Here is a 120,881-nt window from a genome sequence, read left to right as displayed (position 1 = left end):
ACACACACACACACACACACACACACACACACACACACACCATCCTGGGTTGAAACATCTCAGACAGAATCAGAATTACAGAAGCCCAAAAGCAAGGTTAGTATATTTAGTGGGACTTTCCAATACTTACAGAACTTGATGGATTAGGTCTTTGTTTTTATTTTTGGTAGGTGGTGCTGTGTGCTGAGTTTCATGGCCCGAATGGTACTTCCATCATGCCATTAGTTGTGCCAGGGTCTAGAGACCTATTGTAACCATGCCCAGCATCAGCTGATCCCTTTTGTAAGGGTGTCCAGAATAAACTACAGAAGACAAGAGGTATGGCAGGGGTCTGCTTAGGAGAATTACTGCTCTTTCCAGAATGCCCTTTGACTACTTTATGGGTTCTTCTTTCTTCTACCTTTTAACCCCCTAAGACTAGATAAGAGAGGGGGAAAAAGGATAGAGAGGAAAGGAAAGAACTCTCAATAAAGTCAGGGGCTCTAAAGGGGGTGATGCTATGGTTAGACTACTTCCTGCTAATTAGGGGCACTGAGTTCCTTGGGGCAAGTTTGATCTTCACCGAGATTATATATTTTCTTCACCAAGGTTATATAATTTCTTTTGTGTGTGTGTGTGTATACAACTACTTAATTAACCTCAACCAACAATGATCCACAACAACCAACAAGCAATCCACTCTGCCTCTCAAGGCCCTAGTGTTTACATACCATCTGAAATTCTCCATAATTCCAAATATCACACAACCACAGAAACATCTGCAGCTGGCAAAATCAAACCTCTACTAGAGCACAAGGCAAGTCATAGTCAACTGCTGTGAAGCATCCCCATATCTCCACACCTGAGATAAATACAAAAACATATTCTTATACTATTTTTGTGTTTAAGAAAATCAAAATTCCAAAATTGTCACTACAAGGCCAATATGACTCACCTCCTAGTGCCCTTTCAGTTGACACTTCTTATCATGGCCACACAGAAAATACCCCCCCCACCTCCTGAAGGTGAAGCCTTCATATAAGTACCTCCCACAGTGAGCAGTTCCCCACCTCCCACACAGACTCTCCTGCTAAGAAAATCCTCCAGTTAGTTCCTTAGTACCATTGCCCTCCTTCCCTCAGGTTTGAAGGTTACAACACATATCCCACATGGCACATATGGTTCAGGATCACTGGCTCCAGTCCTGGAAATTCAGGAAGATGAAAAGCAGTAGGGGACACAAGGGTGACAAGTTTATCTAAGACTTATCAAGAATATCCAAGGATATAGCCTACTGAAGGAGGTGGAAGATTAACCTGTGATAGAATTACTTGTTTTACTTCATGGTGGCTTGAGTGCAGTTTTCATCCCACTCACAAGATACTCTGCAGGCTGAACTCTGCAGGGATGGAGCCACCTCTTATACAAGGAAATCACAGCACTCAGTTGCAACTAGTGAGGATAGAGAGACATAAATAGCATAATGATGATCTTATGGAGTATGAGTGTCCTAGCCTTTGTGCCTGGTATCTAGGCATGCCTGGTATGCTTCAATAGCATCCAGATGTCAATGGTCAGGATAATGCAGAAAGGAACTCCATCTTCTCCCACTGGATGAGCATAAGGTCTTTGACTCCTCATGAGTTTCTCTTGAATGTTGAGTTTTTCCTCCCAACTACTTAATTCCCAGAAACAGTGACCCTGATACTTATTTATTAATAAATGCCTAGGCCACAAGCTTTGGCTTGTTCTCCACCTAGCTCATAACTCAATTATCCCTTTTATTCTAACCTGAGTTCAGCTACGTGGCTGGTTTCCTCTCTTTGTCTTTCTACCTTCATCTCCTCAGCATTCCAGGGTGAATCTCTCTTGTTTCTATTTCCCAGAATTCTATCTCTGCCAGATGTTCTACCTCCTACTCTCTGCCTTAGCTCATTGGGCCATAAGCTTTATTATTATTATTATTATTATTATTATTATTATTATTATCATTATTATTATTATTATTATTATTATTGGCAGGTGATGCTTCCATACAGTCAATAACAGATAATCTGTACACTTGAGTTTAGGAATGATGTGCCCTTGCCAGCCTGTCATGCAGGAATCCCTGCCTGTATTTCGGGAAGGAACTTGAGCTGGGAAAGGGGAGCTCAACTTGGTTAGAAATAGGAATCTTTACGTTTAACCATGAGAATAAAACAGAATCCAAATAGCCAAAATTGAGGTTTTATGGCAGATGAGGCCAGTCCTCTCCTAACTGCAGCACAAATCAACACAGATCACCTTTCAGGGTCTAGAAAAGAGAGGGAAATTTATCTTTTTTTTTTTTTTTTAAGACAGGGTTAAATTCCTGGCTGGCCTGGAATTCACTGGCCTTAAACTCACTATGTAGACTAGGCTGGCCTCAAACTCACAGTGATCCGCCTGCTTCTGCTTCTCAAGCATAGAATAAAGGCATGTGTCACCATGCCCAGGAACACCAGAGCTACGGAGATGGTTCAGTGGGTAAGAGTACTTGTTCTACAAGCACAGAGAACTAAGTTTAAACCCATGTAAAAAGCTAGACATGACTGCCCTGCCTCAAACCCCAGCACAGGAGATGGAGGACAAGACTGACAAGTTCTGAGAGCTCACTGGCCAGCCAGCCTATATAATATGCTCACCTTTCAGTTCACTGAGAGATAGGGTTTCTCTGTGTAGCACTTGTCCTGGAACTTGATCTGTAGACCAGGCTGGCCACAAACTCAGAGATTTGCCTGCCTCTCCCTGAGAGCACTGGGATTAAAGGCGTACCCCTTTAACACCACCCCACCCCACCTACCCCACCCCTGACAGAAGATATTTCACTGTCTTGCTGTATACTAGTACATGCATATATCACACAGACACACACACACACACACTTTCTAAATCAGGACATACACACACCCAATACTTCTCCCCAATCACCTTCCTGCATTGGGACAGCTTGGTAGCTTGGACATTCACTTTCCTGGCTGTCCCCTCTTGGGATACCTATTATATCCGAGGGCAGTTGCAGACTCCACCACTAGCCATAGCAAAACCAGCCCTGGGATATGAGGGGATACATCTACATCTGTATATACCCTGGCTAGATGAAGGGCTTGGGAAATGATCTGGGTCAGGGGTGCCAGAGCTAGGAAGTGGTGCTACTGAATCATACTGTTTAAAACAAAACAAGACTGTCACACGACTCTGTAAATAAGTATCCCTCTGGTACAAGCCGGCAGCCCTAGGATGAGCCATACTTTACCGCTGATACAACTCCCAGGTTGAGCTCTGGCCCAGAGGCCCGGTTCTCGAATAAAAGGTTATTGGAGTCAGCTGTGGTCAAAGTACACTACTGCAAGTACACTACTGAAAGTGGGAGGTAGAGTTATCAGCAACTGGAGCTATCAGTACCTGGGTTCCAGCTGGGACAGGCAGGCCACCAGATGGCTAAGTAATCGGAGGGGCTAGGGATTGGGGGTGGGTACACACCTGCTGGGACACCCTCACAACCCTCCAGGAAACAGATCATCTCAGTGAGGCACTCTTTGAAAGAGCCCAGTACTTGCCCAGGATCTCAGGATCAGCAAAGCAATCTTGCTGAGATCTCGGGGTTATGGTTAGGGTTGGGGAGTAGCAAGAACGGGAATCTGTTCCTGCAGTAGTATCCTACACATATTTCACCTCCACGCACCACACACCGGCTGACACCCAGCCATGTAGGTTCTGTAGATATCTTACGGTCATCTCCAGGATGTCTGCTGTCCCCAGTTTTGTGAGCTGAGAGCTCTGGAGGCAGGAACGCAGGATGGGTGACAAGCCAGAGTTACCCTACCTTCTGAATCTTAGGCTCTGAAGGCCACAGTAAACCCTGAAGAACTGGACTCTGAGTGCTTCATCCCAGCTCCCACTCACATCCTTCCTATGCACGCGTTCAGAATGATGGTGTGGAGCAGAACCATGCTTGTGTTGATGTGCACCTTTTCCAGCTTGGAGGACTATTAGGCAGAGCAGCGGTTGAGTCCCGTGCTCCACTGTCCCTCCCTCAACCTCGAGGGTTTTTGGCAACGTTGTTCCACTTGTCTGGGGTCCAGCTAGTGTTGGTCGAGAGTTCAGGCAAGAGTTGAGACGGTCGGTTTTCCACAGTGCGCCTGGAGCCCTAGTGAGCACAGAGTGGGCAAGCACCTACAAGATTGAACCAGGAGCCCCAGCTTTGAGCGTTTATAAATAAGGGGGGGCGGGGCCTGTGAATTCTTCTTGACTTCAGTTCCCACACTCCTCCGAGCCAATAGGAGAGCCAGCCTCCAGCCCGGCCTGTGACCCTCCCTCTCCTGTTGTTATGTGTAGCCAACCCCCAGGAAGAACGGCTACAAAAGTGAACCCGATGTGGAAGTCCACTATCGAGAGGGCAGTGCACCAAAAGGTGATCTCCGGTTAGAGTGGTGAAGGAAGTGGGCGGGGCAGAGGCTCCTGGCTCGCTTACTTTCGAAAGGAAGCACTGGTGGATATGGGATGCAGTTCATGATCACTTCGTAGGAAATTTCTCCAAAGGCTAGAAAACTAATCCTCAGGACTGCGAAGCCAGAGCCCATTGTGTCTCCTCGCAGTCCTACCCAAGACTCTAGCATTATCAAGACAGCCACTTGTTTGCTCAGCTGAACATCATTTGCTCATGTGTAGTGTTGTTTCCAGCAAGGAGCCTGTAACAAACACAGAAGCCTTCGAACAAGCTTTGGTAGAAAGATGAACCAACACCAGCCACTAAGATTAAAGGGAGATCAACTGGTCCTGCTTACCTATCTGATAGGTGACATCAGCTGATACCACAGGGCAGTGGAAGGACAACGTTATGCAATGTAAGGATAAGGATGTCAGTAGTGACAGAAACCTGATGGGATGATGTCATGGTGTTACCCCACTGCTAAGTCCAGCAAAGAAGAACTCAAAAAGTTAGGGCAAGTGGGGCATAGTGCACATGTCTTTAATGTGTCATTCAAAAAGCAGAGGCAGGAAGAGCTCTGTGAGTTTGAGGCCAGCCTAATTTACAAAGTAAGTTCTAGGACAGCCAGAGCTACATAGTAAAACTCTATGTCAACCCCCCCCCCCAAACTATGGGAAATTTAAAATCTTTGTTTTTCTTCCAAAGGAGAATAAGAAAACAGGGCCATTATTATTTTAATGGTTGTTATTGTTTACATTCTGAGTTACACTGCAAGGCATACAGACATTTTGTTCCCAGGTTACTAAACACAGCATAGCCTGGCAGCTGCCTCCATGTAGTCATTCAATGAAGGTGACCTGGGACCACAGTTGGGGCTGGACACCCTACTGGTGGTTCAAATCTGGTTTAGTAAGCCACAGAAAGTGGCCAGCTTGCTGGGTTAGAGAAAATGACACTTTTTGTTTTTTGAGACAAGGTTTCTCTGTAACCCTGGCTGTCCTGGAACTAACTCACTCTGTAGACCAGGCTGGCCTTGGACTCAAAAGACTGCCTCCCAAGTGCTGGAATTAAATAAAGGAGTGCATCATCACCTTCAGCTTGAAAATGCCACTTCTATTGAGCAGTTCCAAAGCCTTCACAACTAATTCTTCAGAGAGATGGAAGCTTTCAAGAGGCCAGGTACAGGGAATGGCACTCCCAAAATATTCTAGAAAGGGGATGCAGTGAAGAAGGGAAGGGATAAGCTAGGGACTGCAGGACAGATACTTCTGGTCCCAGAATGGATCTGGGAGCCTTGAGGAGCTTTTCTCAACAATAGAGTAAGTCATCTGGTACAGGATAAAGGTCTTTATCTGCCTAGTGTATGAGGCTGATAACTGGAAGATAGTATCCTGAAAAGAACCATACCTAGGTACCTTCCCAGAATCTGTCTCTCTTTCCTCTTTCTCTGAAGTCAATCGTAGTCTGGTCCTAGTCTATACCTAAAAGAATTCTGCTTCTCAGATCTAGGAAGCTCTTTTATGATCCCAGTGCTAAACTATCCTTTGATAACCACCCCTTCCAGGACTGGAAATGGGTGAAGAACAGGTGTCCAACACCCCAGACACACATATCCATACCTTCTATGCAAGAGTCAGTCCATGTCTTGGGGTTGACAGGAAGGCTGTCATTTTCACAGCTATTGTCCTATTCTGAGCCTTATGAAGGAGTCTGTGTGGAATTCCCCAGACTTCTGCCTCCTGCAGACATCAGACAAGCTGGTGACATAGAGGAAAGAAGCCTTAGGAACCCTATCCCCTCTATGGTTGCCATACTAATGGTTAAGGTTAACTTGTGAAATGAGCTGTCTTTCTTATATAGGCATTGGAAAGAAAAATATGATCCTATTTCTTTAATTTTTATTTAAAGATTGGGCTGGGAAGACGGCTATGTGAAAGTGATTGAACACTCAACATTAATCTTTGACCTCTACATGTACAAGCATACATATGCATACATACATGCAAAATAGATAAACAAATTTTATATATCCAGTTCCTTCTTCTAAATTTCAAGGGCACCTGCACTCACATATATACAATGCCTCCACAATACCCTGTATCCACATAATTAAAACTAAACCTTAAAAAAAAAATCTGAGTACTAAGTAACTCAATTGTTAGAGCACTTACTTAGCATGCATGAAGCTCTGGGTTCTATTCCTAGCAATGCAGGAAATGGCACAAAAGATACATGATTAAAATCTCAGAACCTGAGCAGGAGAGACCAGTTTAAGGCCAGTTTCAAAGTGAGTTTGAAGCAAGCATGGACTATATAGCAAGACTGCCTCAAAAAATAAGCTTATCTGCCTCAATATTATCTTTATGTAAGCTATAGTTTTTGTTTGTTTGTTCTCTTAGCTTTTCAAGTCAGTCCTGGTGCTTGCTCTGTAGACCAGGCTGGCCCTGAACTCAGACATCCACCTGCCTCTGCCTCCCCAGTGCTGGGATCAAAGGTATGCACCACTACCCAGCTATGAAATGGCCTTAATAAACTGCTCTAGGACAGAAATGCTTCCTACAAGCCCTTCCACTCCCACCCCATGCTCTGAAAACTATTGTTCTAATCTAAACTAATAACCAATAGTGGTTGTCTTTAGCCAGTTCTGATTGCTACTATGTTATGCAGTTTCTGAATTAATTATTATGACATTAATCTCCAGGCTAACAAATGATAATACATTTTCTATTATTAGTTCCTGTTCTGACTTTTACATGCCTTGTGAAGGACCTGAAGTGCTAGGTGTTTAGGGTGATTTAGAGCAAACAGGTCTAGTTATAGCATTGACCCTTGAGAGCCCATCCCTCTCCTTCCCAACTACAGTTTCTTTTCATTTGGTTTTGTTTTTCCCACTCATTTAAGGTATGCCTTAGGAAAAGGAAACTGAAACAGAAACAGCTCTGGAGACTGGAGACTCCGCCTCTTCACACCCAGAGCTCACATTTAAGAGAGTTGACCCAGTCTCTGACTGTGAGAACAAGTAGCCAGAAGCTGAGAGAAGCAGATTCCTTACTTCCAGGGAACCTAGTGCTAAAGCCTACAACCATGGTGAGTCCAATTTGGGACAGAAGCAGTTGGGTTTCGTTCTAGTTGACTTTATACCTTAATAGGATCTTCCAGAGGCAGAATAGTCAAAATATAGGAACAGAATATAGTTGCAAAAAGCTCATTTCTGGGGGGAAGAGGGGCTTGGTTCTTTGCTCAACTACCAGCCCTAGATCCCTTAGGGCTGGACCCAGGATATCTTTGTAGGTGAGCTGAAACAATATGATGGTTGTGGGAGGCTGACCCTTTAGAACTAAGGCTTCTGTATCATACAATACCTGGATGGTCACACACCCCTGCCCATAGAGGAAAGGATAGGAGTGGGACATGGGGGCTGGCCCTGTGACCAGTGGTTTGCATGTAGTAACTCCCAGCCAAAGTTGCTAAACCTATGGCTCTCAACCCGTGGCTCATGAACCCTTTAGGTGCCTGAACGACTTTCTCACAGGAGTTGCATATCAGATATCCTGCATATAGCAAAATCACAGTTATGAAATAACTATGAAAATAATTTTATGGTTGGGGGTCATGACAACTCAAGGAACTGTATTAAGGAATCAAAGCATTATATTTGAGTCACAGCATTAGGAAAGTTGAGAACCACTACTAAATCCATGTGATGCTTGCAGGTCTGGAACCTGAAGGTGAGGATGCTGGGGGGTGATGAGTTCCAGGTGTCTCTGACTAACTCCATGACAGTGTCAGAACTGAAGAAGCAGATTGCTCAGAAGATTGGTGTGCCAGCTTTTCAGCAGCGCCTTGCCAACCTAAGTGGTGAAATGCTACAGGAGGGTGTTACCCTTTCCAGGCTGGGCCTGGGTCCTGACAGCACAGTCATGCTAATGGTTCAGAACTGCAGCGATTCTTTGAGCATCCTGGTGAGGAATGAAAAGGGCCACAGCAAGATCTACAAGGTCCAGCTGACACAGCCTGTGGAAGTGCTTAAGAAGCAGGTGTCCCAGCAGGAGCAAGTCAATGAAGACCAATTCTGGCTGAGCTTTGAGGGAAGGCCCATGGAGAACAAAGAGCTACTGGGGGAGTATGGCTTAAAGCCCCAGTGCACAGTGATCATGAATTTGCGCCTAAGGGGGGGAGGGGACTACTATGCCTAAAGCCCCTATCCAGAGCCAATGTTGGTTATAAAAGATGATGCAATAAAAAGTTCTGCCTCCAGCTTGCTTGTCCCCCTTCAGAAACTTCTAGTCATGGTGACAAGGCTCCGGGTTGCCAAGTTAAGAGCCAAGGTTTCACAGTTAGAAAGCCTAGTGAAAAAAATTCCCCTTCCAAACCCTTTGGGTAATCATTCATTTCTGGAGTCTTTCTCAAGGGAAAGAGTTTCTGCCACTTACACTTCACTCTGTCTTCTGGTTCAACGGCCTATGGCCCATATAGTCTTAGGAAGACTTAGCTAGACCTACCTTCTGTAGGTCTTGTGCTAACTTGGCTCCCGTGGGCCTCAGTTTATACCCTGTACCTAGCCAGGTCAAGTTGGGGAAGCGCTGGTCCACAGAGGGAGAAAAGAAGGGAGCGGGGCTGTGCTAAGTTCTGTAGCAAGACTAGAGAAGACAGCCTTAGGTAGACAAGGAGCATCCTACTGCCTTACCCAGCCAGGGCCCTGATGGACAGGTCTGAGCGCAATTCAGAACAGTCACCGCTGACCCGCAATCGGCAGGGGGCGTAGCCCTACTGGGCCGCCGTAGAGGCTGTGGTGCTATCCGTACTGCCGCGGGGAGCTCTCTGAGCAGTCCTAGCGTGAGGCGAACCCAAGAAGCTGGGGAACGGGAGGTCCAGCTCCGCTAGCCTCACTCTCCTGTCCAGAGATCCCTGCCGCTCTTGGAGCCCGGGCGAGCCCCTTGGAATTCCCAGCACGTCGTCCCTCGATTATACATTAACCTGATTTCGGCTGCATTTCCTGGTGGGAGGACAGTTTAGGCGGACAGGGGAGGGGCCCCCGGCGCTACGCCTTCCCTTCCCCCAAGGCGGCCCGCCACCCACCCGGCCGAGGCCCCCGCCCCAGCTCGGCGCCGCAGTCTCCGGGCTTTGTTCGCTGCCCGCGCGGGTCGTGGGGGGGCGGGGGGCGGGCTGAGCTCCCAAGGGGAGGGGCGGTGCTGCTCTATTCCCGCCCCTGGCCCGCCCCCACGCCGTCCGCCCTCCCACCTCCTCCGCCTTGCTGCGGTCCAGTTCTGTCCTGCCCCCTGAACGGTCCGGCCCGCGCGCTCTCCCGGCTCCCTTCCGCCGTTCTGGGCTGCGCCATGGTCAGCCTGCGGCTGTGTTTCCCGGGCCCCCTGCTGCCACTGCTGCTGCTCTTGGTGGTGGCTGCGCGAACCCTGCCGGGCGCCAGCGGGACGTGCCCGGAGCGCGCCCTGGAGCGGCGCGAGGAGGAGGCGAATGTGGTGCTCACCGGCACAGTGGAGGAGATCCTCAACGTGGACCCGGTGCAGCACACGTACTCATGCAAGGTGGGCCCAGACAGGACCCCACGAAACCCAGCCCTCTGGAATCCCAGACAGGGGCTCTTTTCCCCGTGGTTCCTGTCCCTGAGGCCCGCCCTTCGCGTGCCGGCCACCCCGCTGGGACCCCGGCCCCAAGCCGTGGGAACGAGCCCGAAACGTTTCTGCAGCCCCAACTGGAGCTCCCTTGGCGACCGCCAAGCCTCCGGGTGGGGCATCAGGTCCCGGAAAACTCTGCAGCTCAGGGCGAAAGTTACTGCGGGGTCGCTGTGGTTCCTTTGACGGTGTCCAGGCCCCAGTTGTTGTAGTGCCTGCCCCCACCCTTGTCCAAAACCCCTTTCTCTTGTTGGAAACAAGTGTACATCCTCGCCAAAAGAAAGGAATAGGGTTTGGGGAGGCATGTGGTGAGGCCTTCACCGGGGCGAGGAGTGGTCTGCAGAGAGTAAGGGGTGCGTAGTCTAATCCGCAAGTCCGAGGAGCCTGCGTAAGGTGCTGCAGTGAATGCGTGTCGGGGGAGCGGGAGCAGAGAGATAGATGGGCAGAGGGCTGTGGCTGAGTCTCCAGTGCACGAGGAGTAGGGGCAGGTGCTCAGTACCACTGCCCGAAGAACTGGGTTTCCCCTACCATACAGTAGAAGAATCAGCTCTGTTTCAACTAAAGCTGAATTTGAGAGCACCTTGGAATAGGTATGGGGTGATACCTTCAGAATATTCGTTGCTGGTTCTCCTAGCCCCACAAACACTTAACTAGTAGTAGGATTGTTCTTACTCTTTGGGAATGAGAAGGATGGTGACTTCTTTCAGAGTAGTGTGTGTTCAGTGTTCATGGGATCCCCCCGCTGGGCCCCCTCCTCTCCCTGCCAAGGCACTTTGCCAAGTCCCTGCAGGATTTTCCCGACTTCCTCCCCGCTGCTCCTGGGTGTGGCTGGGGTGGGGGAGGTGTGAGAACTGTGAGCTTCCCTGTTTGGGTTATCTCCCACAATAATTGGGGGGAGGGGTGCAGGTAGACGAAGTTTTTAGGAGCTGCAATTTTTAGGTGCCTAGCAGGAACTAGGCAGATGGAAAAGCTACCCATTGTTTTTTGTTGTTGTTGTTTTTTTTTTTTTTTTTTTTTTTGCTCCCTCCATTCCAGAATCCTAAATCCCCAGAGCACCTGAATAAGGGGCTCCTCCCTAGAAATCCTTTCCAAAAGTGTCTAGGCTCCTGGACTTGTCCTGTGGGCACTGCAGGCTACATCCTCCAGCCATGTCTGTCAGAAAGGGTGCCCTCAGGGCCCTAAATAAGAAGGTGGAGGGTGGGGCTGACTTGCTTTGCCCAAACTTGACTTTGTGGCTTAGAGCTGCCTTGGCTGCACAGACTCAGGCAGACTATGGAGCAAAAAAGTAGGTCTTTGCTTCCTGGGAGAGGTGTCAACCCACACAAGGTTGTGAAGATCCCAGCTAGGATTTTGCTCTTAAGTCCTTTTACCTAAAGTGTCTGGTCCTGAGTGGTAAGTCCTGACTGGACCCTTATAGTTGGACTTGGGCTGGTTAGACCTGGAGTGGGAATGGTATGCCATCTTATGTGTCATCCTGAACCCAGTAGGTGTCTACTGCACTGCAGCCTTTGAACATCTCTGTCCAAAACTGGAGTCCACTGTGGATATTGACTTGAGCTACTGAGACCAGAGATGGGAAAGGGTCCAGGTGTCCAGTATGCAGCCCTCTCCCCATAGGAACAATACACTTTTACTTCCATGTCCACTCAGGTTCGAGTGTGGCGGTACTTGAAAGGCAAAGATGTGGTGGCCCAGGAGAGTCTGCTGGATGGTGGCAACAAGGTGGTAATTGGTGGCTTTGGAGATCCCCTCATCTGCGACAACCAGGTGTCTACTGGGGACACTAGAATCTTTTTTGTGAACCCAGCACCACCCTACCTGTGGCCAGCCCACAAGAATGAGTTGATGCTCAACTCCAGCCTTATGCGGATCACTTTGCGGAACCTGGAAGAGGTGGAGTTCTGTGTAGAAGGTGCGTGGCGAGGGTGTTCCTTTAAGGACCAATGACTTGCTGATAGTGACAGAAAATTTATGGGATCTGAGGGTGGGGAGCAGAGGAGAGCTTGCCATGGGCAGGAGAGTAAACCATGCTGCCTACCTCCTAGCTCCATCTCTAGCCACACAAATTAAAAAACCCCAAGCTCTGATTGTTAGCTGTCTTTGTTTGGTCTTGGAGACATAAACAAACAAGCTGTTGTCCTGAAAAGAGACAGGTGTCTCTGCTTTGTCTTCCTTTTTCCTCAGCACTCTACATTCCCCCTTGAAAGATCCTTTTCTGTGGAAGCTGGGAACGGGTAAATGCTCACCACTTATCTTAATTCCTACAGAAGACTAAACATCTGGTTGGATTGGCTAGGCACAGGGGATTGGAAAGTGGGGATCTCTTCTGTGTGTTTCAGAGGCACACAGTTTGTGAAACAGCTTTGTGGGATTATGCTGCCATCCTCTAGAAGGTGAACAAAATTGCTTAGCCATCCAGGTCTTCCCTCTCTCTTCTTCAGGCCATCCCCAGTTGGTGACTGACACCTTTGGGAGTAAATGTGGTAAAGAATGCTTTTTTCCCCTTGCTACTACACTCTGTTCCCTTGTGGATTGCTAGAAGGGTTGTAGGGCTGGGGACAGAAACTTCCTTTTCAGGGCAATGGTAAGGGTCATGACTTCTGGTCCTTTGATGTGATATATTTTCCAGCCCAGAAGACTTAAATCGCCTATCTTTCTGCTTTGATGCTGGCTTGACTCTTGAGTGGTATCTCTAGGTGCTTGTCCCTATACTGACCTTAGGGGAATCAGTATAGGAGGAGCAGGGCCAGAATGGGAAGCCCTGTGGCCTCTCAGCCAGATATGGTCAGCTTCTGTGCTCTGAGACCCTATCTAGAGAAGAACCAGAGATTCTAGTACTACAGTGGAAGTTTTTGTACTTCTGTTGTACAGAAAAAGTGGGGAAAGATGTGTATGTGAGGCCAAAGGTAGATATGTCAACTTGGGGTGTTTAGGGGGCTGAGGAGGAATCATAGTCCTTTGTCCCTACAAGATCAAGAGGGTGAATCATTAATAGCTGGGTGTATCTAGTAGCTTGAGGGTCTGTGACTCAGTAACTGAGGACTTCCCCTGAGATCAGAGGTCATGGTAGAGTGTTCGCCCTGGACAGAACAAGGTTTAGCCAGCTATACCCATGCTACACTCTGGCTTTGGTGCTGGCAGATCCCAAGTTGGAGTAGGACCACTAGGAAGAAGTATCATGGAAAGAAGGCTCCTGTGCACTTGTGTATGGCTGACAATTAGGGAATACTTAGCTCCTAAAACTCACAGACCAGCATTTAGCCCAGGAGTAGCTGCTAGAGTAGGTGGGAAGTGGCAGGATGACAGATTTGGGATTGGAAGACTCCTAAGTAGTAGAGCCAGGGAGGCCTTAAGGTATGTAAAAGGTAAGGTGGGGTAGGGCGAGGAGCCTGGGCACCACTGTAAGAAGCTTGAGATGGTATGTTGAATGTTTTGAAAGCAGACCAGAGTGCTGCAGGGTAAGTTGGGGCTAAGGCAACATCAGAACACCCAAGGAGCCATCAGGGCTTAGGCTCTAGGATGAAAATGAGAGTCTCTTACCCACTTTGAAGCTGGGTCCATTTCCTCATCTGTAGATCTTCCTAGATCCTCAGCAAGCTCAACCCTCTAATCTTACTTCCAGTTTTTCCTCTAGGTCTCCCACTCTGCCCCACCCACACTGGGAACTAGGTGAAATCTGGGCCACTCCTGACCTCTTGTTCACTCCAGAAACACCCCCAGCCAGCCAGCCCCTCCCCCACCCCAGAAAGGCTCCTCTGGTCCTCTGCCTGAGGAGCCACATTCCTGGCATAACTGGGGCAGGTATGTGCCCTTCCTTCACTTCACCTTTGGGCAGGAGTAGCTGCTGCTCCTTCTGGAAAGGGACCACTCACTCTGACAGAGTTTTGTCAGGAAGTGGAGAATGCTTTTATTGAGCATAGGCCCATTGTTATCCTCACCCCATCTCTAGAGAAAGTTGAATTGGTCCCTCTCTGAAGCCCCCAGAGAGACACAAGCTTGGCTGGGGACCTGCACTTCCCCACTAAGCCAGGAGCAGAGAAAGGAAGTGTTGTCTGTTCCAGCCAGCACCTGGCACAAGGACAGGGCAGGGGGCCAGGGTTGAGTGAGCCTGGCACCTGACCAGCCTGGCCCTTTCCAACTCAGAAGCTGGGGTCTCGGAGGCTATACTCTCAGGCCTAAGCTAGTCAGATACATTCTGCCCTTATTCTCTATTAGACCAGGGCTTGTAGAAGGATAGGGTAGAAGAACTCCAGGTCCTAAGGCAGTGGATAGAGCAGCCTGAGCACTTAAGGCTGGCTTCTGGCACTGGGGTTGCCGAGGATATTGTGACAGTCCCTAGACTGTTGGAAGGACTGCCCTCCAGGCTACACTAGACTCCCATTGCCATGTTCTTTCCCCTCACCTCCTCCACATTCCTTCTGCTGAAGGGGGAGGTGGCTCTCCCTTTGGACTCCAGGTTCTCTACTACTCTACCACCCCACCCAGAGTCCTTTGAGAGCTCCGCCCCAAGGCAGGTCCAGGCTGGAGGCTGCTAGATCTGGAGGCTGCTTGCTATCCCTACTGCTTCTTGCCCAGAGAAGGGCCTGCCCAGGTAGGGAAAGGCCTCTCTTCCATGCCAGGGAGTTCTGGTAGGAAGTTGGCTGCAGGAATGGACTTGTCTCATTTCTGGGCTCAAGGCAGCCTTGGGTGGGCTTTGCTTGCTGGAATTAAGGAAGAAGAGTGCTTGTTTATAGGTAAGTGACAGGCAGGATACTATTGGTTCTGTGGAAGTGGTCTCCCTTTAGGTAGGCAGTAAGAAAGACTGAGTTGGTGGAAGTTACTTTTGGCTTTTTCTATACCCATCCTACTCTACCATCCTTACTCAGAGAAGCTGGGAGAGTTGATAAGATCTGTGGTGGAGGATCCAGGGATGAAAGAATCTCGCCCCCCCCACCCCACCCCCCCAGCACCAATCCTGAGAATTTCCTCTGAGGAAGGCCCCTTGCTGGGACAATTTACTAGGGGATAGTTATGGCCTCTCCCAGGCCTGGAGGCAGGGAAGTTGGTAGGCTGTGTGCTCTCCAGCTAAGGCTGTTTCCAGCTGTGTGAACTTTATATAGATTTGTATGCCTAGGCCTGCAGTTGGGGGTGGGGGTAGTTCTCACTGTATTGATTTTTCTGGGTTTATATTTAAGTGCTCAGGTCCTAGATGCTGTCCTCATGTGCATGTGAGTCTCAGCATCTGTTTGCTATTGGTTCTGTTCAGGCCCCACTGAAGAGGCAGGGACACCATTTGTGAGCTCTGCCTCTAGGAATGACTGAGTGGATTGCAAACATTTAAAATTAGGGGTGTGTCTGGTGAGTTGCTGTGAAGACAGGTGACCAGGGAACTTGATTACTGACCTTTACAAGCCTGCTAGACCCTGAAGCTGACACAACCCTACCTCCCCTCTACCCTCTATCTGTTGCTAGCCTGAGGTCAGCTTAAGAGATCCCTTGACCATCACTTCCTAGGTCCCAGAAGATATAGGTTAGCATTATGCCTGTGCAGGCCTCTGTACCCACAAGTGGGGTTCCAGGACATGCAAGAACAGCACAAACACCATATTGGTAGAAGGATTAAAGTGTCTGCCCCCTATTCAGGTATGAGGAGTGGCCTGTGGTGTCATCCATTATTGATTCTGTCAGTTTCTTCTCACGTGTGTCAAATCATCACCATTCTACAGCCATTCACTATAGGGTTTATGGGGCATCTGTGTGGCTGCCAACTCAACAGAATCTCGCTGGTGTTTTGTTGGCTTCTCAAGAAGCAGTGAGTTGAGAGAAAGGTGAATGAGGAACAGTAGGTGGTTGTTAGTAAATAAGATGCTGTGTTTGTGAGGCATAGAAAGTACTAAAAACCACTATCCAGCAGCCTGTCCCCCTGGCTGAGAAAGCAAGCTAATCCCTTTCTGGGCTGCCCTTCCTACCTATCTGCTGATTCCAAGCACTCTTCCTTGCTTGCCCCAGTCTCATTCCTTTCTGGGTCTGTCTCTGCTGCCTCTTATTTGCATCTCTGGTCCTCTGTCCCTCTTCCTGCCTTACCTTCTCATCCGTGAAGCCCTCTGGAACTAAGGCCTGTGGCTTTGGGCCTTAGAACCTCTGCTGTGTTTGCCCATCCCCTATATCTGATGTCTCTCACCTACTCACGGAGTATTAATCAGGGATGCCAAGGTCTCCTGACTCACCAGTCCACTCACTGATCACACGTTTTTCCTCCGTTTTCTTGTGGAGAAAGGCAGGGCCTGGCAAAGCAGTGTTTGGGTATACCTAAGGGGCAGAAGAGACTGCATGAATGTCTCTGCCCTCATTGACTTTTTACCAGTACCTGCTCATCTGGCAGCTCTTGGTCATTCTGGAAATTCTGGTCCATGGTGGAATTCCCCAAATTAAAAAGATTGAGAATCTCCATTAAAGTCTATTATCCTGTGACCACTCTGGCCTCACTCATCACTTGGTCCATGTGCAAATTTCACTCTACCCATCTGACCTTCATTTGAAACCACCATATGTCTTTTGAAGGTCAGACAGGCATACTTAGTTTGTGGGAACAACCTAGGTTGAATAGCCTAGCCAGCCAAAGAAGGGGGTAAAGCAATCTGGTAGCATACTGGCTGCCTAAAAGTCCTATTGTGTCTCAAATATTAATTTAATCCAGCCACTCTGTGGAACAGGATAACCATCTAGGTGTGTGGGTAGGCACATATCTAACCTTAGTCCTGAAGCTGGCAAGAGGAACTCTGGAGGCCCCTTCATGCTGACAGTAAACCATGCTGAGTACCTCTCTCCGATACTGAAGTGCTTATTGTCTAAGACTGAGGGGTCATAAGGAGAGAGGAAAGGCAAGGTACAGTTTGAGACTGGACACCTTAGATCCTGGATAATCTCTGCTCTGACCAGGGCAGCCAGAACCAAGTCCATCAGGTACCTTTATTAACCTGAGCCTAAAAATCCCCACAACCAAAGAGAACAGGTGGGCTTCATCCAAGCCTGACTAGTGGTCAGATGGTGAGGCACATCTACTTGCAGGGTGAGACCAGTGTATTGGGGAATTGAATGTGTGCTAAATATCCCGAAAGGCAGCTTTTTCTTTGGGCTCCTTTCAATCCTGTGACCCCAAACTCTTTACCTTCTTTTCTAAGGGAGCGAAGGCTATCTAGAAAGGGAGAAGGGTCCTCTGCATGAAAACCCTTCAGTGAGCTAACAGTAGCTGGACTCTGAACCTTCTCTAGGCCCCATCCCCCAACTGACTCTGGTCCTGAGAAGAACCAGAGCATAGGGCCACACCCATTATGCCTGGGAGTGAGGGATAAGCTTTGTGCTACACAAAGAATGTCTAGTGTGTCAGGTGGGAGATGCAGTGCCTTCGAGCTTGAGTGACTACTGGAAAGCAGAAGTACTTAATGTCTTGCCTCATATATGTGGTTGTATGTTGGAAGAGTGTGAGCCCAAAGGGGTAAGCCTGGATCAGCATCCTGTTCATTCCTGGGCATGAGCCTGCTGGGGCAGTCTAGGCTGAATAATTTTGTCTAAAGATCCCAAAATAACTCCAGTAGCCCGTGCTCCCCTCCCCCCACTGGCCTGGAGCCTCAAAGGCTCTTTGTTTTTTGAAGGCATCCTGCCCCTGCAGGGGGCTCAGACACTGACTGGGGTTTGGTGGGACCAGGCTGCCTGTTTAGTTTCCTTTCCCATGGCTAGGCCCAACAGACCTCAAGCCCCATTCCAATGTTGTCCAGAGCTGACTAGAGCCCCATATGAGCACTGAAAATTTTTGCCTATTGAGATTCCTACAGTGGCAGATCTCAGGGGTTCTGCTTGGTGAAAGGGGGTAAGCAAAAGCTACATACAGCAAATTTCCCAAGATCACTGGAAGCTTCTGCCAGCTCTTGCCCAGGACTCCTACTGCCAGTGGGACCCAGTTCTCCAAGACTGGTTCCTGTGCTTTCTGTACATCACACTGGGACATTCCAGGGCTGAAACAACAAATCCAATAGTATCATGCTGGGGTACTTGTTTTCTGGCACTTTCTGTGGGACAGTGAGGCAAACAGAAGATGTTTAGGACCCCAGGACAAGGCAGACCTGCCCTCTGAGTTTACCCAGCATCCTTCACTCTCTACCTCGCATATCTTACCCACAACCCTGAATTTTCCAGCGGAGGGCCTGGGCTGCTCTTACCCTGGAGGTTCCTTCCTACATAATTCAGTTTGGTCTCTTCACTCTTCTTCTCTCTCTGGGAGCATGAGTGTACTCCTCTCATTCTCTCCCTCCACCCCCTTCTCCCATGGTGACTTCCCTGGTCTGGGTCCTTGGGGCCAGTGAACTTGCCTGAGAGCAGCTTCTCAATAAACCTGCTTTGAATATAATCTAATCTGGATTGAACTGGCTCATTTCACTGGCGGCGGAGAAATAACATCATATATGGCCTGTGCTGGACTCCCCAATTCTAAATTCTCTTGCCTTTCTATGCCAAGCCCTACCCTTGGAGCTTAGAACTCCGACCCTTTTCCTTGTACCAGGGGAGCTAGCATCACAGAGACTACATCTGTGCCACCGAAGTTGAGTATTTGAGACCAGAGCCCTCCTGGGGAGAGTGAGGTAATCTGTGAGAGGAGTTTTCCAGTAGTTAGATATGATGCTGTCCTAGACTGTGGGTATAGGGCTCAGAAACTTATTTTGGAGTTTCCTGTAAGATTTCATTAGAAGAGTGAGACCCTTTTCCTTGTACCAGGGGAGCTAGCATCACAGAGACTACATCTGTGCCACCGAAGTTGAGTATTTGAGACCAGAGCCCTCCTGGGGAGAGTGAGGTAATCTGTGAGAGGAGTTTTCCAGTAGTTAGATATGATGCTGTCCTAGACTGTGGGTATAGGGCTCAGAAACTTATTTTGGAGTTTCCTGTAAGATTTCATTAGAAGAGTGAATTTAGGGACACAAATGATGGAAAACCTCTTATCATAGGTAGTGAATGAATAGCCCAGGGAAGGATGACATTTTATGCCTGGCCAGGGGGGATGAAAAGGAATGAAAAGGTAGAGTGTTATCAACTAGGTCTGAGAAACCTACCTATCTGACAGATCAAAAGGGCACAATGAGGGTACCAAGTATCTATCTGGCCAGAGAGGTTTCACCTGCAGGAAATATGGAAATGGGGCTGTTTCCAGTCTATGTGGTGTGAGTGTGGAGTCTTAGGGCTCTGGGAAGGGATGGATGAAGGATGAAATAGAGGAACCCCACAGATAGGCCAGTGGCTCCTGGTAGAAAGAGATTTGTCTTTCTCAAGATGTACTGAGATGAGGTTTGAGAGTAACCGCAGGTAGCTGAAAAGTTGGACTTACTGGTACAGAAGCCTGATTTGAGTCTTGAGTTGTTAGCACTGTATACCTGTTAGTATAACCCAAATGTGGGTTATGGGGATAGTGTAGACCGTACATACTCCCCAAACTTGTAGACACCTGAGCTTGGGATCTTTCTCAGCAGAGGCCAGGAAAGGCCCCCTCACTGGGCCTAGATGAACTGTGCCTTCATCCCAAACTTTTTGCTTCAGGTGGCCCTGCTGGAGTTTGCAAAGTAGCTTGAGGGCTGGGGTGTGCTCCAGGCTTAGGGTCTAGGGATGGCAAGAGTTTCACAGCTATTTACATGTTTTTTCATTGCTGGGGAGTTGAGTGAATGGGTCATTTAAGGTGTTGTTTTCAATTACAAGAGGAAAGGTAGGTGGGTGATTTATGAACCTATCACCTCACTCTCCAGTTTGTACCCACTTGAGCATCTTGCACACCACTTAGGGACCCCACTCTACACCAGGGCAGAGCCTGCAGAAACAAGACTGGCACTGGCACAATGGCAAGCATAAGCCCAAGCAGACCAAATCCCAGAATTGAGTGCTTCCTGCAGGCCCAAGTTTCCTGGAGATGATTCAGAAACCTCTCAGCCTAGCCGGGCATTAGGAGTGATGAAGGGAGAACTGCTTCTGCCCACACAGCAGCCTCTGCTGACCCTCTCACTTGGCTGCCTCCTGCCCCTCCTTCCTCAACAGCCTCCATATGCCAAACAACCGCCTTCTCTCTAGGCTCAACCTCTGCTCCCCTGTGACAACACTTAGCCCACTCCTACTTCTCCCTGTCCTCCAATTTCCAGCTCCATTACCCTCCCATCGCTTGTCCCTCCCTTGATTCCTGCCCTCTTATCTGCACCACCACCAGCTCTCCCCAAGCTTCTACCTTACCCCAAGCTACTCTGTCTCTTTTGTACACTTTGCATCCTGGTCTTAATCCACCCCAGCTTCTTTGCTATCAACTGCGACTCCCTGTGGACGATAGAGTCCCCAGAGACATCCTCCTTTGTCTCTGCTCACCGCCCCCGCCCCCTCGGCTTCCCTCACCCCTCACTCACTGCCCCAGCCCAGCGAAGACAAGAAGAGCCTGCCGCTGCTACCGCCACCGCCGCTGCCGCCGCTGCTGCTGCCGCTGCTACCACTGCTACTGGAGGTGGGCAGGCGCCTCCGCGGTTCTTTATTCTCTCTCCAAAGCCGTTGCTCCTCCCGCTGCTGCCATCGTGCTCCCCCGCCTCTGCCAGGCAGGAGCAGACAGGCCCTGCACCGGCGCCCCTGGTCTCTGGGGCCTTCCCTGCAGTGCAGACTACAGGGGCTACAGAGGACAGCACTGGCTAGTGGGCAGAAGAATTGTAACCAACAGAGGTTGCCTTGACTCTCCATCATCCTTTGCCTGCTTCTGAGCTCACATTTGGGATTTCTACTTGGAGAGAATTGGAGAGAATTCTGCTTATCTCCTACCATGAGCCTGGAGGGCTGGGGAGAGGGCCTGCCTGGTGCTCCCCTAGCCATAACTGGCTAAACTTTGAGATCACAGCTGCCATCTGCTGCTCCAGAGCACCCAGCATGGGGGGAGTAGCTCCGAAGAGGCCTAAGGGCACTCCGTAAGACCCCCCCCCCACACACACCCAGGAATTGGGCTAGAGCTGTATCATGCCTCCTCTGCCACTGGAACACAGACCCAGGCAGCAGCCTGGTGCCTCCATGCTGGTTCGGTACTTCATGATCCCCTGCAACATCTGCTTGATCCTGTTGGCTACTTCTACGTTGGGTTTTGCGGTGCTGCTTTTCCTCAGCAACTGTACGTGGCTGCTGGCTGTACCTCTTCTGCTCACTGAGCTCATCTCAATAACCAAGGGTTTTAGAGAAGGCAGGGTCAAATCAAATCCAGGGGTTGCTGTGGATGGGGCACCTTTTTCTTCTGAGTATTGAATAGGTCACACTAGATTCCTCACCTATAATAACCTATTCTTAAGTTCCTAATGGTATAGATCTTCATCCTGAGCTACAGGAGACTGAGAATTGGCAAGGATGCATCAGTGCTGGGATTAGGAGCAGAGGGCAAGATCTTGACTAACCCAGAGAAAGATGGAGACTGTGTAGTTGGCAGGGCACAGTCTGCCCTGCCCTGGTCAGTGACTTTCCAGCCTTACTGATTTTATCTGGAATCTTGAGAAATGGGTACTAGTGGGCAAAGTACCTGCTCATAGGAATCTAACTTTTTCTCCCCCCAGACAAACCTGGAATCCACTTCACAGCAGCGCCTCCTGTGCCTCCTGATGGTAAGTGCAGTGGTTGGGGCAGATGGTTGGGGCAGAGGGCATGCTAATAATGGGGGTAAAAATGAGCAGGATTACCAGGACTGGGGCAGTTTTGTAGTGTGTACACCAGGTGTATTTTGAGTAGGAGGCTATACAAGGGAGTCTGGATCCCTTCCAGGGAGTCCACAGGGGTCTTTAGGTGCTGGCTCATACTCCTGACCAGAATCAGTTTTAGATTTGTGTGAGGTTTGGATGGAGCGCTGAAGTCAGTCTGTTTGTGGAGGGATTCCTTTTCTTTGTCTTTTTCCCTATTCAGGAAAGGGTGGGGCTGGAAACAGACAGAAGCACCGAAGGGAAAGTGGGCTGGGTAGTGGGGGAGGGCCCAGTAAAGCCAGTGACAGCTGTCTGAGGGCTGGAGGACCTAGGTCTGCCCCTGGGGTGGGGGAGGAAGCAAATGATAGAAAGGGCAGGCTAACCTTTTTCATGGCATTGTGGGCTGGGGCCAGCACTCCCAGAGGGACTACTAGTGTGTAGGCTTCTGTAACTAAGCTAATGATAAAGAGAAGAGGAACTGTCAGTGTTACAGAAAAAGCAGACTGAGGATAAAATATTTCTTCTAGGCAGCCTGGTCCCTCACAGCAAGTAGGGCATAGCTCTATCCTTGGTATCTGCTATCCTATCAACTTTGCTGTCTGGGCAACTGACTAGTTTTATAGAAATCATATGTCTAAAGTTATTTCATGTGAGACAAAGCCATGGTTTCTGGGATTTTTGGTTTGGGGTAGAGGGTTGAAACAGGGTCTCTATATAGCCTTGTCTGTCCTAGAACTCATTGTGTAGACCAACTTGCCTCAAACTCAGAGAGATCTTTCTACTTGTGCCTCTCAAGTGCTGGGATAAAGGTGTATACTACCATGCCCAGCCATGGTTACTGTTTTGACCAGGATATGGGTTATGGGGACATCAGGGAATCCTGAGATTGAGCTTGTGGGTGTCACTCTGAGAGCAGATTGTTCTCTAAGGAAAAGCCCTGGGTTACATAGATAGTCTGGGTCACTTCCTCCGTCTTGGGAACAGAGGAGGTATCCTTCTGTCTGTCCTATACTGGGAAATTAGGGCAAAGGTAGAGCTCTCTGGAGGCCTCAGCAGTCTGTAAAATAAGGTAGGGAGTTTCCTTGGGAATGGGGAGCCCAGGAGTCTCAAATCAGGAACTTAATTATGTACAAGATATCAACGGGTCTATTCTACCTTTTGATGGCCAAATGAGGAAGGGTCATCTCTAGCCCTTTATTACCTGCATCTATAATGTTAGCTGATACTTTATTTGTTGACACTTTGCCAGTAGACTTCTGGTGCCTAGTTAGACTGCTTGTTGGGCAGTGTTGAGGGATGGTGCAAGCAGAGTAAGTGGTAGGTGCTTTTTACTTAGCCCTGGGCTCTAGCTTTATGGCCCCAAGTCTTGGTCCCAGACCCCTGTGTTTTTCCTCAGGCTGCTTCCCAGGTGCCTCCATACCACTGTGCTCTATGACCCTCATTATTACTAGAGCTACAGACTATTGGCTATGTTGGTGGATGAGTAAACAAGTTGGGTTGGGAAGCAGGAAGAAGTGACTCTCACTTATCAATATCTTTTAAAAAGAAACCAAATCACTCCCAGTGAGGTAGGCTGTTGTTATATGTCCTTTAGTGTGTTGCATGAGTTTAGGCCTGAGTGTTCACAGACTAGGGGTAAGAGGCCTACAGGTTTCTACATTCAAGGAAGGCTCAGGAGGAAAGAGATCTTTCTTCTTGGCAATTTCAGCTCCTTCTGAAATCTCCAAAACTGCCAGCTGTCCTCTTTCCCATATTCACACTGCATTCCCCACAACTGAACATGCGTTCCCCTTAGTGATACCCAGCTTTCCTTTGCACACTTTAGACACAGACCATGGCCATCACACACCACATAAATACTTACATCACACATAAATAGACATAAGTAGGCTCTTGGGAAATGTTTCATTTCCCAACCTACCAAAGACTAGAAAAAAAGTTAAATATACCCTCTATCACTGTGATAGATATAAAAAGTAGAAGACGCCTCCAATATCACATGAAAGGTTGCCTGGCTGGGTAAGAAGCTAGGAGGCCAGGGAGAAGTTTCTTGAGGGCCAAGGACACTTACCGGGGAAACCAGACCTGACCCAATAGAGACTGCTGACTCATAGGTGCCACCTGTATTTATGAGAAGCAGTTTGGGGAAGTGACCAGGAGCACAGATGGGACCAAGCTAAGCTCTGGTGTTCATTAGGGATGAAGCTTTGTCAGGAAACCTCATTGAGCCTCTGCTTTCTTTTCTGATACATGGACATTGCATATGATGATACTGCAGTGGTGCCTGAATTCCAAAGCTGTTAAAACAGCTCTGCCTGCTGTAGTAATGTGTGTAATTACCTCATTCATACCTCTCTGCAGGTGGTCTCAGTTTGTGACTGTTCTGATATTAAGAAAATTATCAGATGGTAGTGGTAATCCCAGCACTCAGGAGGCAAAGGCAGCTAGATCTCTGAGTTTGGGGCTAGCCCAAACTACAGAACAAATTTCAGGACAGCCAAGACTACACAGAGAAACCCTTTCTCAAAAAACAAACAAACAAACCAATTGAACTCAGGACCTCTGGAAGAGTACTCAGTGCTCTTAACTGTTGAACCATCTTTCCAGCTCCCCACCCCCTTTTCAAGCACTTATTTATGTGTGTATATGTGTGTGCTCATACGTGCCATGACACAACATGTAGCGATCAGAGGACAGCAGGTTCAAAATCAGTTCTCTCCCACTCTATGGGTTTTGAGAATCAAAACTCAGATGGTCAGGCTTGGGAGCAAGTGCCTTTTATCTGCTCAGCTGTCTTGCCAGCCAGAAGTTAACTCTTGATAAGTAACTTGATTGCAGAAACAGGATGGGTCCTGTGTTCTCTAAACCTTGAATTTGCCACAGAACTTCAATCCAGGTCTGTTGTTGTTTTGTTGAGACAGAATCTTAAACTTGTAGAGCTACACCTGGCTTTGGTATATGGATAAAGGAATGCATAGCTACCCTTGGCTGTAGATTTGAGACCTGGAGGAGGTTGACTAGGCCAAGTAATCAGATAGAGAAGCCCAAGTATCATAGACACCATCAGTCAGTCAAGGAACTTGGTGCTAGGTACAGACCCAGAGACTGGACCTAGGGGGACCCCTTGGCCAATAGCCAAAGAGCACAGCCAGCAAGCATCAGCTCAGCTTCACAAAGTACTTACTAAATTTGGTATGAGACCTTCAAGGGGTTTGGGTAAGAGAAGGCCAAATGTAAGGATGGTATGATTGGGAAAGAGAATGTTAAGTAGGAGAGGGGTGTTTGCCAGGCATAAAGAGAGACCTCTGGTAGATATAATTTATGTCTAATTTGAACCAAGACAGGGAAGGCTGTTGGTGCTAACAATCATATTATTGTGTGTTCTACCCAGTACTTGTGTGGGACCCCTTCTCTTAACATTTGTAGGTATTGGCAAGCCCATAGTTCTAGGAGTAGGTAATTAGTGTCCCGTTTATAAAAAGGGAAGAGGACATAAAGCACAAGGAGGGTAAACATAAGCAGGTCATATGTAAGACAGGTAGATGTTCTGAAATTTCAGCTTTCTAAGATGGAGGCAAGGCTACCCAACAAACAAACAAGGGAGGCTGGGTAGGTTATTTCTATTGCAATGGCTGGCTCTAGTCCCCAATGTACTCTGTCCTCCTAGGAGATGTCCAAGACTGTTCTGGCATGGTGTGAGATAACGGTAATTACACTCAATTGAACATTTAGTAGATCTAGGTAACTGTAGCCCCTTAGGAGCCCACTCCTAAGATTCATCTTTTCAGAAGGGGTCAGCTCCAGTGTGCTTAGGAGGGCTTCCCCATTGGGTATCTAAACTTTAAATATACCACTGTCTACTTTACTTGTGGGCTTAGTAAACAATATCTGACCCTTCCTCTGGACATTGCTGTTTGCAACACTGAGACTACAATGTTAGAAAGCTCTTTTGTGAATGAGTGTGTGAAGCTGAATATAGGGGCACTTGTACTGAGGGCTTACTCAGAAGACTTGAATGAAGCTATTTCCTGAAATGAGGACCCAGAAAAACAAAAGGCGAGTAGGGGAGTTCCTGTGTGATCCTAGAGAGACCTATGCCACTGCCAACTTGAGGCTGAGTGGAAGCATTATTTGATTGTGAGAGAAGCTTTGGAAGGTTAGGGGAATAGACAGAGAAAAGAGTTTGAGGGAGAAAAGATAGTGGGAACAACGGACAGGTTGGGGCAGGGCAGGACAGTGCTTCTGGAGATGAGAGAGACCTACTAGAGAGGTATGAAAGAAGAAAAGGGGATATGTGGAACAAAGTTCTAGACTTCTAGTAGTACACAGTGCCCATCAGGCCTGGAGGAAAGTAAAAGAGGTTGGGGTCAGGGGGTGATGGAGGTAATGCTTACTAGGAGGTAGCAGGATTCAAGTGGATGCAGAAGCACCCCCTTCCCCCAGAATGGAGCCATAGAAACCTTAGATGAAGTGAGTCTGAGTTTTATGAAGTAAAAACAGACAGATGTAACTCCTATAGCTAGCTTTCTTCATCTACACCTCTCAATTTCTCAAGCTAGCAATGGCAAGGCTCTCTCTGAGATTATATAGGTACCTTAGTATGTATCTATACCCAGATTCTTCAAAGCCCTTCCAGGGCAACTTCTCTCACATTCACCCCCAGCAACCACAAGAGCTGAGTTCATGTGGATGGAGCTAAAGCATCCATAGCTGGGGCCCTCTTGCTGTGTGTTATGGCCCATGGAGTTGTGCAGGGAGTAAATGTTTTGTCCTATTGTGGGGGCATGACCTCTATAGTTGTGGGTATGTTGTGAGGGAAACTGCCCTCCCATGGGGGAAGGTCCTAGGAGACTTCCAAGGATAGGGTTGAGCATAAGCATTGTGAAAGTTGTAGGATGTAGGTGCTTATGGGTTTGGGTGGGATCTTAGTCATGTGAATTCTTGGATATGGTTCTCCCCATGAAATTGGGCACAAACAGAAAATGTGATGCAAGGGCTCATGGGTATATGGACCTAGGAACAGATTTCTGGTAGCCTGCTTCTGAATATCCTTTCTCTGGTCTGCACTCAGTATGCAGGGGAATGTTATGTGGCTTTGGTGCTGTGTGTGAACCTAGTGTTGAGGATCCAGGCCGGGCCTCCTGTGTGTGCAAGAAGAATGTCTGCCCTGCTGTGGTGGCTCCTGTGTGTGGCTCAGATGCTTCCACCTATAGCAATGAGTGTGAGCTACAGCGTGCACAGTGTAACCAGCAACGGCGCATCCGCCTACTTCGCCAAGGGCCATGTGGTAAGTGAGCATAGGAGGTGGGGGGCGGCCCAGTGGACAATCAGCATGACCCCACCTGCACACCCACAGGGTCCCGGGACCCCTGTGCCAATGTGACCTGCAGTTTCGGTAGTACCTGTGTACCTTCAGTGGATGGACAGACTGCCTCATGTCTGTGTCCTACAACCTGCTTTGGGGCCCCTGATGGCACAGTGTGTGGCAGTGATGGTGTTGACTACCCTAGCGAGTGCCAACTGCTTCGTCATGCCTGTGCCAACCAGGAGCACATCATCAAGAAGTTCAATGGTCCTTGTGGTAAGCAAAGCACTCTGCATGGCTTCTCCCCATACATGACTCTTCAGTGTGCACTAGTAATAGCTGATTTCTACTCCTGGACTCTAGACCCCTGCCAAGGCAGCATGTCAGACCTGAACCATATTTGTCGTGTGAACCCACGTACACGGCACCCAGAAATGCTTCTGCGGCCTGAGAACTGCCCTTCCCAGCACACACCTGTCTGCGGAGATGATGGGGTCACCTATGAAAATGACTGTATCATGAGCCGTGTAGGTGCAACCCGTGGCCTGCTTCTCCAGAAAGTGCGCTCTGGTCAATGCCAAACTCAAGGTTGGTGCTCCCAGAGGATGGATCCAGCCCTGTCACTGTAGTTCATTAGGTCCCTCGTTCCTGCATACCTGTATCCCTGTGTACTATGTCAGGTGTCCACAAGTACATGGTTGATAGTTGGTGTGATACTTTACCTATCTGATTTTCTTGTCTACTCCCAGATCAGTGCCCGGAGACCTGCCGGTTTAACTCTGTGTGCCTGTCCCGCCGTGGTCGTCCCCACTGTTCCTGTGATCGAGTCACCTGTGATGGGGCTTACAGGCCTGTGTGCGCTCAGGATGGGCACACGTATGACAATGACTGTTGGCGCCAACAGGCTGAGTGTCGACAACAGCAGGCCATTCCCCTCAAGCACAAGGGCCCGTGTGGTGAGCAACCTGGGATCCAGCTGGGAATAGCTGGTCTTGCATCACTCCCTGTCCCTATCATACACCATCTCCATTTCTTGTCATATACCTCCTGGGGTCCTGGGCTGGGGTCACTTGGGGAGGGTGCTGGTGTGTGGAGGCTGTGAGAAGGGAAATTGGGGAACCTGGGGAATGGGTCAAAGGCAGTGTGCACTTGGCCTTGCTACACCAGCAGGTCCTCTGGTCCATCCTCATCAGTCTCCGTACTGCACGGAGAACAGACTACTTGGGTGGGCAGGAATGAATGTGATGCTGGAGATTTCTTGCTCTAAGAACACAGTGCAGTGCCAAGCCTATTAGAGGTATTTTAGGGACCAGTGGAGAGGGTGGAGAAAATTGGGCAGTGGCCAGCAGGCCCCTTTGGAACTGTGGGCCTCTATGGTTCTGCCTGGCTCTGCTGTCTGTCTTGGTCAGTCCTCTGTCCATCTTTCTTTCTGCATCTGTCTGTTTCTTCTTGGTCCTTCCTTCCCTCTCGGCTCCGACTCTTGTGTCTTCCAGCCTGACCTGCTGGCAGGATGAGGTGCTGCGCCTGCCCGCCAGGAGCCCACAGCCCGAGGTCTGCCCCTGGCACGGCTGGGGGGAGTGGCTTGCTACTGCCTGGCCTTCTGGTCCTCAGAGCAAGTTGACAGACACCTTCTTCCCTGTATAGTTTGTGATTGTGGGGTGTAGAGTTTTCCTATCCATGGGGGAAAAGTTTCAACCCTCATGTGCATGAAATCCCAGGGCTGCTGGTGGTCCAGGGTCAGTGACCTGCTATGGACAGTCAGAAACTCATGTCCCTCATCCACCTCTGTTATGTGTCTGTCCCTTTCTCTGCTGTGTCCTGTGCATCTAGCTTTTCCTCCACCATTCCCACCCTGGAGAGGGGCTATTGCATGGGAGTGGGCTTTGTCCACAGATGGAGGAGAATATGGACTGAGTACCACATTCTCCCCAGACCAGACCCCATCCCCATGCCATGGAGTGCAGTGTGCATTTGGAGCAGTATGCACAGTAAAGAATGGGAAAGCCGTGTGCGAGTGCCAGCGGGTGTGCTCCAGTATCTACGATCCTGTGTGTGGCAGTGATGGTGTCACTTATGGCAGTGTGTGCGAGCTGGAATCCATGGCCTGTGCCCTTGGGCGGGAAATCCAAGTGGCCCGCAGAGGACCCTGTGGTCAGTGGTGGGCAAGTGGGTTGGGTTGGGAGGAGGGTTCTGGTCAACATGGTGATAGAGCTTCCTCCCCAGACCGATGTGGGCAGTGCCGTTTTGGATCCCTGTGCGAGGTGGAGACTGGACGCTGTGTGTGCCCCTCTGAATGTGTGGAGTCAGCCCAGCCCGTATGTGGTTCTGATGGACACACATATGCTAGTGAATGCGAGCTGCATGTCCATGCCTGTACGCACCAGATCAGTCTATACGTGGCTTCAGCTGGACACTGCCGTGAGTGGGACCAAAAGGGATAGGTTTCTATGAGCCTCTCCATCAGGGAACCATGCTTATTCCTGCTTCTTACCATCTCCTGTAGAGACCTGTGGAGAAACAGTTTGTACCTTTGGAGCTGTGTGCTCAGCTGGACAGTGTGTGTGTCCCCGTTGTGAGCACCCTCCACCTGGCCCTGTGTGTGGCAGTGATGGTGTCACCTACCTCAGTGCCTGTGAGCTACGAGAAGCTGCCTGTCAGCAGCAGGTACAAATTGAGGAGGCCCATGCAGGGCCATGTGAGCCAGGTAAGCTCAAGTAATTGGTATGAACCTCTAGATCCCAGTCTCTGATAGAGACCTCCTGGGTGACTGCTCTTTTTTTCTGCAGCTGAGTGTGGCTCAGGAGGCTCTGGTTCTGGGGAAGACAACGAGTGTGAACAGGAACTATGCCGGCAGCATGGTGGTATCTGGGATGAGGACTCAGAAGATGGGCCATGTGTCTGTGACTTTAGCTGCCAGGGTGTCCTTAGAAGCCCAGTGAGTACCTGAGCTTTCCTATGGTCTCAGGGTAGGTGCACTGAGGAGGGGAGTCAAGGTTGCTGAGGATGACCCGACTCCTCCAGGTGTGCGGCTCAGATGGGATTACCTATGGCACTGAGTGTGACCTGAAGAAGGCCAGGTGTGAATCACAGCAAGAACTGTATGTTGTTGCTCAGGGAGCTTGCCGTGGTGAGTAGCTTTACAGACCATATCCAGCATGTAGTGGTATGTTCTATGTATTTGTGCTTCTATTTATTTGTGTGTGCATGTTCAGTGGTGCATGGTATAGAGATGTGAGACTATAGGCATTCGCACATGCAGTGGTAACTTTCGTTGTTGATGATGATGGCTTTGTATCTATTTATTTGTTTTGGTTTTCTTTTTGTTGTTTTACTTATTTTGAGGTAGGGTTTCTCTACATAGCCTTGAATGTTCTGGAGCTAGCTACATAGATCAGGCTGGCCTTGAATTCATAGATCCACCTGCTTATGCTGCTTGAGTGCTGGGATTAAAGGTGTGTACCGAGTACTCCTTTCTACTAGCCAGATTAGGTGCCAAATGGAGGCAACAAAGCACATGAGGAGCACCCAGTAGGCTCTTTCACTCTTGTAGAAGTGATTGCTGCTAGGCTAGAAGTGGTGGTACTTGCATTTAATCTCAGAGGCAGGTGGATCTCTGAGTGCAAGGTCAGCCTACAGAGCCAGTTCCAGGACAGCCAGGGCTATACAGAAAGACTTTTGTCTCAGAAAAAAAAAAGCAGGGAGGGAGGGAGGAAAGAAAGGAAGGAAGGAAGGAAGGAAGGAAGGAAAGAAAGAAAAGAAAGAAAGAAAGAAAGAAAGAAAGAAAGAAAGAAAGAAAGAAAGTGGGGGCTGAAGAAATGGCTCAGTGGTTAAGAGCACTAGTGCTCTTCCAGAGGTCCTGAGTTCGATTCCCAGCAACCACGTGGTGGCTCACAACCATTTGTAATGCGATCAATGTCCTTTTCTGGTATGTCTGAAGACAGCTACAGTGTCCTCACATACATTAAATAAATGAATCTTTTTTAAAAAATGTTTTAGAGTTATGTGAGTGAACACATGTAAATGTGTCTTTATATATTTGTGTACTCTTATATCTGTATGCATGTTTGCTTGTGGCTCTGATAATGTGTACATGTGGATGGATATATGTCCCTAGCTGTGTATATGGCTTTGTATGTTTTATAGGTTTGGGAGTCTACATGTTGATTTCACCTATGACAGCCTCAATTTTCGGTTCCCTGTGGGATTTGTTGTCAAAAGGGATGAGGTCATGTGGCAGGAATCATTGAGTCAGAATGATTGGGCTTAGGGTAAACAATTACCACTACATAAAATATGAACTACTGTGTACCTCTCCTCAGGCCCTACCTTGGCTCCACTGCTACCTATGGCCCTCCCACACTGTGCCCAAACCCCCTATGGTTGCTGCCAGGACAATGTCACTGCTGCCCAGGGTGTGGGCTCGGCTGGTTGTCCCAGTGAGTATTTGAACCCAGACCTGTGGTCTAGCAGAGCTGTGCAGCTCCAGTGACCAGTGCTTTTTCCTCTTGTAGGTACCTGCCATTGCAACCCACATGGCTCCTATGGTGGCACTTGTGACCCAACCACAGGGCAGTGCTCCTGCCGACCAGGTGTAGGAGGCCTCAGGTGTGATCGCTGTGAGCCTGGCTTCTGGAACTTCCGTGGTATTGTCACTGATGGACATAGTGGTTGCACTCGTGAGTAATGGAACTACATATATTCCTGTCTGTCCACTGATCATGTCTTGGCCTGACCAGTATCTGGTAGGGCTGGGGCAAGTAGGGAAACTAATCTGGGTACAGACCATAAATTTTTCCCTTTCCTCTAGCCTGCAGCTGTGACCCTCGGGGTGCTGTAAGAGATGACTGTGAGCAGATGACTGGACTGTGTTCCTGTAGACCTGGTGTGGCTGGTCCCAAGTGTGGGCAGTGTCCAGATGGTCAAGCCCTGGGCCATATTGGCTGTGAAGCAGGTGAGGGCAGGAACTGGTGCTGATGCTAGGACTCCTTGTGCTTAGGGTGGGAGTACCCGAGTTAGCAGGAATTTTTTATCCCTATCCCAGATCCCATGACACCTGTGACTTGTATGGAGATACACTGTGAGTTTGGTGCCTCCTGTATAGAGGAGGCTGGTTTTGCCCAATGTGTCTGCCCAACTCTCACATGTCCAGAGGCTAACTCTACCAAGGTAAGGAGTGAAATATATAGAGAGTGATGGGGGCAAGGAGGCCTTTCCCAAGCACCCTTTCCTGTACTCCAGGTCTGTGGATCAGATGGCATCACATATGGCAACGAATGCCAGCTGAAGACCATTGCCTGCCGCCAGCGTCTTGACATCTCCACTCAGAGTCTTGGTCCATGCCAGGGTGAGGACCTAGAACAACCATCTAACACAAACTAGAAGGACCTGATTCTGTTCTGATTTGAGCCCCTAACATACTTCTTTTTGCAGAGAGTGTTGCTCCTGGGGCTTCCCCAACATCTGCATCTATGACTACCCCAAGGCATATCCTGAGCAAGACACTGCCATTTCCCCACAACAGCCTTCCTCTGTCTCCCAGCAGTACTACCCATGATTGGCCCACCCCATTACCCATATCACCTCAGACCACAGTCAGCATCCCCAGAAGCACTGCACTGCCTGTGCTGACTGTACCTCCAACAGCACCCTCTGATGTAACCAGTCTTGCAACATCAATCTTCAGTGAATCTGGCAGTGCCAATGGGAGTGGCGATGAGGAGCTGAGTGGAGATGAGGAGGCCAGTGGGGGCGGGTCTGGGGGTGAGCAGGGCCTCAGGGACATGTGGGCAGGTCTGAGGGTGATGTGGGGGCAGAGCCCAAGGGTGGCTCCTACCTAGGGCTATGCTTAGACTACATTTCCCCAGGACTTGAGCCTCCGGTGGGCAGCATTGTGGTGACCCATGGGCCACCCATCGAGAGGGCTTCCTGCTACAACTCACCTTTGGGCTGCTGCTCAGATGGCAAGACACCCTCACTGGACTCAGAAGGCTCCAACTGTCCTGGTAAGTGAACAGCAGGGAAAGGGATGAGCTTGAAGAACAGCATAGACAGGAGTGTTGTCTTCACTCTATGGCAGCAGGTTGGTATAAGTTTATGGTAATCTGGCTCCAGCACTTGAGTGTGTGTGGGGAGGGGTTAGAGATTTGGCACACACATGCACTCTGGTTTCAGCCATTGAATATGCATGTGTGCCAAGGACCCTATACCTAACCCATCTTTCTCCTTGCAAGCCAGCTTGGGGCACCTGCTCCTAGGAATTGCCTGGTAACTGACGCCAGCCCTACCCTGGGGTTCCCACTTACTAACCTCATGATCATCCAACTAACATCCCCTGCCCTGCACCCCACATGGCTTGCTGTGGGGCTTGCTTCTGTGGCTGCCTAGGAGGCTAGATGGCATTGGCAGGGCCTCACTGCCCCTCCCCCACAGCTACCAAGGCATTCCAGGGCGTGCTGGAGCTTGAGGGGGTCGAGGGACAGGAACTGTTCTACACACCTGAGATGGCTGATCCCAAGTCAGAGTTGTTTGGGGAGACTGCAAGGAGCATTGAAAGCACGGTATGTGGGTTGTTCATTTAGGGACAGACCCAGATGATTGGCTCAAGTGAATCAATCTTAACTGGGTTTAGACAGTGCCTTGTGCCCTCATTACCTGCCCACAGCTGGACGACCTGTTCCGGAATTCAGATGTCAAGAAGGACTTCTGGAGTATCCGCCTACGGGAACTGGGGCCTGGCAAATTAGTTCGTGCCATTGTGGATGTTCACTTTGACCCTAGTAAGCCAATGTTCCCCTCATGGAAGATGATGGGTTTGGACTACATGGACCAGGTCATGCTCAAGACCCTCTTCTTCCCAGCTACAGCCTTCCAGGCACCAGATGTGGGTCAGGCCTTGCTCAGACAGATCCAGGTATCCAGGCCATGGGCCCTGGCAGTGAGAAAACCTCTGCAGGAGCATGTGCGATTCTTGGACTTTGGTGAGTACCAGGTTAGGCCTTGTCTTGCCTGTCCTTCCTTCTCTACCCTACATACCTCAGCAATACTTTGTATGCCCTATGACCTGCATATTTAACAGTTATCCTTTCCTGCAGACTGGTTTCCCACTTTCTTTGCGGGAGCTGCAACAGGAACTACAGCTGCTGTGGCCACAGCCAGAGCCACCACTGTGAACCAGCTGCCTGTGTCTTCTGTTACTCCACGAATCTACCCCAGTTACACCAGCCGACCTGTTGGCAGAACTACAGCACCACTAACCACTCGCCGGCCACCAACCACTGCCACTAGCATTGACCGACATCGGACCCCAGGCCCTCAGCAATCCCCAAAGTCCTGTGATTCCCAACCTTGCCTCCATGGAGGTACCTGCCAGGACCAGGATTCTGGCAAGGGTTTCACCTGTAGCTGCACTGCAGGCAGGGTTGGCACTATTTGTGAGAAAGGTAAGGTTTCTGTGCTGGAGGGTTTGGGGTTATAACTAGAGGGTATAGTAGGGTTTAGGCATTAGTTTAACTCTGTCTATCTCCTGCAGTACAACTCCCCTCTGTGCCAGCTTTTAAGGGCCACTCCTTCTTGGCCTTCCCCACCCTCCGGGCCTACCACACACTGCGCCTAGCACTGGAATTCCGGGCATTGGAAACAGAGGGACTACTACTCTATAATGGCAATGCACGCGGCAAAGATTTTCTGGCTCTGGCTCTGTTGGATGGGCATGTACAGTTCAGGTGGGCATGGTGGATGGGGTAGTACATGTGTATGAACTGTTTGGTGGCAGAGACCAACCCAGACCTTCTGAATCTAGGCAGTGAAGTCTGGTGGGCCATGGGTGAGATGAGGTAGGTCAGACTTGTGGTAGGCCTGGTCCAACATTGTAAACACAAACTCCCATGTCTAGGTTCGACACAGGCTCAGGGCCAGCAGTGCTAACAAGCTTAGTGCCAGTAGAACCAGGACGGTGGCACCGCCTTGAATTATCTCGGCATTGGCGGCAGGGCACACTTTCTGTGGATGGCGAGACTCCTGTTGTAGGTGAAAGTCCCAGTGGCACTGATGGCCTCAACTTGGACACGAACCTCTATGTGGGTGGTATCCCAGAAGAACAAGTTGCCACGTGAGCAGAAATAGGCTGGGACTGGCTGGGCCCCTGGTCTCTGACTCTGTGTAACAAATGATGGGTAATAGAGGAATGGGTGCGCATGGTAGCTTTAACTTTGACCTCAACTGATCTTCTGACCCTCTAGCAGTTCTTGCTGTGCTATCCATGGTAGCATACTTTTGATGGGACCTGTGAAGGTGACTAGCCCTGACCCTTGACCCTCATACCCACCTCCTGATTCTGTCATGTTACTGAGTTGGCCACCCTGTGAACAATAGAGTAGGCATAGGGGCATTCCTAATCCCTAGTCATGGTTTATGAGGCATGTTAGTATTATAGCTGACTGTGAGATGATTGCCTCTGACTGACCCCTCCTGGTATCAGGGTGCTTGATCGGACCTCTGTGGGCATCGGCCTGAAAGGATGCATCCGTATGCTGGACATCAACAACCAGCAGCTGGAGCTTAGCAACTGGCAGAGGGCTGTGGTTCAAAGCTCTGGTGTGGGAGAATGTGGAGACCATCCGTGCTTACCTAATCCCTGCCATGGTGGGGCCCTATGCCAGGCACAGGAAGCTGGCATGTTCCTCTGTCAGTGCCCACCTGACCGCTTTGGTGAGAACTAGCCTGGTGCCTGGAAAGGAATCTAGGTGTTGTGGGAAGAAACTCATGTTTCCTGGAACTCCTATCCAATCTCCCCTCAGGCCCAACTTGTGCAGATGAAAAGAGCCCCTGCCAGCCGAACCCCTGCCATGGAGCAGCTCCCTGCCGTGTGCTTTCCAGGGGTGGGGCCAAGTGTGAGTGCCCCCTGGGACGCAGTGGTACTTTCTGTCAGACAGGTAAGGTATAAGGTCAAAGAGCTGCTGGGGAATGATGAGGGGTTAGGGTCGAATTTCTTGGTTGATTTGTGATCTGGTGTATGATCCAGTTAGGGTTTGATTATTTAGATACAGTTGTAGGGAAACCAGGGCCTGCAATCTTGTTTTGACATCTGTTTGGCCCTCTATAGTCCTGGAGACTGCTGGCTCCCAGCCCTTCCTGGCTGACTTTAACGGCTTCTCCTACCTGGAACTGAAAGGCTTGCACACCTTCGAGAGAGACCTAGGGTTAGTAGGGCAGGAGGATTAAGGGAAGGGAGCTAACCTGATGAGGAGACAGTGACACACTCCCACAACTCCACACGACTCCAGGGAGAAGATGGCACTGGAAATGGTGTTCTTGGCTCGTGGGCCCAGTGGTTTACTCCTCTACAATGGGCAGAAGACAGATGGCAAGGGTGACTTTGTATCCCTAGCCCTGCATAACCGGCACCTAGAATTTCGCTATGACCTTGGCAAGGGGGCTGCAGTTATCAGGTGGGCATATGGGAGCTGGACTAGGCATTAATCAGGGTTGGCTCTACACATTTTGTACAGATCACAAGGAAGACTTGAAGGACTACCTGAGGTTGGGATGACAGTATCTATACCAGGGGTATATGCCAGTGCCACTTGAGCTCTGGGTGAGCAAAGCCTACCCATACCTTTTTGCAGGAGCAAAGAGCCCATAGCTCTGGGCACCTGGGTCAGGGTATTCCTGGAACGAAATGGCCGCAAAGGTGCCCTTCAAGTGGGTGATAGGCCCCGTGTGCTAGGGGAATCTCCGGTGAGTATCCAGGGCATGAGGAAGGTCTAGACTTCCCATACCCCATTCCCACCACTTCCCTTCCTCCTCCCTGGGGGCTTCACAGACACTGATAGCCACCTCTCACAGAACTGTTTTCTCTGTCTGCCCTGTGCTTCGGTCTGTCTCCTTTCTGCTCCCACTGCTCTCTGGCTCTTGCTCTGCAACCCCCCCACCTGCTCTTCGGATGTCAGAAATCCCGAAAGGTACTGTTGGCCTCTTACCTAGCTCAACTCACCATCTCTTGTACCCATTCCTAGAGTAGCCCTTTCCCACTAAGGCCCAATCTGCCATTTCTGTGTGATTAATGCCACCTCCTAGATAGTGAGGAGTGGGTGTGGGGTATCAAGCAATTGGGCATACTCCAGCCTAGTGGGTGGGCCATACCTGACCCTTTACCCTATGCTTCCTGTAGGTGCCGCACACCATGCTCAATCTCAAGGAGCCTCTCTATGTTGGGGGAGCTCCTGACTTCAGCAAGCTGGCCAGGGGGGCCGCAGTGTCCTCTGGCTTCGATGGTGCCATCCAGCTGGTATGGGAATGGGTACCAGCCAGGCTTCTCCACAGTGGGGTGGAGAGGGTCATTGTATGTGGGGATTACATCCCAGGTGAGGGTTGTCTCATCAGAGTAGGTAGCAGACATGCATGACTAAGGTGCTCCCTCCTCTCTTTTTTAGGTGTCTCTAAGAGGCCATCAACTGCTGACTCAAGAACATGTGTTGCGGGCAGTAGATGTCTCACCTTTTGCAGACCACCCTTGTACCCAGACCTTGGGCAACCCCTGCCTTAATGGGGGCGCATGTGTCCCAAGGGAAGCCACTTATGAATGCCTGTGTCCAGGGGGCTTCTCTGGGCTTCACTGCGAGAAGGGTGAGCACTGGCAGCCCAGGGCTAAGACTTGACATAGCCTGGAGATCTCACCTGAGGTCCATTTCATCCCATCTGTCTCCCAGGGCTAGTTGAGAAGTCAGTGGGGGACCTAGAAACACTGGCCTTTGATGGGCGGACCTACATCGAATACCTCAATGCTGTGATTGAGAGGTAACATGCACTCAAGAGCCAGGCACTCCCTCTTCTCTCAGCTGTCTTGTCTGGTCCTGTCTGTGCATGCCATGCAGGGTATGGGTGTTAGATTCTCCATTTCCCTCTCAGCTCTGACCAGGAGGTAAGGCCCAGAATCTATACTACCCCCTTCATTCTCACTATCTCTGTCTCTTTGTTTACAAGCGAGCTGACCAATGAGATCCCAGCGTAAGTAGGCTCTTGGCTCTAGTCACACCTTGGCACTCACTCATGTCCATGCTTTGCTCCTAGCATTACAATCTTGAGCCCTATTAAAGGTAGAATTTCTACCCTGGATGGAGGATTGGGTTGGGGCCTGTTCATATACTGTCAGACTCAGCTTCCTGCCTTGGAAGTGGTCAATCCTCTACCTAGGATATACCTGCCAAGGGCCATCACCCACACCACTGAGGCTCCATTGCAAGTGTGCTTGTGTATACATGTATACATGTTTCTATGTGTATATGCTTGGTATATACTAGGTGTATACTTGAGTGTGTATTTGATTTATGAGTATGTATGTATGTATGTATTGTATTGTATCTACATATGCCCATATGTGCTTGCGACATGCACGTGTGAATGTATATGTGAGTTTGTATAGATGTTTGTACATGTATGCAAATGTGTATGGTGTGTGTGTATGTGTGGTGTATATGCTGGGACATCTCCAGGGCTGCTGCCATCAGAAGAACCTATGTGATTCCATATCACCAATGCCTCTCTCCTTGAACTACCCACCAGGGCATGTCCCCAACATATGTGTTACATAAGGGTCACTGCCAAAGCCCTTTGTGGGAAGGGCGATTGATACTCTGGAGTTATGCTTGCTCTTCCTCTCATCTGCACATGTTGACAAAGGGGATTTTGGCCAGCATTCAGCCTGTCTTGTCTCCTGCTTACTGCTTCCCTCTCTTCCTGCTTCTAAGCCCTGAAACTCTGGATTCCCGGGCCCTTTTCAGGTAAGCACATGGCAGTACTTGAGAAACCCAGCACATTACATTGCCATGTGCTTGCTTCTTGTCTGCCACCTCTCTGATCAACTTTGTCTAGTTGACCATGTCTGCCACCTCTCCTTTGTCACATTGTTGGTGTTGTCCCTGCCCAGCCAGTTGCCTGGGTCTGATCACCAGCTTCTGGTCTCTATGATAGTAGCTCAAGGTTTTGGGCTCTAACAGCACCCACACCCACCCCACTCCATTGCCTACTACCCTGGAAGCCCTTGACCCACCCTTTTACTTTACAGTGAGAAGGCACTGCAGAGCAACCACTTTGAACTGAGCTTACGTACTGAGGCCACTCAAGGGCTAGTGCTGTGGATTGGCAAGGCTGCGGAACGTGCAGATTACATGGCTCTGGCCATTGTGGATGGACACCTACAACTGAGCTATGACCTAGGTTCCCAGCCAGTTGTGCTGCGCTCCACTGTGAAGGTCAACACCAATCGCTGGCTTCGAGTCAGGGCTCACAGGTCAGTGAAGGCCACTGAGAACAACAGTGGGTAGTGGATGAGCTTACTTAGTTGGGTCATTCCCAGTCATTCATGGTCACTAGCAGCCTTGACTCAAGGTCTGTTAGTGAGATGGGGAAGAGGGAACAGTAAGAAGACACAGAAGAAGCAATCAGCCACTGCCCACCAGTGTAACATAGAGTGTTACTTTCAGGGTGTGGTATCTACAAGGCATGTGATGGAGAAAATGTGGTGTCTAGGTCTTAGAGGAGGTAGGGAGGATGCTTGTAACAGCTTTGTCCCACCCATCCCCTAGGGAGCACAGGGAAGGTTCCCTTCAGGTTGGCAATGAAGCGCCTGTGACTGGTTCTTCTCCATTGGGTGCTACACAATTGGACACAGATGGAGCCCTGTGGCTTGGTGAGTGTTTGGAGATGGCCAGGGGAGGGGATACCCAAGGGTCTTACACTATCTGATGGATAGACTGTCCTAGAGCTGACATCTGAAGTGGCCCATCTGGGTAACAGATGGGCTAACCAGGGCAGGGCAGCACTCTCTAAATGAAGATTAACCTTGCAAATCTTAGTCTGCACATACGTATAGTATCCCACTGGTATTCAGGTGCTGGTGGGCCCTAAATGTTGGCATCACTGCCTGCTAATCTGGTGTCTGTCTTGTAGGAGGCCTGCAGAAGCTTCCTGTGGGGCAGGCTCTCCCCAAGGCCTATGGCACAGGTTTTGTGGGCTGCCTGCGGGATGTGGTAGTGGGTCATCGTCAGCTGCATCTGCTGGAGGACGCTGTCACCAAACCAGAGCTAAGACCCTGCCCCTCTCCCTGAGCTGCCACCTTCCCTACTGTAATTATTTTATATTTTTGTAAACTTGTTGCATTTTTATATGATTTTCTTGACTGCACGTTGGCCAGAAGGACTGCTGGCCTGGCCTCCTTTCCGTCCGGGCAGCTGTGCTGCAGAGACAAAGTGGTGCTGAGGGACTCAAGTAGACCATAGCACCTAGAGCCCTGGGCTTTGAAGGCAGCCTTAGGACACACTCCTCTGCCTAAGGTACCATGCCTCAGCCCCTTGCACTGTATGTTCCTACCTGTCCACTTGTATTGGTCCTTTGGGTCTCCTGGCCTATTACTAGGCCCTGTTTGTGTGTTATTAATGTGTTATGGATGAGAACTGTGTCCCTGAGCAGGAGGGGGCTGTTGGAGTTGAGGGGAACCCTCATTAAACCAAGTAACATTGGGTTCTTTGAAGGTTCCCACTCAAGCTGCTCTCCTGTATGTGCTAAGGGCCAGCCTCACCCCAGGCTAGCCTGTACCCCTAGTGCTCCCTGTGACAATACTGTGATATTGAAAAACTGGTAATAATTGGGGCATCATCTTACTTCCCAAAATGTGTTTGCCTGTCCCTTGAGGCTGGAAATAGAAGCCTGGACCCATCTAAGTTCTCCTGACTAGCCCTCAACTGGCCTTACCCACCTACTCAGTTACCCTGAACATCCTTTGCCTAAAACACCAGGCCACTTAGAGGGAATGTGTCACTATGGGATGTGGTTGGCCTCCATTGGTTACCTACCTGAGCAGCCAGCTGCATCTGTATCTCAGATACCTAGCCAGACTCCTAACCATATTCTTCAACCACTGATTTTGTTTGATTTCTGATGTGGAAGTGTGGTTATTACTGTTTTAACTCACAGCAACCTTTAATTGGTCTAATGTGAGGCCAGTGGTCATCCTTGTTTGAGTGAAAATTACTGCCCAGTGTCCAGCCAAGGCCAGCCAAGGGCAGGTACAGGAATGGCAGAGATGACTATGGAGCCAAAAATAACTGCAACTGAAGCAACTGTCTGCTTCTCCATTCCCTATCTTTAATGTCCATTACCATCATCTTGAGAAAAAAACTAGACAAATATGGAATGGGGGCAATCTGACCTTCCTGCTTTGATGATCCAAGGCTAAAGGGAGCTGCATGGTATCTTGTTACTAATTCCAGTATGTGTCAATGTCAAATACCATGAAATAAAGTCTGAAAACCTTAAAATAGGGACTGTGTGTGTGTGTGCTGACCAACCTGGTGGCTTTTTGCTCAGATTCATGAGACACAGACTTCAAGCTTTCCTGTCCTTTCTGGAGAAAGTAGAACCAGAACTGGGAATCCATCACTTCTTTCTGCTGAGCTGCCTTACATGTTGAACATGCCTTCTGCTGGAAAAGGGATGGGAGCAGAGTGTGTGTGAAGGCTAACTCAAAAGGTAGTAGACTTGGGCAACAAAGCTACACTGTATCTGTGTGTGTGTGTGTGCATGTACAAATATGAATATAAGGAAGGGAGTTAGTGTTGCATTGAGGATTAAACAACGCAAATGGGGGAGTGCCCTTGTGGAAATAAATGAACTAGAATAGTAGCCAGGCAGCCCTTTATCTGGCTCAGATGTATATGGTGGGAGACATTAACTAGGAAGCCTGAGAAGGAAATTCTGATCACTGGCACCTCCAAAAATATAAAAGCAGAAAGTCTTCAAGATATTCAAGCTCCCCCTAAAAGCAGGAAGGAAAAAAAGAGGTTGTACAGTTGGCTCAGTGGCTCCTTGAACTCATGACTTAAATTTAAAATTATGCTATTCTGATTTTGTGTTAATAAAGTCTGGCTTAGTGTTTTATTGCTGTGAAAAGATACCATGACCACAGTATCTTAGGGTTTCTATTGCTATGAAGAGACAGACACCATGATCACACAGTTCTTATAAAGGAAAACATTTCATGGGGCTGGCTTCTAGTTTCAGAATCCATTATTGTCATAGCAGGAAGCATGGTAGCATGCAAACAGACATGGGTACTGGAGGAGGAGCTAAGAGTTTTACATCTTGATCCACAGGCAGCAGAAAGTCAATCATACTAGGTCTGGCTTGAGTATTTGAGACTTCAAAGCCTGCCTCCAATGACACACACCTTCAACAAATCCACATCTACTCCAGCAAGGCTATATCGCCCAATAGTGCCACACTATGGGCCTATGGGGGCCATTTTTACCCATTCTACATTCCACTCCTTGGCCCCCATAGGCATATAGCCATCTCATAATGCAACAGGCATTTAGTCCAACTTCAAAAGTCCCCAGTTTATCACAGTGTCAGCACTGTTTAAAAATTTAAAGTCTCTTGAGAGTCCTGCAATCTTTTTACTGTAATTCTCTATAAAACAAATCAAAATGAAAAAAATCAGATCACATACTTCCAGCATATATATTACTATTCTAAAAGAGAGCATAGGGAATAAATACCAAAGCAAGACCAAAAACCAGGGGCAAACTGCATTTGACATCACATGTCTGACGTTAAAGTGATCTTCAGATCTCTGTCTCCTTTTATCGTTGTTGATTACAACCCTCTTTTTTCTCTCGGGCTGGTCACTCCCACTCCATTAGCAGCTTTCCTTAGCAGGTATCCCTCAGTTGTAGCATCTCCAACACTTTGGGATATTTGGGGCAATCTAGGCTTCACATTCACAGCTTCATACAATGGCCTCTCTACACCTCCAGGCATGGACACCTCTGACAAATACATACCTAGCCTTAATGGTTTTCCTTAGCCATAGGGGGAGATGCTATAACCCCTTTCTTCTGTACTTGACTCTAAAGTCTGAATTATATGGCAAATTCTGCTGTTTTCTGGGCCTGGAACATGGCCCCCTTGTTCAAATAACAGCAGTTTTTAATGGTTTCCTTTATTACCTCTAAGCTTGGCCATTCTGGAACTCCCTCTATAGACCCATGCCCTGAGGTCACTACTCCCTTTATTTTATCTAACATCAGACTTTTCTTTAATTTGTTTATCTCCTTGAACACAGGACTTAGCTCCATTCCACTTCTGGTGCCCCTTTTCTCCTTGAACTGTACATTTTGTAGTTTTTCTTTCTCGGCTTGCTCCTTTCATTATAGATCTTTATAAGAGTGAACACTAAGAGCCACATGACAGAGTCAGTACTAGGTGATTTGAAATTTCCTCTGCTAGTGCCAATTCAAAACTCTTCAATTTAGCCCCTGGCCGACTTTGGACAAGGGCAAAAAGCAGCCACATACAAACATTCTCTGAAACCTCTTGATCCAGTCCCCCACAGTTCAAATCACCCTCAGCACTGCTGTCTTCTATGCTCCTACAAGTATTGCCCATTAAGCTCCACTTAAGGCATTCAACTGCTTTATTAACTCAAAGTCCATATTCAAAAAAAAAAAAAAAAAAAATACCCATAGGCCTATTACTGCAAAGTTCCAGTCTCTGTTAGTTAGGGTTTCTATTGCTATGAAAAAAAACACCATGTTACAGCAACTCTTACAAAGGAAAACATTTAGTTGAGACCATTATGGCGGAAAGCATGATGGTATGCAAGTAGACAGGGTGCTGAAGAAGGAGCTGAGAGTTACATATCTTAATAGGAAACATGAAGAGATGGTCACACTAGGCCTGGCTTGAGTGTGTGAGACCTCAAAGCCTGTCCCCAGTGACACGCCTTCTTTAACATGGTCATACCTCCTAATGATAACACTCTCTATGGGCCTGTAGGGGCCATTTTTACTCAAACCACCATATTTGGCAACTTGTTTGGGTTTTGAGGAGTATGGTGGTGCATAGGTGCTGGAGAAGGAACTGAAAGTTCTACATCTGTACTCACAAACATTAGGAAGAGAAAGACACTAGGCTTGGCTTAGGATATTGAAACCTAAAAGCCAGGGATATACTTCCCGTTTCTAGTATGGCTTAGCCCATAACACACCTTTAAACCCTCTAGCTGGAATACAGACATACCCTTACTACCAAAACAACACCTTTAGTCCCAAACAACACCTTTAGTCCCAAACAACAAAGGTAAAGTTAGTTTGTAGAAGGAAGCACCCATGTTTAAAATAAATGAATAATTAAGTGGCAGACAAAGTGATAAATCAGAGAAAGATCAGAATAAGATATGCCCAACTCTCATTAGAATAGAGAAAACAAGGAAGCTACTTAGCAGTGCAGGGAGAGGAGGCAGTTATACCAGAAGAGTTTTACAGAAATAGGTTGAAGAGATAAAAAGCTAGGGCCAGAGAATTAGGACAAATTGCTATGGTTAGTTTGAGGTCAAGCAGAACAATTCAGGAGAGGCAGAGAGAAAGGCAAATTGAATCAGTCAGTTTGGAGAGGAGTTTGAGCCAGAACAGCCGAATTGAATCAGCTAGTAAGAATTAAGAAGGGGTGAGCTTATTCAACAGTAAGTCTCTGAGGCTGAAAATATTCAAGCCCTAGATAAGATTTGCAGAGGCTAGAAGCTTCCAGGACTAGGCCTAGTTTAGCCAACTGAGGCAGTAAACTTTGGAGACAGATACATCACAGGCAAATAAAAGCAACTTTTACAAGCAGTAGCTTGGGCCTCAGACATCAACATGGTCTCTAGCAGCAGTCCAGGCATCCACATGAAAACCAGACTCAACTCAGCATGGAACAACATAGATCACAAATATCAATATGGCCTCTACTGGGCCACATGGACCACAGAGGTCTTTCAAGGAGACCTAGTCCAGAACATGAGCCATTCTTCATCTTAGACATCCTGTCTCATCCTGAGAGCCAGTGTGACTGATAGTGTCTGAATCTGCCCAAGGCTACTACTCTCCACCCTGCTGGCCCTACTTGGTAACAACTTGTTCTCTTGTCCACTACAACCCTGTCTCATGTTACATCTCTACTTCCATCCCTCTCTACCATGTTTGCATCTTTCCCATTCCTCCATCACACATTTGTTCATCTTAATGGCACTGGGAACAGCAGCGTGTCATACAGGATTTTTTTCCCCAAGCATTCTTCTTTTAAAGATTAATTTTATATGTATGAGTACACTGTTGCTGATACACCAGAAGAGGGCATCAGATCCCACTACAAATAGTAACATTTTTAACTAGCTCACTGGTAAATTGAGATGTTTGTACTTCTGTTTGAGAACCAGTGTTCCTTCAGTAGTATCAATTATGATTCCAGTAACTGTTAGAACAGTGGCAATTATAAACCTATAATCCTATAAGCCAATGGCTCTCAACCTGTGAGATGGCTCAGCAATTAAGAGCATTGGCTGTTCTTCCAGAGGTCTTGAGTTCAATTCCCAACAACTCTGTATTTTATATTCATTTAACCTTTTATTTTATTTTTTCTTCTTAATGCCATGAGACATGAATGTTTGAGTATTGAGAACAGTCACTGGAAAGGTAAATCTTTTTCATTACTAGGCTGTAAGGGGTTAGTAAAAACAAACTTTAGGTCAGTAACAACAGCATGGTAGTTTTTATTTTGCTTATTCATCAAAACTTGATTGTGAAGTTACCTATCGAAGTAGGAAGCCTATTAATGCTGAGAAAAGACAAGGCTTGACTTTTATATTTGAAACATTTAGAGGCCTTGTTACAATTTGTATTTTCACTGAAAGAAATAAAATGGTATCAATTTATTGTCTTGTCTTTTTATAGCTTATTGTAGAAAATTACCAAATTCCATAAAGGCCTCTGAAGGGTTTTGCCTGTTAGTAGAAGAAGCCCCAAGTGTATCTTAAGTTTTTTAAAAGGTCTATATGAGTTTATTTATAAAACAGAAGATCTTATCTAGAAAACCCTTCTATAAGCAACCTTTCAAGAACTGGGGCTAGAGAGATGGCTCAGCAGTTAAGAGCACTGACTGCTCTTCCAGAGGTCCTGAGTTCAAATTCTAGCAACCACATGGTGACTCATCTGTAATGAGATCTGATGACCTCTTCTGGTGTGTCTAAAGACAGCTACAGTGTACTTATATATAATAAATAAATAAATAAATCTTTTTTTAAAACTTGGTAAATAAAGTAGGAGGAGAGTGGATTTTTAGAAAGATTTGATGATAAAATACAAACTCTTGCAAAGAAAATTAACAGGGAACATCTGAAAAGAAGAAGTACATGTCTTCCTTTTAGAACCATGATTTAAAAAAAAGAGAGAAAAAAAAAGTCCACTCAGACTTTATTCCCTCCCTCTCACCCTCCTGAAGGGGAGAAGAAAGATCATCAATGACAAGAGGCACCTGCACAGAAGCAGAAGCAGCACCTAGAGCCGGCTTCATGCTCAGGAGTGGACACTGCATCTCGTCCTTGTGGTTTCAGGTGCTCTACACAGTCAAAGAAACTTCTCTAGTAATGAACTACAGAAATGATCCCTGTTTTTTGTTTTTTATGAACCAACTGAGGGCTAGGAAGTTATTGAACCTTAGTTTTGAATCTTTTTTTCAAATTTACAAGTCTCAGGTCATTAAGCTTTGAAAGTTTTTAAATTTGTATTACCAGCAGGCAACACACCCATCCTTTGTACACAAAGTGATTACAAAGCCAGAATGTTTGTAAGACAAAAACAAACTTTCTTTTAACTATAGATGGGCTTGCCAGGCAGCCTCTTGGGAGCAGCTGATGGTGAAAGCCTGTTTGCTGCTACTGTAGCGTGGAAGGGCTGCTGAATTGTCTGATGAAGACAGAACATCAGCTATAGAACAACGAGGACCATAGAACAACAGAAACTGTGCATGCATGATATGCAAGGAGATGAAAATTTATAAGCTTACTGTAAAGGAGATTATTTGTAATCTCTGGTCACTCCTGTGAAGTTTGATTTAACCATTTCCTTAAAATGATCTTATTTCACCTATTCTTTGGACTTTAAAAATATTTTGCCAGGCAGTGGTGGCACATGCCTTTAATCCTAGCCCTCAGAACGCAGAGGCAGATGGACCTCTGAGTTCAAGGTCAGCTTGATCTACAGAGCCAGTTCTAGGACAGCCAACGGTACACGAAGAAACCTTGTCTTGAAAAGCCAATAAATAAATAATATTTATTATTTTTTATTTTATTCTTTTTAGTTCAATTTCATTTGAACTAAAGGATTTATGCTTGGTTGTGGGGGGAAGACAGGAAATTTTAATTTTTGTTGAACCTTAGAGGGCAACTTTCTCACAGGGCCTTCAAGCCATCAGCATTCCAAATATTAAAGAACTGTATAGGAATTATTCAGCTTGTTCATGTTTTCATCTTATAGTTCTATTCTGACAGTTCTCAACATCTAATGTTACCTCTTCTGAGAACTATGAATTATGCTTAATAATAATGTGTATACATTGATCTAAATCATCTTTATTCATTTTAACTCCTCTTAACTTCAACATGTGATTAAGAAATTGGGTGTGATGGCACACAACCTTAGCTCCAGCATTTGAGAGGTATCAAGATGTCCATGAATTCAGTTTGGTCTAAATAGGGAGCTCCAGGACACCAAGACTACACAGAGACACTCTGCCTCGAAAAACGAAAACATATGATTAAGTAAAGCGACATGGGGCCTGGAGAGATGGCTCCGTGGTTAAGAGCACTGACTGCTTTTTCAAAGGATACAGGCTTAATTCCCACACCACATGGCAGCTCACAACTGTCTGTAACTCAGGTGTCCAGGGGATTCGACACCCTCACACAGACATACATGCAGTTAAAACACCAATACACATAAAATAAAAATAAGTAGATAAGATTTTAAAAAATAAAGATATAGTGTTTCCAAACACATTGAATTCCCCATGTTCTCAAGTTGTTACCCATTTCAGGTCTCCCCCTCCCTCCCTCCCTCCCTCTCTCCCTCTCTCTCTCTCTCTCTCTCTCTCTCTCTCTCTCTCTCTCTGTGTGTGTGTGTGTGTGTGTGTACCCTGGTAATATATAAAAAGGTTCTTTTCCCTTGATCACTCAGGTTAGCTCAGGTCATCTTGGACCAATGTGGAAAACAAGGATTGTTTGATGCAAGAAGGATTGCTTCTTGCTCCTAGAGTTGTCTGCACCCTCCACCCTAGGAGATTGTAACATCTGTACATCAGACAAGCAGTTAATGTAAGTGAGATGGGAGACACTTTTCTATAGACCCAAGGGAATATCTGAGCTTTTGGGTTGGTGGAAGCTAGTGGTTTGCTAAGTTAATAGATTCTAAGAGGTTTTTATCTATTAGTCAGGAGATTTAAGTTTCTAAAATGAAGTGGGCAGGGAATGTTTATTCCAGAGGACTAGGAGTAGCCCAAGATAAACCAATTAGTTTCTAGGTCTACACCATTCCAATTTCTTTACAAGACTGCAATTCTAATCAGTCGATCAGTCTTTGCAGACACAGCTTCTTTCCAGTTCTTATTCATAAGTAACACTTGTCTTGGCCATTGCTGCAGTCAGTAGCACAGGGCCCTGGAAAGGAGAGCAATGGCAGACAGAGACACAGGACTCTGGTTTCACCTCAGGAATTAACTATTTTTATTTTTCCCATTCCTGTGAAGGGTGTTGTCCATGTTCTTCATGGCTTGTACAGTCTCCCTGCTAGCCTCTTAAGGTATGAAGGAGCTCAATCGGCCTAAGGACCCTAGTGGGAAGGCCTCATGGAGCTTCTGAGAAAAAGTGGAGATGGTTCTACAAGTGTCCATACTGTACTCTTATCCTCTGGGGTTGGGACAGGGGCCTAAAATGTTGAATAAGAGAAGGTGAGGTATCAATGGAGCCATGATGAAGTCTCCATCTGTTCAGACACTACTGTAGCAAAGAATGCCAGCTCCCTTGCTCCTTGTTTCTAGAGACAGCTGGAGACAGCTGTAGAATGTTGGGATAAAGGAAGGTCCAGAGAAATGGGTGATTGCATGTGTATATGTGTTGCTCTGTAGAACATATGGGCAAGCTGTCCCTAGAACAAATTCTTCCATTAATGGCCAGAACTGCAACTTGCAGTTGAAGGTGGTTGTGCAGTATGGCTGAGCACCAGACCCAGGGCTCAGAAGGAACTAAGGTATCATCATCCAGGTGATCCTGTTGGGTAACAGTTATAGGTCAGCATAGTCAGAGTCCCTAAGTTTATGCTGAGAATGAGTAAGTCCTAAGCTGAGTCCACAGTCCAACCCCACTGAATCTGTTGGCTCCCATGTCCCTTAACATATTTAGCACAAGTATGCCTAAGGCTCTTCTCAGTTCACAAAAGCCATATGTGCTGGTTACGTGTGTGTGTGTGTGTGTGTGTGTGTGTGTGTGTGTGTGTGTGTTAGGAGTGGGGCTCAGGGAGGGGGGAGGACAATCAATAGTATTTTGGGAAGAGAGAACAGCAATTGAGAAAATGCTCCTGTAAGTGTTACAGCTTGGAGGAGAAAGGCATCCTGGCAAGAGTCCATTTTCCTTACAGCTCCCCACCAGATTCAGTAAAAGGTAAGTCTGTGGGAGAATGTTCCTGATAATTGATGTGGAAGGACTGTAGATGGTGCTGTTCCTGGACCTGTGATCCTGAGTGACATATGAAAGCAGACTGAGCAAGCCATAGGGAGTAAGCCTCTGAGCAGCACTCCTCCATGGTCTGTGCTTCTGTTCTTACCACCAGGTTTCTGCCTTGACTTCCCTTCATACTTATAGCACCATAATGTAAACTGAGATAAACCCTTTTCTCCCCAGGTTGCTTTTGGTCATGTGTTTGATTGCAGAAATAAGACACCATGTTGTCAGCTTCAAATCCAGGCCTCTCTGATCCTGTACCCTTCCTAACCCAAAACAGCTTTGGTATCGTTTTGTATTCAATGATACCATTTCTTTCCCAGACACAGATTCATTCTGCCTTCAGGTGAGTGGAAGCAGGGGAAATTGTAGTTCTTCAGAAGTCCCTAATGGTGGCTTTTCCCAAAGAGAACTAAGATACCAATCTTTTCCTTCCTTTTCTTCCCTAGTCACCTAAGACACTTGGGGTCTCTGTCCCACCCTAGTATTTCCTTACCTCTTCTAACTCACACGATCACGTCTGGCTCATCTCTAAGTTTGCCCACGAGAGTCCCAGTGATGCATGTGTTTCTCATCCATAAACTCCACAACTGAGCAGGGGCCACTGCTCTGGTACTGTGAAGCACTGGTAGTAGTACTTTTTAAAACAATATTTATTTATTCATTTAATATATCTCTTGTCTTCAGACACTGTCTTTTGTCACCATCAGATCTTATTACAGATGGTTGTGAGCCACCATGTAGTTGCTGGAAATTGAACTCAGGACGTCTGGAAGAGCAGTCAGGTTAAGATGCTCTTAACCGCTGAGCCATCTCTCCAGCCCATGGTAATAGTACTTTAGTGGGCTCCACTATGGCTGGAGAAGTCCAGCTGGAGCCCACTGACATCCATAAGTTTCCTGGATGAGGTGAACCTGGTTCAGAGCAGAGAGCCAGAGTCAGGTATAGTATATCTCAGTTGTGGCCGGGGGATGGGCCACCGGATCCATGTAGGCTCAAGTAGCCAATTGTAACTCTCTTAGGGCAAGTATCAGACATACCAACACCATTGTCGAGATTAATGTTCTGGTTGACTGCATCTACAGACACGTGAGCCCCACAGTGCGCCTCCAACTAATCAGAGGCCTCTTTCCTCTTCCACACTATAAATCCACCTTTAGATTCACCTTTGCCCGTTGGTCCCTCCCCCAAAATGTCACCTTCCTTTCTGGGTTCTGCCTCCTCCCCGACTACTGCACCCCGGACCCTCTGGTCCTCACTTTGGTTCCCACTGATCCGAGGCTCACTACCTAGGCCACGCCCACCTAACCCATCTTGCCTCCCTGAGCTTCTATCCCCCAGCATTGTACTAAGTCATTGAATAAAGTTCTAGTTGGTGCTGAACGGTAATCCCCACCACCGGTAGTAAGGGAGCGGGTCACTGGTTCAGTTTGAGACTAGTGCAGGAAGACGTGCATCCCGACCCTGCAGTTGTCATCCAAGGCCAGGAACTGTGACTGCGTGAACAGGTTGCAAGGGGCAGCACCAGTGCACGTAGGTGGACTGGTACAGGGTCCCTTCCGGGCCCAGCCACAGTTCCTGACCTGAGCAGTACCAGCGAACTCCAGCATCTCTGGAGCCTGGGAAGTCTTAACGGGGTCAGGACTAGGTACTAGAAGAACTTGGAGCTACAGGCAGCGGAACCCCAGGGCACCCCAGGTGCACCAGGGCCTCTCCCAGTGTTTTTTGTTTTACTGACTGACCATGACTGGAGCAATAGAACCAGGAATCTGCTTCTCAGTCTAGATAGGCCTAGGTTCTAGCAATGGAAAGGGCATTTGGAGATCCCTGTGTTCTGTCCTGGTACCTGGTTTCCAGCTGAAATATGGTTGCAGTGTAGCAGCAAGAGATTATGTGTGAACCTGTGCGTGACACCATTCCAGACACTTTGTATGGTTCTATGGTATGAACTTAGCGACAAGGACAGAAACAGTCTGAGACTGACTTGACCTGTTCTTTAGCTCAACTTCCTTGTGCCCTGTCTTAACCTTAACCACTTCAGGGTGGTCTGGGATCTGGTCCTTGTCATTGATGATTCAGCATTGTCTTGGTTACAATGGGTAAGTATTTTGGAATGAAGGCATATGTGATATACTCATGTGACCATATAGGCATTCTCACATGCTTGGCCCTGTCAGTGACATGGGTGTGGCTCCACATATATGCATCACTGTGTGACAGAGTGCAAAGTCACTAGCTCATGAGACACAGAAACCTTTCCCATCACAGCTGGTCTGTGGCTTTGTCCTTCAGGTAAACTCAGTTTGGTGTCTGCTGGCACTGGGACAGAGATGGGGGGGGCTGTCCCCAAAGCTGAACCCAGCTAGTACCTCCTTAAACCTCTTCCCTACCCTAGCCAAAGGCACAGCTAGTTAGAACAGGAAGTATCTGGGCCTTGGAGTCAGAGGTGAGGACCTTGAAACTTGCCCAAGCTGGAAGTAGCCTGGGTTCTTCTGGCCATATTCACCTAGTAGTACAGGATTCCTAGAGCTAGTGGCAGAACCTGTGCCAGGCTGCATCCTGCCTTGCTGCTGGGGTGTCTAGAGTGCCCCCAGCAAACCAATGAGGAGAGGCAAAATGCAGTGTGTAATGGGGATCCTAATCGGTGCTTTCCCAAGTGGTAAACAGCAGAGCCCAGTATGACTGTTGTGGTTCCCTCTCTCCTGAGTACCCAGGCACAGCTGTTGATGGGAGCTGGGAATTGGGGACCTTGATCCACGCTTCCCCTCAGGACATCCATAAGGCAGGCAGGACGGGGAAGGGGGGAAGGCAAAGCCAGGGTCTGGGAAAGAAGAATCTGCCAGCTGGAGCAAATGGCTAGCTGCAGAGTCCAGCAGAGGAGGTTCCTCCCCCTTCACCCAGGTGAAAGGAGCCCCCATAGAAAAAATAATGGGTGTGATCTTGCTGTTGACAGTTTAAAACAAACACAGCTCAATTTGCATGCTTCTTTGTTTAAATGTTTCTTCTCCCTAATAGGAACACTTAAAACAATGTGCCTGCTTTTTAACCTAAAACTGCTCTAAAAATTTTCAATTTGTTTAGAAATTTTTTTGAGCTTCAAAAAAATCATATTGGTTCTGCCTCCCAAAGGTTAAAACAACTACACTAATAACCATTGTTTAATCCTTAATTAATAAAATAATACTATCTACTTAAGGCAGTTTCTTTTTTACAGACAAGCTGTTGCTACCAATCCCAAATACATAATTGCCATAGTATTTTCTTTCTCAACTACTTGAAGCAGATCAGTTCCCAACTCTTCTCTCTGCTTTCCTTAATGTAACAAAAGTGACTTCTGACAAAGGACTAGAGTTCCCTTAACATCCTTGCCTCTTTCCTAGGGTTATAGCAATGAACCACAAATGTGCTACCAATCAAATTGTTACAGGATTAACATGTACTTACTTCTGGTGTAAAAGAATATATATACATACACATACACATACATCACTGCACAGACATCTCCATGCCAGAGTTCAGCACCCCTTTTATGATCATTCCACAAGCTTATCTCTACAAGAAAAAGAAAGACAGCTCTGCTGCTGTAGGCCAGACAGAGACTGTCATTTCCCTTGGACCTACAGGGACCACAGCCACCTTGCTCAGACACACCAGCTGACTGAAGCAGATGATAGCATCCACAGATGACAGCTTTGCGTCCCTTCAACAACAGATGAACTTTTGTTAGTGTCTAGTGACTGCTTAACTTGGGGGGGGGGGACTTGCATGATATTGTTGCTTATACACTCAAAACACTTTGTACAGATTTGATCTCCAAATTTCAATCCAGAGCAATTAAGTTGGTTCAATCATCCTGACCTGACCCTTCACTACCCCTCTGGCTTATGTTGTTTTTTATTCTGATGCTTCCACCCTGCCCCATCCAAAATTTTAACTACAGATAACATGAGACAGTTGCTCCAATGACACCTCTTCTTTATAAAGACAAAGAGGAGGAGTTGTGGGGCAATGGACTGTGCCATCAGACAGAAGAACAGGTAAGGTTGAGTGAGCCCAAACCCCATGAATCTCCAAATTGAGAACAATAGGAGTAGGGCCAAATGTGTATCTAACTCTACCTGCTCTGGAACATTTAACCACAAGACCCCACTGCGATGCAATCAGTCATATATCATAAAAACATGGAATTCTTCATGTTAATGCAGTATCTATAATGAGCCGCCCCTGCCCACCCCCAGCACTCAGCCATTGAGCTTCCCTTCCTAGTCATTCCTTCCCACAAAGGGTATTTAATCCTTGGTCCACCCTGAGTAAGTATGCATTCACATATCCACCATCAAATAAAGCAGTTTGAACAAACAAGGACTGTCTCTTTATCAAGGATCACCTGAGGGGTTGGGGAGAGGCTTCATTATAAAGAGCTCCCAGAGAAGGTCTCTTTTCCAGCCCCTCCAGATTATCAGCACTCAACTCACTTAGAATCAACAGGGTTCTCCCCTGCCCTTGGCTCTGCCTTTCTCTCCCTGCTTGGCATGTGGACATCCTGAGGGGAAGCATGGACCAGGGACTCCCATTCCCAATTCCTAGTAGTCCAACAGATGCACCTGGTTACCCAGGAGACAGGGATCCACAGCAATCACCTCAGATGCCAACTGAGGATCCACATTAAGGACTGCTTTTTGTCTCTCCTGAGCTTAGTGCCAGTGGTGTTCCAGGCACCCAGCGAGGCAAGGCATAGCGTGGTAAAAATGGGTGGTCCTGAGGTGGGGCCCAGGGCTCTGCTTAGTCCTCATGACACTAAACTTTGCTATTTCAGTATCCAGGCTGGCCTGGAGAAGGCTGGGGATCTGCTGGAAGGGTCCTATGGCCTGTAGGACCACTTCTGGTTGCCAGCTTTCTGGTGTTGGGTAGTAGCCAAATCAAGAGTTGTCATTGCCCTTGTGAAGCCAGGCCCCTCCCCTTCCCACTGTGATCCAGTCAGTGGATCCTGAGTGGAGGCTGGGTTGTGGGGATGAGGGGTGGGAGACTTTCTAACAGGACAAATTGAATAATGGAGGACAGAGAGTGGGTACACAAAGAAACACTATTTATACAAAATAATTTATTTTAAAATGTACCATTTATAATGGCCAAGGATAGCTGGCAAGTTCCTGCTGTGGCATGGGCAGAAGGTGTCCTGCCTTCTCATTTTCACTCTTAAAGAACCAGCTGCTCAGCATCCCCAGCAATGTCTTTAGAAAGGAAAGATAGCAAACTCCTGCTGTTTTGGCAATTTGATGTGTTCTGGGATGCCAGACATCGACCAGACATCCCTGGGTTCCTTTCCCCATCTGTATGACAGAGTCCCAGTGCAGTTTCTGGAGCCTTTAGAAGCCTGTAGTTCTTAGAGGCTTTTTAGTTCCCAAGGGAGAGGGCATCAGTAGTGGCAGTGGCAGTTGCAGTGACAGTGGCTGCATGTGGCCGGTTAATGCAACGCAGATTTCCAGTTTTGAGTGCACACTGCACAGGCCAGAGTATCACACAAAATAGCACCAGCAACAGCACAGAAACCAGTGCTACACGACGCCAATCCCCAAAGCGTGCCCAACAGCGAGCCAGACGGCCGGGGTTGGGTGCAGGTTCTTGGATAGGTGCAGGTAAGGTGGGCTCAGGTGGTTTGCTCAGGCCTACATCCACACACACAAAGTCACTGGCATCTTGGCCAGGAGTGGTGGGCAAGGGGCGGCAACACAGTTTAGTGCCCTCAAGCCACACAGGCTCCTCTTTCTGTAGGTGTGCTGGCAACTTGGCCTGTAGCTGACGACTGGTGCGCAGTGCAGGAGCCCCAGCAGCAGGCACAGTTGTGGGCTGTCGGCAGAATGGGCAGGGCACAGCTTCTCTGCCAGGACGGCCTGCAGGTTGGGCTGCTGCCAGCCTAGCCAAGCACTCAAGACAGAAGACATGAGTGCAGGAAAGCTCTTTGGGCGTCTTGAAGATGTTGTCATAGCCTGAGAAGCAGATGGAACACTCCAATGGAGAGGCTACTTTCACTGAGCCAGGAGTACTGGGGGACTTGGGGCTGCCACATGAGCCAGGGGACCTGGGCACTGTGGCTGTGGAGCTGTTCTGGCGGTAGGGTGGCATAGCTGTACGCCACACCCGCTGGTCTGATGACATGATTCTGAACTGTGAAACAGAGACAAGACACTATGAACTGCCTTTTTCCTGAAAAGCCAGCTTGTCACACCCCCCCCCTTTTCCCCAAAATTCCACCCATGTTCAAATTGTAACCTATCCTCTTCTGCTTATTATGAGGTCAAGAGTACCCCAGGCATGGACAGTCCAGACAGATTTCAAGAAAAGAGGCCATGTGCTAAGGGCTGTCAATACTGATGGCTGGACACCTGTTGCCCATCCTTCCCCATGCTAATAACAAGAGTAGCCCACTGCAGCTACTATTTTTGTCTATGCTCTGCAAGGCTGAACTCATGCCATCGAATAATCATAATAGCTCCTCCATTTGGAGAAGTCAGCTCCAAGGTAGAGCGACTTAACTAGGATCTTCTGGATGAGCCAATTGAAAACTGGGTCCCAGGGCTAGAATGATGGCTCAGAGGTTAAGAGCACTGACTGTTCTTCCTGAGGTCCTGAGGTCAATTCCCAGAAACCACATGGTGGCTCACAACCATCTGTAATGAGTTCTGATGCCCTCTTCTGGCCTGCTGGCCTGCAGTTGTACATGCAGGTAGAAGATTCATGTTAAAAAAAAAAAAAAAAAATCTAAAGCTTCCCCAATAAAAAAAAATTAAAAAAGGGGGGGGGTGGTCCCGACAGGCTCATGAGCTACCTGTGGTTCTGGATCATTGCAAGGAGTTTGAACTTGGTCATGTTTGGGTCCCTGATTTGTATGGCATACATCTGAGTTGTCAGCAGCTGTGTAAGGATTCTGGGGTCTTTGGGAGGGCAGTTGGCCCATAAAGCTCCAAGAAATAGGGAGGGCTTCAGTAGAAGCCCAAAAAGCTTTTGAACAGCTGCAGCCTGGAATCTGAGGCCAGCTTGTTTAGTAGGGATAAGACAAGTGCCAGAGGCCAGGGATTAAAATTGCTCTATAACCAGTGCCCAGAGGACATCTCTACCCTGTTCAGCCAGTATCAGTCATACTACTGCCTGTCAAGGAGAAGGTGGGCTGTAAAAGATCCAGACCTTCTTTTTTTTGACCACTCACCTCACTTCTCTGAGAGGAATCCTAGAAACACACTGACCACGTAGTACTGTTTGCTTACCAACACTACTCCCAGCCAGGACTATACCTCAGGAGCCACAGGCATTCTGACCAGGTTAGAATATTCACCACAAAACCCTGAACCTTATATCCCATGGAGCCCAGCAGCTACAGCAGAGATTACCTGTCTCCCAGCCTCACTGGTCAAACCCAAGTAGGTGAGTGAGCAGAATGGCTTAGAGATTGCTGAACCATCACTGGGTCTGTGAATCATCTGACATCACTGTGACATCACGAGAGCCCCAACCTTCTTGCATGAGATGTCACCACTTCCTGGAAGCAGCAGTGGTTTTGGTAAGATCCTCCCCTGACCTGTGCTGCTCATGGGACTGGCTCCTTGGCACCAGACCTCACCTTTCATGAAGGGGCTTCACCCTGAGACTACATAGGTAAAAGGTCAGGACAGGCTGAGTTTGCCTTACCTGGTAGCTTGGGGTCAGCAGTTCCTAGGCATGATCCTCTCGACTGGTCACAGCAAAGCTCCGTGTCTCTAGGTGGACCAGCTCTAGTAGAGCTTGTTCCCACTCCTTCTGGTCCAACTCAGCCTCTGCTCCACCTGGTAGGTGTTCCTCCACAGGCTAGCAGCTGACAGCCTTCCAGTGGCACTGGTCTGGCAGGCACACCTCTTCTGTGTGTATGTGGGAGTGGAGGTATGATGTCCGAGTTCATCCAGGAGGTGGCTGGCTGAGACAGGTTGGAATTCTCAGGCCATGAGTTTTGAAGCAGGTTTATTTATACCCTCCAGGACATGGTGGCTGGGGGTGTGGCCATGAACATCAACGATTGGCTGTCCTCTTCCCTGGCAGACTCAGAATGGGTGGGGAGCCAGGGGAAGGGTTAGAGCCAGGATAGGTCTAGGATCAGCACAGGCCTCTTGTCTTAGGATTTCAGACTAAGAGTAGATGCTCAGGTACTCAAACCCCTCTCCTCTGAAAAGCAAGTGTGTCCACTGGATCCCAAAGTATACTCAGCAGGAACCCTTCACTGAGAGTCTAACACACTTTCAGGTATAGCCCAGTTTGTCCCCTTCTACTCCATCTCTGTGCCCACCAATGTCTTGTTCTTTCTTCTTCCATCTCACCTATATTCTCACGACTGCTTCATAAAAGGCACCATCTGCTGCTTTAGCACCCTGCTGCCTTTGGGGGAACTCCTTGTTCTGAAGTCCAGGAAGTAGGGGTGCAAGATCAGTGCTAGGCAGGTCAGGGCAACAGTCTAGATGCTGGAGTCAGTTAAGAATATTAAGGACCCAGGCTGGTCACAATAGATTGTGGGTACCATTTGTTCTATATCCCAGGAAGGAATTCCCTAGTCTTCAGCTGTGCTTGAAAAGATGAGGTCTCAAGAAGCTTTGACCAGGTGACCCAGAAGAAAATGTTAGTCTAAATGGCTGGTAGCATCTAAGGTTGGGGCAGGGAGTTTCACACTTGAATGGGATGGACTGAGGAGTATGGGCAGTAGCACAAGCAGTCCCCCTAGTCTACTCCAGGCCTATCAGGCTGAGGTATCTTCATCAATCAGACTCAATAACTCTAGCCATTTTGGTCAGTCTGGGTTTTTCCTTATCCCGGAGGTTTAGTTGTTTTCTGACACAGTGAATTGTGGGGTCCTGAGATGGGGGCTCACATAGAAGCTTGTGGGAAGGGTATGTTGCTAGGAGGACCTCATCTTGCTGGGAGGATGGCCTTAGGTACTCAACTACCTGCAGGTACCCAACTTTCAAAGGAGCTAAGAAATGGGTGATTGTGGGAACCTATGGCCAATATCCTATCAGAAGGGGCCTGAGCGCTGGAAGAATAGAGGGTCCTCTGTCTAATTTCACAAGTACTAGGAACTTAATCCCATGAGTACTAAGAACCAAAAATGGGGCCCAGGGAACTAAGGAATTGAGAATAGAGGCCCAGAGGGAAGACGGGTAGGTACCTAAAAATCTAAGGAGGGGGAAGGAGTCTTTTGAGGGGCAGTATTTAGGATTGTAGAGGGCATGAGGGTGCTGAGAAGAGAATGCTGCTGAAGGTCCAGCCCAAGTAATCTGTGTAGAGTATGACTCTCTGTCACATGCTGCCTCTAGGAAGCTGGAGTCCCAGATGTTCTAGGAACAATCTTCAGAAGGCTCCTGGGAATATCCAAGCTCTGAGATCACCAAGGCTACCCAGTGAACAGTCAATATCCTGAGGCAAACATGCTGTGAGGCCTTAGGAATCCATCAGGCCTTTCACAGTCCTAGCCTTCTTCTAGGCCTGACCTCAAGGGGAGTCAGCTTCCAGCTGGCAGAGGGACCAGGAATTGGAGGAGCACAGACCAGTATAGGAAGAGCTCAGACTATATTGTCTAGGGCAGTAAGTGGGGTTCATCTTGACCCTATCCTAAATAGCAGGAAAGTGAAATTGCCAAGCAAGTGAATGTGTGGATGTGTACATCAACAGAGTATTACCATTGAGCATAGATATTCATTTGTGTTAGCATGTGCCCACAAGGCCCTCTTTATTTATTGCCTATTGGCCCTAGAGCCCTAAGGGCTCTGACTGTGAGCCTCCATCCTTGTGTCAACGTGGTCATACCTTCTCAGTAATAACGTCACCCTTACCTGGACTATAGTTCTCACTACTACCAAGGTTATTATGGACCTGGCTACAAGTCCATGGTGGTGCAGTTGGGAGACAAGGTATAGCAAGTAAGTGAGATTATTTAGGACTAAGACTTTTCTTAGCTTTCAGTCTAAACCCACCACTCATCTATCTCTGTCTACCTGGTGCTTGTCATCTCTGATCATTCTGCTATCCCCCAAACAATGGACATAAAAGGTTGATTGCACATTCTCATTTGGTACTGGTTGCCCTATGGCCAGAATTTCTCCTAAGGCATCAGCTGCCAGATGAATAGAAACTAGTTTCCCACAGTGTGTGCTGGGATGGAACAGGTAGACTTTGGGAGGTGCCCCTGGGTTTGATATCCACCCCCACCCCCAGACAGTTTGTGTAACAGTTTTGGCTGTCCTGGAACTCTGTAGAACAGACTAGACTTAAACTCAAAAGATCTGCCTGTTTCTGCCTCCCAGTGCTGGAATTAAAATATTGGGCATGAGCCTCTACACTCAGTATTTTGCTCCATTTTTGGGGGCTCATACTGTTGGGACATAAGGTGGCCTAACCAGCAATTTCCTTCTGCACCCAGCAGTGAGGACAAGACCCAGACCTATAGAAAGCCTCTTGTTTAGAACTACCACCTGATGGTTTGTTCTCTCAGTTCTTCCTGTGCTCATGACCAAGCAGCCCCAACCATGTCCTATCACTCTTCTGATCCCTGGTCTGGCCCACCTCCTAATGCTGTTGTTAATCCTTTTTGTCCCACCTATCCTTAATGGGCTGGCTTTGGAACACTTCCAGTGCTGCCCAATAAGAACTAGCGAGTGCACAAAGGAATGAAGCTGTGGAGAGCAGAAAGTGGAGGGGTAGGGGATGGGTGACACATGGAGGTGGCTATAATAATCTGGGGTTTCCACTTTGGAGTGTCTGGGCACATGCTACTCAGCTGAGAAAGGAATTACCTGTGACCCCAGGAAGCCAGAGTGACAGCCACTTTATCATGCTGCCTTCCCTTGTTGCTGCCAATGTCCCTTTCCACTTTTCATTAGAAATCATCCAGGGCAACGCTAAACCTTAGGGTACTTCATGCTGGATAGAGCATCCAATGCTGCTGTAGGCCCTAGAGTGCCAAGCTGCTGAACAAAAGGATACTTGGTCGGATTCCATCCTGTAGCTTATACTACTCTGCATCCTGATCCCAGGGCAAGGTCATTGGTCTCAGAACAAAGGATCTGGGCCTGGAAACCTACATCTTAGCCTGGCAGGTTCTTACTCCCTAGCACTTTTCTGAAATATGGCCAAGGGCAGAGGGATGTTCTTTGGATGCCACAGGCAAGAAACTCATTTGAGGTTTCAACAGATGTCTCTGGCCACAGCCCTTTAGTCAGTGCATAGGGAGATCTACAGAAGTTACAAAGCAAGGGCAGTGTCTTAGTAAGTGTTCTATTGCCGTGAAGAGATATCATAACCTCAGCAACTCTTATAAAAGAAAGTATTTAATTGGGGTTTGTTTACTGTTTTAGAGGTTTAGTCCATTATCAGAATGGCAGGAAGCATGGTACCACATAGGCAGACATGGTGCTGGAAAAGGAGCTGAGAGTTCTACATCCAAATCCACAGGCAGCAGGAAAAGAAAGCCACCGGGGCCTGGCTTGAGTTTTTGAGACCCCAATGCCCACTCCCAGAGACACACTACCTCTAATAAGGCTACACCTCCTAATCCCTCTCGAGTAGTACCATTCCCTGATGACTAAGCATTCAAGTATATAAGCCTAGGGGGCACCGGGTAGGCATTCTTATTCAAACTACCTGGCAAGATTAGAATCCCTATGCCCTCATTTGGCACTCCTTACCCAGTTCTATCTCTAGTCAGCAGACAAACATCTACACATCTACATGGGGCTTTGAGTGGGACTACTAAAATGGACTCAGGTGGCCAGGTAGAGGGTTCTGCTTTCCCCACAGGTGAGTTAGATCTATAAACTGTCAGTGGCCCCTCAACACCTAGTGATACATGTAGTCTTATCTGAAGAATCAGGCCATGCTTGATTGGCACCTTCTACCTCAAGTCCTAAGGAGCTGAGTAATCTCTTCACGCAAAACAGTATCTTGAAATGGGAGGGGCTACATGTGATTCTGGCCAAGGAAACATGAGGGGATGGGATGTGCTGGACTGCCAGTCCCACTAGACAACAGCAGGTACTAGATCCTGTTGAGGGGTTCCTCTTCCCCTCCCTGACTCCTTGTCCCCTGAACATGGCAATGGGATAGTTAGTTCCCACACACTAAACAGATGATTCTTGAGATAATAAAGCTAGAGGAGAGAAGATCTAGTCAAATTTAATTGGCCCAACTTTAAATTGCTGCTGCTACTTGAGCCACTGGTTCAAGTCTGGGAAAGCAAGCTTGTAACACTGTAACATCAGATGTGTGCCCAATGCTGAAGAAGATGCTAGACACCTTTGGACCATACATGGAGGGTGGCACTGGTAATGAGGGCACCGTCTTCTACAGGAGCACATGGCCAATGTTACCGGCCACACTAGCAGCTCACAAACATAACTTCTAAAGTTTTGAAACAGCAAAAACAGGACTGCTGACCAGCATGACCTCACAAGTCCAATGGGACAAGTGACCTGAAGTGTTCAGAGATGGAGGCCCCATAGGTAAACATTTTGAGTGTTCAGCCTGAAAGGTAGCTGGATGGGAGTCTATCCCTTGGAGACAAAGTTCTGCTGGCTTCTGGAATCAAAAACCTAGGACACTCAATTCTGCAACTCTGAGAAATATGTGCCTTGAAAGGTCAGCAGCTAAATTAGCAGGCTGACACTAGAGCAACCTATTTCTGGTACCAGTTTCCAGGTTGTATTTTCTCCACTGTTGGAACCTTGGTTTCACTCTTCTTAACTTGGTGGTGATGGAGAGAGTCCTGTCTACTATGGGCTCCAGAAGTTTTGATCATTTGGATCAGGCCTGTGTTATAGCTGTTACAGATGCTGTTACTCCTAAGGGCACAGACCCCACATGACTTGTTCTTGAGTCCTCAGGTCTCACAGATGGTATTCCCGTTAAACCACACAGTGACGATCTCATGGCATGGAGGTTAGCATCCCCCTAGCATTTGTACGTGTCTGTCATTGGGAGTCAATTCTGGCATATCTTAAGCCCCAGGCCTCCACTGCTGTATTGTGAAGTCTCAGTTGACCTCTAGGCTCTAGGTCAGACGTTGCTGATGTGGGCCTCCACTGTAGAGAAGGCAGAAGGATCCCTATTCTTGTCTGGGTGCTGCTCACGCCTGATGTATCTTGGCTTCCTCACTGAAATGGGGGTCAAAGACAAGCTGAGTCAGAGATAGGTAAGTTCAGGTCTTTGCCTGCACTGTTGGTTCTCAGGAGAATATTGGACAGCCACAGGGTACAAAGCCCAAGTATGGTGTTTATTCTAACAAGAAAGTGATGCTCATAAGGCTGTACTTGCACAAAGGCAGTTTCTTCTAATGGAGATTCCCATGAGCTCAGCTATTTTCTATCAGAACCCCCCATCCCCCCAACACACACACACACCCCACACCCCTGGGACTGTATTAGAGTCCAGCTATTCCTCAAAACAAAAGCATAGTTCATACTTGCATTATGCACTACAGGGAGTTAGACAGCACCCTTTGAAGACAGGACTGCACCTGGAGCTTTGAAGCCTATGAACATAACCTTTATTTGAAAAAAGGTCTGTGCAGATTCTATTTGGATAGGAGGTAAGATCACCCTAGATTAATTAGATAGGCTTTGAACCCAATGACTAGTATCCTCTTCAGAGGGAAAGAGAGACATGTCTGATTTGGCCACTAGCCACAGGAGGAATAAGATACTAGGAGCTGGAAGAAACACGAGGGGTTCCCCATCCATCAGGCCTTGAAATGCATCTCTCTCTCATCCCCCACATTTGCTCCAAGAACTATCAAGGGATACAGTTTTATTACAGTGGCCAGGATGTGTATTTTGCTTCATAGTCACTAATTAGCCACAGAGCTCTAAAAGCACCTGTAAGGTCCTCAGGGACCTTTGGAGAACTTGAGACAGGTATTAATTGGAACAAGGATATGTCTAAATTCATCAAGGATCTACTTTATCTTCAACAGAGAGAAATAGTGTCACTGGCTCTCTATCCTAGACCACTACACAAGGAAGACAATGAGGACAGGAAAGAAGTTAAGTAAATCTGCTCTGGGGCTTGTAGTGGTGGAACCTCTCTGCTCATGCCTCTTCTATACACTGGGTTACAAATGCTTAGATAGGCCTGCCAGGGAAAAGCTCAAGAACTGACCTGTTTCTTGCAACTCTCAAGCAGAGCTAGACCTCAACATGGCTAGAGAAGCAGGGAGTATGGCCCTGTGCTGAGAAAACAGCATGGAAACCATGTGGTTGGTAAGAAAGGAGAATAGTGCCTGCTGAACACCTGTCCTTTTCCCTGCCTATGTAGCAGTCTACTTAGAATGTGTGAAGGTAGGTAGAATGTGTTTATATGTGGAGATAAAACCATAGAATAGGCTTTGAAGATGGCCCACAGTAAGACCCTTCCACCCAACTCCCATAACATGCTGCAGCCTGTACCTGAAGACTGTGGCAGGGGGACCATTGCAGCCTTGAAAAGAGAAAGGCAGAGTGAGACTTGGATGGCCTGGAACAGGTACACACAACCCAGGTTCTCAGCCTAGTTGGATAGGTTACTTACTGTTTCACCAGGCTGCGGGACAGGGGCTGGGGAAGAAAATGGAGTGTCACTCTGCTGCCCAGCAGCTGCCTCAGCTCTGAGTGCCCTGAGCACTCTGAGCCTTGACAGCTGCTCAGCCACATTTCTTACCTGGGGAACTGTAAACAGCAGGGCCCAGCCTCACATCCTCAGCTGTAATAGCATCCAAAGACTATTATCAACTCTGTGTTGATGAGTGTGAGCACAGTGGTATCCAGGAACAGTAAAGTCCCTGTACCTGCTCTGTACCTGTTGGGGACCCTCTAGGCCCTGAGTGGGTCAGACTCTGGATAGTACCTGTGAAGCTAGGTAGAAATTCAGCCATAGTGGCAAGTACCTCTGTTTCTCCTGTAGAAAACTTCAGGAAGCTTACTGGAGCGCTTGAGGTAGAAGAACCCAGCCACAGAGAGGATGAGGCCTGTGCTGATGAAGAGTGTCCCCAGGAAGAGAGAAGCTGCCACATGAGGACCCCCTGCAGACAAACCAACAGCTGCCAGGAGAGCCTTGGTTTAGGGGAATAGATATCCAGTGCTCCTTGCTTAACCCCTGTGGCTCCCCATTCCCCAGACATACCTAAGCCCCTACTAGGTGCCAGCCACAGGCCAGAGTATGGGCTCTGTACTCAGGCTCCTCCATGAGCCCAACACATCTAGCCACAAGACAAAGATTGTCATATTGCCCACTCTCTTCCTGGCCCAGGATAATTTTAGGCTCCAGAAATATCAGGTCCTAGGCTCTCTCCATTAGACTGGTCTCAGCCTCTTGGAGTGACAGTCACAGTCTCCAGCGTTGGCAGCAGGCACTTCTACTGGACCTGCTTTCTGATACATGCAGTTACCTTTTGCTTATCTCCATTTGTTTGGGGGTCAAGACATACTAAGAAACTGGTAGTTGACAGAACAATATAACTGCCAGCTATGGGAATTGCTGTCCATTACTGCTGAAGGATGAGCCCAGGTTAGAGTGATATGCCCTTACAGTGACTCCATTACCTCAGAAGAGGCAGTCTTCTATTGGAGCTTAGTCTAGCTCCCTGACATATGAGGCTCCTCTGCCTTGGGCATAATCTCTTGAACAGCACTAGGCTCAGACCCTTCTCTTGCCTGCCTGATCACACTGCTAACCCAAACACATCCCTCCACCCTTTATTCCCTAGGCCTTCATTTAAGGTTAGCTTGAAGGCTTTGGAGATACAAGTATCATGTGATAGGGCATGCCCCTTCCTTGAAAACAGAGCAGGAGCTAGACCTATGTGTTAGTAGTCTCATCTGAGGCCTACATCCTCCAAGGGCAAGTTGGGATGGGACAATGCAATCCTCAGGGCCTAGGAGTCACAGTGAATATAGAATGAGGCAAAGGCTAAGCATAAGTGTGTAGCAGTGAGGGCTGCTAGTAAATAACTGAAGCTCTTTGGAAACCATGAAATATCTTCTACCCATGCCATCCCAACATGCCCATACTCAAGCTAAATGATGCTGGACTCTCTCCAGACCTCTTCCTTAACCAGAGTTCATTACAGAAAATATATGACTTGAGGACTGGCATTGGAGATGTGCCCCAGCCTCAGCCCCAGGTCACAGTCAGAGCCACAGTTCTGGACTTATGAGCTAAGAGACTTACCAAAATGTGGTTGTCCAGGGGTCCCTGTGCTTCTGTTCATGGGAAACTGCATGCCCCGGCCAGTGACTGTGGGAGAGCAGAACTGAGGGGAGGCCTGGGCCATGCCTGGGACCCTACTGAGGCCTCCACATACAGTCCTAAAGGGACATCTTAGTTAGAGATGAGAAAGCAAGGAACAGTTCACTCCCACAGCTATCCTCAGTAAACAGAACACTCAAGGAGGGATTGAAGGGGCTGCTCACTGATAAAGGTGAGTATTGTCTTTGGGGTTGGAGAAGAAAAGTGCAGTGGTTCCCTTGGTTTCTCCCCAAATTGGACAGGAAGACCCCTGTGAAGTATGTAGGAACTGGGGCAGATAGCTTGGAGAAGACATACGAATTCTGCACTCAGAGCCATTGTATGTCGGGAGGGTCCCATTCCAGCACCGGACACAGCTAGCACTCCCATCTGCATTCCAGTGCCTGTAGCAACCTGCACCAGGAGGAGACAGAATTTTTCAGCCAAAGAAAGTCAAGGTCATCTCATTGTCTTCTGTAAGTTTTTCTGTATTGCCAACTGGTAATTTTCAACTTAAGAACACAAACATGTTGTGGAAGTCAGTGGAAGCACAAGCTCCAATCCCAGAAAAAGAAGTAAACTCAACAGGAAGCATACTACTCTCAACCAAGTTCCTGTGGATGTCTGTCCCTAAGCCATTTATTTTACTGGATGTCTCAGGAGACTATTTAAAAGTGCTTGGGACAGAAACCTAAAATTAATAGGTACTATTTGAAGGTCTTAACTATCCACCAGAACCACTTCCTACAGGATACAAGGTAGTTACCTACCTTATATAGGTGTAGCTCTAAGTATGGCAGTGTGCCCTTATTTAGGTCTCTACATGGGGCAGGTGTACATAGGTTTGTTGTCCCTGTACCATTACTATCCCAGATTGGTACTGACCAAAGTTATACCTTCATGCTTGAAGTGACCCAGCCTGTACTGGCTAGTGATTTGTGAATAAATGTTTCTCCTCAGGTGAGGGCATTCTGAACACCATCTTATGCCTTTACTTCTAACATCCCCAATACAGAAGATGAGCAGATATATTTTATATATGTTGACTGGGTACTAGAAGCCAAAGTTGGATATTGAGCAGTATATAGAGCTAAACCATGGGTCACTGAACCTTATTAATGAATGTTACCACTTCTGATCTGAACAGATGGGTTAAGATGAGACAGAAGCCTTTCTGTGTTGGCAGAGATAATATCAAGAACAATGAATAAGTGGTCTAAGAGGGGCATCAGTCCATTCTAGCTCTAACAATGCTGTGGGCAAATGACAACAAAGGAACAAAGTCCAACTGTTCAGTTCTACTTGTGTGGAAGAGTCCTGCTCAAACATGGAATCATAAAATGAGGAACATGTCTCCTATAGTGGTCTAACTTTCCTCCTCTCATCAATTCATGGCATGAGTAGATCTTTTTGGAGGTATGTGTGTCTACTAAAGGCAAGACCAAGGAACATGCTGTCCTCAGTACAAAACCTAGTATAAAAAGTGAGATTCTCAACAGGTGTAATAGTACATGCTTTCAATTCCAGCCCTTGGGAGACAAAGGCAGGTGGTTCTCTAGGAGATCCAGGCCAGCCAGAGCTACACAGTGAGAACTGGTGGTAAAAAAACAAAACAAACAAACAAAAAAGCGAAATCATCCCGAGAACCATCCCTTTTACCAACTTCCTGTGTTGAGATGCAACTGACTCTATCAAGGGCTGCTGCTGGATTGTTAAATTATATGTAGGGAAAGTGGACGGCCAAAGAGTCAGTGGAACTCAAGACAGGTGCCAAGGAGTGCTCCTTGACAGATAAAGGGATAGGTTTGGGTCTTTCTAGTTTAAAACAAGTAACAGTCCAGAGTCTTGCCTCAGGACAGATCAAGATAGTGGGTGGCTTTGACATCTCACTTGGGTTTTCCTCTCCTGGATGCACCTATTTGCTTTCTCTCACCAGCTCTAAATTTTGTTAGCTAGTTTCTGAAAGTCCTACCTTCATAGCCTCCTAGAATCTTTTGTGGTTCAGGACTCCACCTTTGGCATGCTGACACTGAGGCTGGATTGTCCTCTGTAGTGGAGTACACTGTGCACTGAGACTAGTGAATGGAACTCTGGCCTCCACCTCCAGATGCTAGAAGCATCATCCTGAACTCATTTAGCCAAAGCTGTGATGACCAAAAATGTGTTCAAACATTGCTGGATATTCCAGGGTCAAAATACCCCATGAGGTGTTGGAGAGATGGCTGGGCAGTTAAGTGCACTTGCTATTCCCAAAGAAAACTTGGGTTTGATTCCCAGTATCCATATAGAGTCACAGTCATCCATAACTCAAGTCTAGAAGATCTTATACCTTCTTCTGGTCTTTGAGGGTAGCAGGCATGCATGTGGTGCACATATATACATACATATGTACTTACATTTATACACATGTACACACACACACACACAGACACACACACACAAACACACACACACACACACACACACACACACACACATGGGTAAACACTCACACATAAAATAAAAATAAACAAATCTTTAAAAAAGATATCTCCAAAAGCTGCTGAGTTCCTGAAAGCACTGTCCTGGCTTAGTCTCCTCTGAACCCTGTACTGCTTCCCCCTCCTTTTCCTCCTTTTCACCTTCTCCTCTCTGTGCTCTTAACCCTTTGTAGAACAACAGTCCCCCACAGGGTTCTTGCATGAACTAGACAAAGGTGTGGCTAGGTTGTTCAAGAAGAGTGACCAGGTAGTAGGCCTTCTTTGCACAATACCATAGCCTATGCTACCCCAAGTTCTTCCATCCTCCCAGCTGTCATGTCACTTAGGAGTAAAAAACACCCAGGAATGCTGGTGGTGTGGTGAATGGCCTGCTATATACTTGCAACCATGATGCTTACCTGGGCCACAGAGACCTGAACCTAGGCAAGTAGTATTGAAGTCTACCACATCCACACAACACTCAAGTTGCTGGGCCTAAAGGAGAGACATCAGTGAGACAAGTTGGTAAGTACCTAGCTCATGTCAAGGACAACACTGGTCTTAACAGGGCATTATCTGTCTCATCACCCATAACCCTCAAATTCTCTAGGGTCAGTCAAGTGACATCCCTTCAATAAGTGAGTATTCCTACTCTACTCCTACTGCAGCCTATGTTGGCAGAGTACAGGGAAAACTCCAGCCCTAGACACAGAGATAAAACCTGGGAATTATTAGTACAAACTGGTTGGAATTACCTACCTTTCTATATACAAGCATCTGGACTACATTCCTGTTATGTCATATGAATCACTACCCAACAGGTTCTCCCACTGGTTCCAAGTCTAGACTGTGCAAAGTCTATGACCAATGAGCCACCAAGTATAAGGCTAGAATCTGACCAGGTGTTTCCAACACCAGCTACCCAGTCTCCTAAAGGCCTGCAAGGGATTAATAAATTTATATAAACTGGCCTAGGGTCTAGGCCTTGGACAGCCTGGCATGGTGTGGAACAGAACAAACCACCCTAAAATAGAATATTTAGACATTGGAAAGAGCTTGATTATCTCCTGCCCTTTACCTGCAAGGACAGACTAAGGCACTCATAGAGCGGTACCCTCCCTGTATTGATAGGGAAAGCCCTGGTCTCTGAAGCCATAAGGACAAGAATCTGAACAGCAACCTGGTTAGGTCCCTAGTTAATGACCAGATCATACCCTCTGTCCAATAACACTTTCTTAGAAGCATCCCTCTTTCCCAAACCCCAACATAAATATACAGGTGTCCCTATTTCTTTATAGAAACCCTCAAGAAATGTAAAACTTATTATTATTGTTTTATTTTGAAACAGGATTTCTTTCATTATATAGCTTTGGCTGTCCTGGAAATCGCTGTGTAGACCAGGATGGCTTCAAACTCATAAGAGATCCACCTGCCTCTGCCTACCAAGTGCTAGGATTAAAGGTGTATGCCATGATACTCAGATGTTTCATTTTTATTATCATGTATATACATGAGTAGGGGCATGGACATGAAGGTCAGAGGACAACATTTGGGAATCCTTTAACTCTGGGCCCCAGGGACCAAACTCATCAGGCTTGGCATCATGTGCCCTGACCTACCAAGACATCCTGTTGACCCTGTTTAGTTTTGTTTAAGACAAGGTTCCTGTTAGGTGGTGGCATGTCTTCAAATTCCAATATTCCAGATCTCTGAGTTTGAGGTTAGCCTAGTCTACAGAGCAAGTTTCAGAGTTTCAGGACAGAAACCCTATCTCAAAAAAAAAAAAAAAAAAAAAAAAAAGCCAGACAGCTAGACAGCCAAGTATCCATTATGTAGGCCAGTCCTACTGTCTCAGACTCCTGTGGGATAGGACTACAGATCTGTACGACCATGCCTAGCACTTGTTTTTGTGACCTGAGCTTGGTTACTAGAAAGGAGTGTCTAGAGGATAACAGGGACACAGCATGGGAAAGATCAAGGCCCAGTGCACAAGCCATCCTTTTCATTACCCTTGGCCAAGTTAGTAAGGAATTCCCCATACCATCATCCCAAATCCTCGCATCCCCATTAAAGATACCAAAGCTCACCCACTGGAGTGTCACTGGCTTTGTTCAATTACTTCTGGTGAGAGCTAAGATGCCTGACCATGTTTGCCTAGTCATGAGCTCTCCTGGGTAAACAAGCAACACCTGAGCAAGCAGCTCTGAGAGTGACTCTGCAGAGACTGTAAGTCAGTTATAGCAATAAGTAGGTCTGGCAAAGTAACTGCTAGAAAGCAGAACAAAACAGGTGATATGTAAATTTCAGGTATTTCTAATCCTAGCAGTAGACTCCAAGGGGATTCTACCAGGGTTAGGCTAACCCTAGTTACCTTAGTGAACCCTAAGTTCAAAGACTGAAATTTTTATGTGATAAAGATCCATTACTTATGAGGAGGCTTCAACTTGCCACTGGGTACAGGATTACCTACCTTGCTTTCTGTGGACTTGCTCATGCCTCCCATCAGAAGACCAGTCAGGAGCATGAGACACTGCAGTGCCATGCTGAGGAGCTGGCAGGGAAATCTGCAAGACAGAACAGTGTGTATGTAAGGAGGAGGTACTAGTAAGGGTGGATGGAGCTGAGAGGGACATAACTGGGAGGACAGGACCAAGGCAGGGAGAGGAAGGCTTTAATGGAAAGGGTGGGTAGCTTTTTAGGGAAGCTATATGTAGTCAAAGTACCCTTACCTGTCCCTCCCAGATGAGAGCTACAGATACCAGCTCCTCACCACCTGGGGATCAGCTGTCAACATAGACAGGACTATGGGGAACTCATAGGCCCGACCATTGTAGTTTTAACTCAAAACTCAGGAATCAAGGAAGGTGGGCAAGGCCTTGATTTCGAGGGATGACCTGGTGCTCCTTTTAAAAACAACATGTTTTCAGGTTTCTGAAAGCAAAACCACTGTAAGCTCTCATTTCCCAGGATGTAGACATATACTTCTCCTAGTGAGAGAATGTCAAGCACTACTAACAAAATTTAGTTTCCTTCTGGGTGGGTAGCTAGCTAGGGGTTTGGGGTAACATGGGTTCATTGGGAATTCTCAGTGATACAATATTCTGCCTTTATGAACTTAGGGAAACAAGATGTAAAACCTTGGTCCAGAGTAATACCCATGCCTAAAAATGTACAGGCACAAGCCAGGCATGGTGGCACACTTCTTTAATCCAAGCACTCAGGAGACAGAGGCAGGGCTGGCTCACTAACTGCTCTTCCACAGGTCCTGAGTTCAATTCCCCAGCAACCACATGGTGGCTCACAACCATCTGTAACAGAATCCCATGCCCTCTTCTGGCATGTGTCTGAAGATAGCTGCAGTGTAGTCATATAAATAAAAATAAATAAATATTAAAAAATAAAAGAAGACAGGCACCAAATAAACAAAAAGTGCAGTCACAAGAGGAAGGATCTGGAGACCAAAAAAGAGCAAAATATTGCAAGATTTAAACTTTAGAATACTTGGTGCCTGCAAACTGCTGCCTTAGTGCTTATATACCTTATTGTTGGCATATAGAGGAAAACATGCACCTACCTCAAAGCCTTGAGGTAATATCATGTATACAGTTTTAATAATTTTCCTGTCGTTAAGGGTTTCATATATTCCTTGGTTGACTTTGAACCCAATCTGTAACAATACTAATTTTTTTTAACTTTTGAAAAATTCTTACATATATGGTATTTGTTTGCATATATGTCTGTGTACCATGACCAGGCCTGGCACCTGCAATGGCCAGAAAAGTCGTCAGGTCTACTGAAATTAGAGTTACAGATTACAACCGTTACAATTGCAAGCTACAAGCTGCCCTGTGGGTGCTGGGAATAGAACACAGGTCCCCTGGAAGAGCAGCTAGTGCTTTTAACTGCTGAGCCATCTCCTGCTTCTACCACTGAATATTGTGATTATAGATGTGCAATATCAAGCTTGATTTATGCAGGATTGAGGATTGAACCCAAGGCTTTGTGCATACTAGGTAAGTTACTGAGCTACATCCACATCCCTTTTAATTTTTTTCAAAAATCACTTTATGTTTTATATATATATATGAATGTTTTAACTGTATGTATATACATGCATCACATGTGTGCTTAGCGCCTGCAGAGGCTAGAAGAGAGCATCAAATTCCTGAAAATGGAATCATAGACAATTGTGAGCTAGCATGTGGTTGCTAAAAACCCAACCTGTGTCCTTTGAAAAAAATAAGTGCTCTTAACCACTAAGCCATGTCTCCAGTCTCTCTCTCCCTGAAATCTCTTTTACAACAAACTTATGTTAACTCATAAGGTAGTATTTGTAAATCAGTCAGTCCAAAATAAGATTTAAGATATATTTTTTCCATAAAGTTATCTCTTAAGAACCAAAACACTTGGACAGGTGGTAGTGGTACATGACTTTAATCCCAACACACAGGAGGTAGAGGAAGGCAGATTTCTGTGAGTTTGAGATCAGCCTCATCTGCAGAGCAGGTTCCAGAACAGCCAGGGCTACAAAGAGAAACCCTATCTTGAAAAACAAACAAATAAATAACTGCAACAAAAAGTTAACTGGGTATGGTATGGTCTATCTAGTGGGTTTCAGGCTAGCCAGAACTTCACAGTGGGTTTCTCAAAAAAACAAAACCTGAACTGGAGAAATGGCTGAGTGGTTAAGAACACTGGCTGTGTTTCCAAAGGACCTAGGTTCAGTTCCTATCATCTACATAGCAGCTATCAGTAATTTCAATTCCAAGGGGTAAGGCCTCTGAGAGTACTGCATGCATGTGGTACACAGACATGCATGTAGGCAAAACAATCACATTAAAGGAAAATAAAACTTTGAAAAAACAAAGTTACCTCTTAAGAGACTAAAGATGTAGGTCAGCTGGTAAAGTGCTTGTACAGCATAAACAAAGCCAGAGCTTTATTTCCATTAGCAAATAAGTTGGTGTGGTATTTACACCCATAATCCAAACACTTGGTAGTATAGCTACATAGTAAATTCAAAACCAACCTGAGATAGCACAAAATCTTGTCTCAAAATAATGATGATGACTGATGATGGTAAGTTACCTCTATGAAGACTTTTTACTTAGCAGAGGCCACTGAAGCACTGAAATAGCAGGCAGGCTGGGCATCTCCAGTTCTGGAACAATAGTAGTCTGAGCTTCCTAGATAGAGAAATTCTAAGAGAATGTAAAGAAGTTTCAGTTTGAAGCTAAAAATGAGGAATTACACTCTCTGGCCTAGGGCAGTGGGAAGCTCCACTTGAGGGATTATGTGGGTCCACATGACCCTTAGGGGTTCAGGATGATACAGGTCTGTGTGGTCCTATCAGCAGGGGAAGTGGGAATTTGTACTGTAATTCACTTTATATTGGATTTAAGCCTCAGGACTGTCAAGGAAATGACCACACGGCAAAGAGCAAGAGGTGGTGCTCAGGCCTGCAGTTCTGTGAAGCTTTATCCAGAGCCTTTTTGGCACTCATTAGTACATGCTTTTTTCTTTGTCTCAGTAATGCATGCTGTTTCAAAATACATTCTGTCCTTGACTTAACTCTTCTAAGATGTGAAATCTTCTTAGAGACATATTTATATCATAGTCACCCCTCTACATATAATCAAATCTCAACTTTTCTGTGAATTTTAGATTTGCTCACCATAAACCATATTTCTCTGCCCTGGAGGAAAACTCCCAGATGCTAAATAGACCCTTCTGCTCTCTCTGAAAAGAGCATCCCTAAGCTTAAGTCAAAGAAAAAAGTCCAACATTTTAGTCAACACTGCCATTTGTTATGTATTAACTGCACTAACGCATAATTTCCACACAATAACATTTACTTATATAAGTTGGGGGCTCTGGAAAACTGTGTCCCTATGAGGCCACCACTGCAGCAAAAAAGCTATCAGGATTGGAGCTGGCTATGAGCCCCACTTCCTCAACCCACAGCCCCAAACAACCAAGCCTGTCACTGCAAAGCAGTCTGTAATTTCTTATACATAGAGAATACAATATAAATAGTTGCTTTCACTCAGCACTAACGATCTTTAGGTGAACTTTGTTATGTGTGTTCTGTTCATTACTATTTATGTGATTATTATGAGGCTATATCTCATTTCTTTTACCTATCCCCTGCTAACAGGTTCCTGGGCTGATTCTACTACTTTGGAAATCACAGGGCCTTGAGCATACACTATGTGAACCTGTATTTGTATTTCTATTTCTCATAGGTAAATACCAAGGAATTTGTGTTGGATCTGAGGTATGTTTAACCTGTCAAGCTTTTAGTAGTACCTCTTTTCTTTCCAACCAGCAGAGCAGAAGAAATGAGGCGCTGCATCCTCACCAATATCTGGGAATGCACCCAGTGATATCTTATGTTATCAGCATTCCCGACTAGTAATGGTTGGCATCTTTTCATGACATTAGTCACACATGTGTTTTAATTGGATTATCTTCTAATTAGATATGGCAGTTCTGTAATATGTACTTATTCACTATGTGTATCTCTGTGTGTACATGAGTATGCACTACATGCCATAAAACACATATTGTAGCATGTATATGGAGATCAGAGAACAGTTAATTCTCTTCTTTACCATGTGGGTTCCAGAGATCAAATCCAGGTTGTCAGCCTTGGCTGTAAACCCCTTTACCCACTGAGCCATCACTTGTTCAGCTACTCTGAATATAAGTTTTAAGGTTTTGATCATTTGTTTGTCATATATACACACCTGCTGTGCCTTGCATGGAGGTCAGAAGACAACTTGTGGGAATCAGTTCTCTTCTTTTACTATGTGGGTCCTATACATACTTTTCTATTGTGTGTGGTGTATGTATATACTTGTTTAGAAATGTATGTACACCAGAAGTCAGCATTAATTACTCTCCACCTTATTTTGGTATTTTGTGTGGTGCATGTGTGTGTATGTGTGTATAGGCTTACTCTCCCATGGCTCATGTGGTGCTCAGACACAGACAATGTGTGTCTTCCTCTATTACTCTCCATTTTTCTTGTTTTGGAGATAGGTCTCTCTGTTTAATCCTGGCTGTCATAGAACTAGCTGTGAAGACCAGCTGGCCTAGAATTCACAGAGATTCCCCTGTCTCTGCTTCTCAGGTGCTGGAATTAAAGGTGGGTCACCATCCTCAGCCCTCTACAATATTTTATATTAGGTAGCTACACAAGGATCAGTAGCCTTGGATACCATTAAAGATAGATCTCTCCCTGACATTGGCTAGGCACTACCTCTTATTTCCCTGGTAACACTAGAAAGGAAAATATCCTAATTGTCCCCCTCAAGCATCCAGATCAAAAGAATGGAATACTTCTGGCCCTGGGTAGTGACCTAATATACTCACATGTGCCAAAGATTAAAATGTTACATACTATTGTATTGTCTCTTAGAAGATAATCTAGGCCAGGCATAGTGGCACACACCTTATTTATTTATTTATTTATTATTTATTTAATGTATACGAGTGCACCATTGCTGTTATCAGACACACCGGAAGAGGTCATCAGATGCCATTACAGATGGTTGTGAGCCACCATGTGGTTGCTGGAATTTGAACTCAGGACCCCTCTGGAAGAGCAGTGCTCTTAACCACTGAGCCATCTCTCCAGCCATGGCACAAACCTTTAATCCCAGCATTTTCAAGGTGGAAGCAGAAAGATCTCTATGAATTTGAGGCCAGCCTGTCTACATAGTGAGATCCTGGCTTAACAAATAGATATATAAAAAAGTAAATTTATCTGGTGGGTGAAAACTGAAAATAAGTGTGCTTAGTTCTGAACAGGACATCTATTTCAACCTTCCTCTCCCCAAGGCTTGGGAAGATTGTGGAAGAGAGGACAAATATAAAAGCCAGAGAATGGGGAATAATGTTGTAAACTGCTATCTTGCAAACATTATATAACCATTGCACACGAGCTCACTGAAGCTACAGCACTTGTTTAAGATCAAGCTAACAAGATCAGTTAACATTCCAACAGACAGCATTAAATGAATTCAACAGGTCACAAAAATACAATATAAAAAAAACACCAAGAGTGGTGGCACAGGCTTTTAATCCCCCAGAGGCACAGGGAGAAGGATTTCTGAGTTTGAGATCAGCCTAGGCACCTATAGAACTTAACCTTCTGCAAGAGCAGCAAGCACTCTTAATTGCTGAGTCATCTCTCCAGCACGTAGTCGGATTTTTAAAAAAGATTTACTCTTAACTAGGTAATTACAGGTGTATATATTTATAAACATAAATGCAGGTGCCTGTGGAGGCCAAAAGGAGGAAATGGACCCTAAAGTTGGAGTTACAGGTGATTGGGTGACACAGGCATTGGGATGGGAACGCAGGTTTTCTTGTTGAATACTTGTTCTTAACCACTAAGCCATTTTTCTCCAGCCCCTAAAATATATTTACCATCATCATTATCACATGGTTTTTCTATGCATCCCTGACTATCCTGGAGCCTGGAACTCAAGAGATTTGCCTGTCTCTGCCTCCTGAATGCTGGGAATGTGTGCCACCATTGCCTAATAGCAATGTTCTTTAAATGAGTTACCTTATGTATCCAAATTAATATGGAGAACAAACACAAGCCAGTTCAGAAAGGTTATGACAGATGCTGCTAGTGGACAAGTGAGCTCACTTAAGATGAATTTGAGCCCATCAAGACATGTGCTTGCTTTGTTTTGGGGAAGACTATTAAGGTCAGGATATGGAAGTCAAGAAAAGAAACTATCAGTAGAGCGATAGGGCCTTTGATCCCAGCCTGATCTACAAAATGAGTTCCAGGCCAGCCTGTCTCAAAAAGGAAAGAAAATAGAGAGAGAGGAGGGGGTGGGGATTAGGTGAGAGGGGAGAAAGGAAAAAAAAAAAAAACTTGCTGCATAATTTATATCTGTAGTTCCTTTTTCAAGCTTCTAAAAATAAAATCGGACTCAAATTATTGTCTGGCTTTTAACATAGTTACCAAACTATGTTTGTGACACTGGATCAACCTGGTGAAGCTAAGCCATGACTTTCTTGTAGAATCTGTAGTAGAGAAGCAAGGGCTGTACAGCCAGGCCAAAAATGTGAGAAAGTAATAGGACACACACACACATTTAAATAAAAAAATAAAAATAAAAAAAATTTTAAAAGCCCAGTTTTGCCTTCTTTGTACACTGCAGTAATACTAAGAAAACCCAACAAGATTACGGGCCAATAGACGCAAGTTAGAAGCTACGCGGCCAAACCCTTTCCCAAAACAACAAAAACAAAATGCTGGGCTAAGTTCGACACCTTTAAATTTAATAGGCCTACTGAACTGAGATTTCAGTAAGAATACAGTTGCGTGGAGAAACTGCAAAGGCCAAAAGCCAAAATGCGGTAGGATTGGTAATATGCTGATATATGTAATACGCTGATATAGTGGTTTTCACAGCAAAGTCCTCAAGAAGAACCACATCACGGGGCAGGACCTCGACTACTTCATGACACCAACAGACCAATGGAAGTCCCACATCTCCCACGTTCTGCTCCGCTCCGCGCACCTCCGTGCTCCTTGCGGTCCATTTTTCCCTTTCAACCTCCCCTCCCTCCATCTGTCCATTCACGCAACCACCATGCTCCACTCCCGGCTCCATCCGTACCGCCTCATCACTGACAAAATGGCAGCAGAGAGTGTGGGCACTGTCCCGCTAGGCCTTGGATGAGTCCTGGAGTCTGGGCTATCCAGAGCCTTTATCTTGTACTTGCAGCAGCCACCTACGACAGACGAAGGCCTTCACTCACCACACACTAGGCGGGTTCCTCTTTCGTACCGGCCGCCAGGCGAACGCCCCGCGAGCGCCCCCTGGGACTTGTAGTCTCTGGTCTTCCCCCCGCCCAGGCTTTGACGAAGACTGCTTTAGGCAAAAAACTACAACTCCTAACGGCCCCCTCGCCCAAGTGCGTTTGTACAGGATTCCCTCCAGTTAGCTGGTTTGCATTCGGAGCTCTGATTGGGAAATGTAGTCCAAGAGGACTTGAACCTAGGGAGGAAAAAGAAAGGAGTAGAGGGAGGGTGAAACGACTACATTTCCCAATACTCCTAGCGGCGGCCAATCAGCATAACCTTTGTTAGGTGGCGAGCTACCAGTGCCTGACTTGGTTCTAGGCAAGTCGGGTATGGGGTATAAGGTCCGCCTTCCTCGGCAGCTCTCGCTTCTAGGGGATCACAAAAGATCTCAGAACTGACACTCAAGGCTACGTTAGCCTTCGAAATATTTAATTGGCCATAGTTCGTGATTGAGGTGGGGTAGATGCTTTTCAAACTCACTCAGAATGTATGGTTTGATTAGCTAGCCCCATTTCAAAGTGAACACTTACTGTTCAAATTAATCCTTTGTAAAAATCTGGGCTTTTTAACTTATCTTTGGTGTGTCTGGACTCCGGTTCCTCCCAAGTGGGAGGCCACACCCACGCTAAGCTGAGCATGGAGCATCTGAGGTCACCAAGTGGAATGCTTAGGAGGAGTCTTGTCTCTGGGCTACCTGATCAACCCGGTCTCTTTCACTTTGGAGGTCCCAGGTAATTAGGCTTCTTCACAAAAGCTATCCTAAAACTCCTTGGATGTGCCACAGTGACACAAAGAAGAGGCATTGTACTTTTTGCAGTCCATCAACTAACATCTTCTCTGAAGTGGGTTGGACCACTAGGCAGCACCTGGAAAGAGCAAGAGTGTACCAGGGCTGTGATTTGAATAAAAATTAGAGAGTATCTGTCAGGCTTGGTCCTGGAGTTTTTGACCCTGGTCTCGAGCTGCCTTAAGTGCAAAGACACTGCTAAGTGTTTGGTCTCCACCAGGCCTTCCTCACTTCCTAGATACATGTCCTCAGTTTTTCTGATCTAGTAGAGCTGATCAGACAACTCAGCATTCTTTGCACCACCATGATTTACTCTTCCCTGGAACTCTACCCTAAGGCTCCGTGAATCTAAGAATTCAGAGTTAGAGCTCTGGGCCTTCTTGGCCAATAGCAGTAACTACAGCAGCACAGGATGATGGGACTGTGGTAAAATGGGCAGGATTCTTCTCAAATTAGTGTCATCAGGACAGACAATTTGTTTGTGTTGTTTTTTTTTTTTTGTACATTCTCTAGGCTACCCCAGGACCTCTAGTATTTCTGGCAAATACTAGGAAAAGACAGATGTCTTTGAAAGGGTCGTGTGTGTGTGTGTGTGTGTGTGTGTGGTCATTAGAGACTTGGCATCCGCTGAGTACTGGCTAGACAGTATGATGAGGGGATGAGTCATACATAGGTCACTACCTCCTCCCACTGTAAATACTTCAGCTTGAATGGAAAGGTGTCTGGCACAGGTCTGAAATGAGATGGTGTCCCAAGGGAAGGGTATTCTGAGACATAGGAGCTCAGGAACCACACAGCTCTGAGAGGAAGCCTCCTCAGCAGAGGCATTGCAACTCCCAGGGGAGGGTATCCCCAGATGAGATGAGCTCAGGACCTCAGCTTCTTAGCTTCTTTTCTTGGCTTCTTCCAATGAGAGAGTAACTCCAGGCAGTAAATATCATAAAGGAGATTTATTTGAGGGAAGAATCCAGGAAGAGGAACAAATCCAGGGAACGGACATCTGGGAATTGGGAAAAGGGCAGTGCAAATAAGGATTTTTGAATGGGTGGAGCTTCTCAGGGCAGAGATTTCCAGAGTGAGAATTGGTGAGATTTCAAGTCCTGAACTTTGGTATCTCAGGGATTGGTGGTGTTTTGGGTTTTTGTTTGTTTGTTTGTTTGTTTGGGTTTTTGTTGTTGTTGTTTCTGTGGGAAGTTCAGAGATTGGTAGGTTTTTCCTGCTTGGGGATTTGTGGGATTTTCACCCTCTGTTGGGCCCAGGAGTTAGAATAGTAAACCTAACCACAGCCTATTTTGTAATATTACTGCAGCTGGTAAGTTTATTTGGCCTTGGAGGGTAAGCATGGTCTGAGCCATCCACTGGAGATCCTGGATGAACCAAGAGGAAAGCCTATGGTAAATAGTTAGGAAAGTAGTCAGTCTTGCCATCTCAGAGGTGATACAGGGTTATGCCCAGGGCTACTAGAAAGAGTATGATCTGAATTGCTCATTTATTATGCCATACCAATATAAACTTGGTGAGGAGAATTGGCAAGGGTTCTTCACCAGGTACAACCACTAGTTTGGAAAAAGAAACACCAGAGCACAGTCCCAGACCATCCAGCAAGTAGGCAGTGGTGAACTTAAGAGCCGCAGATAATTGAGGCATTGTGGATGTGTGGACACAGGGGCTGAGTGATAGTAGTAATGGCTCAGGTTTTCTAATAGACAGTGGACTCTAGGCGAATTACAGCTGTTTGTGATATGAGGGGGGCGATGGAGAGGGACAGAGACACACACAGAGAGAGAGACAGACAGACAGAGAGAATGGTGTGGGAGTGATAAGGGGTAGTAGAGATATTTGGTTTGGGGCATTTAACAATCGGCAAAGTGAAAGAATCTAGTAAGATAATGGGTGAGGCGACAAATGGTGGTAGTAAGTGTGACCCAGTAGCAGTCAGGTAGAACATTACTCAATAGCTGGTATGCAGATGTTAAGGTCTGAAATAAGAGGTGGCATGACAAGAAAGTGGGATCTATATTATCAAAAAGGGATATGAGAACCTTAGAGGAGCTTTGAACCACTTCTACTATTCTGTCTATACTTAGGGGTTGAGAAAGTGAGATGTGTACTCTTTTTATTTTTATTATACCTGATGGGTGGTTGTGGTGAATGCTGTAGTGACCTGGGTCTCCCATCTGGGGTGCCATGGGTCTTTAATTGAAATATAAAAGATTTCCCATTCTGCAAAAGCCTTCCTGAATATGCACCATATCTCCTACAGGACCAATAAGGACAGCCTCTGCCCAGTGTTGATAGTAGTTTCTAGTTTGGTCATAGAGAAACAAACATAGAAGACAGGTGTTACAGAGATCGATTTAGGGGTCATAGGAATAAGTATCTCCTTTGGCAACCTGCTGGTGAGAAATCTCCAGATGAGTGAGCTGGGTAAACTGATGAGTTTAGGCTTTCTGAACCTCAAATCCCCATGCATAGAATTCACCACTTCAACTCTTGTAAAACACTGACTACTCCAGTTACAGTCAGGAGTTCAAGATTTTAAGTTTCCTTGGTCATCTTCTAAGTATAGACTTAAGATTGCTTATCATCGAGCAGTCAGGAAGTAGAGGCAGGAGGATCTCTTAGTTCAAGGCCAGCCTGGTCTGCAAAGCAAGTTCCAGGACAGCCAGGGTTGTTATACAGAGAAACTCAAGGAAAAAAAAAAAAAGCTCACCATGCTGAAAGCATCTTTGTCCATCTATAAATTCAACCCTCTGAACAGATGAGTGTCCATGCTTTTAACCCTAAACTATAGCTTTTGCTATGACTTGAAGGCACTATTGTTTTCTCTACAATGTAGATTTCAGTACAGATTATGATAGTGGTAATGCTAATGTATCTAAGACTTTTATTTCTTTCTGGAAACTTTAAAAAAAAAATATTGTAAGCTTTAAGGAGTCCTGAAACTTTGATCCACCTGTCACAGGTCCAATGGACTTCAATTAAGTACTTCTGTCAATCAACAGCCTAAAGTGCCTACTGCATATCCCTGAGGGTAGAATCCCTCCTTACCCTCCCCTCCCACAACTACTATGGCCTGGAAGTTTTAAGTGAACACACAAGATAAAGATTTTCCTCTAAACACCTTAATTTTTCTATCTGAGAAGATTTTCAATCAACTTTAGACTGCAGATTGCTTCCTCTTAGCTTCCTGGAAGCTAGTATTCTCCTGTTTGTCTTTGGAACAAGATATAAAACTCTCAATTCCTCCAGCACTGTGCCTGTCTGGACACTGTTGTGCTTCCTACCTTGATGACAATGGACTGAACCTTCGAACCTATAAACCAGCCCCAATTAAATGTCCCTTATAAGAGTTGCCTTGGTTGTGGTGTCTTCTCAGCAATGGGTTAGGGTTAAGAGACCCTGTAAAACTGGGGTAGTGAGGGAAACAAATAACCACCATCTTGAACTCCTCTCTTCCCAGCCTTTACTAACATTCCAACCTTCCTGGGCCCCTGACAAAAATGCTGTAATTTCGTTAAGAAGCAGCTATAGATAAGATTATATGATCCCTTATGCTTAACAAAAAGGCTATAATATCAAATCTCAAAGAAACTCAGGACAAATGGCTAACCATGGCGCCTACTAACCTACAAAACTGTCTAGGTTCACTCAGTACCCATGGCTACTCTAAGTTCTTTTCCCACCCTATCCTAAATCCCTCTAACCCAGAGATTTTACTTTCTTTGCCCCAGCTTCTCTTTCCTATACAAACCTACCATTTCAGCCATGCATTCTCTTGGTCCTGTTCTCTTGATTGCCTTTCTTGTCTTCTCTTCCTTTCTTGCTCTCCCACCTCCCCTCATGGCCTAGTTTAGTCTGGTGGCCATGTTCAATCTGCTACTTTCTCTCCCTTCTCTGAACTCTTCTAGATCCTCTAGGTGCTGTCTCTCTGTCTCTGTCTGTCTCCCCCCCCAACTCCCTCCTGATTGTTTTCTCAACATGTAAACTCTCAGCTATGGCTCCAGTGTCATGCCTACCTGCCTGTTTCCATGCTCCATGCCATGATGATCATGGACTCATTCTATGAAATGTAAGCAACCCAATTAAATGCTCTTTTATGTTTCCTCATTGTGTCTCTTCACAACGATAGAAAAACCACTAAGATACATTATCCCAGATTTAGCATGCTTCCCCACAATTCTATCAAAAGGGCATATGCATACCTTGTCCAAGAGAAATGTGCACTGAGTATGTTTAGTATGTGTCCTACAGCAGGATGGGGATAAGGACACACACATACACACACACATATGTTATAATATTGGAGTCCTCTCTAATGGTTTAAGTCGTGGTTCACACAGGAGAGAAGGAGACAAGCATTAAAGCTGATCAGGATAAGTTAATTTTAATCACATTAATGGTAAAATAGCCTCAGTGGTCCCGATGAGGAGTAAGAAAGCATGCTATTAGAATCTGGTTAAAGTAAATTAGATTTGTGTGTTTGTGTTTTAGTGCATTTTTAGGTAGGATTAACACCAAGGGGTTAGTCTAAATTAACAAGGGAAGGACAGAAACACACTACAAATGTAACAGTAAATACAATGAGGGGATTAAAGGGAGTCAGTCGAGAGTTAGTGTGAGATGACATGGGTACAACCATGTTGAAGATACCCAAGCCCTCAGGGCCATAAAACAATTGATAATGCCATTGTCCATATGGAACAGGCTCAAGAGAAATAGAGCTTTTCTTGTGAGTCAAAGTATGAGTGTTTATGGGTGATTGATCAGTGTATGTAAAGATCTGCAAGTGCAGCTTCTTCAGGAATGTTTACAGTGTGAGACTGGTTGCATATAGAGATCTATTGAGACAATTAACCCCTTCCTCTGTGCTGTACCAAATAAACATGCCAAGACTCCAGATTATGGTGGTAGTGTAATATTGGAGAACTCCCAACTTCACTGTATGTGTGTCTGTCCTTTCTTCATCCCCTCTGCCCTTACCCAAGGTTCTAGGACACAAGCTGCTCAGGACTTGGCAAATCAATACCAAAGTATACAAAAGCAGGCTGGAGACAGGACTAGGAGGGAAGTACAGGCTGACACATCAGAGGACACTTGTCTGTCTTTTTAATACCAATTTTAGAGACTTGTCAGCTACTTTCTGTTTTGCAACTACATTGTCAGTGGGTGACCTTTCGACTCAAGTGTAGTATGTTCAGCCTGTCTCAGCAGTGAGCAGAATTAAGTTTCTCTTTTCTCCAGGTGCCAGGACTAATACTTGGCAGTCTATCCTTTTGGCCTTCTGGTTCTATGATCCCGCTAGGTATTCAAAAAGAAAATAGAAATAATCAAAAAGAAAATAATTGAAAAAAGAGGATCAGGACATGTGATTAAAATGCTGTGTCGCTAGAAACTCTAGTAGTGTGTCAATCCCCTGAAGGTTCAGTGGTATTGGGAAATGTTGTGGATGCTACAAATTTGGCTTATGCTATGTAGTACATTAGCATGTAGTGCAAGAAGGTGGTGAAGTCATGTTGTTGACATCTTAATGACACCACAAAGCAAGATAGTAGGCAAACTATATTAGCTGTCTCCATCTTGATGAGGTCACCAGCCAAGACTTCACCAAAGCAACTCTTTGCTTATGGTAAACTCAGCTCTATGATAAAATGAGCCCATCTTCCATCAGGACACAAGTTCCTTGCAGACTAAATATTGAGAGTTGTTCCCCTTTCTTTAAAAAAAAAAAAAAGAAAAAAAACACTAAGTTATGTTAGCATAGAGATACAGTACCTATGGCTTAGACATGTAGGACAGAAAAAGCAAAGAAACAGCAAAACAGTCCGTGGTTCCAAACCAAGAAAAAATAGTTCATATGACTTACCACAAATTATAATTTTGAACACCAATCAATGTATCTGGATATGTTTTGACTGCCCATTAGCTCTTGGAAACAGGCTATTACTGGGAAAGTGAGCCCAGTACTTAACACCCATAGGTGGAGCTGTTGCTCTGAGAGCACATGTAAAAACTAGGAAGGAGACTGTAACCTTGGCATCATTTTGTCCCACCTGAGAAAGAAATAAGTTGAAATCAGATCTGTGAACATTGAATAGGATGGGAGTAGCCTCTGGGCCTGCCAGAGGAGTTGGTTACTCCCTGTCTAGGAGACAACTTTAGATCTCTCTCTCTCTCTCTCTCTCTCAATTCCTACTTTACATCCCAGCTGGCTCAGACAGATGCAGATACTCACAACCAAATAGTGGATGGAGCTTGGGGACTCTTATAGAAGAATAGGAGGAAGGATTACAGGGCCTGAAAGGGATAGAAACTCCACAAGAAGACCAACTGGGTTAACTAACCTGGACCTTGGGGGCTCTCAGAATCTTAGAACTCTTTTTACCTAAATTATTTCTCATTTGACCTTGTGAGAGTGAAGCTATCAGCAAGTGTCTCAAACTAGACTGTCCCATAATGGAGGTTTCTTGCTCTCTGACTTTCAGTGCTTTGTCTGTCTCCAACCAATTCCCTCATGGGTCAGTGTCCTCTGTTTGGTGTTTCTTAGCAACAGGTTTATCAGAAGTCACCAAGGTTACCTACAGCACTCAGGACTCCATATTTGCTTTGTGTTGGTGACACTTATTTACTTTCTCTTGCTCTGGTGATTGGGTCATCCTGGAGGCCGGATAAGAGAAAGTGCTATACTTTGCCTTTCCTATATTGGTCATGTGCACAGGAGATTCCTGGTCTCTGTGATATCTTCTTGGGCCATCTTCATATTGCCAAGACACTTTCTATCCTGGGATCCTTCTATAGCTCTCAACTTGTTGTAAAAGAATAATCTTAGTGTCTCACAGAGGCCATGAACAAAGCAAAAATAACTCAGAGAGGTAATTTCTGCACACCAGAATCCACAACAGGTTGATAATGAAAACTGTAAGAAATATTAAATATGGGTCTTTCCTATCAAATACTATAAAACCTCTGTTTAGAACAACGAATTAGGGCTGGGGAGATGGCTCAGCGGTTAAAGAGCAATCACTGCTTTTCCGGAGGTCCTGAGTTCAATTCCCAGCAACCACATGGTAGCTCACAACCATCTGTAAAGAGATCTGGTGCCCTCTTCTGTGTATGAAAAACAGCTACAATGTACTCATATAAATGCAATAAATAAATCTAAAAAAAAAAAAAAAGAACAACGAATTAAAATCTTTTATTTTCCCCATTTTGTAAAACTTTTAGGTGACTGTTTTAATCCTCCCCACCCACTAAAACCTTTGCTTATACAAAGGCCCACTACTCCACTCCAGGAATTTGATGACCTGGAACAGTGACACTTTTCTCCTAGGAGCAATGACCCCTTCCTAGTTCGTACACTTCCTGTGCACCAATTCTTTTCAGATTATCCAGTTGAATAAGATTGTACAGTATGACTCTGGCCAATGGAGGGAGAAAAGGCACAACCACACCCTAAATTAGAATAAAAACCAAATGCACTTCCCATTTCCTGTCCAGATGTGTGTTTACTCTTCCTAAGCACTCCCTCTTGATCAGGAGTAAAGTCCACCCTGTCCAGACACTTCAGTTAGAATGGTAATCTCTTTCTTTGTGGACTGGAACTTATTTCAAAAAGCACACACAGACAAGATGGCATGTGTCTCTTACCCCTAGCATTGTTGGTGACTACATCTCATCCTATAAATTGAAAGTGAAAACACCATGTCCAATTTGACTTGACTGGCTAATCAGTGTGAAGGACAAGGGGGAGGGGGTCAAGGAATATGGCCTATGTCAGGCTAATAACCCTGGAGAGATTTTTTTTAAAAAAAGATTTCTCATAAGTATCATTGCCATTTAGAGATGTACATTAAGAGAATGACATCTTGCCACACCTATCAGGAAGGTAAAATTAAAAACAATTGCACCTGTTGCCAATTACTTTCACAAGTTATATGATTGTGTTGTTCTGGAGAACTGAATGTACAATTACTACATGATCCAGAACTATGGTTCACAAGAATGAAAATTTACTTCCCACAAACTGTTGTATAGTGTCTATAGCAGTTTTATTTGTATGAACCCAACCTGAAAGTTTTCACAATGTCCCTTGATTGAAGCAATCTCTCTAGAAACCACTACACAGCATAAAGAGAACCAACCATCTATGTCCATCATGGTTTGAGTGCTGTGTTGTGCCAAACATCCCTGAAATGTTAGTCAATGAAAGTGAAACAGATGATGAGGAAGGGATGGTGGCAGGGGAGTGGAGAACAGCCTTCATGACCATAGAACCATGTCAGTTCTGAAAGGTTTCAGGTAGAAGGGCTCAAGGGGAACTGAAAGGTTACTAGAGTAGTTTATTAGAGGAGTTATTAACATGGTAGACAAACATTAAGAAGCAGCAGCATGGCAGGGACTCCAAAGAGGGTTCAGGCCCCAGTACCAGAGACAAATAGCATGGAGAAGTCTCTACAGAGAGGTACCCACATAGCACAAGTGAGGCCTATTTTAAAATCTTTCAGGTTTCACAGCAAGAGTTCGGATCTCCAGTTCCTAGGCAGGAATCAGGGGAAACGATGGGGAACAGAATGTTATAAGGAATACCCAACTTGAGGTAAACTCACTTTCAAGGTAGGAGATCCTGGCACCAGAAAGTCTGTTAATCACAGACTCATAGATATTGTCTCATAGGATGCCAATCAGTATATGTGAAAGGGGGAATGTTACTGCAAAGTACTGGGGTTTAAGCAGCAAAGAGATTCTAACATTACATCCTTACAACTTCTTCCAGTATGGAAAGATGACATAAAGCATCCTGGTGTCATGTCACTTTCTGGGTGGTTATTGTATTCTGCAAAGTATGCCACTGTGGGATCCAGAGCTCAGCAAACATCCAAGGGGATGACTGACTTGGATTCTGTTTTTTTTTTTTTTTTTCTCTACAGGAGGTTTTTTGGACAGAATTCATAGCCCCTGGAATATATGACATATCAAGGAGAGGGGCAGCCAAAGCTGTAGAGAGGGCTCAATGATTAAGAACATGTACTGCTCTTATAGATGATCAGACTTTGATTCCTATTGTGTAGGGTGGCTCACAACTGCTCAAAATTTTAGCTCCAGGGGAATCTGAAGCCTCTGACTTCTTTGGACACCTGAGCTTATGTGTACATACCTGTACACATGATTAAAAATAACACAAATAAAAATTTAAAAGAATGATAACTAAGGCAAAGCTCCTGACAGTTCTATGTATGCTTCTAAAGGTTTCAGGACATAACTCAGTTGAGTAGCCAGTTCAGCCATTTTCTTAGGGGTCCTTGGAGACAGCAGCAGAATTCAGTGTGCTGTATCATACCAGGAAGGATGGTCCCTGATGTAGACATGCCCAGGCTTGCAGACTGTGTATGTCTCACAAGGAAGCAATTATCCTCATGTTGTTCCCAAAGGCTTGTTCTTCCTGATCTTCACTGACTCCTAGATTTCGGTCTCCAGGACAAGGTTATACAGCTTCCTGGGAAGGTGCTTCATGGTTGACCTGGTAGGTTGAAGCTGATGATGCCTAGGGCCCTACAGAGCACAGGGAGCCCTTGGCTCACCACTAGTACTCCAAGACTATATGTAAGTCTGAAGCACTTTGTTCATCCCTGCCACCAGCAAAGCCCAGAAGCTCTACATCCACATGGGAGGAATGAACAGGTAAGAATCCTCAGTGCTTCCTTTCCAAACAGCTGGAGCTGAGGGAGGTTCAGTTACCAGGCTACCTAATCTATGTAATAGGAGGAGGCCCTAATTGTTCTGTTTACCTCTCACCTTTTCTAGCCAGGCCCTAGGCTGGGTGACTGCAGACTTGAGCATCTTGTGTGGAATCCTTTGAGGAAAAACACAGAAGGAAGCAGGCTAAGTGAGTCGTGATAACTAATAAGCCCTCCTCCTGCAGCTCAGACCATCCCACAGAACACATGTGCTATCCACTAGTATCCAGCAGGGCTAGGTCAGGTGAGAGTATCTCTAAATGGCATCTACTTTGCACATGGTGCTAAGGGATACCCCTGAGCCTCAGTGAGAGCTGAATGGACTTGTGATAGATGCATCCTTCCTGGACAGGTGCTGTGTTTGCATGGGTAAGGAGATATATGAAGTGGGCTGGACAAGTTGGATAATTAGCACAGCTCTGGGAGGGAAGGGTTTTGGGGCATTGTATAGAAGCCCCAATAGCCACTCTTTGGGCTGTGATGCTGACTCCATGAATCCTGCTAGCTCTCAATGTCAATCAAAATAATTATCATGGCTAGAACCTCAGACCTAGAGAAGCTTGGCCGTAAACAGAAATCCTAGCTCCCATTAGAGATGGCATTGTTGTCAGCAAGACTCTGCTGCTGCTGGATGGCCTCACTCTCATTGCAGGTTGGGAGGATTGCTCAGGGTTGCCTCTGGACTCCACTGGTTAAGGGAAGGACACTTCCCCAGTTGCCATCATACTCGCCAAGCAGTTGCTATGGAGCCTATGCAGGGCCTAGCTTCCTTTTTGGCATCAAATAAGCTTTGCATCACAGTTGGGAACTGTGACTCAGGTGCTTCAGGGCCATTACAGTTGGAAACTCTGACTCAGGTGCTTCAGGGCTATGCAACAGAAGTTAAAGAATCTGGGAACAATGGGTTTCTGAGCTGCCTGCAGGTGGCATCCCTTTTCCAGAAGCTTTCCACCAAGACTAGGCCAACACTACTGGTCTCATTGCTGCTTCAAGTCTACCCACTAGGATTTCTATTTATGGCCAAGCTCCTCTAGTTCTGAGGTTCTAACCATGATGATTATTTTGATTGGCAAATAAGGAAGAAGGGCAAAGTATAAGCCCTTTCCAGGAGGTTTGGAGATTCTGAGCATTGACCCTACCCTCTACAACCAAAGAACATGGAGGTGGCCTGAGGATTGATGCCACGGATGCCTCAACCCCTGGGCTAAGTTAGCTTTGGAGAAAAAGGAAGAAAGTGACCCTGTCACTATCTCCTCTTCCTGGTGGACCCATCCAGGAAAAGCTTACAAAAATATCCCCTACAGCTTTAAATCATGACTTCCTGGTGTCCCCAAAACTAGCTACCCCGAGTATAACCTTTAGATGCATAGAGCCTCATTTACCTCTAACTTCTTATTGTTAATACAATACAATGCTGAGTGTGTTGGTGCATGTTTATAATCTAGCACTTGGGAGGCAGAGTCAGGATCTGGAATTCAAGATCATCATTAACTATACAAGGAGTTCTATATAAGAGATCTTGTCTCAAAAAACAAAAACAAGGCATAGTGGTGCATGCTTTTAATCCTAGCACTCTGGAGGCAGAGGGTGGGGTATTTCTGTGAGTTCCAGGACAGCCAAGGCTACACAGAGAAACCTTATCTTGAAAAACCCAAACTAAACCAAGCCAAAATTCTACAATGTTCAAAGGAGGTGAACTTTTTTTTTATAGTGCCTGGGGGGGTTTTCTGAGAGCACAAGGTGCTACTCTGCCCTCAAGAACTCAAATCAAAACACTTTGTGTACTACCAGCATTTATTTTGCCCTGACCCCAGGACTGAATGTTCAGTTCTGATTTTTTTCTGTGCCTTATGCAGGCTGCTGTGATCACTAACTGTCACTCTGAAGTGTATAGATGGGGGCTGGAGAGATTGCTTAGTGGTTGGGAGCACTGACTATTCTTCCAGAGGTTCTGAGTTCAAATCCCAGCAACCACATGGTGGCTCATAGCCATCTATAATGAGATTTAATGCCCCTTTTCTAGTGTGCAGGCATACATGCAGACAGAACATTGTATACATAACAAATAAATAAATCTTTTAAAAAAGGAATGTATAGATGGCTATATTTGCTGTAATATAAATAAGAGACATCACCGGGCTTTGGTTATAAGAGAATATGATTTAAATTAAATAATCCATAAACACATTAAAATGAATGCAAAATTTGAGCTATTTTTATGGAAATTAAGTGAAACTATTTGAAAAGACCAGGTGAAAGCCAGGTGCAGTGGCTTGTGCCTTTAATCCCAGCACTCAAGAGGCAGAAACTGATGGATCTCTGTGAGTTTGAGGCCAGCCTAGGCTATACATAGTGAGTTTCAGGACAGCCAGTGCTATATAGAGAAACTGTCTCAAAAGAAGAAAAAGAGAGGGAGAAAGAGATGAGAGAGAGAGATGACAGAGAGAGAGACACAGAGAGAGAAAGAGAGAGAGACAGAGAAACAGAGGGAGAGAGAGAAAATAGATGAAGACACATGTAACACAATTTAAAGTAGGTTTTTGTCTGCTCTCACGGCCCCACAACAGGTGGGTATATACTATGTATTGTATACTTAAGTTAAAACAAAATGGGGGTCTTTTCAAAAGTTCTCTGACTTTTTACTATTAACCAAACAATTGCTAGTCTATCAGCAAACACAGACCAACCCACAAATAGGATGATTGGCTTCCAAGAAAAAAGCCAAAGCAAGCAAAGCTAGTGAGCCAGGATCCTGACCAGCAGGTGTCCTAAATACAGGACAGCTAATTGTTGCAGCACCCTAGGTTCTCCCTCTTTATACTCCCACATCTACTCAATGGCTCCCTAAATACACTTGATGGCTTGTTTTTGGACAAATACAAAGGTGACAGGCAACACAGTCAAGATTGGGTGATAGGAAGCTTGTAGCTTCATCTTGGGTTCTTGTTCGTGTGTGTGTGTGTGTGTGTGTGTGTGTGTGTGGTGTGTTTTACTGGAGATTGTTCTGAGGACCTCAGGCAAGCTAGATAATCATTCTACCACTAATATTTTCATCTTATTGTTTTGTTTTAAATTACATTAATTCATTGGTTCATTGACTGACTGACTGCCTGACTGACTGACTGATTGATTGATTTGTGTATATATGCATATATGTATACCAGCATGACTCATTAACAGAGAACTTATAGGAGTTGGTTTACTCCTTATACCATATGAATCTTGAGAATATAACTCAGGTCGTCAGGGTTGGTGTGGTAAGCATCTTTATTCCACTAAGCCATCTCTCTGGCTCCACGCCCTGGTTTTGCCTTCTATTTTTGTAGATTTTAAACATTCAATTTTCCTACCTCAGCATCCCAAGCAGTTAGGATTGCAGGCTTGTACTACCAGGCCTGGCTTTCTTGGATACTCTTAGTAGAACAGCTTGCTCTGAACAGCCAGCCATTGCAGGTAGTCCAGCAGTGATGTCAAATGGAATTAGATGTGGTGGTCCATGTCTATAATCCCAATACTTGGGACATAAAAGAAGGAATATCAGGAGTTCAAGTCCAGTTTTAGCTACAAAGCAAATTCCAGATCAACCTGGCCTACATAAGATCCTGTCTAAAAACAGAAACAAAACATAGATTCCATGAAAGGGACATGTATGAAGACCTACAAGTTATGGCAAACCATATAGTTCAGCCTCCAGTGACATTGGCCCCCACTTGTTCCTAAGCTACAGAACAGAAATGATAAATATATGTTTGGAGGTTACTTGTTATACAGCAGTGGGTAACTGATGAAGGATACCATGTGAATTCAGGATGGAGTAGCTGATATGGCTCCTGTTCCATGAACCTTTCCCCCTGGTTTACCTTGGTGATCTCTTATGTTTATGATGGCCTCCCATGTACCCTGCATTTCTCAAGTTTCCCCTGGCCTTCATTTTTCCTTTGGGAACTCACAGCCCTGAGTTCTGTGTCCTGGCAGATTGGTTTTGCCTTCTGGAGTCTTTGTGCCTGGTGTCAGGAACACAAGCTACTTTGAAGCAAGAGCTACTTTGAACTTGGGTCAGCGTTCCACCATGTTTCTGCTCCCCTGAGCCTCTGTTGTACTGCCACAGAATTCTCCAACTTTAGGCCCATTTAATACTCAACCCTGAGCACCGAGTCCCACCCTGTGCAAATATTTATTTGGCAAATAATGGCTCACCAGGATGAAGGCCACAACCATAGTTGCACAGGAATAAACCAGTGTCAGATTGTACCAGGAAAAGTTTTGTAAGTATGAGGAGAAGGAAGCAGAAGAGGGCAAATGCAGGTCTGTGATCTCTCAGCCAGAGGGAGCTAAGATGGGGCTCAGTGTTGTAGACATTCAAAGCAAAGATGTCTGGCAGGAAACAGGCGTCGGGGACCTTAAGTCACACTCCTTGTACAAAGGACATGGGGAACCCTGGGTACTAGGGGTTGGGCTGGTGGCTTGTGCCAGCACAGGATAGATCCTGATGTCCCTTTCATCTACCAGCCTGGTCTCTGTGTTCTGATGAGGTGATAATGGAAAGATAAACCATTAAGGAGCTCAGAATGCTACTGTCAGTGTATATAAGGGCTATGATCTGGAAAGATGCCTGAGGGTAGCTTACAAGAAGATATAGGAAGCCTTGGTCCAGAATTACCAGGCACCAGAAGTTCTTTAACACTGTAGTAACTAAGTAGCACAGTATGTCTGTTCCCTTAAAAAGTGTATCCAATGTCCAGAAATAGTATTGGTAGTTACAACACTCTGGAGGCCTTGGCAAAAAGATTGACACAAGTTCAGATCCAGCCTGGTTTACATAGGGAGTTCCAGGCCAGATAGAGATACATCATGAGAGCCTATTTCAATCTCCCACCCCCTACTCTCCAGCCCACCCCCAAGCCCCTGCCGGCACCAAAAGCAAACCTAGAATCTTGAATACCATGAAATGTGATGTGGCTACCTTGGAATCATAACTCCACCTTTATGCAGGACATAAAGGATCTGCAGTAAACAAAATATGTCCTTAAAGTGTGATGAAGTCAGAAGGGGGGCTACGTCTGATCACATCTGAGCACTCCTTCTTTGAACCCAGAAGAGTGACCAGTAGAACTAGGCCACTCTGTGCAGTGTTTCTTAGACACTTAGAGCTGCCTGGTTGGTTAATACTCAGCTTTGGCATGAGCCTGAACGTAATAAAAGTCAGTGTCCCTTCTCCCCTGCATTTCCCCAGGCAAGAAGTCAGCCAAGCCTGAGACTGAAAAAATCCTTGGTTGATACTCTGACCTTGAGCCTACCCTATGAAGGTCTGGAAATCTTCTGGGAAGCATAGTTTTGTAGGGTACTGGGGGCTACTAGAGTTTACAGCCTGGGGCAGTGGAAACCAGCTCCAATCTGACCCAACCTCTTCCCAGAGTTAGAAGGAAGCATCTTCAGATAGGAAGGGGCATGTTTCCAGTGATGGCCTCTTCCTGATAAAGAAAAATCCCCAATTTACAGGTGCTAATGGGCAGTACATAGCAAGAATTTAATGCACAGGCACTATTAGCTTTTTAAGCACATGAGGCTCTAAAACACCTACTGTCCATTTGGGGATTATGGGAGGGCAGAGAACAGGCTGTCTTCCATGCAGAGTTTGAACAATAGAATCCACCTGGCAGAGTGACACTGCACAACTAATCTAACCCTTTACAGCCTTGTGTTCAGAGAGAGCAGCAGCATTAGTCCCTTCAGGTTGGTTTCTCAGAATCGAACAGCACGAACCTCAAGGGTTGCTCTTTACCGGATATGGGGCATATACTACTGCTTGTAAATTAGAGTGGAACATCATAGATGTAAAGGTGTGACCATCACCTGAATGTTGGGCTATGATCTTATCATTGGATTTCTGACTTGAAAATGGAATGAGGTATTTACCTTACCCAGCAGCCAACATAAGCAAACTTTAAACAGTCTGATAAAGATGAAACAGGTACAGTGGAAGAATCTGCCTACTGAAGAATCTGGACTTAAAAAGAAGAAATGATTATTTAGCCCTATATTTATTTCTGTCAATGCATAGTACAAAGTTTTTAGGGAACCCATTAAAATGTATCCCTTTTATTCTGGGGAGAACAGTGTGCATCACATAAACCCTGTAGGTTTTTTTTTTTTTTTTTTTGAAGTTGCAGAAATTCAGAGTAACCTACAGACCTTGACATCCTGTGTCAATCTACTCTTTGTGACTGACTTAGTTAGGGTTTTACTACTGTGAACAGACACCATGACCAAGGCAACTCTTATGAAGGAAAACATTTAATTGGGGCTGGCTTGCAGGTTCAGAGGTTCAGTCCATCATCATCATCATCATTAAGGTGAGAGCATGGCAGCATCCAGGCAGTCATGATGCAGGAAGAGCTGAAAGTTCTATATCTTCAGATAAAGGCTGCTAGCAGAATAATGACTTCCAGGCAGCTCAGATGAGGATCTTAAAGGCTATGCCCACAGTGATACACCTACTCCAACAAGGTCACAGCTACTCCAATAAGGCCACACCTAGTCCAACAAGGCCATATCTCCTAATAGTGCCACACCTTGGGCCAATGATCTCTGGCTGACCCTAGCTTCCTAGCACATCATATAACCTGATTCTGAAGCCAGGCTACATCTAAAGGACTAGAACTAGAGTTGACCATGGAGCCCCTGGCTCTAGTGGTCTCTTTTGTTGTTGCTACTGTTCTTTAAGACAGATTCTCTCTATTTAACCTTTGCTGGCCTGGAACTTGCTATGTAGAACAGGTTGGCCTTGAACTCACAGAGATCTGGCTGACTCTGCTTCCTGAGTAATGGGATTAAAGGCATGTATTGCCATGCCCAGCTCCTAGAGGTCTCTTTTATAGGATGCTGGTGGAGTACATCAGAGAAACATAGCTGCATGCATGCACACAGCATGCAAATATGTGTATGTGTGTGCATGCACAATGCACAGTATACACAGGTACGCGTGATCATAAGCAAATACACACATGTATACATAGCACATATATTTACACAGACATACAAGTACACACATGCATATACACACAGGCAGACAATTGTACACACATGACTAATGCATTTACCCCTCTAGTACCTTCCCCAGCTGCTTTCCTGGGTTCTTGCTGCCACATACTTTAGTGGACATGGGAAGTCTAACCTCAGTGTCCCCTAGAACTAAAAAGGGTTCCAGGTGATGCCATCTCTTTTGATTGTTTGGACATCTGAAGTCATTGTGAACAGAGGGAATGTCCAGCTACACAGGACAAAGAGCGGGGCATGCCCTAGGACACAGCCGACACTTTAATAACCAAGTGGTAGGGCAGTCCTCCTTAGAAACATGGTCTCTCTTTGGACTTCTTTGACCTAATCCTGCTGGCTACTGTATTCTCAGAATTTCCCCTAGGAAAGCCTAGCTTCTCCAGAACCCTTTTTGCCACCCCTACTCCTTGTTCCTTTCAGGGATGAGCAGCTCATCCTTCCAGCTCTTATCCTAGCTCCTATACAAGGTATATCCCTCCTCATACATGGCTTCTCCTCAACCTGGTACTTGTCTCTTGTTGCAACAGCCATGTGCCTTATACCAACCTGTTTTTGGCATTAACAATCACCTTCTAATATTTAGGCCAGGGACAGCCCCTGTCCCTCCCTTCTCCAAAGCTCAGTTGTAGCAGCAGCACTCATCAGAAGGAGGTGCAGGGCTTGTGAATTGGGTGATAGCATACAATATATTCCATTTGGTTCATACTTTACCTGTCTGCCATGCTAGTACACATGAAGCCCTGTATTTTATCCTCAACATCACATAAACCAAGCATAATAACAGACTGTGATCCCAGCACTCTGAAGATGGGGAGAAGATTAACAAGGAGTTCAGGGTCAAAATGTGCTACATGACATCCTGTCCAAAAAAGGAGGAGGTAGGAGAGGAAAGAAAGCTAACTTTAATTAAACCAAGGATAGAAGAAAAGTTTACTAACATGGTAACGTTTACAAACTGAGCCCCATAGCACACATAAATTGACACCAAATTTAGGGTATTCTCTTAAAGGTTTGGGTCAGGTCCAGAGTTCCCACATACAGTAGCAGCTGCTGCTTAACACAGTACTGGGTACTACTGCCCACACAACAAGGAAGGAAAACATGAGATGATCTGATGCTCATAAATGCATATATCATATATTTAAGGTATTTGCACAAGACTGATTGCTCTTTCTAGAAAAAAAACATATAATCAATGAGGAAGCAATTATATAAAGGTTGCCGAATAGAAGACAAATCCACATGGGCTAGTAGTGCACTTTAAAGCATGTGTTTGGCACATGCACAGTCCCAGATTCAATATTAATCATCAAAACCAAACAAAGCCTGGCAACAATTAAAATAATAGTACAAACCTATAAAATCAATAATATTACCTTGAAAATATCATATAAAATGTAATGGGCCCAACACAAAAGTGTTGATCTACAGGCATGCAGTCTCTGGAGCAATATTTAGTGTGGGGGTAATATTTGCACAAGAGGTGAGTGAGCTTAATGCTGTCTTAAAATATCTGCTTTAAAATAGTTTAAATTGTACATTTTGTTATATATTCTTTACCATGATTTTTAAAAACAATCAACATTATTAAGGAAGCCAAACATACTGTTGAGATGATAGTGAATACCTTTAATCTCAGCCCTCTGGAGGTAGAGACACACTGTATATTTGAGACCCAGCCTGGTTTACATAGAAGCTCCAGGCTAGTCAAGTATCTGTAGTGAGATTCTCTCCCTCTCTTCCTCTTTCCATCTCTCTCCCCCTTCCTCCACTCTCTCTCAAAGGAGAAGAGGAAAGAAGAAGAAGCAACCACCATCAGACATAAAATGTTTCATAGTATGTGATTCCATTTACATAAAATGTCTAGAACAAGTAAATCTATAGACATAAAAAGCAGATGGGAGCTAGACCCAGGAAGTACAAAGTCTCCAGGAAGTACAAACATGATAGCATGTTCTTTTTTTTTTAAAGATGTATTTATTTATTTCATGTGTGTGAGTACACTGTAGCTGTCTTCAGACACACCAGAAAAGAGCACTGGATCCCATTACAGGTGGTTGTGAGCCACCATGTGGTTGCTGGGAACTGAACTCAAGACCTCTGGAAGAGCAGTCAGTGCTCTTAACTGCTGAGCCATCTCCCCAGCCCCCCCCCCCCTTTTTTTAAAAAGCATGTTCTAAAGACAGGTAAAATGATGGTTCCTGGGCTGGTAAACATTAAAACACACTTTAAAATAGTTAGTTTTATGTAAATATCATCTCCTCTTTTTAAAAATTAATTTCTCTTTTTGAGACAAGGTCTTATTCTATTTCTCAGGCTGGCCTTAGATTATTTTATTCTTGGCTTCAGTCTTTCAAATGCAGGGATTACAGGTCTGTGCCACCACATCAACCTTACTACTACTTCTCCTCCTCCTCCTTCTTTCTTCTCCTCCTCCTCTCCCTCTTCTTCCTCCTCTTCCTCTTCTTCCTTCTTTTTCATTTTGGTTTTTCAAGACAAGGCTTCTCTGTGTATCCCTGGCTGTCTTGGAACTCACTCTGTAGAGCAGGGTAACCTCAAACTCAGAGATTGACGTGCCTCTGCCCCACAAGCTGGCCTTAAAGGCATGCACCACCATCTTCCAGCTTATTTAAAGTTTTTAATAGAAAAAAATCTCAATAACAACAAAAAACTAGATAATATTTTTAACATCAGCATTAATTGATTAGAAAACAATAGAATTTGCAGTAGTATCTAGTAATTAATTTATGTTAGAGCATACCTTACCTATCAAAATTTTTAAAATTCAAGGAACTTGAACCTATTCAGGTGTCTCCAGTCTCTGAAAAAATCAAACACTTTTAGAAACCCAGCTCCTAGAGCTCAATGTGACATCTACAAAACCTATTCCAAACCTCATTTGAAAAATTTCAGGAACTAGATAAACTTACCCTAATAAATATGAAATTAAAATGGTGTGAATAAATTCAGTCATGGTGGCACACACCTTTATTCCAGTGCCCAGGAGGCAGAGGCAAGCTGATCTCTGTGAGTTCCAGGCCAGCCTGCTCTATATAGTGAGTTACAGGACAATCAGAGCTAGATAGAAGAACCCTGTCTCAAAAAACAAGCAAACAAAACCCACCACCACCAATAACAAAAAGTATAAATAAGTAGTCCTTAAGAGAGAAATAACAGAGAGAGTTAATGCCTCCAAATGTTAAGGGCAGATAAAAAAACAGTTGCCATATTGTACTTGGCACAGGAACAAATGATGTATAGGCAGAGGCTTCCTACAATGTACACTAACAGAACTCCACAAGCCAAGGGAATAAGTTTATTGGGGTGGGTAAAACAACTATGTGATGGGTAATAAATGGAACTCAGTTCCCCTCAGCAAGCTACCCACTTCTGGGATCTGAGATGGGATGGAAAAGGTGCCTCTCTCACCCATAAGCCATATTAAAATGTGATTGGGAAGTGGCAAGATGAATCAGTGAGTAATAGTGGTTGCTACCCACCCTGACACACACACAGACACGCACACACACACACACACACACACACACACACACACACGATCAACAAATACATTGTAATAAAAATAATTTAAATATTATTGGAGTTGGATGAATGAGAGTTATACAATACCATGGTGGGAAAACTAGCAAGAGTGGCATTTTCATAAAAGGGTGCCCTGAACTCGAGACCCTCATGAATAAAGAGAGGTCCTGAATCAGTAGTTAGAGACACACAAATCAAAGGCTGAGAGGGGCTCAGGTCACTCATCAGTTGGCAAGGCTAAGCATTGGTGCTTGTGTGGACTATAGGTAGCATAAGCAGTGTAGACAGGGAAGTCTGAAAGAGACCCAATATAACAGTTTGAGTGCCTCTGCAGAACCTTGTGTTGGACACTGTCCCAGCACATGAGTTAGTAACAACTTAGAGATCACATGGATGCATGTTATGCCTGATACTAAGGGAAACAGGGTTAGTGTCCATATTCCAAAAAAAAACCTTGTTGAACACTCCACAAACAATAGGGCAAGCTAGCAAACCTGGTCCTAAGGTAAAACAAACATTTCCTCTGAGGACTCCTTGGTAGGTCTACCCTTGTCTATTGTGGACCCTACCCATGGCCTACCTCCCCATCAAGTGGCCACAGGGTCCATGGCAGCCATGCTCAGTCTCCTCCTTGTCCAGCTCCAAAGTCCTGAGGTCATCATCATTTTAGATTCCCACCAGGGCAGAGCAAGAAGGTTTCAGACTAATAGATGGCTCAGGGCCTCGGTGGGTAGGTGAGGCAAGGCTTGGAGGCAGGATACAAGCCTGAGTATTGAATAAGAAGGGACACATCCTCCTGGTGTAGACACCACTGAGAACAAGTGTAGTGGTTGTGAAAGCTGGATAAAGAGTACAAAGTGGTTCTTGACAGGGCAGTTTCTGTAATACAAAGACCTTTAAAAATTACAGGACATTTCACTGGGGTGAGTGACCACAGAACAAGAAGTACAGGCAGAAATGTGTGGAGGAGGGTGTTTCTATTCCTGTCAGGAGACACAAACCTCTGCTGGAAAAGGGAGTTGTCCCCCACCCCTACTATGTTCTGTTTTTCTCCAGGGAGGGCTGTTGGCCTTGAATTATAAGCGTTCAGGGTTCAGCATCCAGGGCTAGATACCAGCAGGGTCTATAAGACCCCAGGACTGCTTTCTTCTGACCTTTTTTGTTGTTTGTGTTCCTGTTTCTCCAAGTCAGTCTTTCCTCATGATTACAAAGTCTTTGCTTTTCAATGAAAGCCCCTTGGCATTCCTGTGTCAATGAACATTATACACAAACCCTGTTTTTTCTCAGAGCAGAAGTTAAAAATTATTCAACACAAAATTCCTGGGCTGTGGAGCAGCTGCAGTTGTACCAGGCAAAGGTTTTCACCACATTCCGTCCAGCCAGGCCGTGATAAGACAGCCCTGCTAGTCCACAAGGCACCTGAGGCCCCAGGGACCAGGTAGGACTGAGACTCGACCAGAGTCTGTGGGGAACTGGAACAATTATCTGTGGACTTGCAGTTTCTTTGGTTACCTCTGTAGTTTTGAATAGTCTCAGGGCCCTGCCTGAAAGCTTTTCTTCTAGGCCCTGTGTGTAGATGTCAGTGACTTGGAAGGGTGTATTCCAGGATATGTCAGGCTGGACACTCAGACACCATCATGGGCTCAAGTCCATGTGAGAGGAAGCTCTTTCCTCAGAAGGCAGTGAAGGGTCTTCCAGAAAGCCACAGCTACTTTCAGTGTGAGTTGGGAGTTGGAATGAGGATCAGACTGTGATCTTGGATTATTTGGAAATAACCTAGACATCTGTAAAGGTATGTCACTCTCACTTAAAGCCAGGACCTGAGAAAATTTTGTAGAAAAAACATGGGAGAAATTAGGGGTCTTGAGCCACTGGTATGCTTTATGGATGTCTTAAGCTTCCTGTGAGAAAAGATGGTTGAGAAGACCCTAACCTGGTCCAACTGCATCTAGCCTGTCTGGTACCTGGAGGGGTGTTCTTATGACCTATTTCATTAACCAAGTCACATGTGTACTTAACTTCCCCCTTACCTATAGGATCTGGAGTAAGCTAGGATAAGGCTGGGTGTCCCAAGTTTGCTCTATGAAAGCTGAAATTCAAGCTGTTGGAGATCCAAAAGTCCAGGTATTACAAGTGTGGGCTTGTCTTTGGCCACACAAGCAAGGCTTCTGGGCATTTTGCCAGGTAGGAGGCATAGGGAGGCCATTTAACATGGATAGAGGAAATTGGACCTCATGAGGCCACACCATAATGGGAAACTTCAGCCAGTTTCAACCATTAAGACATGGTGAAATGTAAAATGTGAAATGTCTATTGTCAAAGAGTGGGGAAGCTGATTTAGAGACATGTTCTTAGGAAGGGAAACAGCTATTCCAGTAGACTTTAGTTATAGGTTATGGTAGCAATAGTTTATCATTCTCAGGTTTCCTAGAGAGTACACCAATATAACTTTTACTTTCATTTTCTATTAGCATTATATGTGAATATTGTTTGAGACAAATATTCTACAAGACTTAGAGAAGCATTTTCTCAGCCACACCCTGCTCTCAGCTTGTCCCAACTCTAGTGGGATTCATTGTCACTTGCCCTGACAGGACTAAAAGCTGCTACCCACTGACCTCACCTGGGCGGGAGCATGTTTATCTTTCTCTAACCTCCTGTCTTGGCACTGAATACTTGGGTTTTCTCTTTCTTTTTCTCTCTCTCTCTCTTTTTTTTCAGTAGTTATGCTAGGAGTTCAGTTAAATTGTCTTGCAACAACAAGATCTGCATTTCAGAGGCAGATGGCTTCTGATACTTGTTCTAACTTGAACTCTTGTGCTTTTCCAAAGGGTTAATAATTGCCTTTCTCTTCTTGCTTGCTTACTTTTCTCTGATCAAATTACTAATTCATCTGCACTGGGCCTTTCTGGGAAAGGCACTCAGCCTGATCCTTCTGTGCTGGGGGGAGGGGTGGCCGGGGGGGGGGTGTTGGCATCTTGAGATGGCCTCTGGTTTTCATCCTGAAGATCCACCCCCTTTACCTCCTTCATCAGATTCCCTGGATCTGGACCTCATATTTCTTGGGTTGCTCTTTGCCAAAGAAGATGGTCCTCCTGTAGCCACTTAAAAGGAGGCAATAGTAAACATGGCTTTGAAGGTGCTATTCCATGCTACTTTTAGGATGGTAGTTGAGCTGGGTCGTTTTGTGGCTGTGCATATCTTCCTAGTGTCCTTTAGGGCCTCTGTAGACATAGGTAATGCTGTTTTAATCCCTGGTTTTGGTGTGAAACTTGATTTTTTTTAAAAAAAGATTTATTTATTTATTTATTATACATGAGTACACTGTAACTGTCTTCAGACACACCAGAAAAGGGCATCAGATTTCATTAAAGATGGTTGTGAGCCACCATGTGGTTGCTGGGATTTGAACTCAGGACCTCTGGAAGAACAGTTGGTGTTCTTAACCACTGAGCCTTCTCTCCAGCCTGAAACTTAATTTTTTAAAATTTATTTTATAAAATATTATTATAGCTCACAAAATTTGTTACATAATATATGACAAATACACGATTTTTTTTTCTTTTTCTTTCTTTCTTTCTTTCTTTTTTTTTTTCCTAAGAAGGACTGAGGCTTCCACATTTTGGCCTTCCTTCTTTTTGAGCTTCATAAGGTCTGTGAATTGTTTCTTAGGTATTCAGCTTTCTGGGGCTGAAACTTGATTTCTGTTTCTTTTCCTCTGGAGTTTTGGGGGACTTTTTTTTGTCTGTATGGTTCTGACATTTCACAAATAAGAAACTTCACATGTGTTTACTCACTCCTCCCTTCTGCTAGGTTGCCAGTGGCTCTTCCAATTTGGAATTCCCTATTCTTCAGTTTCAGGGGCTTGAGTTTTCTTTGTTATTATTTGTTTATATTTTTTAACTTTAAAAAAAAAACTTTTTGAGTGTATATGTGTGGTATGCATATGTAAATCAAAGGACACCACAGGAGTATGTTCTCTCCTTCTATCATGTGTGTCCCAGAGTTGAGTTCAGATTGTTAGTCTTGGTGCCAAATGACTTTATCTGCTAAGCCAACTTTCCAGCTCTGCTTTTTTGGGGGAGTGGAGTAGGGTGGAGAGAGTCTTATATAGCCCAGGCTGGCATTGAATTGGATATAAATCAAAGACTAGTTCTCAATTTATGAACTTCCTGTCTATCTTTCAAACACTAGAATGAGAGGTTCACATTGTCATACCTGGCCACGAGGAGTTTCAGTACCTGAGTAAGCAGAAGGGCAAACCTGTCTCAAAGTCAGGGAGTTTGTGCAGCTGTGAACCTTGGGTTCACAACATGCTGATCCTGCTGAGAGGAGCTCTCGCACCTCATTTTACTTTTGATGTATCTGCTGACCAAAAGGAGAAGGAGCAAAGTAGTTTCTACTGGAGAATCTAAGTGCATAGCCTTTGCTTCAAAGAGGTCATCTGGCTCATCAGCCAAGAGTTGAATGTTTGTAAACCTCAGTGTAGACCCTGACTCCACAGATGCTCCCATAGGTATTCTAGTTAGGTTCTCCGGACTTGATGAGGGTAGCCAAGCACCATGAGGGCAACCCTGTAACTTCCTATAATGTCTGGTAGGAAGCTGAGTACCTCCAGGGCTGGTTGAGTGTGTCTTAACTGACTTGGTGCCATAATAAAGCACCACAAACTGGAAACTTAAGAATGAGGTTGTTTCCTTATAGTCCTCAGCTACATGCTGAGACCAAGACGTAGACAAAGCTGTTTTTTAGGCCTTTCTTCCTGGTACATTTTCAAGTGTTCACATAATTTTCTTTTCTGTTCCTGCTTTCCCCTGGTAACTTTGTGAATGTTCCAACCTCTCTGAAGATCCTAGTCAGAGTAGCCAAAGGATCTGAGATCTCATCCTCCAATGCCTACCTCAAAATACACTCACATTCAGAGGTCCTGGGGCTGGTCAGTCTCCTATCCCCGATATATTCTTGAGAGCAGGCAGTTCCTTGTGGATGGGAATCACCTTGGCTGACTAGCCACTTTAATGCACTTGTCTAGCCTTATAGATATTTATCTCTTCTAGTGTCCTTATTCTTCCTGGGAAGGCAAGCCCCATCTAATCTTGTATTTTAACATTTTACTTCCTCTCTCATATAATTAAGCTATGGTCTTGAACCTAGTTACACAAGGTAGCCTGGCTGCCTCTGGGGGTGGGGCTAAACCTTCTTTCTAAGGATAGAAGAGCTTTGGAACACACCCCCACACCACACACACCAGACACCACACACACCACACACACACACACCACACACATACACCACACACAACACACACATACATACATACACCACACACACATCACACACATCACACACATACACAAATACATACACACACACACACACATACACACCACACCATACCACACCACACCACACACACAAAATCTATTAAAGTTAGCACCTGAGTTGCTATATGGCCTGGACATGGCAGTTCCCTGAAGCTTGTCCCTGTGGGTGTGGAAAAGTGTATCCCTGAAGGTAGAGACTTGTTTTTGTTTTATCTGTAACGCTGGCTGACCTGTAACTCACAATGTAGACCTGGTTGGTTTAGAACTCATAGAAATCTACCTGTCTCTGCAATGCTAGGGCTAAAGGTATGAGCTTCTATGCCTCAAATTGTGTTTCTTGAAAAAGATGTTTGATTAACTTGTGTCCCTTACTGAGTAATTGACTAGTGTCAGGGAAACTGAATTTTTTTTCCCCAAGAATCAGTGTAAAAATATGCAGTGTGAATGCCAAAGCCTCCTGCCGATCTGCCCTGCTGTCCGTGGTCTCTCAAATCATTCATCTCCTCGAGCCCCATTCCCAGTGAGCACATCAGAACAGACCTTGACACTGAGTTTCTTCAAACTACTATTTGCTCTCCTGCAAGGACAATGAATTTGTTCCCTAGTAACCATAAGAAACTACCTTAAAGGGCAAAATAATATAGTCCTTTAACAGATACAGTAGCTTCTGGGAGTTCTTTGTGTGGTGGTATAGTATTATAGTCCTCACAAATCATCAGTATAGCTATGTAACACAGGGACTAGATCCACATAGGGTCCTGGTGGAAATTAATTTCTCACAGTCAAAATCCATGTAGCACAGATAAAGAAAGGATCCCAGGGTCCCCCACAGGTGCCTAGAACCAGACCACATAGAGCACCTGGAGGGAAGGAGACATCCAAAGATGCAATGTTCACAACAGGTGTCAGGTTAGTCCTGACAGAGCCCCTCCAGGAAGGATATTTAGAGGTAGATGGTGAAGGTAGAGAGGACATTGGGTGGGAAGGGGGTCTTTTAAGACATGAGAAAACGAGATGGAGAGTGGAAGTTGGCTTTACTATTCCATGGCTGGTGATAACTTTAGGTGGGACCTTTACTGGAGAACTCCTAGCTGATCAGTGTTCAGAGGCCTGCTCTCTGAAGGAGTCCCTGAAGCCCAGAGGTTGCAGGTCACACCCTCGTTATTGGACTATCTTGAACTCCTCACCTTCCTCACACTTACAAACCCTAGGCTATCTTGATTGACTGGAGTTCTTACTTCACAAAGGCCTGAACAAGTTTATAAGAGTACCATGCCCTCTCTTCTGTGTCCTTCTCCTCTTTGTTCCCTGTCATCACCCTGGGCCCAGGTGTAGCTTTGCCTTATCTACAGCTCCTTCCAAATAAGCTTCATCAAAGCAACATTTGAAGGCACAACCCACTAGAGGGACATGGCTTCTTTAACAGGTTCCCACAAGACCCAGGAGGGAATGAATGGCTTCTTGGAGTTTCTCTTAAATCAATGACATCACTCCCCAAGCTGACTTGGTTTCAAAAGGCTTCATGCTCTACACTACATGTCATAAAGTCATAGTCCTACTTCTCAAAATAGGTGTCTCTCCTCCCCCAACTCCACCCACCCACCCACCCAAGAGTCTCTAACCATCCAAAGGTCACTGTCCCCCTTTCTCCTCTCAACCACTCTGATGACTAGGACAGAACTGCTGGCTTTCTGGATGCCAAGTGCTTTGAACCTACATTACATACATGTATACACATCTATCTATCTCCTGGACAGTACTGGGAGGTCTTGCCACCTCTCTAGGGAGTTGAAGTAGGGGTGGTCCCAAAAGTGCCTGCTGACCATAGATTTCACTGCATAGGAGATTCTAACCATGAAATGTGAGATTATTGGTGTTTTTTATTCTTACCCACACCTTATCTGACGGCATGTGGACCCCGTACAAGGATTATACTGCTCAAAGGCCTGGCTTCTAGAAATTTGGGTTTTATATTTTTTTTTAATCCTATATTTTTGTTGTTCTTTTTCGTTTTATGTTAAAATTGCTAGGAATTGGACCCAGTGCTAAGCAAGTACTCTATTATATCCTCAGTCTCAGAAACTGATGGGTTTCAGGAGAAAGCTGTTGTGCAAGGTCAAAGAGAATGGTGGTTGGGGTGGGGTCAGGGATATGCTGATTGAATGAGAGAAGGGTTTTAAAAGGTGTGTGTGTGTGTGTGTGTGTGTGTGTTGTGTTGTGTTGTGTTGTGTGTCTCCGGGGCATCTCCTTCATCTCTCCATTCTCTTAAATCCCTGCAACCAAGTTCCCTATGGATTAGCCCATCCTGTCTCTCTTTGGACCGGAAAATGGAAGGAAACACCATGGAGGGTGGAGGGCAGACTTGAGCAGAGAGCACCGGTGGTCAGAGGCTAATGGAAGAGACCCTAGGCCTGGAACGGGGCAGTAATAACATACAGAAAGCTGCCTGAAGAGTAGGGTCTAGAGTACTGAATCTAAAAATTCTCCAAGGTGTGAGGCAAAGAGGGCCAGCTGCATGGCCAGGCGCCCGAGTGGCTAAAGGATCTAGCCACTCCCTGGGGCGAATTCTTATTTTGGTTGCACTCACTCAATACAGTTCGCCTTCATTTGTCCGAGTTAATTGGGCACAGGTGGGGATCTCAAGCAAACAAAGGCGCGGCCTCCTAGCCAGTGAACCCTTTACCGCCAGCGCGGGAGGAACCTGGTTGGCGGCCAGGAGACAGACTACAAACCCACCAGTCTCTGGCCAGCACTTGGCCATGCCCCATGTGTAGAGACCCCCACCACCCTGTGCACAATAGTTAAAAGAGGTGCAGGGCCGGATTGGCTAGAGTGGCTAGCGGCCCCTGGGCCTCCCAATTCGGTCGGGCGTGCACCTGTTCAGTTTCTCTAGCCCCGCCCAATCCCCAGTTTGCAGCTGACAATGGGTGGGGGTGCTCAGTGGCGCAGTCTCCTTCCGCTCCTTCTGAGTTCCAGTTGGCTAGGAGCCATCTTCACCGGAGGAAACCAGAAACGCCAGGTGCGCGCAACCAAGACTATTCTGCCTACCACGGGTTGGTCTCTGTACTATGGAAGCCCTAGCAGGGGACAGCGTCCTTCTGGATGCACAGGTCTTCACAAAGGTCTTCAGAATGTACCGCCCTGTTGGAGAAGGGTTGAGACTAGCTAGGGATCCCCAGCAGAAGTGAGGGGCTGCCCTCCTGGAATTTGGAAGGCAAGCAAGCACCTGTCGGATCAAAGTGACCTCACCCTAGGAGCAGTTTCCGAGCATGAGGTGGTGCTTTGCTTGTGAACTCTTCCTCCCTTCTCTGTGGCTTCCAAGGGTGGGGCCTGCAGCCCTCTCCGTTTCCAGGAGAGTTAGTTTGGTGGACCGCTGAGCTCTACAGTGGGAACTCCTCAAACAAAGGGAAAGGCTTATGGGAAGGGGGTTTATGGTGAGCCGGTTTATTCCCACTTTACCTACCTCATAGCACATCCTCAGTGGCACCACCTGTGATGCTCCTGCCATTCCAGATGGAAGTTGCCCCAACTAGCTCCTGGCCTGGAGGAGGGAGGAGCTCATGGTGGGAGGGGGGGTCCTGGTCCCCAAGGGAAAAGAGAAAAGCATGCTCCCTCTTCTGGGGGTACCTCCAGTCCTCTTCTTCTCTGGGTTAGCCACTGGGCTCCTGTATACAAAACACATATACACAAGCATACATAGTCATACATGCTCAGACATAAACACCCTTATTTCAAGCATGTATGTGCTCTAAAGTCTGAGCCAAGTGATATCACTTAAAAGCTCTTGGCCTCAGCATAGGTTCTAACAAATCACTTCCTGGTGCATTTCCTTTGTGGGCTTTCTGCCTCCTCCTGGCCTGGGGCAAAGTCCTTGGAGCCCAGGAAAAGAATAGGACAGCCACACAAACAACAAAAACAAAAATCAAGGTGACAAGACTTTGTTTTCCAGAGGTGGTCTCTACAGGTCTGGGGCCCTCTTGACCTGCCAATGACCTGTTCCAGTTGGAGGATTTACCAAGGCTTTCTTATCTCAGCAGCTCCACTTTCTCTAACATGGGCAGGCAGGCTAGTGGAAACTGCTGGCAAGCCTCCAGGAAGCCCCACCTAAATTGCTTTCTGTACATTCAGACATTGAATGTTAGCAATTTTATTCATTCCCCGAGGACACCGAGGAATTAAGCAGGCATAGGAAGGGAAGAGAGAGGCAGGTCAGCAGGAAGCTGTTGAATGCCTTATACAGAAGTGCTACAGCTGTGCATGTAAGAAGCCCTTCCTGGGACACATATGAGGTCACCTATACCCTTACCCACACCCACACCCACACCCACACCTATACCCCACTGGCCTTAGGTATGCAAGTGTGGTTTCCAAAATCTATGGGATGTGGAAAACTTCATAGCAATTCAAAGGAGGATCTTTTAACCTGACAGTCTCTGTTTCTCTGAAAGCCTTGACAGGAGGGGCTGTATCCTTCTGGATGCACAGCAACCCTCACAAAGGTCTTCAGAGTAGCCCTGTAGGGATAAGTAGAGACTAGATAGGGGCCTTGGATCCCTGGCAGGAGAGAGAGGCATCCTAGCTGGAATTTGGAACAATCACCCATTGGTTCTGAAGTTACCTCAACCCTAGGAACATTTTCCCTTTCCCTGCCTGGTGCTTTTCCAATGGACTCCCTCTCACCTCACTGTGGCTACCAAAATGGGGCCTACAGCCCTCCCAGCTTAGTGGTTATTTGGTTTGATCAAACTACTATATTGAGTCCTATTATAGTGAAGACTCCCCAGATAAGGGAAGGCTTCCAGTTCTGGGCTCTTTAGTGTTGATCTGTCATCTGTAGGAGCTGGGACTGCAGGACTGCATGTTTGACAAGCCCTAGGCCTTGGGTTCCATTCCCAACACCCAAAGATGTTCTTTGCTGTTAGTAGATAGTGACATTGTTTGATGTGTATAACGTATGTATGTTTTTGTATGTTCATGTACACATGTGAGTGCATGCTTGGGAAACCAGTGATTGGCACTGGATCTCTTCCTCAATGTTAATATATATATCATACATATACCCAGTCATGGGATTACAGATACACCTAGCTTTTATGTGCGTACTGGGAAACCTGTCATTACAGTTGTATGGCAAACACTTTATGTAGCTATCTCCCCAACCCTGATGATTCCATTTGTAATGTGTTATCTGGCAAATAAACACATGTTTTCATGCAAATAAATACAGTTCTCAAAATCCAGGAATAGCTGAGCATTGTGGCACATGCCTTTAATGCCCTTAATCCCAGACAAGACTGTCTCTGTGAGTTCCAAACCAGCCAGGGCTACATAGGAAAAACTGCCTCAAAACAAAACCAAGTCAACAATAACAACAACAAAAATCCAAAAACAGTAAGTTTGTGTCCAGGTCTTGGACAGCTTGCAAACTCACATGCTCCCTCTCCCGACTCCCATCATATGTGTATGTTGTTGTTTGTTGGGTATTAAACTAAAGGTTTTTTGTAGGTTAGGCAAATGGCAGGTTTTCTGCTACAGAGCTACCTTCTGCCCTAGATCTGTAATTTTGAGAGAAGGGGTAAACAGTGGCTTAAACTGTGTCCAGTGCAATGTAAATATTGGAAGACTGGAGGCAAGAGAAAGCCCTGACTGGGTCTCCAGATCAGAGACCTATTTGTTGTGTCCTGAGATGTGTCTCATTTCTATTCTCAATTGGTACAAAAAGAGATCGTCTTTGATCTGAGCCATCCTGCTGAAAGCAAGATTTACCAAAGCTTTGTTTAGAAACACATGTTAAAAGGACATTTCGACTTTAGATGCCTGCTGCTCAATTGCTCAGAGTAGCTTTTTGCTTCTTGCTTCCCACCCTACCTAGGGATTTGGCTTAGAAAAGGAAGAAGAAAGAAGAAAAGTATGGGCACCCTGTATGGCTCCTCCAGAAGCCTATATATAGTGTTTTCTTCATGTAGATGGGGAACTGAGGCTTGTCCAAGATGTAGGAAAGGGTAGACTAATCTCTTTTTTCCTTACAACTTTATTTTTTTTTGAAAAAGAGATACATGTACAGATTTTTAAAAGCATTTTGGCATAAAACTATATGAATATATATTTGTCAGTACTAGATTTTTTTAAAGGTTTGATAGTATGCATTGAAATCTTACTAGTTACCATAAGCATAAAGTATATGTAAAACAAAACGTAACATGGAAATAGTCAAAGTTTTCTTGGTGTGTATAGATTAAACATAATGATTTTTAAATACCAAAAATTGGCACAAGGCTATCTTCTTAGCTCTTGAGCTATTAATGATTTAAGGTCTAGGTGTACCCCACTCTGAGTGGGTGTTATACACTTGCTGGGTTTTTTTTTTTTTTTTTTTTTTTTTTTTTTTTTTTTGTTGTTTGTTTGTTTATTTTTTCTAAGAAGGACTGAGGCTTCCACTTTTTGGCCTTTTTTTTTTTTTTTTTTTTTTTTTGAGCTTCATATGATCTGTGAGTTGTTTCTTGGGTATTTGGAGCTTTCTGGGACTAGTATCCAATTAACATAGACTAATCTTAATTGTGGCATGATTCCCTCATGGTTCAGGGCTTTTGGGTTCAGTGTGTCTAGGCAAATCTTCCCTTGCCTAACTCAATCCCTCAATCCCAGAATTCCACCCCCCCCTGTCAGATGTCTCACTTTCTAATCCTGCCCCAGCTTATTGGCCAACTAGCATTTTATTGACAGGTGAATGCTTTTACACAGTGAACAAGAGATTATCTCTACAGTTCAGAACATACTCTGTAACTCTATGTTCAGTGAAGTTCAGGGAAGGCCTGGTATCAGTCTTCCTAACCTGTCTTTCTGGGATGAGTATGCTCTGAGTCAGGGCCCTTGAAGGAGGGGGGTAGTGATGTATATTTTGGATATTAATCCTGAGTATAAGATGTTCCTTCTGTTTTTTTCCATGAGTCTATTACCTGAAAGTTAATTTTGCTTATAGCATCTTCACTGAGGAATATCATCAAATTCCAGTTTCCCTCTTTGTTAGTTTTTGTTTGTGAAATTAAAAATATGTTATACAGATTTCTAAATCTGTGTTCCTATCACCTCTTTTGTAAGGCTTTGATGGGTACCATATTTGGTGAATCATCTGAAACTTTTTTACTCTTTTGGTTCACACTTTTTTGTTTGTTTGTTTGTTTGTTTGAGACAGGATCTCTCTTCATAGCTCTGGCTGTCCTGGAACTCATTATGTAGATCAGGCTGCTGTCTGAGATCCACCTGCTCTAACTCCCAAGAGCTGGGATCAAAAGATATGAGACACCACATTCAGCTTTTGTTGTTGTTCTGATACACATCTTTTACCCACAGATTTTTTTTTGAGGTTTCTCATTTTCCATATAAAATCTCCTACATAGGGATCCTCCTGCTGTGTCTCCTAGGCTACCTGGTATCTTCAAACCATTATCCCATTTTTAATTAGTAAGATTTCCACTGGGGCAGATATTCCTTACCTGTTGATGTTTAGGTTCCTTAGCAAAACTTTGTGGGGCATTCACAGTAAGAACAGGAACAAGATCATGTTTGTTGGTTCCTTAAAGTGGGCAAGTGGACACTTTGCACTGAGAATGAAGTGTGTCACCTTGGGGGACACGGTTTTCTTTATGAAGCCTCCCAGGCTATTGTCCTAAGGCAGCAGTTCTCAAGTTTCCTAATGTAAATATCTGTGTTTTCTGATAATCTTAGGTGATCCCAGTGAAAGGGTCATTCAACCCCAAAGGTATCCTAACACATAGGCTGAGCCACTGCTCTAGAGTGAGCTTTGTTCTACCCTTGGTCCAGTCCACTCTGTTTGGGAAAATATATTAATGGTCTGCTTAATGCCTCCTCCAGGAAACTTCTCATGGCACATCTTAGAATTGTCTCTACTGACTGCTGAGCTCTATGAACCCAGAGTTTCTCTTCAGACATTGGGCCCTTCCTGAACATTAATTTCAAGTGGTAGATGGTTGTTCCAGGCTCTGGAAGGGATCCTGAGGAAAAGAGCACAGAAAAGTCACTTTGCAAAAATTATAAAATCCAGAGGCTATCAAGTGGGTCCACTACTATAGTGTGTCTTTCATAATTCTATTGCTCCTTCACTGTCATCATCTAACAAAAAGGAAGTGGCAGGTAATGAGTAGGCTTGTGAGTGCATGTGGATCACACACACACACACACACACACACACACACATATACATACATTCATACACACACACAGTCAGATGTGGCTGCCTGTTTGCAATCACAAGAATGTGTATCTGCATATTTGCCAGTATGTACATAGTCATGTTCTCATGTTCATATTCTAGTACATACACACATTCTCCCACAAACCTGTTTTCACACTTGGATGCTTGCCTTCATGCAAACATCTACATATGTATAGCTACATGCTTGCTAGTATATACAAAACCATGATCATATACTTGAATGCATATCTTCTCACACAAGCCTGTTAGCAAATGCATGCTTACAACCTACATGTGCAGTTTCCTTCTTACTTCTGGGTAGTGCCCAGCATCCCAGCATCAAGAAGTACATGAAACACATATGATTATGGGTAGGCAGTGACTCCATGAGAGTCCAGATTTATAGAACCACAAGTAACTCTTGAGGAAGGTCTGGGGCTCTTCAGAATAAGACTTGAGGGAAAGCTAGTGCATGGGCCCCTGACTTAGATTGCAGTCATGTTGGGAGGGATAGAGTCCTGGAACCAACCCACTTTGTTCTAGGCATCACTGTTACCAGTACTGGGCAATTAGCTTAGTATCTGCCCCTTTACACAGGAGTCCTGGAGGTGGGACAGATTGTCTTCTCTTTGTGGCACCTGGCAGGAGGAAAGGTGATACCATAGCTTAAATCACACCAGAGTTCTACATCCCATCAGAGCCAGCCTGTTCCTTTATGGCCTGAGCTTAGGTGGAGAGATGGCCCCTGAGGTTTGATCTAGCCAAGACTCTGAATTGCTATGGCCTCCTCTGGGAAAATTATTTCCTTGCCTGTGGCCAATCTTTCCCCAGTTTTTTGTTTCTACAGATGACTATAACATCTAGAGACACCCTCTTCTCCTTGCAATTGAGGTAGTCTATACTCTCCATTCTTTTGAGGGCTGTCTGTACTCACTTTTCCCGGGGTACACATCAAACTGCCATGACCTGGATTTGGACCTCATGTTCTGCCTGCTTGGGGCTCTCTGGTTGGCCCCCTAATGCTCATGCTCATCTCTGCTCCTTCAGTTTCTGAACATGCTCTCAAACTTCTGAAAGAGACTTTCTTCCACCCACTGACCATAAAAGCACAGCATCTCTTTCTGCCTCTCCCCTTCTTTTCTTTTTAAATTTATTATATATAACTACACTGTAGCTGTCTTTAGACACACCAGAAGAGGGCATCAGATCCCATTACAGATGGTTCTGAGCCACCATGTGGTTGCTGGGAATTGATCTCAGGACTTCTGGAAGAGCAGTCAGTGCTCTTAACTGCTGAGCAATCTCTCCGGCCCATGCCTCACCCCTTCTATTGGACTTGGTCTGATACCCCATGTTCACACATAATTTGAACAAGGTGACCTCATGATAGGGGGGTTGGCAGCATCCTTTCCACCACACATAACAGTTTTGTAATAAATATTTACTCCCGGATTCTTTCCCAACATTGTCTTCCTGTATGGAGACACATGTATTAATGAGGCTTGCCTGGCCAGGCTGTGGCAGAGATAGGCTCTCTCATTGCCTGCCATCTCTGATTCCATTAAACTTTGAGGTTCCCTATGGGACCCTCTATCTTGGCCCTCAAAAACCATAGAATAGACCATGAACAGGTGTATGTCTTCCTTCACAACAAAGGCCCATAGGATGAAAAACAGCAGTGAAAACTGCCCACACTTTTAACTATGGGAAGATTGGAATTGGGGGCATGTCTCTGGGTCCCCTGGCCAGGCACAAAGGTCATAATTGTATGTACTGTAACCTATTCCTCAGACATACCCATAATAGACTCAGCCCATAGAGATGGAGACCGGTGAGTGGTAAGGCCAAGGAACACTGTTCAAGGTATTTTTTTCAGATGATAAAAAGACCTGGAACTAGATCTGGTGGTTACTGAAATGCTTTGAATGTGAAAGGGCAATAAATCACCCCTTAAAAATTAATTTTTTGCTATGCAAATTTGACCCAATTAGAAATAAACTCTAATGTAAAACACAAAAACACATCCTCCAACCTCACATGTCTTAGTCCAGGATCTAGGAGTAGTATGACTGAACTTCCTCAAATGCCTGACTCAACAGTTCTTGCTGGTTTCACAGCTTCAGCTCTAAATCCTAGCTTTGTCACCCTAGGCCTATTACTCTAGGCCTGATACCTGGACTTATCTGAGTACTTGGCAGAGCACAGTGGTCTTTTGTGTCTGAAAATGGGAAGCCAATGAACCCCCATGCCACTCCAGTATTCTGAAAAACAAGCCTTCTTGGTGCTGGGGAGTTGCAGCCCCTGAGCACAATTAGACACCAAAAGTAGAAAAAGGTGGTGATTTTCTGACTCCGCCCACCCCTTGAGGCCTGGGTCTGTCTCCATGACACTTTCCTTTGGAGACCAATTACCTAGGTGGAGGCCCAAAGGTCTTGTTAAGAATCCAGAATTGCTGTGCAGAGGAGGGTGAGGATCAGGACATAAAGAATGGTTGGTTTAAGGCTCTGGGCAGCTGGGTGCCTAAAGGGGCTGAAGGGCTTTACTTGGTCCACTGGGCTCAGGCCTCTGCCAGGAGCAAGGGTCCCAAGGGTGGGCAAAATAATTTTGTATGACAGAGCTTTCCTTCTGCTTGGCCATAGGCCACAGCAGCCTCTTTTCTGTGCTGAGGTTGCATCAGACATTGCCTTAGGGGCCCAGCTATGACACCTGGGGCTTGGGGAGTGCAGAAAACAGGGTGGCATTCTCTCCTGTCTAGCTGTCACCAGGCACAGGGCTTTGGTTTTAAACTGGAGCACCTGCTCAGTTCCCTCAGCTCAGCTACAGGGAGAGGCCTCAGCCTGTGAGGCTGGGGACCCTGCTTCCTGTGGGATTTCTGCATGGTTCTGCCTCCTCTGCTATGCCATCTGAAAAGAGAATTTTAGTCCAAAGCAGTGTTACTCCATCTTCTCTGTCGGGTCTTCCAAAGCTCACATAGCTTCCACTTACCTTACCTGTACTTGCCCCCTAACCTCACATGCAGCAAGAGCAGCTAAGCTCTCCACATCTGTTCCACATTGTAGCCTCCGCTTAGCCTGGACCTCTAGACACCCCTCCCCTGCTTAAGGCAGCACATACTTTAAGGGTATCTGGTACTTCTAGGTCTTGCCTCCCTCTTCCTCAGAAGTCATCCACCAAGCTGGTCCACACCCTCTACACTAATGCCCCAGCTCTTTTCCCAATTCCTAATCCATGGACTAATCAGTCAAACCTAAAACCAAATCTGACTCTGCAGAGAAAATGACAGCAGCCAAAAGAATTACACATAGACACACATACACACACACACACACACACACACACACACACACGGGAGAGAAGATGTCTTTACTTCTCTGGAAATAGAGGAAGACCTGCATGACCCTCAGTGATTGATTTATTAACTGGATCTGACCTCTCTCTGACCCCCATCTAACCTCCGTGAGGCTGCACAGGCCCCATGTTGTGCCACTTACCTATGACCTTAAATAAAATATTCTAATCTATACCTACAGCTTGCAGTGGCGCCAAGGTGAAGTGTGTTATTCAAAGGCACAAGAGTGATGGAAGCACCGGATGCCTGAGTTACAAGGGGTTAATAGCGAGGAAGAGGAGGATAGGTCAGAAGAGCATTTAGGAGCCAAGTGGCTGCTGTGGTGCGGCTTCTTCTACAGGCACCCAGAACTGCACTTGGCTTGGACAAAAGTGTAGTGCTCAGTGTAAACGCTTAGGAGTCACAAAGTAGGACAGGGCAAGGTTTCTATTGGCTTTCAGTTAGTTAGTGCCTTGAACACCCCTTGAGTGTTTGTAACTGGGATTGTCGTGTTCCTGCTCAGGGTGGTCAGCAGGTCTCTGTTGCAGACATTTGACCTAGGAGTCAGTATGGCCACTGGGAACCCATACAAAGAAAAGCAGGGGCCAGAAGGCCTAGGACCAGCAGGACTACTATGCTCTTTGCTCAACACAAGCAAGGCTTCCTGCAGGCTCAGAACCCAGCTCAGAGAAGTGGGGTTGAGGGAAGTGAAGGTCAGCATACTGGCCTTACTCCATAGGTCTGGAGGGCTTCCTTGAATCCTATACTGTCCCATAGGACTCCCTGCCCCAAGAGAGGGACTCACTACTATTATCAATTGCTTGGCTCTAGCCTGGACTCAAGAACCCATATCTTTCTCCTGAATCTAATGTTTTCAAATTACATGCTAATGCTGGCTCCAGGTGCTGCCTTTGAACGCAAATCTGTTACCTGTACCAATGCTGTATTCTTCCAGAGCTTGGGTTTGAGGCAGAGCCAAAAGTGAGGAAAAAGCTAGTATCCAGCAGCTATGTCTAAATTCTCTGCAACTCCCCAATGTGGCAGTGCTACTTTTGTGTAGATATCAGGAAATACAATGTCTAGCACTATCCATGGGTATACAGAAATAGCCTTTCTGTATACTGATTAACACTGGACAGATTTGCTCACAGAGACACCTAGGTCCTGGCCTCAGAAGTAAGGATAGGTCTCCTCTTCTTCCAGCTTTGATCAAAGCCTGGACAGCTTTCTACACTCTCAGGGGAAGGCTTAGCATCAAAACTATTTATTTACATTTATTTGTTTTGAGTACTTTTTTACATAAAAGTGTTTCAATATTTTGCACAAGCTGGTATCCATTTCCTTGGCACAAGGCATCCCTCTGCCTCAGCTTCCTTAATGTAAGTTGGGTTATGAGTATATACTACCACATCCAGCTCAAAGCCACCTTTTGTTGTTGTGTTTTATTTTTGAGAGAGGATCTCACGCTGTAGGCCAAAATAACCTAAAACCCTTCTTGATGCTGAGATTACAGACTTGAGCCACCAATAAGCCACTTTGCAGTTAGAAGCAAGAGGGTCAAGAGTTCAAAGCTATCCTTAGCTACATTGAGAATTCAAGGTTGATCTGAGCTACATGAGACCCTGTCTCAAAGTAAATAAATAAGCAAAAAGCAAAATCAGAGCCTCCCCAAAAAAACAGATAGTAAAAAAACTATCTGGTGTGTGTCCCAGATAAACATAAAGCTGACATGGGTTCAGTGAAAAGCAGACCCATCTGTATAGGAACCATTTTCTTTGATTGATGGAAGCCCTGAGTTATACTTTCATGAGCACACATTTCAGGCTTCAAGTTCTTGGTTGCTCATCCAGAAAACACCAAAGACACCCTCCTTGAAGCTCCCACCTGGACTCCTGGCTACTTGAGTTTAGGATGAAACAGAAGGAATCTGGGAAACCCTGAAGGTTAGAGGCAGGAGGGTGGGATCAATCAGACAGACTCAAACAACAAGTGGCTCTGCCTATCCACTTCCCCTACCTTCCCCAGGTATAAAGAATTCTGAGGTATAGGGCAGTGAGGTAGATAAAGTTCTGACCTCACTTCCTCCTTCACAGAATTTACCCAAAGCCCTATTTTAGAAGTCTATTAGCTCTCAAGGTTTCTCTTTCAGGACAAATAGTGTCAATCCTGCTAACCACTCATCCTGGGCATCTTCTCTTATTCAACAGAATGGTAAATTGACCTCAAACTTCTCAGCGACCCCTTCATAGGACAGCCACTCCTATACCCTTATTGGACTTCACATCCTGAGTTCTGTGCCTCCAGAAACCTAGGTGATGGGAGGTTGGGAGGGGTGAGGCTGAATTGGAGCTTGTTGAGACTGATTTGCCTCAGATTTTCATAGCTGTCATGGTTCTACCAACTGGGATTTCTCTACCCATCTCCTCTTCTGTTCCAAGCCCCAGAGAGCCAGCCTCCCTGGAGGTTTGCAAGGTTTCAGGTTCCATGAGCCAATTGAGCTCCAGGGCTGCTTGCTTGGAGAGATTACTAAGAGCCTATAATACCTTAGTCCCTGAAATTTTATTTGAAGGGTCCTTGAGTTTCTTTGAGTTTAGTATAGAATTTGGTATAAAGGGTTTGGCCCAGAGGTATCTTAGATCCTGAACTTCATGCTCATGTCCAAGAGCTTGGCTGCCTGAATGTGATGGTCATCAATACCAGGGACTGATGTACACACAAAAACAACATCTAAAAGCAGGTCCCTGTGCAGGAGAACATAAAAGCTCAAAAGCAAATCATATATATATATATATATATATATATATATATATATATATATATATATATATATAATGTGTATATATATAAAATGTGTATATATATATATATATATAATGTATCTATTTCTATTTTATGTATATGCATCTGCTTGTTGGTATGGGTACCATGTGTATGTAGGTGCCCAAGGAGGCCGGCCAGGAAAAGAATCACTTCCTTCAGCTCTTCCATAGTTTTTTTTTTTTTTTTTGTCCTCTCTGCAGAGGTATTACCTGCTTCCCAGACAAATGCTGGAATTCTTTATAGCACATTAGATTATGAATTGGCCTTAGTTTCTACCATCAATGGGAAACATCAAATGTACTAGCTACCAATCACCAAGCTCTCCACAAGCCTCCTCTGCCCCACTAGAAGTCTGCAAGAAGTCTGAGTTGAGACCTCTTAGCTGCTAGACCAGAGAGTACCCAGAACACCAATCTCAAATTTCCTTTCTTCTTGTGGTACTAGCATCCTGATGCAAATGATCTCCACAGGGGAGGCTTAATACACTCATGATCCCTTGGCTGAGTGGAACAAAACTGTAAAGCATGTGGACATCAGAAGCTGATGGGCTAAAAAGTTCAGGTCGCTGACCACAGGTTGGACCTCTGGGAAACCTGGGTAGAGTTATGGAGAATTAAGGTAGATCCCAAAGAGCACCTGAGAAGAAATAGGTATACAGTCTCAGATCAGGCAGCTGTAGAAGAAAGCTGTGTCTAAGTGAATGTAAGTTTTTATAATTTAGGTTCTGTGTTTTCTGCTCATGTTTTCCTGAGATTTAAAAAGATGCTATGGTAAGTACCATAACTTTCATGGTTGCCTGGGGAAGAAACAGGGGAGGACTCAGGCAGTGAGGGTAGACATGTCAAGGCTGAGGTTGTCTATAGGGCCTGGTCCAATATTATTAACAGAGTCTGTTCTGTCCTTCTGGCCCCAACCACACACTTGGACTATTTCTGAAGTGTAGATCACAGAGGTAGAGGGAGGAAGGGAGCTCAGGATTAACTGAGGAGGGCAGCTGGGGGAATCCTTGCTTTTGGCTCCTCTGTTCTGTGCCACCTCTCAATATCAGGCCTAAGGTCACATGATACACATGTTCTAAGATGGCCCAGCAGAGCTGTGAAGGACCCTCAAATTAACAGGGTGATCCTTTGGGTTTGAACACTCATGCCATGAGATTTCCATGGCCAATGAGTCTATGGGCCCTTGAGTGGATGGGCAGAGCTGCAGAAGACAAATGGGTGAAAAGTTGGATATAAAGATAAATGTATGCAACGTCTGTGTCTGGACTACTCCCCAGGTATATTTAACCTTAGGAGGGAAACAGCATGTTGAGAAGCACCTGCCCCATGGACTTAGCACAGAAAGCAGGTCCAAGACAGACATAGGACTCTATCAATATCCCAGTCTCCTCAACCCCATGGGCCTTCTTGAGAAGATGAGGGAGATTAGTATAGGAGAGGGGACTTGGAGGCTTGAAGAGGTAGAACAGGTACCCTTTGGTCTTGGGCAGAACTCCAATTTGGTTGATGGGGCTCCAAATACTGGAATGGGGCTCTTCTGGCCCTGGGTATTGAGGCCCCAGAACTGCTCTATAAGTTTTCTTCCTAGATTTCTTAAAAAGAAATGATCTATGTTCCTAGATGGTGCTGGATAGTTGGATAGTGCTGGCTAGAGCCGGGAGAGACAAAAATAACCCACAAACTGTCCACTGTGAGTGAAGAAGATACTAACCCTTCCCTAGAGCAACAGGAGATCTCAGAGTTCCTTCTTCCATGTGGCAAAAAGCCAGAGACTGAGGTAACAGAGTTGGATCCATCTGGGTTAAACTCCCTGGTACAGGGCTTTAAGGTAGGCCCTACATAGGTCTGGTTAGGTAGTTCTTTA

General features: G+C 45.9%; 4 protein-coding genes across 7 annotated transcripts; 2 read left to right on the top strand and 2 right to left on the bottom strand.

Moving 5' to 3' along the window:
* Positions 1-7,470: 7,470 nt before the first annotated feature.
* On the top strand, positions 7,471-8,628 carry ISG15 (ISG15 ubiquitin like modifier; the record flags this gene model as incomplete). Its single annotated transcript, XM_080921294.1, has 2 exons — positions 7,471-7,519; positions 8,146-8,628. The coding sequence occupies exons 1-2, from the start codon at positions 7,517-7,519 to the stop codon at positions 8,626-8,628; spliced, it is 486 nt and encodes a 161-aa protein (XP_080777420.1). The 5' UTR covers positions 7,471-7,516.
* Positions 8,629-9,768: 1,140 nt separating this feature from the next.
* AGRN (agrin) lies at positions 9,769-41,310 on the top strand (the record flags this gene model as incomplete). Of its 4 annotated transcripts, none has more annotated exons than XM_080920636.1 (37): positions 9,769-9,975; positions 11,713-11,974; positions 21,645-21,692; positions 26,836-27,051; positions 27,121-27,345; positions 27,433-27,657; positions 27,819-28,025; positions 29,002-29,220; positions 29,293-29,487; positions 29,573-29,773; positions 29,856-30,004; positions 30,091-30,196; positions 31,389-31,505; positions 31,581-31,745; positions 31,877-32,020; positions 32,111-32,235; positions 32,308-32,413; positions 32,500-32,829; positions 32,934-33,071; positions 33,499-33,626; positions 33,731-33,845; positions 33,927-34,046; positions 34,161-34,508; positions 34,598-34,790; positions 34,961-35,176; positions 35,546-35,775; positions 35,865-35,999; positions 36,170-36,266; positions 36,351-36,515; positions 36,693-36,804; positions 37,017-37,028; positions 37,238-37,354; positions 37,500-37,692; positions 37,776-37,863; positions 39,131-39,355; positions 39,651-39,754; positions 40,015-41,310. In XM_080920636.1, 37 exons carry the CDS (start codon positions 9,769-9,771, stop codon positions 40,170-40,172), a joined length of 6,141 nt encoding a protein of 2,046 aa, XP_080776762.1. In that variant the 3' UTR covers positions 40,173-41,310. The 4 variants fall into 4 exon arrangements, with proteins under 4 accessions (XP_080776762.1, XP_080776760.1, XP_080776763.1 ...); XM_080920634.1 differs by having other exon boundaries at positions 31,563-31,745; XM_080920637.1 differs by lacking the exon at positions 37,017-37,028.
* Positions 41,311-54,729: 13,419 nt separating this feature from the next.
* Positions 54,730-58,777, bottom strand: RNF223 (ring finger protein 223). The gene is made up of 2 exons (XM_080921027.1): positions 57,332-58,777; positions 54,730-55,813 (listed from the first exon to the last, which is right to left on the bottom strand). The coding sequence occupies exon 2, from the start codon at positions 55,802-55,804 to the stop codon at positions 55,043-55,045; it is 762 nt and encodes a 253-aa protein (XP_080777153.1). The 5' UTR covers positions 55,805-55,813; positions 57,332-58,777; the 3' UTR covers positions 54,730-55,042.
* Positions 58,778-61,005: 2,228 nt separating this feature from the next.
* On the bottom strand, positions 61,006-78,157 carry LOC308424637 (uncharacterized protein C1orf159). The gene is made up of 10 exons (XM_080921707.1): positions 78,027-78,157; positions 73,465-73,577; positions 70,847-70,940; positions 68,796-68,871; positions 66,236-66,331; positions 65,861-65,926; positions 64,578-64,712; positions 64,223-64,248; positions 64,102-64,132; positions 61,006-62,811 (listed from the first exon to the last, which is right to left on the bottom strand). Exons 3-10 carry the CDS (start codon positions 70,916-70,918, stop codon positions 62,714-62,716), a joined length of 600 nt encoding a protein of 199 aa, XP_080777833.1. The 5' UTR covers positions 70,919-70,940; positions 73,465-73,577; positions 78,027-78,157; the 3' UTR covers positions 61,006-62,713.
* Positions 78,158-120,881: the final 42,724 nt, after the last annotated feature.

Source organism: Micromys minutus, assembly GCF_963924665.1.
Source record: "Micromys minutus genome assembly, chromosome: 9".
Taxonomy (NCBI): domain Eukaryota; kingdom Metazoa; phylum Chordata; class Mammalia; order Rodentia; family Muridae; genus Micromys; species Micromys minutus.
Note: the sequence above shows the minus strand (reverse complement) of the source record. Positions and strands in the feature narration are given on the sequence as shown.

Coding starts and splice junctions, on each gene's coding strand:
- RNF223 (XM_080921027.1), bottom strand. CDS start 55,804: ATGTCATCAGACCAGCGGGTGTGGCGTACAGCTATGCCACCCTACCGC.
- LOC308424637 (XM_080921707.1), bottom strand. CDS start 70,918: ATGGCACTGCAGTGTCTCATGCTCCTGACTGGTCTTCTGATGGGAGGC. Junction 64,249..64,577: donor TTTCTACAGGAGAAACAGAG/GTACTTGCCACT, acceptor TTTCTTCCCCAG/CCCCTGTCCCGCAGCCTGGT. Junction 64,133..64,222: donor TCCCGCAGCCTGGTGAAACA/GTAAGTAACCTA, acceptor TCTCTTTTCAAG/GCTGCAATGGTCCCCCTGCC.